The 144,179-nt window shown below is 41.2% G+C and overlaps 3 protein-coding genes and 3 pseudogenes across 13 annotated transcripts; 4 read left to right on the top strand and 2 right to left on the bottom strand.

Moving 5' to 3' along the window:
- Positions 1–7,931: 7,931 nt before the first annotated feature.
- LOC101615237 (zinc finger protein 160) lies at positions 7,932–27,717 on the top strand. 7 transcript variants are annotated; one of them, XM_045133504.1, is made up of 6 exons: positions 7,964–8,033; positions 10,901–11,079; positions 12,780–12,869; positions 20,311–20,437; positions 21,651–21,779; positions 25,333–27,717. In XM_045133504.1, the coding sequence occupies exons 2-6, from the start codon at positions 11,077–11,079 to the stop codon at positions 27,423–27,425; spliced, it is 2,442 nt and encodes an 813-aa protein (XP_044989439.1). In that variant the 5' UTR covers positions 7,964–8,033; positions 10,901–11,076; the 3' UTR covers positions 27,426–27,717. The 7 variants fall into 7 exon arrangements, with proteins under 7 accessions (XP_044989440.1, XP_044989439.1, XP_044989442.1 ...); XM_045133505.1 differs by lacking the exon at positions 10,901–11,079 and having other exon boundaries at positions 7,932–8,033; XM_045133503.1 differs by lacking the exons at positions 7,964–8,033; positions 10,901–11,079 and adding an exon at positions 8,267–8,733 and having other exon boundaries at positions 21,651–21,767.
- On the bottom strand, positions 12,051–12,677 carry LOC101616500 (small nuclear ribonucleoprotein G-like). The gene is made up of 2 exons (XM_045134158.1): positions 12,639–12,677; positions 12,051–12,282 (listed from the first exon to the last, which is right to left on the bottom strand). The coding sequence occupies exons 1-2, from the start codon at positions 12,675–12,677 to the stop codon at positions 12,070–12,072; spliced, it is 252 nt and encodes an 83-aa protein (XP_044990093.1). The 3' UTR covers positions 12,051–12,069.
- LOC123454691 lies at positions 17,479–18,271 on the bottom strand (annotated as a pseudogene).
- An 11,373-nt stretch (positions 27,718–39,090) lies between the features above and the next one.
- On the top strand, positions 39,091–66,409 carry LOC105944999 (annotated as a pseudogene).
- Positions 66,408–67,361, top strand: LOC101614947 (annotated as a pseudogene).
- Positions 67,362–78,678: 11,317 nt separating this feature from the next.
- Positions 78,679–136,184, top strand: LOC123454689 (zinc finger protein 383-like). Of its 5 annotated transcripts, none has more exons than XM_045133512.1 (9): positions 78,679–78,843; positions 80,732–80,920; positions 92,571–92,714; positions 97,870–97,999; positions 119,507–119,593; positions 121,141–121,236; positions 122,670–122,796; positions 123,270–123,365; positions 134,881–136,184. In XM_045133512.1, the coding sequence occupies exons 1-9, from the start codon at positions 78,776–78,778 to the stop codon at positions 136,059–136,061; spliced, it is 2,118 nt and encodes a 705-aa protein (XP_044989447.1). In that variant the 5' UTR covers positions 78,679–78,775; the 3' UTR covers positions 136,062–136,184. The 5 variants fall into 5 exon arrangements, with proteins under 5 accessions (XP_044989447.1, XP_044989445.1, XP_044989449.1 ...); XM_045133510.1 differs by having other exon boundaries at positions 134,782–136,184; XM_045133514.1 differs by lacking the exon at positions 80,732–80,920 and having other exon boundaries at positions 134,782–136,184.
- The last annotated feature ends 7,995 nt before the right edge of the window (positions 136,185–144,179 follow it).

Below are 144,179 nucleotides of genomic sequence, written 5' to 3'. Positions count from 1 at the left end.
AGAGCAGCTTTGGGAGGCAAGGGCTTATTTTGGCTTACAGACTTGAGGGGAAGCTCCATAATGGCAGGATGAAATGATGGCCTGAGCAGAGGCTGGAAATCACTTCCTGGCAAACATCAGGTGGACAACAGCAACAGGAGAGTGTGTCAAACACTGACAAGGGGAAGCTGGCTTATTATACCCATATGCCTGCCCCCAACAATACACTAGCACTCAGAACACACAAGTTTATGGGGGACACCTGAATCAAACTACCACATTCCACCCTTTGGCCCCCATAAACTGATAACCATCCATGATGTAAACTACAATGCACATTCAGTCCAACTTTAAAAGTCTCTGTAGTTTTTACCTATTCCGATGATGTTTACGCATCCCCAAAGTCCAAGGTCTTAACTGACAGACCCTTATTCTCATCACTGTGCCTGGTCTGGAAGTTCATCCCAGTGATATGAGGCTGCCTACTGCAGAATCAGTACTGAGGCATGGGAGTTGCTGAGCTGAATCCCACCATGAGGATTCTGGTCTTTTAGATTTTGTGTGCTGAAGAAATGGTGGTTGTGACAGAAAATGGCAGAGCCAGAGACATATCCTCCCCCAAAAAATAACTGACTGCTTGCTAACACAATGCATAAACCACAACCCCATGGGGGAATACCTGCAACCCCACTGAGGAGTGTCCCCAGTGGAATGGGGGCAGGTATGAGGGAAAAGAAGTTACCAACACATACAAAATATGTTATTAATAATAATAATAATAATAAACATAATAAGAAAGAAAATGGCAGAGTAGGGAAAGATAGCACTCTTCTATGACTACATAAATCTGAAGAAAATAAAGCATCTGATCTGGGACTACAAAAAATCTGTGCATAATAGTGCATGCCTTTAATACCAGCACTAAGGAGGCTGAAGTGGGAGGAGCACCATGACTTCAAGGCCACCCTGAGACTATATAATGAATTCCAGGTCAGTCTGGGCTAGTGCAAGACCCTACCTCAAAAAAAAACGTAAAAGAAAAGAAATAGAAAGTGAGGGCTGGAGAGATTGCTTAGTGGTTAAGGTGCTCGTGTACAAAGCCTAAGGACCCAGGTTCAATTCCCCAGCACCCACATAAGCCAGATGCACAAGGTGGTGCATGGATCTGGAGTTAGTTTGTAGTGGCCAGAGGCCCTGATGTGCTAATTCTATTTGCCTCTTTCTCTCTCACTCTCTCACATAAATGAATATTTTTTAAATAAAAAAAAGGAAAATGAGAGAATGCTACAATGAAAATTTTAAAACATTGAAGAAAACAATTGAAGGAGACACAAAATGAACAGATCTCTGATGCTGATGGACTAGAAATTTTATTTTTTTGTTTATTTTTATTTATTTATTTGAAAGTGACAGAGAAAGAGGCAAGGAGAGAGAGAATGGGTGTGCCAGGGCCTCTAGCCACTGCAAATGAATTCCAGATACGTGAGGTCCCTTGTGCATCTGGCTAACATGGGTCCTGGAGAATCGAGCCTTGAACTGGGGTCCTCGGGCTTCACAGGCAAGCACTTAACCACTAAACGATCTCTCCAGCCCCAAATTTAATAATGAAAACAGTTGCAAGTGTTCAGACCATGCCCAGCTGTGTACATGGATAATGGAGAATCAAACTGGAAGTCTTGAGCACCCTTAGGGTCTCATGCTTACACAGGAAGCACTCTTAGCCATTGACCCATTTCTTCAGCTCCTTCAGCCACCTGATTTCTGACAAAGATGTCACAAGCAAACATTAGAGAATAAGCAGCCTATTCAGCAAATGTTTCAGAAAAAAAATGAGATATGCATGTATGAATGAAACTAGATCCCTATCTCTTACATTGTACAAAAATCAATTCAAAAATGGGCTCAGGGTTGGGGAGATGACTCAGAGGTTAAGGTGTTTGCCTGTAAAGCCTAATGACCTCAGTTTAATTCCCCAGTAACCAAATAAAGCCCGATGTACAAAGTGGCTCATGCATCTGGAGTTTGTTTGCAGCATCTATAGGCCATAGCAAGCCCATTTTCTCTCTCTTTTCTCTATCACTCTCTACCTGCAAATAAATAAATAAATACATTTTTTTTCAATTTTTATTAACATCTTTCATGATTATAAAAATATCCCATGGTAGGCTGGAGAGATGCCTATGAAGCCCTAAGGACCCCAGTTCAAGGCACAATTCCCCAGGACCCACGTTAGCCAGATGCACAAGGGGGCACACACATCTGGAGGTCGTTTGCAGTGGCTGGAAGCCCTGGCACGCCCATCCTCTCTCTCTCTCTCCCTCTGCCTCTTTCTCTCTCTGTCTGTCACTCTCAAATAAAGAAAAAAAAATTTTTAAATCCCATGGTAATACCCTCCATCCCCCCACTTTCCCCTTTGAAATCCCATTCTCCATCATATCCCCTCACCATCTCAATCAGTCCCTCTTTTATTTTGATGTCATGATCTTTTCCTCCTCTTATGATGGTCTTGTGTAGGTAGTGCCAGGCACTGTGAGGTCATGGATATCCAGGACATTTTATGACTGGAGGGAGCATGTTGTAAGGAGTCCTACCTTTCCTTTGGCTCTTACATTCTTTCTACCACCTCTTCCGCATTAGACCATGAGCCTTGGGGGGTGTGATCAAGCTATTACTCAGTACTTCAGTCACTTCTTTCCAGCACCATGATACCTTCTGAGTCATCCAAAGGTCACTGCCATCTGAAAAGAGAAGATTCTCTACCAAACATTAGAGTAGCATTAATATAAGGGTATGAATATTAAGAGAAGTGCTTACTGGGCAGTTTGATAAGGATAGTATATACATTTATCCAGACATCAGCAGACGTTACTCCCCAAGGGATCATGAATACCCCTGTTTTAAGTTTTCAGTATCAGGGACTTATTCCCTCCCGTGGAGCAGGCCTCCAGTACAACTAGAGGGCAGTGGTTTTCCACCATGATAGACCTGCCACTATCGCACCCATTGGCTCATTTGGCCTGGCCGGCCAAATATAAGGCTTGCAGTGTCTACTGTTGAGTATCTTCACTGGTGATTTCTCTTTCTCCCATTGAACTGCATGTAGAATGGCTTCTTCCAGCTTTCTGTCAGCTGGTCTACATGGAGGAGGCTATCAGCTCAGTTCTAGCAGGATTTCTTAGTGGCTTTGCAGCCCAAGTATGTGCAGTCTTCAGCAACAGAGTCTTACCATCTATTCCTGGTGGGAAACAAAGGGCCTTGGCAATGGCCTGTAATGTTTTGGGGACATCGGGGACTGCCCTGGCCAACAAATCACTGGAAGGTATCCCATCCCTGGCACTGAAAATTTTCTAGCAACAATCTACAGCACCTGAGTGTTCCATTGTCCAAAACCATAGGATTCCATGTGATTTATTTATATCCTCTTAGATAATAAATATATTTTCTAAATGGACTAACTCACCAGGCATGGTGGCACATGCCTTTAATCCCAGTATTTGGGATTGTTAGACCCACAGGTTGGGATATTGTGCACAGAGACATTGCCTCTTCCCCATAACTGATGGCTACCTCCACAATCCATAACCCACAATCACCAATGAGGAGGGTCCCTTTGGAGGGGGGAGGACAGGGAGTACACTAATAATGGTACCAACATGGTTGTTTACACACTGAGTATGTGCATAACTAATAAGCAAATATATATATATAAATGGTAGAAGAACTCATTTCCACCTTGTCTGCTTCATTTCCTGTGTCTGTCTCACTCACTGTGCCCTGTCACCTGGAATCAAGGTTGCACCTGCCTCTGGGCCTTCATGCTTCTTAGTACAAAGTATTCTGATGTCACTTTCTCCATGGAGACCTGTGATGTGGTAACTACCCCTTCTGTGAACATTCCAGCTGCACTCCAAATTCTGGTCCATATTACCTGCTTTTTTTTCTGGTCTCTTCACTCCTGTCTAGATACAGAGGAGACAACAGAGCACCAGAGAGTAGAACCCAAAGGTGGGAGGTAGGCTGGGTTTTTTTCTGAATTGGATAGGAAAACATAAAACAAAATCAAATTTTCTCCTGCTACATTTTCAGTACAGCACAGAACATTTCTGGTAGGAGAGGTATATGTATATATTTTCTCACACACCAAGCAATTCTCCAATGGATACAAATTGAGTGTCTCATAACTTAGTGTAAATATGTACTTAGAGTTAAAATCAGATCCCACATGTATGAATTCAGTCCCACAAGACAATTCTGCAGGTTAGATGTGTCAACCAGAAACAGATTACTCCCAACTACCTGCTTAAAATGAAAGTTCTGGGGCTGGAGATATGGCTTAGTGGTTAAGTGCTTGCCTGTAAAACCTAAGGACCCTGGTTTGAGGCTTGGTTCCCCAGGACTCATGTAAGCCAGATGCACAAGGTGGCACATGCATCTAGAGTTTGTTTGCAGTAGTTGTGAAGGGTAAAGTGGGGGAGGGGAAACTGCAAATTGGTCGTATTCCTATCATAAGGTTTCCTTCTGTCTCCTCTCTCTTGACCCCATTCCTCTGAGGGCCCTCTTCAGTGGTGTATTAGTAATCACCATGGTGCTATGAATGTACAGGTTACTTCCTGTGGGGAGGACAATATGCTGCCTCACAGTACATCTTCCCACATGTGGCTCTTATATTCTTTCCATTCCCTCTTCTGCAATGTTCCCTGAGACTTGGAGGATACAACTAAGTCAATGTTAGTGTTGAGCTTTTAGCAGCTGTTTTGTTTTTTTTTTTCCTTTGATGAGTTTTTTGTGTCTCCTCAGTGTCTACTTCCATCTCACTGGAGAAAGTTCTCAGGCTAGCAGTGAGAGTGGCACCCGTTTAACCTACATTCTTCTATAATGCTTCTTGTCCCTGGCAGATGTGATAGAGATGACTTGTCTTTTTTTCTAGCCATTCTGATTGATGGGTCTCCCCAGTATTCACTGCCACCTATAAAAAGTGGGTTCTAGCCGGGTGTGGTGGCACATGCCTTTAATCCCAGTACCCAGGAGGCAGAGGTAGGAGGATTGCCGTGAGTTCAAGGCCACCCTGAGACTACATAGTGAATTCCAGATTAGCCTGGGCTAGACTGAGACCCTACCTCGAAAAACCAAAAAAAAAAAAAGCGGGTTCTACAACCAAGATTCAAAACAGCATTGCTCAAAAGAAATAAACATACACAATTGAAAGCTTTTTGCTGGGAATAATCTCTCCATTTACACAGAGTCCACTGCAACTTTCACTTTAAAGCACAAATATCGGGACTGGAGAGATGACTTAGCAGTTAAAGGCACTTGCTTGGAAAACCTGATGGGCTAGGTTTGATTCCCCAGTACCCATGTAATACCAGATGCACAAAGTGGCACATGTGTCTGGAGTTCCTTTGCACTGCCTATTCACTCTCTGACTCTGAAGTAAATATTTTTTTTTTAAGAAAACAGTAAATTTTGCCATCTTCTAAATACCTCACATTTCAACACTAGTTGAAATATTCCATGAGAATGAAGATGCAGGAATACTTCAAAAGTAAGTTTTAGTGTTTGAATGAGATGTTGATATTAAGATCTTATCAATATTACTGTTATTCTTTTTATTGTGTGGCCAAATACCTAACAAGCAGCAAAATAAAAGAGGAAGTTTTTACTTTGGCTTGCTCTGCAGTTTGGGGACAGTTCATCATGGCACGGAAGGCTTGGCTGCAGCCGCCTACCACACATGACCAGCAGCTGTACAAATATGAGGCTACGGGAAACATTTCATATTCGTGCCACAACATACTATAAAAATTACAGAAAAATGCTCCCTTCTGCATTTACATAGAAAAAGTCACATGAAATATTAGAGAACAATTGAAGTTGGTTTAACCAGTATAAGATGAACAAATGCAATTTTTACCAGGAATGCACACACATCTTTATTCTCCACATTCAGGAGGCTGAAGTAGCAGTACTACAGTGAGTTAGAGGTGAGCCTGGGGCTACATACTGAGTTCCAGCTCAGAGTGAGACCTGCTTTGAATAAACAAACAAAAACAAAAACAAAAATGTGAATGAGAGCTGGGCATGATGGCCCACTCTTAAATTTTTTTCTTGTTCATTTTTTATTTATTTGAGAATGACAGAGAGAGAGAAAGAGACAGAGAGAGAGAGGGAGAGAGAGAGAGATTGAGAACGGGCGCGCCAGGGCCTCCAGCCACTGCAAACGAACTCCAGACGCGTGCACCCCCTTGTGCATCTGGCTAACGTGGGTCCTGGGGAACCGAGCCTCGAACCGGGGTCCTTAGGCTTCACAGGCAAGCGCTTAACCGCTAAGCCATCTCTCCAGCCCAGATGGCCCACTCTTATTGGTTATTGTTGTTTCTTGGTTTGTCAAGGTACTCACTCTTAGACTAGCCTCAAACTCACAGGATCCTCCTACCTTGGCCTCCTGAATTCTGGGATTAAAGGCATTGGCCACCATACCCCAGCATGAGGACCAGGAGTTCAAGGCCAGCATCCACTACATACAGATTTGGCGCTAAGGTGGAAGACATGAGACTGTCTCAAAAAAAAAAAAAAAGATGAGTTAAACAAAAGCCTGTGAAATAAAAAAGAACAGAAGAATAAACATCTTATGCAATTAGATCCTGTCATAGCATTTCTATACCTGGGGGTCCTCACAGAGGGCCTTTAGATGGAGAGCCCTCACCCCTCGTATTAGCCCATAGAAAATTTAAATAATAGGGGTAAATTTGATTCACTATGATACACATCCACCATGTGAGTAGGCAGCAGATATCTCCCTGCTTGGTAAACTGAGGCCAGGAGAAAGGGTTTCTAAAAGTCATGGGTACACTATTAGGCGGGCAGGAGACTGGGGAAGGACCGAGGGGCCTCTACTCGGATTCTGAAGGCAACCTTGCGAACCTCTCTTCACCTGCCGGTACAGCCACATCCATGCACCTCTTACTAAGCCTTGTATGTGAAGGACACAGACAGACACCGACGGATCTCCCTTCCCAAGACTGCTCCGCTCCAACACCAGCCGATGCTGGGGGCGCCGCCCAGCGGTCATCCAAGGATCCGCCCCGCCCCGCCCCGCCCCGCCCAGGCCCGCCCCGCCCAGGCCCGCTCCGCCCCGCCCTTCCCCTCCCAGGCCCGTCCCCGCCCGCCCCGCCCCGCCCCACTCCACTCCGCTCTGCCCAGGCTCGCCCCGCCCCACTCCACTCCGCCCCGCCCAGGCCCGCCCCGCTCCGCTCTGCCCCGCCCAGGCCCGCCCCGCCCCGCCCCACTCCGCTCTGCCCCGCCCAGGCTCGCCCCGCCCTGCCCCGTCCAGGCTCGCCCCGCCCCACTCCACTCCGCCCCGCCCCGTCCAGGCTCGCCCCGCCCCACTCCACTCCGCCCCTCCCCGCCCAGGCTCGCCCCGCCCCTCCCCGCCCAGGCTCGCCCCGCCCCGCCCAGGCTCGCCCCGCCCCGCCCCGCCCAGGCTCGCCCCGCCCCGCCCAGGCTCTCCCCGCCCCTCCCCGCCCAGGCTCGCCCCGCCCCGCCCAGGCTCTCCCCGCCCCTCCCCGCCCAGGCTCGCCCCGCCCCTCCCCGCCCAGGCTCGCCCCGCCCCGCCCAGGCTCGCCCCGCCCCGCCCCGCCCAGGCTCGCCCCGCCCCGCCCCTCCCAGGCTCGCCCCGCCCCACTCCACTCCGCCCCGCCCCGCCCCGCCCAGGCTCGGGCCCCACTCCACTCCGCCCCTCCCCGCCCAGGCTCGCCCCGCCCCGCCCAGGCTCGCCCCGCCCCTCCCCGCCCAGGCTCGCCCCGCCCCTCCCCGCCCAGGCTCGCCCCGCCCCACTCCACTCCGCCCCTCCCCGCCCAGGCCCGCCCCGCCCCGCCCAGGCTCGCCCCGCCCCGCCCCGCCCAGGCCCGCCGGCCGACTCCAGAGCCCCGCCAGGCCCGCCCCCAGGTGCCGCCCCTCTCCCATCAAATCCCGGCTTCTGGGGCGTCCTCCTCGCTGCGTGCGCACTTTCCCACGGACCCGGAAGCGGTTCGCCGGGGAGGGTCACGGCACGGAGCGTGAGTTTCCCGGTGCAGAGTCAGTCCCGGCTCTCCCTTTCCCGCTCCGCCTCCCTCCAGGCCTCTCGTCCCGGGGCCACCTCCGCTCGAGTGAGCGCCAGGCTCGCGGGCCGCGCGGGCGCCTCCGAGACCGGATTTCCGCTCGGGAGAGGACCCCGGGCCCGGACCGCCGCCGCAGAGCGCATCGGCCCACATCGGGCCGTCCTCGGGCGCTGGCAGTCCGTGGGCAGCGCCTCTGGTCCCCAGCCCCCATGCACCCCACCTCGAGCTGGCCACCAGGGCCAGGCTTGTGACCCAGATGCGGCCTTGCCACTCTGTTCTTTCGCTGCCTTTTGTGGGTAGACGGGTGGGGTGGGGTTGTCAAGAGAAAGAAGAGGGAGACGGAGGAAATGGGAAACTGGAGGCAAGCCCTAGAAGTATGGCGAACTGGAAGATGAGTGAGAGGTTCTCAGGGTGCAAGCGGGAGTCAAGAAAGTCGGAGGTGGGGGCAATAGAGACTGTTAACACTCTCATCTCCAATGGGGGGAAAAGAGAAGTGTTTGCAGACTTGGCAGTCAGACCCAGGTGATGCCTGGACAAGAGAAGACACCGGGTGACAAGAGCAGAGCGGGAAGCACACCTTCCAGGACGCCTGGGAATGTGGGGTGCAGAAAGGACACGGGGGAGCGGAAGAAACAGGGAAGAGGCAGGGAGCTCCGATGTGAGTGGAGGGCATGCGTATTGATTTATAAGACGGGCAGGGAAGGGGAGCAACTACAGGTGAAGCACATTTCAAGAATGGAGAAAGGACAGGACAGGAGAACCAGTAGGAGGGAGAGGAAAGCAAGATGCATGCAGAAGCCCGGAGAAAAGCAAAGCTGGAGATAGGAGTTTACATAGAATGAATGCGGAGGAAGAGAGGGAAACAGTCGTAAAGAAAGGGAAGGGAAGCCTCAGGAGTCAGATAAGTGATGAGTTGATTGCTGACGTGTAATGAAGTTGTGGTATATTGATTTCTCCAGATAATTCAACAGACTTAAAATTTGCTTAAATTACACAAGTGAGGAAGATTGCAAAACTTCTCTACAATGCATGCACATTTTTAAAATCTTTTATTTTTATTAATTTACTTGAGAGAGAGGTAGATAGAGAATGGGTGTGCCAGGGCTTCCAGCCACTGCAAACAACTCCAGACACATGTGCCACCAAATGCATCTGACTGATGTGGGTACTGGAGAATTGAACCATTGCCCTTAGGCTTCACAAGCAAGCGCCTTAACCACTAAGCCATCCCTCCAGCCCTGGCATGTGCATTTTTAAATTAACTGATATTATGCTGGGCATGATGACAGAGCTGTAATTTCAGCATCTGGGAGGCTTAACCCTGTCACAATTAACAAAATAAATAAACTACTGGGGTTAGAGGATAGGAACTGCTTGTATTTCCTATTCATTGGAACATAGTAATGTGACTCATTCAGTTGGTCACTCCTGTCTGTTTTCCTGGAGTGTGATGTGGAGGAATGTTTACATTTTTAAAAAAATATTTTCATTTACTTGAGAGGGGAGAAAGCATGCTAGGGCCTCTTGCTCCTGTGTCACCATTGTGCCTTCTGGCTTTACATGGTTACTGACAAATAGAACCTGTGCCAAAAGACTTTGCAAGCAAGTTCATCTAACCTCTGAGCCACCTCTCCAGACCCATATTTAAATTATTTTTTAAATTTTTTTATTATTATTTATTTATTTGAGAGCGACAGACACAGAGAGAAAGACAGATAGAGGGAGAGAGAGAGAATGGGCGCGCCAGGGCTTCCAACCACTGCAAACGAACTCCAGACACGTGCGCCCCCTTGTGCATCTGGCTAACGTGGGACCTGGGGAACCGAGCCTCGAACCGGGGTCCTTAGGCTTCACAGGCAAGCGCTTAACCGCTAAGCCATCTCTCCAGCCCTTAAATTATTTTTGTTCTCATACTTAAACACCTAAATGTTTGGGGATTTTCCCTCAGCAAGCAATTCTCTGTCAGATACCATCTTAGTGTTCTGTAGTTTACTTCAGATCTGACAAGTCACTCATTACTTGGAGATAGAGTCATATGTTGGTGTGTGTGTGTGTGTGTGTGTGCGCGCGCGCGCGCGCGGTATGTTTGAGACAAGCTGTCATGTTACTCTCCAATTCATTGTGTGGCTGAGAAGGAACTTGAGCTCCTGAACCTATGTTCCACCTCCTGAGTGCTAGGATTACAGACATGCACCACTGTGCCCAAGTTGCTCTCTGTTTCTTTTTGCCACTTCAAAGGGAGAGCGGAGGCAGAGGTGGGAGGTTGGCTAGATTTGCCCCTGTGAGTGATGCTCAACCCTGGCTTCTCATTAGAATGTTGAGGCAGTCTACAAATAGATGTCCTAACCAGAGATGCCCCCTTACCAAGGAATTTCATTTATTTATGCTTTAAAATTAGCAAGGCATAGTGGGGCATATATGTAATCCCAGCATTTGGAAGGCTTTGGCAGGAAGACCACAAATTTGAAGCCTACATATCTCAGACAAAACATCAACAACTTAAAGTGATTCAGTACTATGCTCTTCATTTAGTCACCATGCTCTCTGCATTCCATGTCTGGGGATTCAGATCAATCAGCCAGTGAGCCGCGGCAGGGCAAGGCGTGGCTTGGTCTCTGGTCGTAACAGGAGCTCAGTGAATCCCATACACCCACTGCTGCCAAACATGTGTGCTCTTCACCTGAAGGGGAGCAAGTTTTTTGTAGTTTAAGGCAGTCTCATGAATGCGAATCCTTCATAAAGGGAACAAGTTTTGCAGAAAAGCATCACAGGAGTCTTGTTGGGTGTCCTGCAGGAGACTGAACCTATTACCTCTGCATCTTCAGGCACAGTGGCCAGGAGAGGCCCATCCTCCTCTCTGTATGCTGAGGTCCCTGCTATATATCTGGCTGAATTCAGCATAGAAAGTTGATGTGCTACGAGGCACAGTGCTGTACACCTTGAATCCCAGCACTGAGGAGAATGAAGCAGGAAGATTGGCAGTTCAAGCCCAGCCTTGGAAATGGTTTCGTTTGTTTGTTTGTTTTTATCCTGAACATTAAACAGTGTGCTTCTTTTATCTTACTTTTTTTTAAATTATTTATTTTTATTTATTTATTTGAGAGCAACAGACACAGAGAGAAAGAGGCAGAGAGAGAGAATGGGTGTGCCAGGGCCTCCAGCCACTGCAAAGGAACTCCAGATGCATGCGCCCCCTTGTGCATCTGGCTAACATGGGTCCTGGGAAATGGAGTCTCGAACTGAGGTCCTTAGGCTTCACAGGCAAGCGCTTAATCGCTAAGCCATCTCTCCAGCCCCTTTATCTTACTTTTAATTTTCTTTTTTTATATATATATATATTTTTTTTGAGGTAGGGTCTCACTCTAGCCCAGGCTGACCTGGAATTCACTATGTACTCTCAGGGTGGCCTGGAACTCATGGTAATCCTCTTACCTCTGCCTCCCTTGTGCTGGGATTCAAGGCATGCATCACCATGCCCATGCCTGGCTGTTTGGTTGTTTGTTTTTCGAGGTAGGGTCTCACTCTAGGCTGACCTGGAATTCACTATGGAGTCTCAGGGTGGCCTCAAACAGCGATCCTTCTACCTCTGCCTCCTGGGTGTTGGGATTAAAGGAGTGCACCACCACGCCTGATTCTTTTTTTTTTTTTTTTTTAATATTTATTTGAGAGAGACAGAGAAAGATGCAGATAGAGAGGGAGGGGGAATGGGCGTGCCAGGGCCTCTAGCCACTGCAAATGAACCTCAGACGCCTGCGCCCCCTTGTGCATCTGGCTAACATCGGTCCTGGGGAATGGGGCCTCAAACTGGGTCCTTAGGTTTCACAGGCAAGCGCTTAACTGCTAAGCCATCTCTCCAGCCCTTGTTTGCTTTTTTTTTTTTTTTTTTTTACATTTTATAAAAAGTTTAATATGAAAATGTACATGGCCTGATTTCACATCAATAGTAAAATAGGCCTCTTCAGAAGGGGACATGAATTCCTCTGAAAAGCCACTGTTAAATTCGTTCCAAAGCTTCCAACATGATAATGCCATTTCCTCGTATGACCACCATCCCAATATTATTTTGCTGCCCACTAGTTGCCATTTCCACACATTCATCAATCACAAGATTCATGAAGGGATCAAATCCCCGCAGTATTCCTTGGACATGTCTGCCACCATTTAATTTCAGTGACAACTTCTTGTCTATAAATTTCTTCTGCTCGGGCTGGAGAGATGGCTTAGCGGTTAAGTGCTTGCCTGTTAAGCCTAAGGACCCCGGTTCGAGGCTTGATTCCCCAGGACCCACGTTAGCCAGATGCACAGGGGGGCGCGCATGTGTCTGGAGCTCATATGCAGTAGCTGGAAGCCCTGACGCACCCATCCCCTCCCTTTCTCTCTCTCTCTCTCTCTCTCTCTCTCTCTCTCTCTCTCTCTCTCTGCCTCTTTCTCTCTGTTATTCTCAAATAAAAATTTTTTTAAAAAATTGCTTCAGCTCGGGAGGGTGGGCCTTGCTCATGGCAGCTCATCCGCCCCTGTTTGCTTTTTAAGACAAGGTCTTACTCAGGCTGGCCTGGAACTCACTGTGTTGCCCAAGGTGGCTTGTTTCCTGGGTACCACCATTCCCACCCTATTTTTTTTAATTATTTCACAAATTAAATGATTTAATTATGACATTTCCATACATGCATAAAATATGCTAAACAGCATACTTTTGGCATCTAGGACTCACTTATAAGCACTATGTTACCTGAAGCAGAAGCTGGAAGGAGGAGGAAGAGGAAAGGGAAGGAATCAGGAATGCCTCTTAACCAGGTGAGTGACACTCTACATTGGTTCTTTTCTTAAGTGCTAGGCATGGGAGCTGCTGGCCTCTCAGTGTAGGATCCTACCTGATATGTTGACTCCCACTCACCTGTGTCTTCTTCAGCCCCTCTCATCTCTCTGTGACCCAGTGATGTGGCGCTTGTGAGGTGGCTCTGTTTTGCATCGTCCTGAGAAAGGCTTTGCACCCAGACAAGGATTGGAGACAAGCTGTGGGGCATGGATATCCATGTTCTTGACCAGCATGAAGTGTATAGTTACTACATCTAAGTGCCCTGTCGGATCTCTGTAGACATAGATGAAAGAAGGTACACATAGATGTAGTCTGTCACTGTGCACAAAGACTGGATTATGGGGCACAAGAAACCCTTCAGTAGGGAATTAAACTATAGTTTTTCTGAGTCCAGAATCTCAATGACTGGAAGTGGAAAGAACAGTCAGACATACATATAAAGACTTCTGTATTCCATTATGAAGAAATAAGGTCTCTGTAGCCCAGGCTGGCCCCCTGAATGCTGTGGTTTCAGTGAGTGCCAGGCACTGTTATTGTCAATTAGAAAATAAAAATTGACTCGAATGTCTAACAATAGGGTGTGCCTTAAATCTGCCCTACGTGAGATTTGTTCTCTTTTTCTTTCCTTTTTTGTTTGTTTGTGTTTGTATTTTGTACTGATGGGGCTAGAACCCATTGAGGTACATGCCCAGCCATTATTGGAGGAGTTTGAGAACGATTGGTGGTAATCTTTCTTTAAATGCCAACATTTAAGGAATTATTGCAATGAAGGCACCTGTCTCTGGCCTTTAAAAAAAAGAACTTGATAACCTTCATACATATAGACAATATTCCATGATCATAATCCCCTCCTACCACCTTCCCTTTTACCCCTTCTCTACCCACATCCATGGAATGCCTTCTTTCTGACTAGTCTGTCTTGTTTTTTGTCCTGTTATGCCGGTCTTATGTAAGTAGCATCAGCCACTGTGAGGTCATGAACTCCATATCCACTTTGTGTCTAGAAGACAGCATTCATTGTAAGCAGTCCTCTTCTGCCTTTATCTTTTTAACATTCTTTCTGCCACTTCTTCCAAAATGCTGACGCCTTGCAGTTTGTGATGGAGATGTTTCAGTGCTGAACACTCCACTTTCACTTCTCAGCACTATGATGAGTTTTGACTCTCCCAGTGGTTACGGGGAGAGAATCTTCTCTATCCAAAAGTGAGAGTTGCATTAATATATAGGCACAATCATAAGTACTTAGAGGGCAGTTGGGTGAGAAAAATATACCCATTTAGCCAGACAACAGTTGGGCTTTTGTGTTCATGGTCTTTTTGTTTAGAGTGTTTTGATTGCTGTTTCATTGTCTTGTCATATTGTTTTGATCTATTCTTTTTTTACTTATTTTTATTGACAGCTACCAGAATTATAGACAATAAGCCATAATACTTCCCTCCCCCCATTTTCCCTTTGCAACTCCACTCTCCATCATATCTCCTCCCCTCTCATTCAGTCTCTTTTATTTTGATGTCATTATCTTTTCCTCCTGTTATGCTGGCCTTGTGTAGGTAGTGTCAGGCATTGTGAGATCATGGATATCCAAGCTATTTTGTGTGTGGAAGAGCACATTGTAAGGAGTCCCACCCTTCCATTGGCTCTTACATTCTTTCCCTTCCCGCCACCTCCTCTGCAATGGACCCTGAGCCTTGAAAGGTGTGACAGAGATATTTCAGTGCTGAGTCTCCTCTGTCACTTCTCCATACTGTGTTTGCCTTCTGAGTCATCCCAAGGTCACCACCATCTAAAAAGAGGAGCCTCTGTAACCAAAAGTGAGAGTAGCATTAATAAGTGGGTATGAACATTTAACAGAAGTTCTTACCGGGCAGTTTGTTGAGCATAGTATATACATTTAGCCAGACACCAGAAGACGCTACACCCCTAGGCCTCAGGACTGCCCCTGTTGTAGGTTTTCAGTATCAGGTATATATTCCCTTCCATGGAGTAGGCCTCCCATCAAATTAGAGGGCAGTTGGTTTCTTCCATAACAGACATGTGTTGTCTCATTTGGCCTAGTTGGCCAATTATAAGGTTTGCAGTGTCCACTGTTGAGTATCTTCACTGTGATTTTTCTCTCTCCCATTGATGAATGTTGATGGGCCCAATATTGTGCAAGTGAGATCATGAATGCAACCACCACTTTATGACTAAAAACAATCTTCCAAGCACACCCCCCTGTCCTTGGTTCTTACATTCTTTCTGCCTCCTCTTCCACAATGTTCCCTGAACGTTGGAGGGCATAGGAGAGATGTCTCATTGAGTTCCAATCACTCAACTGTCACTTTGGTGAGTTTTGAATCTTCTAGTACTCACCACCATCACCTAAAAGAAGTTTCTTTGACCTAAAATAAAAGCAGCACTAATCTATGGGCATAAACAAAAATTTAGAGGATAATTTGATAGGCATAACATGTTCATTTAGTCAGACAATATCAGTACCTTGTTGCCCAAGGTTTATGAGTTCTGCCATTCAGCCTTTGACTAAGACTTTGATACCAGGCATGAATTCCTTCCCATGGAGCAGGCTTCATATCCTGTCAGATAACAGTTGGTTATGCCTGTAAAAGACAGACTAAGTGTTGCACTTGTAGGCACATCTTGCCTGGCCGGCTTGCTGTGTAGCTCACCAGGTCCATTGCTGATTAAGCCTGTTGATGACTTTTCTCCACGAGCAGTGTACATAGCTCTTTCTAGCACCATGCTAGCACTGTGAGAGCTAGCCAGAAGGAAGGTGGCTTCCAGTTGGGTTCTAGCTTTATTTCTCAGTGTCCGATAGCTGGAGTATGTGGTGCTTCAGTAGGGTCTTACCCATCTATCTCTTGTGGGCAACTCACACTGGCAGTAGTCTGCATAAGGGGAGAAGCAGTCAGGCCTCTGATCAACATCTCACTGGGATGTTTCCCACCACTGATCTTGGAATTCTCAGCAGCCCGTGGCTTCTGGGAGCAGAATTATCCATCTTTGCAGGGTACTTCTACTCAAAGTCTCTTTAAAATCATATTTTTTTAAGTATGGAAAGGTGTCAAGCATTGTATTTTGCATTCAGCAAACAATTTTATCAAATATTCTTTAATTTCACAGACTACATTATGAAACAAGCACAACAGTTTTGCAGTACAGTTTCAAGATGTATACAAATTAGAATACAGAGTTTAACACTTGTGTAACTGACAGTTTGAACTTTAGATTTCCATGTAAAACTTACAATTTCATATATTAGCCAATCTGATAACTTTTTCATAATATGAAAAGGATGAGATGCAGATTTTCACTAAAAAAACTACATAAAATATTTAAAGTAATCATTAAAATTCAGCATTAGAATTTATAAAGATTAGCTATAAAAATATATTGGCAAGTCACTCTTCTTATAAAGGTACCATTCGCTACATTACAAAATAGTCTTAACATAAAACTCCCTCAACTAACTGCTCTATCTCAGAACCTAACAGCCCTTACGTGAAGTTGATTGTAAAATTCTCTTGGAAAGTTTTGGTATGCATTTTTAGAAGGTTTTATAAAAAATATTTTCAGAGCTCTTGTAAACACTTCATTCTATTAAAGCACAAAAGTAATGGGTATCCAACAGCATTTAGGATATAGAATCAAAAAACCAAATCAGAGCCGGGCGTGCTAGCGCACGCCTTTAGTCCCAGCACTCGGGAGGCAGAGGTAGGAGGATCGCCGTGAGTTCGAGGCCACCCTGAGACTCCATAGTGAATTCCAGGTCAGCCTGGGCTATAGTGAGACCTTACCTCGAAAAACCAAAAACCAAAAAAAAAAAAAAAAAAAAAAAACCAAATCAGTATATATTTGTAAAAATCACCTTTACCAGAGTAGGCAAAAAAAGAAAAAAAGAAAAAAAAAACTATTTCAAAGTATCAAACTTTAAAACAGTTCTTTTTCCATTTTTCTGATAAAGAAATAAATGCTACAAAATTATCCCATTTAATTCATGTACCTAGCAAGCCTTTTAGGAAAAGACATTAGAAACAGTTAGCCCATTCTTAAAAATCCTCTGCAGTTCAACAAACTTACTTTTAAAAACTCATGTAAAAAACTTCACAATATAACAGTTATACACAATCAGACCACATAATTTATATATTTAATAATGTATCAAGCTTTATTTTACATTTGTAATTTAGAATTTATTGGTAGAAATAAAATACACATACAACTGAAAAAGGCCAACCCCAAGAAACAGTAAGAAATGCGTACCTACAGGGTAAATTGATTTACAAATTCAATTACTAAATTTCACCTTATATGCCATTTTTGGACTGACGTAGAAAACTTGAACTGCTGAGGTTCACTTCCTGCTTCTTGAGGACGTTTCTTGTGTGCAAAGCCCCCAGTTGTGCCGGCAGCTTCTTAAGGCCATTTGCTACTTCATCCTGTGACCAGGTCTCGTGCATAGCCATTTATTTACCTTTGCATTGCAAAAGCCTAAATAAAAATTAACTTCACTTTTATAAAACTTCACTAAAAAGAAATCCATCTAATTTTTGGGCCAGTCCACAAAAATACTTTCTTTTTAAAAAAAAATCAAACACTTTTATGAGAATAAAGATCTTTCAAAGTTTTTGACTCTTCTATGAGAGTTTTATTTTGATTTTCCAGGACTGCAACTCAATTTTCTAGACATTTGACATACTCTGTCTTCTTTCTTCAACATTCTCAAGCAGCTTCTCTGTTTTTCATCAGTCTTATTTCGCTTTTCAATTGGGGGTCATCTGTCTTAGTTGCCTGAGAGTTAAGAGTGACAGGCGACGTCATCACCACAGCTTGTGGCAGCAAAGTGGCCGATGGTATGTCTGCACATCTCCTGATGCAGTTTGCACAACCATCTGGTTTCTGGGAACAAATATTTGCTGTCCATGAGAGGTCTGTGCATACTGGAGAATCATACCTTGCCGGGGATTGCCTGAATTTGTCATGGTTAAGGTCTGTAGTCCCTGTTCTCCCTCTGTGCCTGGACTGACCAGCAGCAAGGCTCCATTTGGGGCAATGGCAGTGTCCTGTCCGCTGCTGGTCTGATAGGTGGGAGTTGGAACAGACATGGAAGTAACAGCTGAAACTCCAGGATTTTCTCCATCTCCTTTTCTGCTTCGTGTTTCTTCAGAAGAGAGGTCTTTCAAATTTTTTCTGTAAGAAAGGCGCCCTGGTAGGATCCCGTGAGCTTTCTGCGAGGAGCCTATGCTGTCAGGTGAGTCCTGAGATTCTCACTTTCTGATAAAGATGAAACCTGTTGGGCCATATGAGAAATAGGAGCTCCCTGAACTGCCGAACCGGGCTGAGGTGCAGTCTTGGAAGTATCACTCTTGTGTGAATCTTCCATAATCAACTGTGGCCGTCACCCCGCTGCCCGGGGCGGACACGGTCCACTCCCCCACCTGGGTGGACCCGAATTCACTTCCCAGTCCCCCTCTCGCGGCGAGGGCTGCCCCTCTGTCTCCGGATCAGGCGGGTCGCGCAGGGCCACTGGAGAGCTAGCTGTCCCGGGCTGCGCTCCTCCGATCTACACCAGGCCGAGGCAAGGGAGGGGCACAAACTGAGTGCAAGCCTCTAAAATCATATTTTAAAATATGTAACAAAGAAGTAGATCCCTACATGTCTCATTCAGAATATCTTTAATTTTTTTTTAATTTTTATTTATTTGAGAGAGACAGACACAGAGAGAAAGACAGATAGAGGAAGAGAGAGAGAATGGGCGCGCCAGGGCTTCCAGCCTCTGCAAACGAACTCCAGACGCGTGCGCCCCCTTGTGCATCTGGCTAACGTGGGACCTGGGGAACCGAGCCTCGAACCTGGGTCCTTAGGCTTCACAGGCAAGCGCTTAACCGCTAAGCCATCTCTCCAGCCCTATCTTTAATTTTTTGATAACCACTCCTCCACCCACCTCTCCTGACCCTACTTAAGCCTTTCCATCCCCAATATTCTATCTGATGATTTCTTAAAGTATGTTCTAACATTTTATATATTTTATTTTATTATTCTGTTAAATTAATAGATAAACTATAAAATTTCCAGACATTTTGTTATGGTCTTACTAGTCAAATAAATTTACAAATTCTGCTTATTGCCTAATATCTAAATTTAAATTAATGACGCTAATTTTGAATGTGGGCACTATACAAACTAAAATTCTAAGTTTGTATTTTATATTTATGTTGTATAATTTTTTTTGAGAATAGGAGTGCTGAAGATTGACCTCGGGCCTCATGCATGCTAAACATGTACTATACCACTGAGCTACGTCGGCAGTCACCAGGTTGTTCCGTTGTTAATATACAATAATGTTTGCAAGCACAATGCAGTAAAATTTATACATTCGGGGCTGGAGAGATGGCTTAGCATTTAAACGCTTGCCTGTGAAGCCTAAGGACCCGGGTTCAAGTCTCCATTCCCCAGGACCCACGTTAGCCAGATGCACAAGGGGGCGCATGCGTCTGGTGTGCCCATTCTCTCTCTCTCTCTCTTTCTCTGTCACTCTCAAATAAATAAATAAAAATAATAAACAAAAAAAATTTTAAAATATATACATTTTGTTGTCCTAAACATTCTGAAGTACATATGAGGAAAACATGAGGATTGAAAATACCATTGGGAAATACATGTAATTGAAACAATTCTCATGTCAGATTAGTGTATACATGTGATGTGTGTCATGCATGCATGGATATGTAAGCAGATGGCCTTTTTAAAAAAATCATTTATATATTTACAAGCAGAGAGAAAGAAAGAAGAGAGACAGACAGAGAGAGAATGGGCACACCAGGGCCTCTAGCCACTGAAAATGAACTCCAGACACATGTGCCCCTTGTGCATCTGGCTTACATGAGTCCTTTGGCTTCACAGGAAATGCCTTAGCTGCTAAGCCATATCTCCAGCCCCGCAGGTAGCTTTTTAAAGTGAAAGATTTATACATTCTGAGTAGAAGCTAGAGAAGTGTGGTTTTAAATTTCTGCCAGTGAAATTTTTCTGTGGTTTTAGTTTGCATTGTCTTGTCATGTTGACACCATTGGCCGTCAGTGCTCACCTGAACCTTCAACCCTTGTTGCCTTACAGGAAGTTGAGGGGAGGCTGAAAGTTTCAGCCCTCTAATCCTGCCTTGGTCATTCTGGTGCCCAGGCCTCTTCCTGAAGCTGTCTGTTGGGCTTCCATCAACTTAGCAAACAAAACCATCCTTACCACTCTAGAATGGCTACATAGCTGCATGTTTGTAACTAAGCAAAACCCTAATATTTATTTCATATCACAACATGGATATAAATTGCTCACTTCAGTTGAATCTAATCCTTACATTTATCTCCTTTTCTCATCTTTTTGTAAGGAGCATATTTGTATGCATGGTTAAAGGTGTTTGTTTCTTTTTAGGGACAGTTGACATTCAGTGATGTAGCTGTAGAATTCTCCCAAGAGGAATGGGAATGCCTAGACCCTGCACAGAGGGCATTGCACAGAGATGTGATGCTGGAGAACTACAGCAACCTGGTCTCTGTGGGTGAGGAAGACTTCCTCTAGAAATGGGGATCTATTGTGTGTCTTTGTATTTTTCCTTCTGTGCTTCTGGTGAGCCACATTGTCTCCCTCTCATTCTTTACTGGACATGAAATCTAAGACATTTCCACATACTAGGCAAGCACTCTACCAGTGAGCTTGTCCCCAACCCTCAATGCAGACTTTGCTTTCTTCTTTTTGTTTTTTATTTATTTTTTATTTATTTGAAAGAGACATACAGAGAGAAAGAGGCAGAGAGAGAGAATGGGCATGCCAGGGCCTCCAGCCACTGCAAATGAACTCCAGACGCATGTGCCCCCTTGTGCATCTGGCTAACGTGGGTCCTTGGGAATTGAGCCTTGAACCAGGGTCCTTAGGCTTCACAGGCAAGCACTTAACCACTAAGCCATCTCTCCATCCCCTTCTTTTTGTTTTATGCCTGGAACTCACAATCTTTCTGCCTCAGGCTCCTAAGTGCTGGGACTACAGGCATGTACATTCACATCTCATTCATGACAGATTTCTGCTTGTTTGTTTGTTTGTTTGTGATAGAGTTTCACTGGTTGGCCTGAACTCACTTTGCAGCCCCATGCTAACTTCAGACTTAGGATAGTCTTTCTACCTCAGTCCCAGGTGCTGAGATTATAGGTGGGACCTACCACCTTAGACTTTTTAAAATGTCCAATTCCTTGTTTTCTTTCTCTAGTCTTTTGATTTAGTGGGTTTTTTCTTTCTTTTTTTTTGTGTGTGTGTATGTGTGTGTGTTAGTGGACATGTGTACGTGTGGAAGTCAGATGACAATTTTTGTGTTGCTCCTCAGGAGCACTGTCCACGTCTTCATGAGACAAGTCTTTCATTATCTTGGAGCTCATCAACTAGTCTAGACTGGCTGGCCAATGAGCTGCCAGGATCTTATGTCCATCTTTCTGGCACTGAGATAATAAGCATGTCTTACCATGCCTGGCTTCTTATGAGTTTTGGTGATTGAACTCATGCTTATAAACCATGCATTTTACTTACTGAACTATTGCTACAACCCTGACTGAAAAAGAACTAGGTGTCCACATATTAGCTTTCTGAAGGTGGCAATGAGTGATGAATTTGAAAAATTCTAGATTTTTTTTTAGACCTATATTTTTTTCCCAAGATCTATGTTTTTCTAGATCTATCTGCAGTGTCTTCTCCACATAAAAAATGCCTTTCTATTTTACAAACAGGAATCTCTCTTCCTAACCTGAATGCTATTGCCATGTTGAAACATATGAAAGAGCCCTGGACTGTGGAAAGTGAAGAGAAAGTAAAAAGAAACAAAAGTGAACAAGAAAGTGCTAAAGGTACGAGTGCAGATAACTCAGCCCAGGTGGGCAGAGTGGAAGCGGCACCTTTCTTTTTGGGAAACTCTACAAATGGAACGTTTTTGTGAATATACTATATGCTCTAAAAGGAAATTATGTTTATGTGTTCTTATGTATGTTTGTGAATATTTGGTATGTGTGCATGTAGAGTTCAGTAAGGAAAGTAGAGATCAGACAACAAACTCAGATATTATCATTAGGAATGTCATACATCTTTTTTTTATTTCTATTTATTTTGAGAGAGTCTCTCATTGGCCTAGGGCTCACCAATTAAGTTAGATTGGCTTGCCTTCAGGTTCCAGGGAATTTTCCTATCCCCAATCTCCCCAGTGTTGGGATTAAAAACTCATATCATCATGCCCAGTTTTTATTTTTCTTGAGTTCTGGGAATTGAATTCAGTCTTACATTACCAACTGAACGATCTTTTGAAGAGGTGAAATGTAATTAAAGCATTTAGGCAGTTAGGTATGCTACCATCAACACATTCTTGTGTGTCCACTAGAAGCCTCCCTAGGGCTAATTGAACAGAAGTCAGAATCATGCACTTAAGTCTCCAAAACGGGAAGCTAAATAAACAAACTTGTTTTCTTTAGACATACATTACTCAGCATCCTTTTGTATGTGTATGTGTGTGCTTTTTTTCTTCTTCTGGTGTTGGAGATTGAACCTTGGCCTGGCATGTGCCGGGTGAGTGCTCTAACCTGAGCTGCTTTTCAGCCTGTGTTTTTATTTTTTTAATCCTTTGTTATAGCAACAGAAAGCAGACAGTCTAGTATAGTTGCCAAGGACATATAACAAGGTAACACCCCCACAGTAAATGTTGCTTTTAAAACCTTGCTATCTATACACAAAAGAATGAAATGGAACTTTTATTATTTTTTTCTGATTTGTTTTTATTTCTTTATTAGAGACAGAGGGAGAGAGAAAGAGAGAGTGAGAACAGGTGTACCAGGGCCTCTAGCCACTGAAAATGAACTCCAGACCCATGTACCACCATGTGCATCTGGCTTACATGAGACCTGGAAAATCAAACCTGTGTCCTTAGGCTTTGCAGGCAAGTGTCTGAACCACTAAGCCATCTCTCTAGCCCCTATTCTTTTTTTTTTTTAAAGATTTATTATTTATTTATTAGAGAGAGAATGAGAATTGGTGTACCAGGGCCTCTAGCCACTGCAAATGAACTCCAGGCCCATGTACTACCATGTACATCTGGCTTATGTGGGACCTAGAGAATCAAACCTAGGTCCTTAAGTTTCACAGGCAAGTGTCTTAACCACTATGCCATCTCTCCAGCCCTGAGCTTTTATTCTTTTAAAACAAGTCAGCTCCACAGAAGCCAGGTGTGGCGGCCTGTCCCTTTGGTTGCAGCTACTTAGGAAGTTGAGAAGGAAAGATCACTTGATCCCATGAGTAAGAAGCCAGGTGTGGTGGCCTGTTTTTTCATCCCTGCTACTTAGGAAGTTGAAATAGTAACATCACTTGATTCCCATGAGCATTAGATCAGCCTACACAACATAGAAAAACCCTCCTTGAAAAGACATGGATTAGACCCTGTAAAAGTACTATGAAAAATACTTCCGACAGGGCACTAATATCCAAACTGTATAAGAATCAGACCCAATTTGGCATGAAAATAGCCTAATTGAAAATGGTAAAAATACCTTAATACCTTCCAACCCCAGTGCTAGGGTTCAAACCTATGGCCAGCAAAACAAGCACTACACCAATAGCTATGTCCTCAGCCCATTAGAGATAATGTGATGTTTTTTTTTTTCTTTTATTTATTAGGATTCCAGTCTTTCTATGTTGACCTGTATTCCTAAGCCTAATGAGTACCTAAGATTAGAGGTATCCTTAGCAAACATTTATTGTAAGAAAATATTGGAAAGTGCAACAGATACATTAGAAAATACTCAACATCTCTAACCATTATAGAAAGTAAATGTAAGCTCAAATGAAATACCACCTTCCACTAATCAGAACATTTATTGTGTAAAAGGTAAGTATTGACATGGATATGTGGAGGAAAAGGAACATTGTATAGTGTTCGTGAGAACGTAAATTTGGGGCTGGAGAGATGGCTTAGTGGTTTAGACACTTGCTTGTGAAGCCTAACAACACATGTAAGCCAGATGCATAAAGTGACGCATGAGCACAGGTTGTGCATGCGCACTAGATGCATAAAGTGACGCATGAGCACAGGTTGTGCATGCGCACTAGATGCATAAAGTGACGCATGAGCACAGGTTGTGCATGCGCACTAGATGGCTCATGCATCCCCCCCCTTCTCTCTCTGTCTCCTGTTCTGATAAATAAAAAAGAATGTAAATTATTATTCATTAATAGAAAAATATATATAGGCTCCTGAGAAAAACTATAATTACTGTATAATTTTAGAATCCAGCTTCCAGTTGTATATTCAGAAGATTTGGGATCATTATGTCTTTAGGTAGATATAGTCAAGTATTCATTGTAGCATTATTCTCATCATTCAAGTTATGTAATTAACCTATGTGTCCATTAACATGATTGGATTAAAACCAGGTGGTACATGTATTGGAATATTATTTGTCCTTCAAAAGTAGGAAATTCAAAAAAATGGTAGGAATTTCTGCAGGGCATGGTGGTACACACCTTTAATCCCTGCACTTGGGAGGCAAAGAGGTAGGAGGATCACCATGAGTTCAAGGCCCCCTGAGACTACCTTGAAAAAACAAACAAAAACCAAAGTTCTGTTTGCAACAATGTATATTGCCCTGGAGAACCTTTTCCTAGACAAAAAAGCCAGGCAGAGAAGTATATTTTACTTTGCTTAACACAATACTCTCTAGCTCTGTTTTCCTGTAAATGATAAAATTTCATTCTTTATGGATGAATAACATTCCATTGTGTGATTATCATATTTTCTTTATCCATTAATCTGTCAACACAAGCTAATTCCATTATTATTGACATAAAGCTTCACAGTTTTGTGTAGACTCTAAACAAACTAAACTACAAGCAGAGAACAGAATGATGGTCACCAGAGGTTCATAGATGGGGATAAATGAGTTATTTGTCAGTGAGTAAAAAATATTAATTGAAAAGTAGGAGCAACTGACAAGGTCATAGATTATTTGAAACTAGACTTTCTAACTAATTTCAATTACACATACCACCTTTTTTAAACAATACTATTTTATGTTATTAAAAATTGACTTTTATGGTCTGGAGAGATGGCTTAGTGGTTAAGGGCTTGCCTGTGAAGCCTAAGGACCCCGGTTCGAGGCTCATTTCCCCAGGTCCCACGTTAGCCAGATGCACAAGGGGGCGCACACGTCTGGAGTTCGTTTGCAGAGGCTGGAAGCCCTGGCGTGCCCATTCTCTCTCTCTCCCCCTATCTGTCTTTCTCCCTGTGTCTGTCACTCTCAAATAAATAAACAAATTTTTTAAAAATTGACTTTTATGGTGCTGAAGGTTCACCAGTCAACTCAGTATAAGTATTAGTTTTGTTAAGAAATTCTTCAATGTGTAATTAGAACCATGTTATTTTATATTTTATAGATATCTCCCCTGAACATACAATTAAAGAATTCTCACCAAAATGGGTCAGTGATACCAGAGAAATATCCAAAACAGTGATACTAGAAAGACATAAAAGTAATGGCATTAAAGAGTTTTGCTTCAGGAATGTCCAGAAAAATATACATGACTTTAAGTTTAAATTGAAAGCCAGCGCAGGAAATTACAAAGCGATGCTTGTGATTCATAAAGAACATCTAACTAGTAGAAGAAATCAAGGTAGTAGAAAGAGTACAGAAAACAAACTTATGAACAACTGGCTTGAATGTGTTGAGTCTCACCTACCTGAACTGCATATATGTCAGTCTGAAGGGAAAAGTGATAATGAAATTGAGAAGTCTATCAACAATAGCTCTACAATTTTACCATCTCAAAGAATTCCTTCTAGTGTCAAGACCCACATTTCTCATGAGTATAGGGATAACTTACACTCATTACTCCCACAAAGACAGAAGGGACACAGAGAAAAGCCTTATAAATGTAATGAGTGTGGCAAGGTCTTCAGTTATACCTCTTCACTTGCACATCATCGGCGAATTCATACTGGAGAGAAGCTTTACAAATGTATTGAATGTGGTAAGGCTTTTTTCAGACGTTCCTATCTTTTGGTACATGAAAGACATCACACTGGAGCAAAGCCTTACAAATGTAATGAGTGTGGCAAGGTCTTCACTCAAAATTCACACCTCACAAGTCATCGGAGAATTCATACTGGTGAGAAACCATATAAGTGTAATGAATGTGGCAAAGCATTTAGTGTTCGTTCAAACCTAACTAATCATCAGGTCATCCATACTGGAGAAAAGCCCTACAAGTGTAATGAGTGTGGCAAGTTCTTCAGTCAAACCTCAAGCCTTGCGATTCATCGTAGAACTCACACTGGAGAGAAACCTTACAGATGCAATGAGTGTGGAAAAGTCTTTAGTTCCCATTCAAACCTAAATACTCACCAGATAATCCATACTGGAGAAAAGCCCTACAGATGTTCAGATTGTGGCAAGGTCTTTACTCAGAATTCTCACCTTGCCAATCATTGGCGTATCCATACTGGAGAGAAGCCTTACAAGTGTAATGAATGTGGCAAAGCCTTCAGTGTGTACTCAAGCCTGACTACCCATCAGGCAATTCATACTGGAGAAAAACCTTACAAATGCAATGAGTGTGGCAAGGTCTTCGCTCAGAATTCACACCTTGCAAGTCATCAAGGGGTTCATACCGGGAAGAAACCCTACAAGTGTGAAGAATGTGGTAAAGTCTTCAGTCAGACTTCAAACCTTGCAAGACATTGGAGAGTTCATACTGGAGAGAAACCTTACAAGTGTGATCTGTGTGGCAAAGCCTTTAGTGTACGTTCAAGCCTCACTTCTCATCAAGTTACTCATACTGGAGAAAAACCTTATAAGTGCAATGAATGTGGCAAGGTCTTCAGTCAAACTTCAAGCCTTGCAATTCATCAGAGAATTCACACTGGAGAGAAACCTTATAGGTGCAACCACTGTGGAAAAGCCTTTAATTCACATTCAAACCTTAATACCCATCAGGTTATCCACACTGGACGAAAACCTTATAAATGCCAGGAATGTGGCAAGGTTTTCACTCAGAATTCACATCTTGCAAATCATCGAAGAACTCATACTGGAGAGAAACCTTACAAGTGTAATGAGTGTGGCAAAGCCTTCAGTGTGTACTCAAGCCTGACTACCCATCAGGCAATTCATACTGGAGAAAAACCTTACAAATGTGATGAGTGTGGCAAAGTCTTCACTCAAAATTCACACCTGGCAAGTCACCGGAGGACTCATACTGGAGAAAAACCTTACAAGTGTGATAAGTGTGGCAAAGCCTTTAGTGTGCGTTCCACCCTAACTACTCATCAGGCAGTCCATACTGGAGAAAAACCTTACAAGTGTGATAAGTGTGGCAAAGCCTTTAGTGTGCGTTCCAGCCTAACTACTCATCAGGCAATCCATACTGGAGAAAAACCTTACACTTGTAATGAGTGTGGCAAGGTCTTCAGTCGAAGTTCCAATCTTGCAAGTCATCAGAGAACTCATACTGGGCAGAAACATAAGTGAGTGTGGCAAGGTACTTAGGCACAGTGCACTCCTTGCATAGTATCCAAGAATTAGTTATTAAGAGCCTTTGTAAATGCAATAACTATAGGAATTCACCAAGAGTTCAACACCGCTGGTTGTAGTATTACACACAATCCAGCTGGGCCTACAAAGTGAAATCCAGACTTTAAAAAATAAAACAAAATAAGAGCTGGGTATGGTGGTGCACACCTTTTATCCCAGCACTCAGCAGGCAGAGGTAGGAGGATCTCCATGAGTTCAAGGCTACCCTGAGACTACAGAGTGAATTTCAGGTCAGCCTGAACTAGAGTGAGACCCTACCTCAAAAAAAAAAAAAAAAAAAAAAAAAAAACAGTGTCCTTACTACAGTGACATTCATAAATGTAAACCAGAGTCTTTATTCTAATGCTCAACTTGCTAAATGCCAAAACACACACTTTTAGATGTACAAGGTGGTGCGTGTATCTGGAGTTCATTTGTAGCAGCACGATGCCCATTCTCTCCCTCCCTCCCCCCCCTTCCTCTCTCAAATACATAAAATAAAAACAAAATACACATTTTTGATGAAACCATGTAAATGGAATGTACTTACTGAGACTGTCATCTGTCTATCATCTGGTAGATGAGACTTAGTCTTCATTATTAACCTTCATTGTCACAGTTTATGGAATAATTATTTTAGAGAATGAATGCCAGTCAAGTTAGAACCATGTATGTAAGTGTGAACATTGCAAGATTAAAAAATCTTGCAGGTTATAAATTATTCATTTTTGAAGGTATTTTTGAGAAAGCTACTTTGCTATTGGTGATTTTCAGTCTCAACATAGAAATCTGTTAATACATTATCTTCATTACATTTTTTTTTTCATTGTTTTCTCTGGGTGAAAGAGGATGAAAGGTCTCAACTCATTAGGTAAGAATCATTTCTTTCGGATTTCTAGGAAGAATTCTTCTACCCTTTAAAATTAGGTACTGCCTAAATTAGCATTTGGAAGGCAGAGGATCATAATGTAAAATCATCATGCTAATTGTGGATTGGGACCCTTCTAAGTTATGACAGTTTGTAGGACAGAAATGATGTACCAGCCTATTATGAGGTACATACTGCAAGTAAATGGAATGAGAGTAATAGGCTACTATGGGCTGCCTATTTGGCTTGAAAATTCAAATGAGAGTTGGGGAGATGGTTCAGTAATCAGAGGTACTTGTTTGCAGAGTCTGATAACCTGGATTCAGTCCTAACCACCTACAAAGCCAGACACACCAAAGTGGCACATTGAATCTGTAGTGACAAGAAATCCTGTTATGCCCAAACACATGCATGGAAATAGGTGCCACCTATATTGAATGAGAAGTTTTTACATAGCAAAGATTGGGGAATGGTCTTATTTTTAGAATTGAAGAAACATGGGAAATTTAAAAGACCTAGGATATGTTTTATGGGGTGTGTGGCTCAGTGGTAGATTGCTTGTCTAGCATATATGGAGTCCTAAGTTGACTACCCAGCAGGACCAAAAAGAGGAGAAACAAGCATCAGCATTTTCCTTAGGGCAATTATGTTTAACTGCTCATGTTAAACTTTGCTAGCCTCTGCTATACTGAAAGATGTATCATTGATGTTAAGGCTTCAATTCATAAAACTTTAGCTTTTTTGTTGCTACAAATGATTTATATTTTCTTCTGTGTATATAGTCATATTTCAGTACAATACTTTTTAACAGGCAATGCCAGTCAAATGTTAAACACAAGGTTGAGAGCTCTAGACTGAAATAAAATGCCATAGACTTATTAACCTATGATTGTGTTTTTCACTGGACTCAATTCTTCCCACACTCATAGGATACTTGTGTAGATTATAATGAAACCACACAGAAGTGCATTTTCAGAGCCAATTTCTTGTTGAGAAATAGGCATTATGTTATATTTCTATATGGCAGAGAGAGAATGGTTGCACCAGGGTCTTTTGCCAATGCAAACAAATTCTAGATGCATGCACCACTTTGTGCATCTGGCATTATGTGGCTACTAGGGAATTGAAACCAGGCCAACAGGCTTTTCAGGCAAGATCCTTTAACTACTGAGGAATCTCCCCATGGTATTGCCAAAATGAAGAATTCATTTGTTATATGTAGAACATTAAGCACTGCTTGAACCATAAAGAAAACTTAGGAAGTAATGTGAATAGAAAATGCAAGTATTAGCCGGACATGGTGGCATATGCCTTTAATCCCAGCACTTGGGAGGCAGAGGTAGGATTGCTGTGAGTTCAAGTCCACCCTGAAACTACATAGTGAATTCCAGGTCAGCCTGAGCTAGAGTAAAAACCTACCTCGAAAAATGAAAATAAAGAAAATGCAAGTATTTTTGAGGGGAGAATAGTAATCATTTGTCATCACAATAGTGAAACATCTCACTGCAGCACACCTTCACTCTGAATGTACATGTTGGTATCTGAAAAGACAGTGGCTTCTAGGCATTTAATAGTATCTACCACAGGAAATATAGATGAACTTTTGTGGATCTTCCTCTTTGCATTTCTATCTCATTTCCATGACCTCCAACAAAGTGTTTTATCCCACTCTCCTACAATTTTGTTTAACCTTTCTCTACAGAAGCTTTCAGCATGCCCTCTTGTATGTGTCTGTTACTTTCGTTGCTATGACAAAATGCCTTATCAGAAGGAGCTAAATAAAGGGTTTAGTTTCAGCTTTTAGTTTTGAGGAGAATTCTTACATTGATGGGGAAAGTGTGGCAGGAGCAGGGGTAGGGGTCATATTAGCAAAGAAGTAGAGTATGGCAAGCAGAGCTGGGCTCATGTCCCACCCTCAGTGACACACTTCCTCCAGCAAGGTTCCATATGGAAGTTTCACAAACCTCACAGCTACCAACCTTTGGTTACGCACTCAAACCTATGAGTCTATAAGAGGCATTGTACATTCAAACCATCACAACATGTATTTCTGTCTCCTTTACCTGCCTGTATTCCCTATTCCCCCTCCAGTTCTGATGCCCCAGATCACTCAAGTTTTCTCCCTGCTTTTCCTGTGTTCCTTGTCACTGCTACTTTTCCTACACATTTCTTTGTTTTCCATTGCTGAAGTGCTTCTTGCCTTTCCTATTTCTATCTCAGGTATAGTTTCTTCAACTTGTTCCCCTACATCTCTAGAGAAAGCTGAACTGATAGCACTGACCAAGTCTCTGATATTGGGAAAAGACAAGACAGTAAATGTCTACCCAGGCAGCCATTATGCCTTTGCCACGGCACATGTACATGGGGTCATCTACTTGGAGTGGGGCCTATTAACAGCAAAAGGTAAACACATTAAAAATAAAAAATGTAATTCTGGACTTATTGGCTGCCATTTGGGCACCTGCTAAAGTGGCTATAATCCTTTGGGTCATCAGAAAGGGGAGACCACAGAAGCAAGAGGGCACAGACTGGCAGACCTAGCAGCAGAGTGCTGCCTCTCATCATCGGCCAGATTGTCTGGTCACCCTCCTGGCATCTACTCTTCCTGAGTGACCAATGTACATGGAACAGGACCTACAGCTCACCTCTCATCTGATAAAGGAACAGACTCTCACAAGGATGGTACCAACTGGAGGATGGACAACTGTTGGCTGCCCCAAGCCCTAGGGCAGAGGCTGGCTAGCAACTACATGAACTAATAAGAAGAGTTTTTCTTCCCAGGAGTGGACTCAATCATCATGTACATCACTACCCGCTGTCAGGCCTGCCAACAGACAAATGCCTCCTCTGGTAAGGTACCACCCATGGGGGTAAGAGATCAGGGAACAAAGCCAGGTAGATATTGGGAAGTTGATTTCATAGAGGTAAAGCCAGATCAATGTGGATTTGTACTTCTTCAGCTGTCATAAATGCACTATGCTTACAATATATTCTTGATCCACTTACATTGTCATGGAAGGTCTTAGGAAGACAGGGAAGGGGCTGCATGTAGATATGGCATTGTCAGGCTCTTTCAGATGTCAAAAGACAAGTAAAGCCTTTTGTGTCAGGTCCTATGGCCTCATGCCTTCTGTGGTCTTTAAACTTATAGGGTGAATTTTTCCATTATTTTAAAGATGGTTGGCATTTTCTCATAGTATTGGTGATTACAGTGATGATGGTAGAGGCATGACTTTTGGGACAAGAAAGGATAATGACTCTCTTTGGGCCTAAAATGGGAAGTCAATTATCTAAGGAATACTAGAAGCACATGTGTTCAGCTTGGTGAGGTGAAAAGAAGGGTCCCTCACTATCTTACCTTCTAATGAGAATGTAGTGCAAGAGAAAGAACTGTACTAGCTCAGGCAGAATAATGTGCTATATTAGTGGTTCATTCTATCTCTGATATCTACACAAGAAGATGGCATAAGATCCCCTCTTAACACAGAGCCAAGATTTTTTCAGTTCATATGGTTGTCTGCTTGGTAAACCTCAGTGGCTGAGTATTTGCCTTGGGTTCAATAAGAAGCATGCTAAAACGGGGCTAGAGAGATGGCTTAGTGGTTAAGGAGCTTGCCTGCAAAGCCAAAGGATCCCAGTTCAATCCCCCAGGACCCACATAAGCCAGATGCACAAGGGGGTGCACACATCTGCAGTTTGCAATGGCTGGAGGACCTGGTGTGCCCATACTCTCTCTCTCCCTATTTCTGTATCTCTCTCTAAAATAAATAAATAAAAATAAAATATTTTTTTAAAGCATACTAAGACAAGAAAGTTAAGCTCATGTGGTTGAACAGTTATCACTGATCAGGAACCTGGTATAAAAAGCAAGGGAAGTCAGATGTCGTAGTGCATGCCTTTAATCCCAGCATTCAGGAGGCAGAGGTAGGAGGATCACCAAGACTACATAGTGAATTCCAGGTCAGCCTGGGATAGAGCAAGATTCTACCTCCAAAAAACAAAAAAAAAAGCAAGGGAATGAGCCCTGTTATTACACTATATACCAGCAAGAGTCACTCTGAAGCTCCCAAATTCTCTGTTCTCTTCAAATATCACTTAGGAAGTTTAGAGAAAATAGCTGAATATACTTGGGAATTAGGGATACAGGCCATCTCAGACTGCTTGGTATCAATAACCCAAATCACTCCAAGGCTTGTGAGTTGTCTCGACTTACAGGGTCATAGTGTTTTATGTTATGACCCCGTGCACTGAATGATGTTACCTGGAGAATATGGATTCCTTATCTCTTAACTCTGCCTCAGTGTAACATTCAGTCTTAAATCTCGCCTATTAAAATCTTCTCACCACACTTGGGTACAATTCTGAGTCCATCATTAATCTTGCACCCCACTCTAGCATCCTTTCCATCCTGTATTGGGTCCTTAGGAATGTAAGGTAGGCATGTCTCCTGGAAGCACAGTTTGGTTCACTGAATGGTGATGATTATGATTTTGGTTTTTCTAGGTAGGGTTTAACTCTAGCTAAGGCTGACCTTAGCTAGAGTAGCTACGTAGTCTCAGGGTGGCCTCAAACTCACAGTAATCCTCTTACCTCTACCTCCCAAATGCTGGGATTAAAGGCATGTGCCACTATGCCCAGCTCAGCTCTTCCTATCTTTTTACTTGTAGAGAGAGCAAGAGAGAGAGAAAATTGGCACGTCAGGGCCTCAGCCACTGCAATCAAACTCCAGACACTTGAGCTTGCCTCATCTTTGTGCACCTGGCTTATGTGGAATCTGGAGGGTCAAACATGGGTCCTTAGACTTTGCAAGCACCTTAACTGCTAAGCCATTTCTCTAGCCCTTATTCTTGCTGAATCAGCTGAAAATCTACTGGCTTCATTCTGTTTGACTGTTTAATCCCCAGATAGTATCACTGTCTTTGGAAGATTCTGGAACCTTTAGGAGGTGGAGACTTGCTTGGATAAAGTGGGTCCTTGGGGGTGGGGGTTGTTATCTTATAGTCCAACACAACCTTATGTTTTCTACTTCCTATGTTGTGATGTGATGTTGGCTTCCTGCTTCTGTCATGCCATCCCTGTCATGTTGAAACTTTCCTTCACAGCTACACACTATATTAAATCTTCTCCCTTCCATAAGCTGGTTCTGGTAGGGTATTTTGTCCCAGCAATGACAAAGTAACTAATACAGAAATGGATAAACAAGGAGATGGAGTCTTTGATGTAATTAATCTTACTATGTGGTTCCTAAGCTTTTAGAACTGGTTTGCAGGAGGAATGTGAAAAATTTTGGAACTTTTGAGTAAAAAAGCCTTACCACACTGTAAGGAAAGGTTAATGGGCCATTCTCATGGGAGTTTGGAAGAGCAGGAAGGCTGAGAGAATGTGTAGTCCTCATATTTTTCAAAGGGAGACAAACCCATGGGAGTGAGCTACAGGCAGTTCATATAATATTCTGGCAAAGAAACTAGGTACATTCTGTCAGTGTCCTGAGAAGTTAAATTAAACTGAATTTTTTTCTTTTAAAAAAATATTTATTTGGGCTGGAGAGATGGCTTAGCGGTTAAGTGCTTGCCTGTGAAGCCTAAGGACCCCGGTTCGAGGCTCAATTCCCCAGGACCCACATTAGCCAGATGCACAAGGAGGCGCATGCGTCTGGAGTTCCTTTGCAGTGGCTAGAAGCCCTGGCGTGCCCATTCTCTCTTTCTCTATCTGCCTCTTTCTCTCGCTGTAATGTCACCTTCAAATAAATAAATTTAAAAAAAAAATATTTATTTGCCAGCAGAGAGAGAAATAGAAGATAGACAGACAGAGAGATACTGGGCATTCCATGGCCTCCAGCCACTGCAAACAAACTCCAGGTACATGTGCCCCTTGTGCATCTGGCTTACGTGGGTCCTGGGGAATTGAACCTGGGTCTTTTGGCTTCACAGACAAATGCCTTAACTGCTAAGCCATTTCTCCAGCCCTAAATTGAATTTTAAAATTATGGGCTAATGTGTTTGATGGAAGAAATTTCGAGGCAGAATAGTGTTGAGCCTGTGGCATGGCATTTCTCAGCTACCCATATGTGGCTTATATGGAAGAAAACAAAATTCAAAGTACAAAGATGAAAAATTTTGACTTTGGAATAAGGAGAACTGTGATCAAGTTTAAAGTCCCTCCTAGAACTCAGAACCCTTTCCCGCTTTCTCTTTGTTCTGAGTCCTGCTAGCATCACGACTGGCATTAAATAAATACCATACCCCCAATAAAATATCTTCACATTACAGCCTATCTGTAATTGATAAGGAGATAAATGCTATTAAAGGGAAATATATTGCTGTGCATTGGCACAATAGGAAAGATGCCCTGTGTACAAGAACCAACACATTAATGCTGTAATATAATAAAAACACAAGTTCTTGTGAAGGAAAGCAATGCTTGATCCCAATCTGAAATCTGAAGTTGGCAACACTGCCCATGTGGTATTGCGGTAGAAGGCCTGAAAAAAATGTATGATGGAGAGGGTTATGCAATATTTTTACCATGGTTTAGTCACTGACATAAAGCAATGTATGACAGGATCAGAATACATTCAGTGAGATGTTGAGAGGCTACTACAAGCAACTGTGAATGTGATCCCTAAATTCGTATTTTATGAGTTCTATATACAGTAGCTATACTTGATTATAATTTAGGGAAGGAAATATTGAACATTAGCATGTATTGAATAACCAAAAAGTTCAAACTTCCAACAGTTATTCCTGATTTTATAGAGCCTTATTTATTTAGGTTTTTCAAGGTAGGGTCTCTCCTAGCCTAGGCTGACCTGGAATTCACTATGTAGTCTCAAGGTGGCCTTGAACTCACAGCAATTCTCCGACCTCTGCCTCCTAATTGCTGAGATTAAAGGTGTGTGTCACCACACCTGGTACGCCTTACTTTTTAAATTGAGAGGAGAAAGAAGTGTTCTCATTTAACTTCTGTATATGTATGAGTTTTTCCATGTGTATATTTGTGTGTGGGTGTTTATCATATGCAGGGAGGCAATCCTGGTGAAGATACTGAGCAAAAGCTAAAGAAAGGTCAGTACCAATCAATCAGCCAGGCAAGATGTGCCCATGGGTGCAATAGAAGCACATAAGTTATAGAGATAACCAATTGTTCTCTGATTGAATTTGAGGCCTGATCAGTGGAAAGAATTCATTGTTGGTACCAAAAACTAAGTGAAAGGCTATAGCTAGAAAAGATATAGGCCCTTAAGGGAACATACCACTATTCTTTGGCTAAATATGTTGAGCCCATCAAACTTCCTTCTGAATATGTATGTTTATGCCTATTCATTTATGATGTTGCCACTTTTTGTTAGAGATGCCTCAGTTTACAGATAGTAATGAATACTGCAGAGACACAAGACTCATCAATTTGATTAGCAGAGAAAACCTAGTGGTTAGCACTGGATGGGTCATCTCTATTACACCCCCCAGGGCTCAGAGAATCTTGCAGAGGAGCTGGGCGTGGTGGCACACACCTTTACTCCCAGCACTCAGGAGGCAGAGTTAGGAGGATCACCATGAGTTCAAGGCCACCCTGAGACTACATAGTTAATTCCAGGTCATCCTGGACAGAGTGAGACCCTACCTTGAAAAAAACAAAAAATAAAAATAAAAAAAAGAATAATGCAGAGGAAGTGGTGGGCAGAGTATTACTATTAGTATTGCTCTCATTGCTAGCCAAAAAAGCTTTTCTGTAGAGAAGGGTGTAGGCTCTGAGGAAACTGAAAATTCAGCACAGCTAAAAATAAAAGGATGTTATGAGCACAACACTAAATGAGACGTCTCTATCACACCATCCAAGGCTCAAGGAGTATTGTAGATGTCAGGGTAGAGAGACTATAAGAGCCATAGGAGGGGAAGGGGTACTTTGGGGGCACTGCCATGATGACATGAACTAACCAGTGCATTCATGACCTCACAGTGGTTGTCATCACTCCCATAAGACCTGCAAAATTCTGAGCCCATCAGCATTTTGGCATAGAAAATGGAGGAAGACAAAAAGAATGAGATATCAAAACAGAAGGACTACTTGGAAAAAGGAGTTTCCTCAGTGGAATAGGAGTTGGGTCAGGAGAACAAGAGGGCAATAGCAGCCAGGTGTGGTGGCACATGCCTTTAATCCCAGCACTCTGAGGCAAAGGTGGGAGAACTGCCATGAGTTTTAGGCTACCCTGAGACTACATAGTGAATTCCAGGTCATCCTGGGCTACAGCGAGACCCTACTCACGACTGTGCTCAGAAAAAAGGACCTAACATGACAGCCATGCCCTCCACTAACCCCAACACCCACATTCTTAGCATGATGGGGACCAGCAGTTTCAAGACTCCCCAGCCAGCCAACAGCTGGTCCCCCTCCCTAGTTGGGACCTTATAAGGAGGCATCTGCTCCCTCCCATCCTTGAAATACTTTCCTCAGCCTGCCCCTGGTTCCCAGCTAACACGTCAAATTCCCCCACCCTCACCTTTAAAAGTCCTCCATCTTAGGTCCCAGATGCAACTTCTTAGGCTTCACATCTTGGGACCAGTGAACCTCACTGAGAGTTGTGCCAATAAACCTGAACTAGCTTTACTGATTTGGTCTGATATGGCTCCTCACACTGGTCAAGCCTTTCACCTGCCTTGAAGAAAAAAATTTTTAAAAAGAAGAGGGTAATAGGGCTGGAGAGATGGCTTAGCGGTTAAGCACTTGCCTGTGAAGCCTAAGGACCCCGGTTCGAGGATCAACTCCCCAGGACCCACGTTAGCCAGATGTACAAGGGGGCGCACGCGTCTGGAGTTCGTTTGCAGTGGCTGGAGGCCCTGGCGTGCCCATTCTCTCTTTCTGCCTCTCTCACTCTCAAATAAATAAATAAATAAAAATGAACAAAAAAATTTTTTTAAAAAGAGGGTAATAGCACAAAAATACAATTTATATTATGTTCATGTATTAAATTCATAATCAAAATGGTTTTAAAAAGGTATCACTCATTATGAAAGATGAATATATCAAATCATCCAAATTTAGGAAGTTTGAAGGTTTTTCCCTTTTTGACCATGTTTCTTTGAACATTGCTGCCGACAAGGATGAATGTCAGTCTGGAAATATTGTACACTCTTAACACAGAGGAAAGAAGAGACACACAGGTCATGTGCACACACAGAAAAGGATCATTGAAAAAACCTTACCAATTATCCATTCTATGTTACTCTTTGCAATGAGGTAGATGCAATTTATATCTGGAAGAGAGGAGCAAGTAATATGAGTAGCTCAAGCCTTGTTCCATGCCACGCAGTGCTTGAGAGGCAAAGGTGTTGTGAAGCGAGATGCTGAGATGAAATGTGAATAATTCTTGCAGAAAACTTAGTTGTCTGCTGACCCATTGTACACATGGGACCTTCAAAGCCCCTTGAGTGTGCAGAAGTGGGAAGGACATCCACTTTCACTTCTTGTTCTGTGGTGCCACAAAATGATGACTCAATATAACTTTTTTTCTTACTGCATCTTTGGCCCAAAGTATAGGTACAAGGTGATTTTTGAATAGTTATTTTCCACATGCTCTCTCATTATTCCTTGCTTTAAGTCTAGTTAGATTAAAACTGATAAATAAAGCCGGGCGTGGTGGCACACACCTTTAATCCCAGCACTCTGGAGGCAGAGGTAAGAGAATTGCCTCGAGTTCAAGGCCACCCTGAGAATACAGAGTGAATTCCAGGTCAGCCTAGACTACAGTGAAACCCTACCTTGGGAAAAAAAAAAAAAACTGATAAATAAGGGCTGGAGAGATGGCTTAGCAAAAAAGGCACTTACTTGCCTGTGAAGCCTAAAACTCATGTTCGAATCTCCAGGTCCCACAAGACCAGGTGCAGTGCTGCAAGCGTGGAATGTCGCACATACACACAAGGGGGCACACATACAGTGACTGAAGGCCCTGGTGCACCCAGTTTCTCTAAAACCTAAAATAAAATAAGGGCTGGAGAGATGGCATTTGTCTGCAAAGCCAAAGGACCCAGGCGCAATTCCCCAGGACCCACATAAGCTAGATGCACAAGGGACACATGCGTATGGAGTTCATTTGCAGTGGCTGGAGGCCCTGGTGACCCCATTCTAGCTCTCTGCCTCTTTCTCTCTGTCGGTCTCAAACAAAACTAAAAAATAAAAATACTAAAGTAAATAAATAATGTTTTTTTTTAAAAAGAAAAAGTAAACAAAACCTGATAAACTAAGTTGACATTGAGCCAAGCAAGGCAGGCACCCAACCCAACCCAACTTCCGGCTGGAAGAACCCTGGCGCAAGACCCCACGCGGGCCGAGGCCGAATGGAGGCTTCTTCCTGTGGGCTCTTCCAGTTAGCAAAGCTGTGGAAACGCAACGCCCTGGTTGTATTCTCCACCTCACACGGACCCAGGGCGGAGATAGCCAGCGGCCATAGATGTCACTTCCACTGCACGCTTAATGTACACGCGCTCTGCGTTGCCCGGGGCCACGTAACCACGGTCCCCGCCGCGGGTCGCGTCATCATCCGGCGCCCTCCGCTCTCGCGTCATCATCCGGCGCCCACTGCTCTTGCGTCATCATCCGGCGCCCTCCGCTCGCGCGTCATCATCCGGCGCCCACCGCTCGCGCGTCATCGTCCTGCGTTCGAGGGAGTAGCTCCCCGGGGAAGACCCGCGGGGGTTCTGGCCCAGTCGAGGGAGCCGCGGTTCCTCGTGCTGCAGCTCGAGGCCGGCCCGGTCGGGGTGTACCGCAGGGTTCCCCCGGGGCCGGGCCTGCGAGCTGCTTCCGGCCTCACGGTCAGTTGGGAGGGGAGCTGGGCTCGGCGAGCGCGGGCCGGGGCGGAGCCGGGCACTCTCGCCACGCAGTCGGCTCGGAGCAGGACGCGTGTGAGAGAAGGATCCCCGAAGGGAGGCGGAAGGCCTGCTTCCCGGGTTGGTTTCCGGGCTGGTCGAGAAAAACAGGCGAAGCAACCCACTTTAAGCTCGTTCCCGGCCGTGAGGGCCTGAGTCGGGAGTGGAGCGGAAGCCCAGTGGCTTCCTCACTCCCTTCTACCCCGGAGATCTCGCACGCCCATCCTCTCCTGCCCTTCGTCTGACGGTGACCCAGGACCGTGCAGAGCCCCCACGCCTCTGCCGCCGGAATATTGTATCTGGGAGAGGGCCTGTTAGCTTGCACCCAAGAAGGGCCCCGGGTCTGGGCCGCCCCTACACTTGTGGACCGTTGCCAGAAAGAGAAGTAACTGCCTGCAAGAGTTTAGCTGAAGTGTGGGCCTTGGATGTATAGAGAGGATGCCTGCAAGGTGAAGCTGGGGTCACCATGGGAGCCCATTGAAGGAGAGACAGCGTAAGCCCCAAGTTTTAAATCACCATTTTAGAGAGAATTAGCTCAGATTTGTTGAAGATTCATACTTTTCTGATGTATGCCCTCCCTTTATTTTGAGGAATTTTCTCTACTCAAAAGTGAAAGTAGTAGGCCATTACAGGTTAATCACTAAAACATGTCCCCTGCCCCTTCGGATTATGGCTTCAGGTACTGCTAGTTCTTGGGACCTCGCACACTAAAAACAGAACTTCTCAAAGAAGCACTGAATGCACCAGGAAAGGCTCCAGGTGACGGTAACCACAGAGCATGGTGCTTAGAGCTATTGATTATGATTCCGGTGGGTGCAGTGGGATTGGAAGGTACGTCTGCAAAACTTAAGAGAAAGTGACTGACTACAGTCTCAAGCGGTAAACTGCTAAACCGCCAAGTTGATTCTCCTTGGTGGATTAGACAGGAATTACTTCCTGTGTCGCTTCATAGTTTTCTAATGGGTGCCTCAGAAGAGAAAACTTTGTGGGTTTGGACTTCATCCCACAAGGAAACTGGGAGAAGTGAGACCTGAAGGGTTTCCTTCATGATGAAGGTCCAGGGTGCCTTACCTGATGTGACACCTTTGTGTGTGGTGAGGAACTCTTTCCATTAACACATGGTATCTTGCAGTAGAGATTTTTCCTTAGAGAGATGCTAGGAGTGGGTTTTTTTGTTGTTGTTTGGTTGGTTTGGGGGTTTTTTGGTTTTTTTGTTTGTTTGTTTGTTTGTTTGTTTTTGGTTTATTTACCCCAAGGCAAGGTTTTTCCCTAACTCAGGCAGACCTGGAATTCACTATGTAGTTTCAGGGTATCTTCAAGCTCACGGTAATCCTCCCACTGCCTCCCAACGTGCTGGCATTAAAGGCGTGCACCTCCATGCCCAGCTGTTTGTTTTTTTGGTTTTTTTTTTTAATTATTTAGTTATAAGAGAGAGGAATGAATGACCACACAGGGCCTCTTCCCATTGCAAAAGAACTCTAGATGCATGCACTGCTTTGTGCATCTGGCTTTACATGGGTACTAGGGACTTGAACTCCATCTGGCAGGCTTTGCATGAAAGTGTTGCTAACTGCTGAGGCATCTCCCCACCTGGGGAGTGTGGTTATTAATAGCGAGTCAGGCTGAGGTGGCTGAGGATTTAAAGCAGGACAGCAAGTTAGCAGATTAGAAAAGACCCTGGAAGAAAGGCTGAGTTTGACTACCATGAAGTCATTTTTATAGAAAAATCTTCCAGAATGTCTTTAATAGTACAGAACAGGCTGGGACACTAGCTCAGCAGTAGAACACGTACTAAGCGTGAGAAAGCCCTACCCTGAAAAGTGACTGCAGTTTCTCTGCTGGAAAATAATGAATCGGCAGTATTTGTTGAGGAATGTTGTGATGTCTGATATTAGGCTCAGGAGTTCTGAAAAAATATAAACAGCAGTGTTCTAAATCCTTTATTAAAGCATTGGTACCTTCTTTACTTGTTCTCTTTAAATGATACAGATCATTTTATCATGTCTCTTGAGAGTGTGTCAGATGTCTTCAAAGTTCATAAATTCAGAGTTCTTTTTTAGATTATGGAAGCAACTCAGAGAACATGTTAGAGCCAGGAAAAAGCCAAGGCTGGCACATTTTTACATTAAGACAGTTTAGTTTGCTAGTTACCTTGCTTACCAGCATGAGTCCTAACTCTTGCATTCCCTGGCCACTCTATCCTACAAGATCACATAAGGGTATTTAAGGAACAGTCTGACCATATTGTGGAATTAAGAGGACAGGAGCACCTCGGGTTTTTATAGTCCAACTAGACAACATTTCCCCACACTCTGTAAGGTGCATGAGACATTTAGAGAGATTTGTTGCAGGTGCTAACAACCTGTGCAGACTGAATGGTGTAAGTTTCTATAAGTAAGCCTGTCTCTAAGGTTCAGTCTTACAACTTCCTTGAACTCTGACCCTTTCATAGACTGGTCATCATACTTAGGCACATTTCAATGCCCAGATTTTATGCATTGTTACTAGCATTCTCTGACCCTATCATGGAGTCTGGGAAGTGTGTGTTCTTATGAGTCAAAGTGAGTAAGAATGTCTTCCTGGTGTGTGTATGTTTCTTTACTGTATTCAGGAAAACATTCCTGTTGACACTGTAAGCTGAATAAATATAAGCGTCATGCATATGGATGGATATGTGTAAATGCTACACAGTAGGTAAACAAAAAATACATGAACTTAGGAAATTTTCCTCACTTATGTGTTGGAATCAGCCTGGTTATGGGAAGATGTGAGCATCATTGAGTCTGCATTGCAACAAAAATGAATGAGGAACTGTCTAGAATAGACTCCTGACATTTACTCAGGAGTTGTTATGGGATGTTGAGACACACACACAAAATAATAATAATAATAATCACAGACAGTTTGTAACAGCAAACTCACAGTGTGAACTTGGACTGGAGAAGAGCAATGCTGAAGGGGAGCTTATCTATTACAAAAATTGCATCTCTACTCTCAGGATTATAGGTAAAAAGTTCAAGTAGTAAGTAATCAAGGAACTTAAGCAAGCACATGATTTAGATATGACTGATGAGTCTAAAATATTCTGTTCCTCTCTAACAGTGAAGGACCAAGTCCAAATAAGGGAATTCCAAACAAGTCACAATTTTACATCAGCAAGATGCCATTCCTACCTTTGGTGACAGGAGGATATTGAGAGTGGAGTACTTAGAAGTTAGCAGCCAGAGTTGAGGTCGTGGAGGTGAGCATCTAAAAGGATATTGAGCCCTGCAGCAAACATACCTCATGATAGAGAGGCTGCCTGAGGCTGAATGTGAGACCAATATGCACCCTAGCCTCCACCCCACACACCAATATCAGGCAGTATTTTCTTGGGTTAGAACCTGCCTGTAGCCAACAGTCAGGGGAGCTGGGATAAAACAGATCCCAGATCAGTCCAGCAGAGATGGTCATGGATAAGCTGGGTCTGCAAAGCATAAGCAGACAGTGGACATAGTCAAGAAGCAAAAACTTATACAAACTGATCCAGCATCCATTGTGTGTCTGCCGTGGCCTTATTAGCTTCTAGTTGATTTGGAGTCCTTCCACCTATTCTGAGTGTTTGGAAAACTGATGCACCTTCATGCCTGTGTGTTGATAGCCCATTTTTTGCATACTTCTCAGTGTCAGCATGTAAATGTGTCATTCATGGGGAAGAGTATGCTTACTGTATTTCTTTAGCTATTTTTCCCCCATCCACTATGAGCTTGTAAGCACTAAATAAACAGATATTTAAGAGGGGCACACCTCCTGCTATATGGTCTACATTTTGTAACATTCCTGGATGTTGCCTTTGCATGATGAAGTTTGAGAAAAACTATTTCAGAACATTAATAACAGTTATTAAATTTTTTCAGCATAAAATCATATGGGTGATGGATCTGATAGTTACTTTGACTAACACAACTCATGTCATGTTCTACCTAATCCAGAATACAGAATTACTATTCAATACAATTGAGATATATTAGGAATTGTGTACATTTTCTCTTACCTGTAGTCTTTCTCCCTCACCCTCATCCATTTCATATCTACATCTTCCTCTTATCAGATTATAATGTAAAGTTTTAGATGTGTATTTTCTTATGCTGTTTGGAAAAAATCTCTCACCTCTACCAAATGTTTTTTTCCACATTCTGATTGAAAGAACATTGTAGTTCATAAAGAACCTAAATGACTAACGTGATCCTGCACAATATATTGAGAAGTGCTTTTGATTTGTTGTTTTCAAATTAACATACAAAATACTGGGTTTCCTTCTGACATTCTCATGCGTACTTTCTTGTTTATCCTCATCTTTTACTCCCATTCCCCACCCTCTCCCTTTAAAAAGAAAACAAAACTTGGAAGACATTTTTCTGATTGGTTTGCTTGCTTATTTGCAAGGAGAGAGAAATAGAAAATGGGCACACCAGGGCCTCTTGCAAACGAACTCCAGATGCATGCCACTTTGTGCATCTGGCTTTACATGGGTAATGGGGTATCAAACCCAGGCTGTTAGGTTGTGCAAGCAAGTGCATGTAGCTACTGAGCTCTCTAGCACCCTGCCCTCTTCCTACTGGTACCCAGCTTATCCCTGTTAACTTCCTTCCCATTTCATGTTACATGTGTTCTCTTGCCTTCTTTTTTCCTCTTTCCCCATTAAGGCTTTATTTTCCTCCTCCTCTTGTCCCTTTCTACTTTCATCTTCTACACCCCATCAAACACATATACCAGAACACAGATTCAGGTTGCCCTGAATCACATGGTAAGTGGTAGAAAACGTTGCATAAGCTTAGCCTGAGAGCAAAATAATATCCTAAATTAATGTATTGCTAGATATATTAGTAGGGATATCAGGTTATTAGAGTCATACTAAGTGAGGGAAATCTCTACTTTGGTTTCACACGCTTTCTGATGACATTATTATTGAGAACTGGTGGAAGCTACTACCTGCTAAGTTAACATTCCAAATGCTTTACCAGATAGCCAAAGTATATTAGGTCAGAAGCAGGAATTCACTATGTAGTCTCAAGGTGGCCTCAAACTCATGGTGATCCTCCTCTTTCTGCTTCCCAAGTGCCGGGATTAAAGGTGTGCACCACCGTGCCCAGCTTTACTCCACCAGTCTTAAGAATCTTCAACATGCATATGCTCTTTCAAAGAACTTCAGTTCACCATATTAAAGGTCTGAGTATACTTTGGGTACTTATAATGACCTCTGTTGCAGTCTGGTTCGCATTGCTGGTAGAATTCACCCAACCAAAAGCAGCTTCTGGGAAAAAGATTTATTTTGGCTTACAGGCTCGAGGGGAAGCTCCACGATGGCATGAGCAGAGGGTGGACATCACCTCCTGGCCAACAGAAGGTGGACCACAGCAACAGGAGGGTGTGCCAAACACTGACAAGGAGAAACTGGCTATAAAGCCCATAAGCCCACCCCCAACAATACAATCCTTCCAGGAGGCATTAATTCCCAAATATCCATCAGCTGGGAACCTAGCATTCAGAACACCTAAGTTTATGGGGGACACCTGAATCAAACCACCACATTCCACCCCTGGCCCCCATAAACTGATATCCATACATGATGTAAAATACAATGCATTCAGTCTGACTTTAAAAGTCCCCATAGTTTTTATCAATCCCAATGATGTTCAAACATCCCCATAGTCCAAGATCTTTTAACTGAGCCATAATACCAAAAACTAACCTCAAAAAACCCATAATGGCACAGAATAAATATTCACACTGCAAAAGATGGCATTGGGCATAGCAAAGAAACATTCAACCAATACAAGATTTAAAACAACCAGGGCAAACATCAAACTCTGTAGCTTCAAGTCCAGCAACTCAAACCAGTGACAAATCTTCAAGTCCGATAATTCTAACCAGCAACGAGTCTCTGGCATTCCAATTGCACCCCTCCAACTAGGCTACTCACAGTCCTGGGAAACTTCATCGGGCCAGCAGCTCCTTGGCAGCCATCTCATGGTCCCTGCATCTCCATTGGGTCTCCACTGCAAGCCACAGTTCATCCTCATGGCCCCATTGCCTCTAGTTATTCAGTGCCTGACAGTGGAGCTACCCAGGAGGTTAAAACAAGAGAATCTTAAATTCAGAGCAACCCTGTTCAACTCAGACCCTGTTTCAAAAAAGTGTATAGAGGGCTGTGAATATGGCTCAGTGGTGTGTGTGCAGAATTCCCAATTAAGGAGCTGGGAGTGTTGCTTAGTTGTATAGCAACTTAGAGTGCTTAAGAGTTCACAGTTAGGAACTCTCGCCATGCCTTAATGGTATATTGCCTACCTATAATTCCTCAGTGTGGGGCTGGCATGTGGCTTGGTGATAGTATGTGTGAGGCCCAAGCTCCAACCCATAGTGCTACAAACAAAAAAAGTGCATGCATCAGCTGGCCTTGTGCCTATTTTCTCATTGCACTTGAATGGTGAAGGCAGGCAGATTGGGAGTTCATGGCTAGCCTGAGCTACAGGATAAGTTCAAGGCTATTTTACACTTTAGAGACCTTGTTTCAATATAAGAAAACAAAACAAAAGGGAGGAGGAGGGAGTCTAGAACAAGATGAGTAGGGAGGGAGTGGGGATGAATAATAACAGAATTATGAAAATAGCATAATGAAGCCTATTTTATGCCAATTTACAAAAAGAATAAAAAATGCTCATAATGATTACCATGTCTCAGCATTCTTCCTCATCAAATTTCCATGTTTCCCATTGTGTTTGTGTCAGAAACAGATGAGCCCTCACTGAAACTCACATCACTAAATCCCACTCCTTCAGTGTGCACTGGTCACCATTTTATAGTAGGTTGCCTAGACAGTGCCTTTGTTTCTTCATCTGTTTGCTTTCCAAGTGGCTGTAGTTTCCATACATAGGGACACAATTTGGTATCCAAACAAGAACAGCTTTGACTACGGATGCATGGCATTTTTGCTGGCTGAATAGGTATTGTTATTGTATCTGAATCTATGGTATGGAGCTTAATGAATTTCTCAGTGGGGACAGCTGGAGTAGTAAACCTTTTTTTTCTTGGGCAAATAACACATTTACTCTGTTGTGGACTTCAAAGGCCATCCATTATTTCACTAATTAATTCAGTTGATGAATTCACTAGTGATGGGGTAATTGACTGCCAACCCAATGATATGCAGCTTGCTAAGAAAAATATCCCAGGTGACAATATAAGTGGCCCTATTTTACTTTATCATTTGCACTACTGGGAATTGAATCCAGGCCTTGAATACATCAGGCAGGAGAATCCAGAAGTTTATAACCATCAAGAGCTGGGGAGGTGGCTTTGTGTGTAAGAGTGCTTGCCTCAAGCATGAGGACCTGAGATGCCTGGGTTCAATTCCCCAGGATCCATGCAAGCAGCTGGGCACAGCCAGGCACAACTGTAACACCAATCTTGTGGAAAACAGACAGGAGATAAACAGAGCTCATATGAACTGCACTTCCACATTCCAAAAGAGACTCAGTCTCAAGGAAGTGCCCAAATGTGCTATAGTGGATGGACACCCAGTGTTCTCCAACTTCTGCATGGCTTTGAGTGTATTTGCAAATTCAGATGTATAAACCACACACACACACACTTCACATACAAATAAATAATAATAATCAGAGAACCAACTTGGCTTGGTCATTAGAAGCTGAGGAAAGAGGATAGCAAGATCAAGGAAGGCCTGCTTGGAGTTCATAGTGAGTTCAAGGCCAACATGAATGACTAAATGAGACTTTGTCGCAAAATTAAATAAATACGAGAAGTAAACCTTGCCTAACATGCACAATGCTCTAGGTTTGGTTCCCAGGGCTTGAAAAAACGCATTTCTTTTGTATGGTAGCTGTAAAAAAGGCATGGTGGCTCGTGCCTACTAGCCCAACACTGCAGAGGCTGAAGTAGGGTCCCCATGAGAACAAGGTCAGGCTGGGCTAGAGTGAGACCCTGCCACAAGAGGAAGAATTCTAACTATGGATAAAAGTATCAGTCAGGAAATATTTATATTAAACATTTATTTTGCCCTTAAGGAAAACAAGGGCTTACTGAGCAGAAGCAACCAACACCTAAGCTTCCAGAGGCTGAACTGCAGGAGGCCATGACTGCTCGCTGGGCCTGTGCACTTTCTTCCTGTGATGCATTCAAATTCCTGCTCTTCATGTGTAGTAGAGCTGCCTGATACCATGCTGGTTCCATCCTATCCTGCTTTTTTGTGCACTGGTCAGTTCCTTGGTACACATCCATTTAACATGTGAACAGTTCCCTTCAGACCAGTAAATGAATCTAGTTAACTACCCCAGCAGAAAAAGTTTTTCAATTTTCTTTGAAAATCTGCCTTGGTGGTCTCAGGAACACCGCTCCATACATTTCTGATGTTAAAATTCCCCACCCTGTGCCCTTGGGGAAGTATCCACGTGGAGGCCTGCCAAGCCAGACCTGTCTGTGTGGACTGGCATGCCTATAGTCTGCATTTCTTCAGACAGAGCCCAGTGTCCCATTTTCTTACATGAAACCTTCCACTCACCTCCCGTCTCTTCCCCCTGCCTTGCCTGTGCTCCACCCCCACCTCCACCAGGTGGCCACAGTGTGTTGATGGGTAAGTCTGTGGCCTGCAGGCCCACAAAATCAGTCCAGTCCAGACCCTGTCACAGCAAGATTGACCTCCAGAGCATCTAGTTCTGAAAAGAAAGGGTTCAACAAAACTTCATTGCAGGCCTGTGCACCCTCGAATCCCTCCTGTTTCATTGGTCAAACGGAGGGTCATGACACATTTACAGTGGTCAGGCAGAGGATCATGAACATGTTGAGGCTGTCCTTGTGCCTGTACAGGAGTGGGCAAGTTGTGTGGCTGGAAAGGGGGTTATGTTGACCATTAGCATAAAGCAGCCTATTTTCAACACTCAGGATTCCTTTCTCAAAACGGACTCTTGCCTGAGTAAGAAGCCTGGAAGAAGAGAGGAAGGACGTCAGAAATGCCCGTTTCCCAGGTAAAAGTCACATTCTTGATTCGGTGTGTCTATATTTCTTGAAATGCTGCTTTAAGAGACTTCCTCTGGCTCAGAAGTGTTCTGGTGACATATTTGCTTGCAGTTACCCATCCCTTCCCATTGGCTCTATCTTTTTCAGTAGACCCCGCCTCACAGTAATCCATATTATTTTGATTGAAAGAGTTCCATCCGAGGATCCTTTGTAGTAACATTTTATAGGCTTCTGTTTTGTCAGGAAGGCTGGGCAAACGGTAGTGTCATATGAATACAGTATGTTTCTAGCTCTAAAATATTAAACATTTGGAATAGAACAGAAAGTTTAGAAACGTTTATCAATGATGAAGCATGTTTTATTATATAAATTATCTGAACCTTAAAACCACATCACATCTGTACCTTGAAGATCTTTGTGTTTGTTCTAGGTCTCTTACTGATGAGGTGTTTTAGATAAAAGAGTTTTCTGTTGTTGTTTTTAAAAGTTGCCATATACTTTTTTTTTTATACTTTCTAATTTTGAAGGTTTTGTGACCCTTCATTTTATTCCATGATGTATTCAGAAAACTCAGTAGCATATAATATTGTCAGCCATATCATAAATTTGTATGTTTAGTACCTCCTTTTGACTCAGTTGTAATTCAAAGTAGAACTCAAGATATTTAAACTGAAAATATGTCCTAAATATTCCTATGATTCTAATTGAAAATAACAATTGGAAACCATTTCTAGAATGTTCTGTTCTGTTTTCTTACTGATTGAGCAAAGATTGTTACAGAGAAGTTTTATCTTTGTCAAGAGAAAGGCTAGAGCCATGAAAAACATTTTTATTTATGGTTAATTGTAAACAATGATGAAGGTTACTTTTATTTTTATGAAGGTTATTTTTATTTCAGGATCTGTTAACATTCAGGGATGTGGCCATCGACTTCTCCCAGAAGGAGTGGGAATGCCTGGAGCCTGCACAGAGGGCTTTGTACAGAGATGTGATGTTGGACAACTATAGCAACCTGGTCACTGTGGGTGAGGATATTTTTCAAGCACAACTGCTCATCCTCAGGGTTCCTTGATATGTATGCTCATTTTATGGGAATGATTTTTAGTTCCTATGTGAATTAAGAGAAATTCTAACAGTGTAGTATGATATTTCAGATTCTTACCTCTTTTTTTTTTCCTTGATTTTTTGAGGTAGGCTCTCAGTCTAACTCAGGCTGGCCTGGAATTTACTATGTAGGTTGGTCTCAAACTAATGGTGATCCTCCTAACTCTGCCTCCTGAGTGCTGGGATTAAAGGTGTTCACCAACATACCCAGCTGATTTTGTCTTTTATACTTTCTAATTTTGAAGGTTTTGTGACCCTTCATTTTATTCCATGATGTATTCAGAAAACTCAGTAGCATATAGTATTGTCACCCATATCATAAATTTGTATGTTTAGTACCTCCTTTTGACTCAGTTGTAATTCAAAGTAGAACTCAAGATATTTAAACTGAAAATATGTCCTAAATATTCCTATGATTCTAACTGAAAATAACAATTGGAAGCCATTTCTAGAATGTTCTGTTCTGTTTTCTTACTGATTGAGCAAAGACTATGTTGAAAATCTCACAAATTTCTTAAGAATCCCAGTAAGCTCATGTGCCTCCTTGTAATATGCAGGTATTATTGTGTCTAAACCAAACTTGATTACTTGTTTGGAGCAAAACAAAGAACCCTGGAGTGTGGAGAGAGATGAAACAGAATCCAAACAACCAGGTATGTTGGAGTTAATGAAGCAGGGCCTCAGGTGAGAGTTCAAGGTCAAGGAGGAAGCCCAGACTTGAAAATGGTTTTGCCACGTTCTTTTTCAATAAAACTCATTCTTTTTAATTTGGGTAAAGTAATATTCTCAAGACATATCCTATTGGAGATATTAGAGTACATTTTGGCTTCTTATATTTGAATTATTTCAGGTTTCACACCTTAACCACTAAGCCATCTCTCTACCCATCTTGTGTAAGCTTTATCTAAATGTTACATAAAAGCCAAAACAGGGGCTGGAGAGATGGCTTAGCGGTTAAGCGCTTGCCTGTGAAGCCTAAGGACCCCGGTTCGAGGCTCAGTTCCCCAGGTCCCACGTTAGCCAGATGCACAAGGGGGCGCACGCGTCTGGAGTTCGTTTGCAGAGGCTGGAAGCCCTGGTGCGCCCATTCTCTCTCTCTCCCTCTATCTGTCTTTCTCTCTGTGTCTGTCACTCTCAAATAAATAAATTAATTAAAAAAAAAAAAAAGCCAAAACAGATTTTTGAAACAATTCTATTTCACCTTTTATATAATTATGATTGACAATATTCCTCAAAATACCACTAAACAATGCATATTAGATTAACTACTACAGATATCTCTTTCAGGTTAAAAAGCATTACTTCTCTAGCTGCTTTCTTCACTTTCTAAACAAATTTATCAAGGTTTGTATTTTTTCCACATAAATAAAAAGATTTATAAAACCAAACTATTTGATTTATCAATGATTAGTTTCTGCTTTATTTATATAGATAGATATATGTAATCAAATAATTTTAGTCAGAGTTTTATTTGGTAAATCTGTCTTAATTTGATATCACAAGAAGTCCTATTGCTTAAATTATCTCTCAGCACATGTTGTCTCCTGCCCCATAGTATCTTCTGGGCTCTACTATTCCTAAAATTCAAAAACTGAGATAATTTATCTCTGTTTACAGTTCTCCTTGAATAACTAATTTGTTAATCTACAGAAGAATACATATAACCAAAAATGTTATAAAATGGAGATGTAGAAGTTAATTTTGCTTTAGTTGCCTCAAAAAAAAAATTTCTGGGTGTTTATTAAATCTTTATCAAATGGATTAAATTTGTTGGTAAAATGCTGTTTCCAGGTTACTAATATGTTTTGCCTGTATTTACAACCATTAGATATTTAAAGGCAAGATATACGTTTTTTTCTGTCATAGATTTGGCTTAAAATGTCACTAGGCAACTTAAGATAGATCTTAGGCAAAATGACATTAAACTTTTATACTGTCATTCACTAGATATGTTTTTCTAAAAATAAAAGGTGACCAGATGCCTTGTATCCACACTTTTCTTCAATACTAGTGCAAATGTCCTAATTGGTGTGAAATAACCATAGTTAGAAGCCAAAGCCAATGAAGACATAGAGCTAAAGGACAGCCAATATTTTCTGTCCCTGTCCCCAGGTCAGGCCTGCCCCAGGAGACAATGGGATACTTGTAAGTTGCCCTGTAGCTTCAGTAAGTCACCATCTTAAAATCAGTGATGCCATGGAGACCTAGAGTTTGGGCTTTACCCAACATATAGTGTACAAGAGGAAGGTTAAATCAGAGGGAAAGATCCTCAGTGTTTCCAAGGAAAGCCACATGGTCAGCAAGATCCTCACTCATCCCAGAAAATTATTTAATAATCATGTTTGTGCTAGAGTGGATGTATGTGCCCCAATGGACTCAGGTGTTTTATTAAAGCTTGTAACTTGGACATCCAGTGTCTGGCTGGAAAAGGTATCACTATGGGTAGACCCTGGGGCCCATCCCTAAGGTATGTTTGAGGGCGGTTCTAAATTCCAACTTCAAGGTATGCAGAGAGGTTTTGAACTCAGTTGGGCTTGCTAGTGGTGCTGGCTGTTTGATGGTGTCACTCTGCTTGGATTTGTGCATGGGAGCCAGCTTCTTCCACCATTTGATGGAACTTCCCCCAGATCTGTAAGCTGAAAATAAACCCTTGCTCCTCCAAACTGTGCCTAATTTGGATGTTCATCCCAGCAACTTGGAGATGTGTACAACAATATTCTTCTGTTACCTCACATTCAAAGCAAGAGGGCACACATGTGTGTGTGTGTGTGTGTGTATTTTTAATATATTCATTTATTTGAGAGAGACAAAGAGGCAGACAGAGGGAATGGGCACACCAGGGCATCCAGCCACTGCAAATGAACTCCAGACACACGCACCCCCTTGTGTATCTGGCTAACGTGGGTCCTGGAGAGTCGAGCCTATATCCTTTGGTGTTGAAGGCAAATGCCTTAATAGCTAAGCCATCTCTCTAGCCCCCTTCTATATATATTTAAAAGTAACCAGTAAATCTCATCCTAACTTGTTGCCTAATTTAGAATACCAGGCATATAAGCAATCCCAACCCAATCACCAAGTACCAACCTCCGGCCCCCTCCAAGTCCAGGAGCTTACCTCTTTGTTTGTTCCTAAAATAAATCTGCTTAACTTTCACTTCTGCCATGTCTGCACAACACAATGAAGTCAAGAGCCAGTGTCTTAGGAAGTATTGCATCTCTCAAAACTTATAACAATGCTGTGCTGGGTTCCACAACATGCTTATGGTCATCCTGTGTCTCTTTCCAAGCAATGACAAAGGAGGTAGCTTTCTATGTTGATGTTCCCAGTAAACCACAGTTTCCTTAGTACCTCACTATATTAGTCAGAGTTCTCTAGAGGAACAGAACTGATAGAATTAAAAAGAGAAATCAAGATGGGTATGGTGGTGCACTCCTTTAATCCCAGCACTCAGGAGGCAGAGGTAGGAGGATCACTGTGAGTTTGAGGCCAGCCTGAAACTACAGGGTTGAGTTCCAGATAAGCCTGGGCTAGAGTGAGACCTTATGTTGAAACCCACTCACTAAAAAGTGTGAGGAGGGGCTGGAGAGATGGCTTAGAGGTTAAAGGCATTTGCCTGGAAAGTCAAAGAATCCCAGTTTGAATCTCCAGGACCTACACGTAAGCAAGATGCACAAGGGGGCTCATGTGTCTGGAGTTTGTTTGCAGTGGCTGGAGGCCCTGGTGCACCCCACCCTTCTCTCTTGCTCTCAAATAAATAAATAAAATATTTTTGAAAACTTTAAAAGTAGGGCTGGAGAGATGGCTTAGCGGTTAAGCGCTTGCCTGTGAAGCCTAAGGACCCCAGTTCGAGGCTCGGTTCCCCAGGTCCCACATTAGCCAGATGCACAAGGGGGCGCACGCGTCTGGAGTTCGTTTGCAGTGGTTGGAAGCCCTGGTGCGCCCATTCTCTCTCTCTCCCTCTATCTGTCTTTCTCCCTGTGTCTGTTGCTCTCAAATAAATAAATAAAAAATGAACAAAAAAATATTTAAAAAAAAAAAACTTTAAAAGTAAAGCGGGAGGACATTTTTTGGATTAGCTTACAACTGCAGTATGTTCCAGGTCAGCCTGGACTGGAGTAAGATCCTACCTCCAGTCTCCTCCCAAAGGGGAGGGGATTTATTAGATTAGTTTGCATCTGTCCAACAATAGCAGTCTGCAAACTTGAGAGTCAAGAAACCTGGGAGCTACTCTGGCCACATGGTTGGATAACTCAGCAGTCCCAATCTGGTACTGAAGACCTAGAGGATTCCTGGAAAGCTGCAGGTCTTCAGTCCAAGTTGGAAGGCTGAGGAAACTTGTTTCCAATGCCTATGAACGATAGCCAAACAGGATAGATGAACATACAAATTAAGGCACTTGCCAGCAAATAGCACAGACAGGAGGAAGGGAGCTCTTTCCTCTCAGAGTTTCCTTACATGATGCCCTCTACCAGCAGGATTTCCCACTCTGCGGGAAGGGCTCACTTTGCAAGGACAGTCAATCCTTTGAAGCAAACTCAGAGACTCACCCCAGAGGAATGTCTGTAGATTCCTAATGAGATCAAGTTGGCAATAGAATTTAACAATCACACTCATCAAATCAATTCAGCCCCTACTATTCTCCCTACCCCCTCTGTGTATACTTAAGTAGGCTTTTTTTTTTTTTTTTTTGACAATCTATAACCTGGATATTTTTCAGGCTCTAACAGATGGCACCATTACTATTGGGACAAATGTTTGCTGTGTGATAATGTAACAAATTGTACTATCTAATTTTATGAGGATATTATTGGTTTTGTGGTACTCTGTTTAGCTACAAATTCATAACTCTTTCAGAGTTTGTACAAAATCAATGTGGTAAATATATTTTTCAAGTATATTTATTTTATTTATCTTTAGTTTTCTGGATGTTACCATGCTAATATAGTGCTATGATTTTCACATAAATAAAAGTTTTCACCTGAGTCCCTGAAGTAGGATAATTGTCTTCATTTTTTTTTCAGATTTGTCTTCACATTACTACCAACAACTTTTTGCATGGGAGAATGCTCAACTACTCTTCCAGAAAATGATGTCAGGTATATATAAAAACAGTGGCTTTGGAAAATTGTGCTTAAGGAAAGGTAGGGAATACAGGGTAAGTGTGAAGGTCATAAATGGAAAGATACACTTATCCCATATGCCACAACTTTACATGACATTCCTGCTAACACTGAAAAAGTGTAAGGTTCAGGAGTGACCAAGACCACGGAGACCACTCTGAGGCAAAGGTGGAAGCTTTTATTTAGGGAAGATACGAGCTGCCAGGACTAACTCTCAAGAGCAGAGCAGTCAACTTGGGATTACCATTAGTGGGCTATATAGAGCTCTTCAGTTGTGGAAGGTGAGGAAGGGGGAAGTAAAAACAAGGTTTCTTTAGGGGAAATCAAAGATAGCCAGGGTGTGGCACCAGAACAAGGTAACCTGAGAGATAAGATAAGGGGACAGGAAACCTAGACCTGGGGCATTGGTAGGCAAGGAAGGGATGATGGCTGGTGGTTCCTGGAATGCGGATGACCTCACTTCCTTATGCCTCTGTTGCCCTGCTGCTGTCCTCGGTTAATCCATTTTGTCCTAACCTAACAAAAAGAACTTTTAATGTCTGCCCAAAATATTTATGTTGTGTCAGCTTATGTTCAAGATTGTGTTTTGGTTTTTTTGTTTGTTTGTTTTGTTTTTGTTTTTTTGTAATGCAGTGTCCCTATCAAGCTTTCAAACAAGGCTTTATTGCTACAAGAACTTTGAAAATTCTGAATAATGATATATACCCCTTAATACTATACATATTTGAAATATTTTGCATATAGAGTTAGAGAGAACTATCCATCATTTCTTTAGAAAGGAGATTTACAAGTAAAGAAAGATGCTTTAAACGTAATCAGTCTGAGAGATCCTTTGCCAAATCTTTATTATTGCTCTGTTAATAATTAGTTCCAGCTTCTGCCAGGTTATATAAATTAGATAACTATGAAAACTGATTACAAATTCTTTTTTTTTTTTTTTTCTGGCTTTTCAGGGTAGGGCCTCAGGGTAGCCTTGAGCTCATGGTGATCCTCCTACCTCTGCCTCCTAAGTGCTGGGATTAAAGGTGTGTCACTATGCCCGGCTTGTTTATAAATTCTTTTAAGTTAAGGGTATCAGCATGTGAGTGTGAAAATTCCTACATATGTAATGAAAGTAAAATGGCTAGCACTGAGATACCCTTTTAAATAACTTTCTAGATTCTCATCATGGAGATGCATCATATCAAGAAAATATGTTTCTCAATGTAATCAATTGTAGATGTAACCCTGTTAATCATCACAGAGTTCATTCTCCAGAAGACAACTGCAAATGTGGTAAAAGTACAAAAGTTTTGGATCAGTGTCCAAAGCTTAATGTCCATCAATACATTGGTATTCAGGAGAAGCCTTATGAAAGCAATGAACACAGCAAACTGTTTAACAGTTCCACACAAGGTAGTCAGTGTAAGAGAAATAGTACCACAGAAAACTCCAACAAAAACAGATATGGTCAATATGGGAATGCCCCAATGGATTCATCAAACCTAAACAGATACAATAAAATGCACACTGGAGAAGAACCTAGCAGAGGTAGAGACTGTGAGAGATCTTTCAGTGTGTGCCCCAGCCTTAGTCAAAATCAGACAACCCTCACTGGGAAGAAACAACACAGATACAAAGATTGTAATGAATATTTTGCATCTTCTTCAAAACTTGTTTCTCACCAAAAAATCCATAATGGAGAAAACCCAGACAAATGTAAGAAATGCATAAGATGTTTTGAGACTTGCCAACACCTCACTAGACTTCAGATATTTCATACTGAAGAGAAACCCTACAAATGTAAGGAATGTGGTCGGTCCTTTAAGTGGTTGTCATACCTTGAAAACCATCACAGTATTCATACTGGAGAGAAATCTTTCAAATGTAAGGACTGTGACAAATCCTTTATCAAGTGCTCACACCTTAGAAGCCATCAAAATATCCACACTGGAGAGAAACCTTTCAAATGTAAGGAATGTGACAAATCTTTTACCCAGTGCTCAAATCTTCGAAGACACCAGAAAATCCATACTGGAGAGAAACCTTTCAAATGTAAGGAATGTGACAAATCCTTTACACAGTACTCAAATCTTAGAGCTCATCATAAAATTCATACTGGAGAGAAGCCTTTCAAATGTAAGGAATGTGACAAGTCATTTAACCATTGCTCAAATCTTAGAACACATCAAAAAATTCATACTGGAGAAAAACCCTACAAATGTAATGAATGTGCTAAGTCGTTTTACAGGTTTTCAGACCTTGAAAATCATTACAGAATTCATACTGGTGAGAAACCTTTCAAATGTCAGGGATGTGACAAATCCTTTACCCAGTACTCATATCTTAGAATTCATCAGAAAATTCATACTGGAGAGAAACCTTTCAAATGTAAGGAATGTGACAAATCCTTTACCCAGTGCTCAACTCTTAGAGCTCATCAGATAATTCATACTGGAGAAAAGCCTTTCAAATGTAAGGAATGTGACAAATCCTTTACCCAGTGCTCAACTCTTAGAAGACATCAGGTAATTCACACTTGAGAGAAAGCCTGCACATGGAGAGTAACCATTAAATGTTAGGAATGTGACAGATCTTTTACCCTGTGCTCATGTATCAAAATGCATCTCAAAATTCATACTGAACAGAACCTGAAAACTGTAAAGAATATGGAAAATCATTTACCCAGTTCTCAAATTTTAGAACCCATCAGGAAATTCATACCAAAGGCAAATCCAGCAAAATGATTTAATAAAAACTTATAGTCACTCTCTGTATGCTGCAGAAAAACGTTTCAAAATTCAAGAATGTGACAAATCCTTGTATAGGGATATACAGGAAACTGTAAACAGCTTTAACATCTACAGAGAACGTAGGAAAATATCTCCCTGTTTGCAAAAAAAAAAAAGGTGGGCCAGCATTTAATCAATTTTAAATCTAAATAGTAACAGAAAATTTGTACTAGAATGGAGCTACATAGCAACCATTTCAGACATTATACTATGGTATAGCATCAAAAAACAAAATCAATGCTGATTATATTTTATTTTAATGGGGTAGGATATTACTATGCCGGCATTTATTATTTGGAAGCATTTTGAATTACTAATATTTGAAGTTTAAGAGAAGATCATGTTTGTGTGGTGGAGTGACAAGGATGATCCGCTAATCCCAGTAGTAATGGTTCTCTATTGCTTTTAATCTTCATTTTGACCGAATCACATATACTGTATCTTGAAATGGTTTATAAATGCTGCATATATTTATTTTATTTTCATAAATAAAACTGATATATTTTATATTTTAATATGGAACATCAATGAAATGTGGTTTGTTGTTGTCAAGTTTGAACATTAAACTGTCCCATGTGTTGGTACGGGGACCGTTGGTCCTGGAGCATGGTGAATGCTGGGTAGACTCAAGATAGCTGGAGCTAGAGGCAGCCTGATGTGTTTCCCATGTGGTGCCCCTGGGCCAAAGGGTGGCGAGAAGTTGGTATATACAGTTCCTGCCTGACCGGGGACAGAGAGCAGTAGCCCAGAGGCTAGGTCTCCTATTCATAGGATGGAGCAAATGGTTGCGTGGACATGGGGCACCTGTTACCAGATATGACATGGACACAGAACTTCCTGATGCCAGAACATGGTGACAAGTTGGTAGGTGCAAGGTTTTCTTTACCCAGGGTTAGAAAAGCAATGGTGCAGGGAAAGAGCCTTCTAGTCATGGGATGTGATGGATGGTGATTCTACACAGGCCTCCTTTATCAGAGGCACATGGAGAGGGGCACAGGTGCAGGACCTGCTGTCCCTGGAGCATGAAGAACAGTCGCACAAGCACAGGGCTTCCTAGACATAGTACAGGGTATGGTGGTGCAGGGGCATGGCCTTATTACCCAGCACTCAGGGAGAGAGAGCACAGTCACACCAGTGCTGAACCCAGAGTGCAGCAAACAATGGGCGGGTACAAGGTGTTCTTTACTCGGGACTCAGCAAGTGGTGGTGCAGGCACAGAGCTTCCACATCATGGGACATGGTGATGGTGGCATAGCCCTATAATGTCATTTATAGGATCACTGCACCATCTGACCTCTCCACAGACTACTGATAAAAGAGGTGCTGTCAACATGCCTCTTATTCACTGTGCTCCATGACTCGGAGGCCGTATCCATGCCACCTATAGCTGCACCCTGTGTCCAGCAGGCCAGTTGCCTGTACCACCTCTTGCTGCACCCTGGGTAAAGGAGATCCTTAGCCTACCCACAGTTCATTGAAATTCATGTTCTTTTTGACCTTTCTTCAGTGATACTTCCTAGGCCCTGGAGGGGACGATGTATATGCCCCATCTAGAGCCAGCCACTCACTCGTCACTTATTTGCAGCATGTATCCATCTATGATTCCCTGCATTAGACACCTCCACTGCTACCCCCCCTCCAGACCAAAAATTTAAAAAAAGCTTTTCTAATTTGGGCTAAGAACAGAACAGATCTGTGTGTTTAAAGATAAATATTTGGGCTGGAGAATTGGCTTAGTGGATAAAGCACTTGCCTGCAAAGCCAAAGGACCCAGGTTCAATTTTCCAGGACCCATGTAAGCCAGATGCACAAGGTGGCACATGCATCTGGAGTTTGTTTGCAGTGGTTAGATGCTGATTGATAGATAGATAGATAGATAGATAGATAGATAGATAGATAGATAGATAGATAGATAGATAACTGATATTGAACTCTTGGCCAACAACACAGTAACTCATTTCTGAAGGAAGGTTATCTAACACAAGTGTTTCCTCCATAAATAAAACCATACCTTTGTCAAACTTACCAGCAGCAGACTGCACCTTGGTGCTGTACTGGGAAGTCATTGTAAACAGTGAAGCTCCCAGAAAAGACACAAATGGAAAAACCAACAGCAAAAAAGATGCTTATTTACCACAAGTTCTGAGAGAAAAAAGGCAGAACCTTGGCTTGCTTGCCCTTAGTGGGAATGAGCACACTGGTGACATAAGGTCTGGCAGTTGTGCATATCTGTGAGTAGCTGGGAAGATTCTGTGATATCCATTCTGATATGTTGGCACATTACCGAAACAAGAAACCCAGAGTAATGAAGATTAGCTATAATTGTGCTATGTAAAGAGATTTAGGGCAATAAGAGACAAAAGACAATGACATCCTGTGAGATTACAATGGAGCTGAACTATCCTACTGCCTAGTGATATTTCAGCTGTCCTTAAACATAGCACAGCATGCTACTTCTGGTTTTGAGGTAATGCTGGTGTATTATGAAAGTATTACATACACAATTCTGTACAGTGCATAATAGTTGGTAATAATAAAATATTCTCACTGGCTTAGATTTTTACTGCCCTATACATTATTATCATCATTTTAGGATGCACTCCTACTTAATACAGATGAATGCAACTGTAAACAGCATCATAGGTTATAGCAGCAGCTTCATAAAACTCATGCTTTTTACATCGGATGATCACAACATTTTTTTGTACTTTATCTAATCTCACTATTTGGTTCATCATGGCCCAAGGAATAATAATCTATTATGTGCATATACAGATAAGTACTTCATATATATTATAGAAACACACACATACCATGGGTCAAAGTGTGTGGTAGATAATATCACGATCTGTGTAACTGTTGTTTGTGTAATGACAAAACAATGTAATACCACATTTCTAAGAACCAACCCTCATAATTGATATATAACTGTAAGTATACTTGTTTAATAGTCTACGTCCTTTCTGAATCTGCCTTCAGAGGGCAAACGCTCTGCTTTATAGCTTTATTTCTTTTCAGCACCATGCTGGTTCAGGGCAGTTGCACAATAAATATCTGTTGAAAGTGTCAATAGAGGTCAGGTAGAATGATAAATATATTTGCTATTGTGTGGTGAAAAATACAAAGATGAATTAATTTTGAAACCCAGCCACTTATATAAGATAACAGTGCACACGTACACATATTTTCATGCCAACAGGTGTAATGGTTTCAGTGACATCTAGACATTTAGAATTGTAGCTGAAGATCAAGGAATACTAAATGAATAAGCTGATTCTAGAAGCAAGTAGAAAAATGAGCAAAGGAGAGAATTTCTTCTGGAGAGGATCAAGCATAATCAAAAGATGTGAAGCCAGAGCCGGGCGTGGTGGCACACACCTTTAATCCTAGCACTTGGGAGGCAGAGGTAGGAGGATCGCCGAGAGTTCGAGGCCACCCTGAGACTACATAGTTAATTCCAGGTCAGCCTGTACCAGAGTGAGACCTTACCTCGAAAACCAAAAAAAAAAAAAGATGTGAAGCCAGGCATGATGGCACACACGCCTTTAATCTCAGGCTGAGGTAGTAAGATTATTGTGAGTTCAAGGCCAGCCTGGGGCTGGCTACAGGGTGAGTTCAAGCTCAGTCTGGAATAGAATAAGACTCTAGCATGAAAAATCAAAAGGGAAGAAAGAGACAAACTTGCACCCCTGCACTTTGTACTTTGGTTTGACTTGTGTCTGAGAACATGGATGGCCAGATGTTTTATTTCTCATTTGAATCTTTCTTTGTTCTCTTTTCAAATTCATCTCCAGCCTTTTTTTTTTTTTCTTTCTCTCTCTCTCTCTCTTTTTTTTTTTTGTCGAAGTAGGGTCTCACTCTAGCCCAAGCTAGACCTGGAATTCACTATGTAGTCTCAGGCTAAGTTTGAACTCATGTCAATCCTCCTACCTCTGCCTCTTGAGTGCTGGGATTAAAGGCATGTGCTACCACTCCAGACCAGTTAAAGAATTATAAATATTAAGATGCCTACCATGAAGTAAAGAGTACTTGAAGAGCTGGGCATGGTGGTGCACACCTTTAATCCCAGCACTCAAGAGGCAGAGGTAGGAGAATTGCTGTGAGTTCAAGGCCAGTCTGAGACTAAATAATGAATTCCAGGTCAGCCTGGATTACAGCAAGACCCTATCTGGGAAAACAAAAATACAAAATTCTTAATTTGATACATAGCTGAAACCCAAGGACTCCTTAGTGAACAGTTCTCCTCTTCCTCTTCATTTTAAAGTATTATTTCATTGTTTACATAAGTTTTTGTTCTGTTTCTTTTAAAATATATTTTTTAAATTTTTTATTTATTTATTTGAGAGCGACAGACACAGAGAGAAAGACAGATAGAGAGAGAATGGGTGTGCCAGGGCTTCCAGCCTCTGCAAACGAACTCCAGACGCGTGCACCCCCTTGTGCATCTGGCTAACGTGGGACCTGGGGAACCGAGCCTCGAACCAGGGTCCTTAGGCTTCACAGGCAAGCGCTTAACCGCTAAGCCATCTCTCCAGCCCTTTAAAATATTTTTTAATTTTTATTTATTTATTTGACAGAGAGAATGGGTGCACCAGGGCCTCCAGCCACTGAAGACAAACTCCAGACACATGCACTCCCTTGTGCATCTGGCTTACATGGGTCCTGGAGAATCAAACTGGAATCCTTTGGCTTTGCAGGCAAATGCCTTAACTGCTAAGCCATTTCTTCAGCCCCGGCTCTTACATTCTTTCCACTACCTCTTCTGCTATACTCCCTGAGCTATTGGAGGGTATGATAGAAATGTCTCATTTAGTGCTAAACCCTCAATTATCTCTTGTCTGCACTTTGATGAGCTTTGAGTCTCTCCTGCACTTGTTGCCATCAGAAAAGAGGAATTTTTAACTAAAAGTGAGAGTAACACTAATATACAGGTATAAACATAAGTATTTAGAGGGTAATTTGGTGGGCATAATTCATTCATAGCCAAACAACAGTAGTAGCTTCCTCTCTAGAGCTTATGACCTTCCATAAACTTTTTAACAGGTTTTCAATATCAGGCATGAATTCCTTACTGTGGAGTGGGCCTCAGTTCCAATCTGAGGTGGCTAGTTACCCCTATAACAGTCATGCCACTAATGTACTATTGGGCATAACTGGCCAGTTGTATAGCACCACATTATTCACTCAGGGTATTTCTGCCCAAACTTCTCTCTAACATATATTTTCCAATAGTTAACAAAGAAGTATATTTTCTTACGGTTTATTCATACCTGCTTTTTTGTTGTTTTTCTTTATTTTTTTGGTTTTGTTTTTTTTGAGGTAGAGTCTCACTGTAGCCCAGCTGACCTGGAATTAACTATGTAGTCTCAGGGTGGCCTTGAATTCACACAATCCTCCTACCTCTGCCTCCTGAGTGCTGGGATTAAAGACATACGCCACCATGCCCAGCTCTGTTTTGTTTTCTTTTGTTTTTCTAGGTAGGGTCTTGCTCTAGCCTAGGCTGACCTGAAATTCACTATGTAGTCTCAGTGTGGTCTCAACTGACAGCAATCCTCCTATTTCTGCTTCCTGAGTGCTGAGATTAAAGGTATGTGCCACCACATTGGCTCTAACTTCTTTAGTTTTGATTAACTACTCTCCACCACCCACTCCTCTCCTCCACTCCCCTTCTCTGAACCTACTTATGCAATTTCTGTTTCTTGTTAAAAGATAAATGTGACCACCAACTGTCAAGTGTGGAATCATCTGATGGCTCCTCTTCCTAATGTCTCAAAGATGCAAATCTAAGTGGTGGGTCAGCAAACTTTCTGTGCTTTAGTTTAAATGCACAGTGAACAAGGCAATGAGTAGCAATAATAATAAATAATAATAACAGCAACTTAGTTCAGTGGAACATGTAGGTTCACAAGCAAGGAATGAACACAGTGCATAATTACAGAGTAAACATAGAGTAGACTTATGATAGATGTATTACACCAGGATTCCTGAAAACAATAAGCTCTCTGAAATGAGTGAAAGTCATTATGGCCCATATTATTTCTTGGATAAAGTAAATATGTCTGTTGTTATCTTTGTTATCTTTGCATTGCTAGGAGAAAGCATCAAACCAAAAGCACCTGATGGGAGTAAAGGTTTTATTTTGGTTTACAGTCTTGGGTAGAAGTTGCATGATGACAGGGGAAAGCATGGCATGAACAGAGGCTGTACATCACCTCTGCCACTGCAGGGGGAAAACAGCAGCAAGAAAGTGAACCACACTCTGGCAATGGGGAGCTGCCTATAACACTTCAAAGCCCACCCACAACAGCACACCTCCTCCAACAGCCTCGACCTCTCAAATTGCTATCTACAGCCTACCACATTGGTTCTTTCTGGCTCATGGCATGATGCATGATGTCACCAAAAATACACATGAAAGGATATTAGGAATGGGATACATAGATGGCATGGATGACAGAGTTATTGTCTCCCTCTTGAGACTGAAGAGGCCACAGTTACTGCAATGAATGGTACAAATGAAGGCATATTTTAGGCATTTAATCCATCTAAATTAAGTATATAGATAACTTTCAAGATTCTGCCTGGGCCAGGGTGAAAGAGACAGGTGCTGGGGATAATCAACAACTACCAAAGCAGAGATCCAGAGGCTCCTAAGAGCTCATCACTAAAGTAGACTTAAAACTCACCAACCATGGCTCAGGGAATTTTGCATAAGAGGGAATGGAAAGATTGTAGGAGCCACAGGTTGAGACATCATGCCCAGAGGTGTGGCCTCCCCCCAATAACTGCTGCTCCCACAATGCATAACCAGCAACCCCATGGGGAATACCTGCAACTCCACTGAGGAGGGCCTCCAGCAGATGGAGGCAGGGCCAAGGGAAAGTTTCATTACCAACACATGATGTACCCATACCCAAGTATGAACATAGTAGGAAAAAAAAAAAAAGGATTCTGCCTGGACCTAAAACTCCCTCATGGAGCTCACCTGTAATGAGTTACTTTGTTTGCCTAAGGATGTGATCCCCAGGAAGACAGGCAGAGGGATAGATGGGAATGCTGAATAACACAGAAGGTGCCATACATACTGGCATCAGATGTTGACGTTCCATTACAAAATTAAGATTAATACTTTGTGTAAAATAGTTCCTGACAGCTTAATAAAGATATGAGAATTTCAACAACCAGACACACCTGACTTTCCCAAATATTAGATATGAAACATAGAGTAATAACCTACCATGCATAATAATTGATTTTCTGTCTAAAAAAAGGATAAAAAGAGATACTAATATATAGAAATAATTTAATAAAATGATATGTGTAAGATTGTCTCACATGTTAGATTGTTTTCAGGTACTTTATTTACTACTTGCCTTATTTTCAAGAACTCTAGGCCAGGAGGAGTTAGTGTAGACAAAGTCTTTGTCATTTTGGAACACTATCACAAGTTAATATATTCTGGTGACATGGCTCTTGAGGCTGGGATTCACATATCAGGGTGTCAGCAGGATCGTCTGAGGGTGGGTCATTTTCCAGGTTGTAAACCACCAGCTTCTCATTGTGTTCTCTCATAGCAAAAGTACAAGAGAGCTCCTTGCTGTCTTATAAGATCATTAATACCCTTCACAAGAGCTCTAACCTCATGACCTAAATAGTCCCCAAAGTCCCTTTCTTCATATTGGAGGTTAGATCCAATATCTTTAGGAGACAAAAGGCATTCATTTCATAGCAATTAGTGAATAAAATTGACACAACCCCTTTCCTAACAGAAGTAAGAATTTACAAGGGGGAGACAATGTCAATCAGATTTTTTTTTCGTTTTTGAGGTCTCACTCTAGCTCAGGCTGACCTGGAATTCACTCTGTAGTCTCAGGGTGTCCTCGAACTCATGGCAGTCCTCCTATCTCTGCCTCCCGAGTGCTGGGATTAAAGGCGTGCACCACCACACCTGGCTATCAATCAGATTTTTTTCTGCTAGACTCTTAAAAGTGCTATGAATGATGAATATGAGGAAAGATAGGTTGTCATTTGCTTGAGACAGAGTCCTGTTCTGTACCAAAGGCCAGACTTGAACTTGTGATCCTTACGCGTCAGCCTCTTGGGTACTCAGCTCATAGGACTATGTCACCTGACTCAGTTGAAATCATAGACTTTTTGTTTCTTGATGATTTGGTTAAACTTTAAGGGAAAGAGAATAGCATCAGTAGGGGCTTCCCTGAAGGAAAGGCTTGGTCTCATAACTCAAAGAGCTAACAGACATTTCCTCAGTAGATGGGTATTTTTTAAGAGGGTCTTCTATAGCCTAAAGGCCCAAATTTGATGAACTTAGAGATTTTTATTAAACTGAAACAACTCTATAGGTCCTGAAGAAGACAGCATGAATCAAAACATGTGTTTCCATACTGTTAAGATTTATATGCTTTGAAGCTGGAGAGATTGGTCAGGGGTTAAGGTGCTTGCACATAAAGCCTGGTGACCCAAGTTTGATTCCTCAGTACCCATGTAAAGCCAGATCTACAAAGTGGTAGATGTATCTAGAGTTTATTTGCAGTGGCTAGAGACCCTGGTACCCCCATTAATTCTCCCTCTCTCTCCTCCCCCCTCTCTCTCTCCAAATCAATAAATATTTTTAAAATATTAGATTGCCATGAGTTCGAGGCCACCCTGATACTCCATAGTGAATTCCAGGTCAGCCTGGGCTAGAGTGAGACCCTACCTCAAAAAAAAAAAAAAAAAAAAAAAGAAATTAGCCAGGCATGGTGGCGCACACCTTTAATCCCAGCACTTGGGAGGCAGAGGTAGGAGGATCACCGTGAGTTCGAGGCCATACATAGTGAATTCCAGGTCAGCCTGGGCTAGAGTGAGACCCTACCTCAAAAAAACCAAAAAAAAAAAAAAGAAAAGAAAAGAAAGAAAGAAAGAAATTAGAAAGGTATCAAGTAACAACTTAATGCTTCACCTTAAAGCCTTGGAAAAAGAAGAACAAGGTAAACCAAAAATCAGGAAATGGGATGCCCAGGACGAGTGCACAGTGGCCGGTGCCAAGGAGAAACTGCAGCTGTGGCTGCCGCCCAGACAAAACCCCCCATCAAGAAGCGGCTGCAGCAGGGACTGGGCCACCATTGCCGGAGGCCCTGGATGCAAAGTTCAGTTCTCACAAAATTATAAAAGTGGGAAAACTCAAGACAAAGAAATCGAACAAGACTAGTGAGTTCATTGATATGGCAAATTGGCCAACACCAAGTGAATTAGTGAACACTGGATCTCAGAATGTCCTCCTCCAAGGAAATAAAAAACACAAATTAGAAAAGGAAAAGAAGAGAAAGTTGAAAAGAGAAGCAACAGTGAGATCAAAGAAAACTGAGAAGCAAAATTAGATGGTCTTGCTGAAAATGTCAGTGAGGATGAGGCTCATTCAAGTAACCAGCGAAGAAGAGCTAATAAGTACAAGTGGGTACAACTGCACTTAGATGATGTGAGACCAGATATTCAGGAAATACCTGGATCCAGGAATAGTAGATATCAACCTGAAGCAAGTAAAGCAACACAAAATAGGAAAAATGACATGAGGTGGAAGAAGAGATAAAGAAAAGAAAGATGATAAAGATGAAGTGTGCAATGTGAAGCTTGAGGGTGGCAATACCTGAGGTTCCACTAAGGGTGGAGGAAGAGGCAGAGGAAATCCTCAGCTGAACTTTGATTATTCATATGGCTATTGAGAACATGGTGAAAGAACTATCAGCCATTTCCAACAGAACTCAACACCAGCATGATGTATCACTACAATGATGTATCCTGTAGAAGAAGCTTTGCTGAAAGAGTCCATTATGCATCAAATGGAGTATGATTTCAGTATAGAAAATTTGGAACGGGAATTTTTTCTTCAGAGAAAGATGGATGTACAAGGTTTCTTGCCTATTTCTCTGATTGTTGGTTTTCACCATGTTCAGGCTGTTACCACAAACCTTAATCTAATTATAGAAGCACTGAAGGATAGCACAGAAGTAGAGATTGTGGATGAGAAAATGAGAAAAATGGCCAATACCTACTCCTCCTCATGGAATGTGCCACAAACAGATTTCTCTCAGCTGATTGATTGTCCAGAGTTCATACCAGGCCAAGCCTTTGGCTCACATGCAATCAGGGTGATGATCTACTGATGCTCTTGGATGTCATTTGATTGGACTATGAAGTGGAATAGGTGACTCACTGAAAATCCATTGTGCATATGGGCTCAAACTATGCTGCAGACGTGGATCCACCACAGTGTTGTCTCTGCAAGAATGTCTTCTCCCCACCCAGAAGGGTGGGCCAGCACCACCGTGGAGAGAACCACGTTGACAATCACAGTGTGAGAGAGCACAGGACTTCTGTGATTGTAGGAACCGCCCCTTTTGTGTTATTAGCGGAAGCTATGTGAGCTAGTTTCACTCATGGTGAAAAAATTAATTATCATTGTGGAAATACTGCAAGATTCTATTGCTTCTTGGCATATGTGCATGTGCCCAGATCAATAAAGTAGAAAGGGGAGAAAAAAAACATCTCCCAATTAAAAAAGGCCAGGCTCAGATGGATTCAGTGGTGAATTTTACCAGACCTTCATGGAAGAGCTAAAACCAATCCTTCTTAAACAATTCCATAAAATAGAAAAAGAAGGAATCCTACCAAAATCCTTCTATGTAGCCAGCATCACCCTGATACAAAAACCAGGCAAAGATAGAACAAAAAAAGAAAATTACAGACCAATCTCCCTCATAAACATACATGCAAAATTTCTCAACAAAATATTGGCAAATAGAATACAAGAATATATCAGAAGGATCATTCATCCTCACCAAGTAGGCTTTATCCCAGAGATGCAGGGATGGTTCAACATACACAAATTGATAAATGTAATACAGTATATAAATGGACTGAAGGACAGATATCACATGATCATCTCATTAGATGCAGGAAAGCATTTAACAAAATCCAACATCCCTTCATGATAAAAGTCCTCCAGAGAATGGGAATAGAAGGAACATATCTCAACATAATAAAGGCTATGTATGACAAGCCTAAAGCCAACATAATACTGAATGGAGAAAAACTTGAAGCTTTTTCACTAAAATCGGGAAGAAGACAAGAGTGTCCGTTGTCCCAACCTTTTTTTTTAAATCTTTTCTGTGTTTGTTTTATTTTTTTAATTTTTATTAGCATTTTCCATGATTGTAAAAAAAAATCCCATGGTAATTCCCTCCCTCCCCACCCCCCACACTTTCCCCTTTGAAATTCCATTCTCCATCATACTACCTCCCCATCACAATCATTGTACTTACATATATACAATATCAACCTATTAAGTACCCTCCTCCCTTCCTTTCTCTTCCCTTTATGTCTCCTTTTTAACTTACTGGCCTCTGCTACTAAGTATTTTCATTCTCATGCAGAAGCCCAATCATCTGTAGCTAGTATCCACATATGAGAGAGAACATGTGGTGCTTGGCTTTCTGGGCCTGGGTTACCTCACTTAGTATAATCCTTTCCAGGTCCATCATTTTTCTGCAAATTTCATAACTTCATTTTTCTTTACCGCTGAGTAGAACTCCATTGTATAAATGTGCCACATCTTCATTATCCACTCATCAGTTGAGGGACATCTAGGCTGGTTCCATTTCCCAGATATTATAAATTGAGCAGCAATAAACATGGTTGAGCATGTATTTCTAAGGAAATGAGATGAGTCCTTTGGATATATGCCTAGGAGTGCTATAGCTGGGTCATATGGTAGATCAATCTTTAGCTGTTTTAGGAACCTCCACACTGATTTCCACAAAGGCTGGATCAGATTGCATTCCCACCAGCAGTGTAGAAAGGTTCCTCTTTTTCCACATCCCCACCAACATTTATGATCATTTGTTTTCATGATGGTGGCCAATCTGACAGGAGTGAGATGGTATCTCAATGTAGTTTTAATCTGCATTTCCCTGATGCCTAGTGACGTGGAACATGTTTTTAGATGCTTATATGCCATTTGTATTTCTTCCTTTGAGAATGCTCTATTTAGCTCCATAGCCCATTTTTGATTGGCTTGTTTGATTCCTTATTATTTAACTTTTTGAGTTCTTTGTATATCCTAGATATTAATCCTCTATCAGATATATATCTGGCGAAGATTTTTTCCCATTCTGTAGGTTGCCTCTTTGCTTTTTTCACTGTGTCCTTTGTAGAGCAAAACCTTTGTAATTTCATGAGGTCCCAATGATTAATCTGTGGTTTTATTGCCTGAGCAATTGGGGTTGTATTCAGAAAGTCTTTGCCAAGACCAACATGGTTTTTTTTGGTTTTTTGAGGTAGGGTCTCACAGTAGTCCAGGCTGGCCAGGAATTCACTCTGTCATCTCCGGGTGGCCTTGAACTCACAGCGATCCTCCTACCTCTGCCTCCCAAGTGCTGGGATTAAATGTGTGTGCCACCATGCCCAGCTCCACTGTCCCAACTTTTATTTAATATAGTACTGGAAGTCTTAACCATAGCAATAAGGCAAGAGACACACATAAAAGGGCTACAAATTGAAAAGGAAGAGATAAAGTTATCATTATTCACAGATAACATGATTCTATATGTAAAGGACCCTAAATACTCTACTAGCAAACTGTTAGAGCTAATACACACCTATGTCCGTGTAGCAGGATACAAAATAAACACACAGAAATCAGTAGCCCTCCCATATACTAACAACAAATACACAGAGGATGAAATCAGAGAATCACTCCTATTCACAATTGCATCAAAAAAATAAAGTACCTTGGAATAAACCTAACCAAGGAAGTAAAGGATCACTACAATGAAACTTTAAAACACTCAAGACAGAAATTGCAGATGACACTAGGAAATTGAAAGACATCCATTGTTCTTGGATTGGAAGAATCAATATTGTGAAAATGGCAATCTTACTGAAAACAATCTACACATTTAATGCAACCCCCATTAAAATTCCAATTACATTCTTCACAGAAATAGAGAAAAAAACAATCCAAAACTTCATTTGGAAGTACTAAAAAGCCTCGAATAGCTAAAACAATTTTGACCAACAAAAATGAGGCTGGTGGTATCATCATACCTGATTTTAACCTATACTACAGAGCCATAGTAACAAAATAGCATGGTACTGGCACAAAAACAGACATGTAGATCAGTGGAACAGAAAAGAGGACCCAGATGTAAGTTCAGGTAGCTACAGTCACCTGATCTTCGACAAAAATACTCATTGGAGAAAAGACAGCCTCTTCAGCAAATGGTGCTGGGAAAACTGGATATGTATCCGTAGTAGAAGGATGAAAATAGATCCTACCCTCTCTCCATGCACGAGAATTGAGTCCAAATGGATCAAAGAACTTAATATCAGACCTAAAACTCTGAAACTGATACAGGAAAAATAGGAACAAAAATTAGCCTTAGTTACTCCCAACAAAAGCATTTCCAAATGTGTTATAGGTATTGATAAAGAATATCCCCAAAATTGGGCTGGAGAGATGGCTTAGTGGTTAAGCACTTACCTGTGAAGCCTAAGGACCCCAGTTTGAGGCTCGATTCCTCAGGACCCACGTTAGCCAGATGCACAAGGGGGCGCAAGCATCTGCAGTTTGTTTGCAGTGGCTGGAGGCCCTGGCGCACCCATTCTCCCTCTCTCTCTCTCTCTCTCTCTTTCTCTCTCTCTCTCTCTCTCTATCTGCCTCTTTCTCTCTCTGTCTGTTGCTCTCAAATAAATAAATAAAAATAAAAACAAAAAAATTAAAACAAAGAATATCCCCAAAATGGTTACCATGTTTTGCCTTGTATTCTTAAAAATGTATGAAGTTAATTAATAGGAGCTGCCTTAAATAAATATATAAAATCTGAAGGTATATATACTGGTTTTATAAAGCAAGTCTGGTTATCAGGTAGAGATATTTTGATAATCTAAATACTAAGGAAGTCTTTTTCTCTACAAATTTCCATTAATAAGTTGGTTAACTCTTTGAAGCCAGTCTACTTGCTGCTTTGCCAGTAGGTAATAAGATTAATCAATTTGGTATAGTTTTTCTTTATAGCCTATAAGCAAGATGGTTAATTGTGGGTTGAAATGAATGATTAAAGGAACTTGGAAGGTATATTTCAATGTTGGACATACAATTCTTATTAAAAATGCTTTTTGAGTGGAACTTAGATCAGAATGTTAAAGTATGTGGATAAAGATGTGTGTATGTAGAAAAAATATCAGAGATCTAAAAAGACCATATTTTGCCTAAAATTAATTTCCTTTTAGAAGGAACAGAAAGCTAATTCTCAGGCTAAAATATTTTGGGATAGTTTGTTTAAGCCTTATCAAATTTACATCATAGGTAAAACATAAAATTGTTTTATGTTAATAGAAATTTCTATGGCACATAAAATCAGTGGCTATCAAGATTAAGCTAAAATCATTGGTTGTCAAATGGTGTTTTTTTCTTTCAAAACAGGTTTGTTGATGGTTGTATTAGAGTTTAGCTAGGTATTTTGGCTCAAAAGGGGCCAGATTCTGCTTTATTGTATATAAAGTAACTGTTTCATTTTTTGCATCTTAAGTCCAGTGCTTATAACAAAATTAACTCTTAAGACATATTCCCTACTTTAGGGTACAGCCTCATGCTCAAACAATGGTCCTCATCTGAGAAAAAATATTTCAAGCCCTGCTTCTGATTCCAATTTTGTCTGGGTTAACTGAAGTAATCAAAGATGTTTGGAAACACAGTTCCTAAGACTTTATACTGTCTTGTACTTTTATGACAATTTCTAGGTTAAATTAATTGGTACTGTTTTCAAGACTGGTAACTGGTTCTGCCTGCATTTATAACTGTTAGATATTTAAAGTGTAAGATTTGCCTACTTCCTATGCCTCAGATATGACTTATTTTGCCACAGTACAACAAAATTTTAAAAGGTTAGACAAAGTGATTAAATTTTTTTTTGTTTTTATTTATTTGAAAGTGACAGAGAGAGAAAGAGGCAGAGAGAGAGAGAGAGAGAGAGAGAGAGAGAGAGAGAGAGAGAGAGAGAGAGAAAGAGAGAGAGAGAGAGGGAGAAAGAATGGGCACACCAGGGCCTCCAGCCACTACAAACAAACCCCAGGTGTGTGTGCCCTCTTATGCATCTAGCTAATGTGGGTCCTGGAGAATCAAGCCTCGAATAGAGGTCTTTAGGCTTCACAGGCAAGTGCTTAACTGCTAAGCCATCTCTCAGCCCAACAAAATGATTTTAAGATACTCTTGTGCCATTCTTTAAATCTATTTCAGTAATCAAATGTACTGTATATGTACATACATCCAGGCTGGTGTAACTTGCTTTCTAAGTGTGTTAATCACCTATGTAGAAGCCAAAGCCAATTGGAATCATTGGAGCAAAAAGGGCCAATATTTGGCCTCCAGTGGCCAGGTTATGAGGCCACTGGAGATTATGGGGCACTTCTACACTGGCTCCCTGGTAAGTCACCTGTCTTCCTGAGCAGGGAGGATACAGAGACCCAAACAAAATTGGTGTACAGTCTGAAACAGGAATGTCACATTTGAGGAGCAATCAGTTCTTCTGACTTCCCAAAGAAGATAAAACTACTTGGCCAGCACAGCCCTGACTCATCCTAACAGACAGAAAATACAAGTAAGCTACAGGGCTACACCTGGGTCCCTAAAGACTCTTTAGAGAGTAATTAGTGACCTCCAAAGTTAATCCTTAATTAAACTTTGGCTATCTGCATGGTCTTAAACACTCAGAGATAAATGTATAGCCAAAGATTAAAAATACCTTAACTAGAAACAGGTGTGGTAGCACACGCCTTTAATCCCAACACTTGAGAGGCAGAGGTAGGAGGATCACAGTGAGTTTGAGGCCACCCTGAGACTACAGAGTGAATTCCAGGCCAGCCTGAGCTACAGTGAGACCCTACCTCGGGAAAAAAAACAAACAAACAAAAAAAACCAAAAAACCTTAACTATATGAATGGCCTATTAAGTAATACAACAAGAGCTTTCCAAGAAGGGAAACAAACAAGACCTTAAGACACCTTTTCCCCATAGTTTTAATTCTATAATAAAGAAAAATAACTATAAATGTCAAAAGGGTATTTTCAAATCTAAAAATATATAAGTAAGTTCTGAGACCAAAAATATATATATTTGTACAGTCTTTAGTAGCACCCAGTGACTCTATTATCGAAGTTAAATGTTGTATATATGTTTCTGATAACTTTACTAACATCTCTCATCTGTTTTACAAGCCACATAGAAAAAGATTCAGGCCATGTCGAATACTGTGCCAATTGATAAACAGTTCTGGAAGAAAATCTCAGAATACTCATGCTCAGATGGTCCTGAGACAATCCAAGTCTGTTTACCTGGGTTCCCTCAACCACAAGAAGAACCAGTTTGCTGTGTGCTCACTTTTCATTAACTCCTTACTTTTTTTTTTTTTTTTTCTTTTTGGTTTTTTGAGGTAGGGTTTCATTCTAGTCCAGACTGACCTGGAATTCACTATGTAGTCTCAGGGTGGCCTTGACCTCATGGTGATCCCCTACCTCTGCCTCCCAAGTGCTGGGATTAAAGGTGTGCACCACCACACTGGGTCTTACTTTTACTCTTTCTCCCTAATGTTCTTTTCCAAGACTATCTTTCTGCACTCCAGGATCCATTAGAACAGTTTCCCTCTCTGGAAGAGACTCTCTAACTGCCACAACTTCATATCCCAGTCAGCAGTAAAGAGTAAACAATCCTACGTCTTCATCCTTTGTCCCCTAACAGCAGTTAGAGTGTCTTCTCATGAAAGGGAGAAATAAAGGGGGTAGAGTTAGGGTAACTGGACTCCTGAAGGTAAAAAGGACAGAAAAGTTTTTCTTATCTCTTGACCAGTTCAAAGAACTGTTTTTTCATGTGTATGCCACAAATCTGGCTCTGCAAAGGACAGGCCACCTGCTCTTTGTTGCCAGTCAAGATATGTCTCTCTGCCTATCCAGATATAAGCTGACCAGAGCTGAATATCTGCTCAATATTTCCATAAACAGGGCCAGTTGTGTCAAGACACCCACTCTCCTTTGGTGCAAAAAGAGTAACCACCCCATACATAAATATTTCCTTTCCCACCTTTTGTTCCCCAGTCTTGATTGTTTCACAGGTAGTATCTCTACAAAAATAAAGGGGAGCCTACAAACTCCACCTGTGCCAACAGAGAGAGATTTTCATCCCTATGCTAGTGGGCCTCGGTGTGATGCTGTCTCTAGGTGCCTCTGGTGACCAACAGCCTGGAATCTCTCCAGAGACACTTGAGCTCTCTTGTGGGTGTGGTACTTCAAAACTGTTTGGCCTTAGACCTCATTACTGCTGAACATGGGGGGATATATATGATCTTGAGACAAGAATGTTTTTTTTGTTAGTGAATCAAATGTTGTTAAACAAAATGTTAAAACTAGCCGGGCGTGGTGGCGCATGCCTTTAATCCCAGCACTCTGGAGGCAGAGATAGGAGGATTGCTGTGAGTTTGAGGCCACCCTGAGGCTCCATAGTGAATTCCAGGTCAGCCTGGGCTAGAGTGAGACCCTACCTCGAAAAACCAAAAAGAAAAAAATGTTAAAACTCAAACAAGGAGCTGCTTGACTGCTACAAGCCTGAGGACCCCACCACCTGGTTCTCTAAACCTTTAGTTACTTGGCTTCTCCCACTCCAATGGCTTTGAGAGTAAAGGAAACAAAATAAAAGAGGATTAGACTTACTTTTTATAAAACAAGGAGGCCTATGTATGGCTTTAGATAAAATAATAATTTGTTTCAGTCTATATTTAGCTGGTCTCCATGACAAACTTCCTTTATATATTGCTGGTCCCTAGACCTTACCATAGGAACCTGCATTATTAATAGTTTTAGTAAATATATAAAAAATAGAATTAGTTCTGCTAATCTTATGGTATTATGGACACAATCCGCCCCCCTATCTCAAAATGAACAAACCCTAGATGTTATCTCTCATGAGTCAAAGATTTAACTCAGTGCCATGTCAGAGGGGGAAATGTAAAGGGAGCAAAATGTTATATTTCTCTACATTTACTTATATCTAGCCTCGAAAAATATACAAGTCTGGAGGCTCTGCTAATGGCAGGTAAACGCGAGACTCTGTTGGAACAAATAGCTTTTCCTGAGGCCTGCATTGTAGGGCAAACTCCTTAAGATAAGCGGGACTCCTGGTCACAGGCCTACTTCACACCCCCCAGGTGGCGATTCCTATAACTGACCTATAGATCTGTTTACAAGTTCCTTTTTTATTACTCTAGTCTCAGGGTGGCCTTGAACTCATGGCAATCCTCCTACCTCTGCCTCCTGAGTGCTGGGATTAAAGGCGTGCACCACCACACTCAGCTTCCTTTTCTTTCTTTGTTACCCAATAAAACTTTGCCTCACATTCCATGAATCGGTGGTCTTACTTGTGCGACATCAGACCCCATAACAGTTTCCATGTTCTGTCTCTGTCTGCCTCTACTTTCTCTGGGATACATGCAAGTCTGTCCCACCCTACCCCCAGCCTGACTGGGTGAGGGGGGTTGGAGGGGAGCAGAATACTGTTGGCCTGAGTAATTTTCTGCTTTCCTTTGCTTCATACTTTGGGGTGACTTCTCACCTTAATTACATATATGGTTTTCCTCTAACCTCTGAATCTACCACAAATATATTTCCTTTTAACTCTAGATCTATCGTGTGGTTGATTTTTCTAAATTCTGGGCCTGCTACCTGTGTAATTTCTCTGAACTCCAGGGTAGCCGTTGGTGTACCTGTCTTTAGTATTCCCGTCTCATCTGATCTTCTTGGTCTCTGCTTTGATATTTTCTCTCTGCTATTCTTCCTTAAGCCACCACCATTTGTCCCCTTAGCTCCCTTCCATGGGGACGTTTCGGGCCATTGCTGGTGTCTCTTCTAAACCTCCCTACATGAACATCCACTTTCTATCTTCTGCCTGTTTGTGGCTGTACCCCTCCCATTTTTTCTTAGAGGAATCTCATGCATTTAACACATGAGCACAAATTTCTTACTTTCGACGTGCTTATGACTCTGTTCTAGCCTTCTTCTAATTTCCCGTCAATCTCCCCCTCCACAATTTGTGATTTCTCCCTAAATAAAAGGACAGGACCTGAAATTGGAGTTCATAACTTTGTAGGACTCCACCTGAACCACTTAATCATGCATCAATAATAATTAATGCACAAAAGCACTGGACATTTTTGTCAAAATACTGGTGACACCAAAAGCAAAAGCCAGGACTGGAGAGATGACTTAGCAGTTAAGATCTTTCCCTACAAAGCCAAAGGACCCAGGTTCAAATCTCCAGGACCCACATAAGTCAGGAGCACCAGGGTATGTATGCACCTGGAGTTTGTTTGCAGTGGCTGGAGGCCCTTGCTCACCCATTCTCTCTCCCCCTCTTTCTCTGTCAAATAAATAAATAAAAATATTTTTTTTTAAAGCAAAAGCAAGATTTCTTTCTGCTTTATCTTGCCCTTTCCCTGGTATTTATAGGAGAAGGAGGCTGTTAGCTTGAAACAGCCAAGTAATGATCAAATATCCTATTTTTCAAATTGTCACTGGATTTTTGCACTTGGCAAGATTCTAAAGTTTGGATCTCTTCTCCATTTGGTCTGCAACCATTGAAAGCTGTCACATTTTATTATTGTTGTTGTTATTATTATTATTACTGATTTTTTCTGATTTTCTAAGCAGGGACTCACTCTGTAGTTCCATGCTGATCTTGAATTTGCAGCAATCCTTCCACCTCAGCCTCCCTAGTGCTGAGATTAAAGAACTGGGCTACTATGCCCAGCTTCTGTCACATAGTTTTTGCTTGTCATTTCATTGGTTTCCCCCCAGCCCCCCGGGTATATTCTTGCTGTACTTGAGGCTGACCTGGAATTCACTACCTAGTTTCAGAATGTTTATTTTTTACCTACTGATGGAATGCAAATGATTACAAACTCAGTAGCAGAGGCCAGTAAGCTAGAAAAGAGATATAAAGAGAAGAGAAAGGAAGAGGTGGTGGGGATATTTAATGGGATGGTATTGTATATATGTAAGTAGAAAAATAGATTAATGGGAGTGAAATGGCCAAAGTGAGGTCAGGGGAAGAGATTGAGTAAAGGAAGGGTGGAGGGAGGGCTAATCAAAATCTAAGAGGATATAAATAAATAATGAATCATATGGAAACCTACTTTTTTGGACAATGGAGCTACAGGAGCTGTAGATTGTTGCTAGAAAAATTTTCAGTGCCAGGGATGGGATAAATTCCAGTGAGTTGTTGACCAGGGAGGTCCCTGATGCCCCCAAAACGTAATAGGCCATTGCCGAGGCCCTTGGTTTCCCACCAGGAATAAATGGTAGAACCCTATTGCTGCAGACTCCACATACTTGGGCTGCAAGGCCACTGAGAAATCCTGCTGGAACTGAGCTGATAACCTCCTCCATGTAGACCAGCTGACAGAAAGCTGGAAGAAGCCATTCTGCATGCAGTTCAATGGGAGAGAGAGAAATCACCAGTGAAGATACTCAACAGTGGATGCTACAAGTCTTAAATTTTGCCAGCCAGGCCAAATAAGCCAACTGGTGCAATAGTGGCACATCTGTCATGGTGGAAACCAACTGCGCTCTAATTGGACTAGAGGCCTGCTCCATGGGAGGGAATACATCCCTGATACTGAAAACTTAAAACAGGGGTAGTCATGAGCCCTAGGGGTGTAATGTGTGCTGCTGTCTGGATAAATGTATATACTACGTTTATCCAACTGCCCAGTAAGCACTTCTCTTAATGTTCATACCCATATATTAATGCTACTCATACTTTTGGCAGAGAATATTCTCTTTTCAGATGGCAGTGACCTTGGGATTACTCAGAAGGCATCATGATGCTCAGTACTGCAATATCTCTATCACTCCTTCCAAGGCTCAGGGTCTATTTCAGAAGAGGTGGCATAAAGAATGTAAGAGCCAAAGGAAGGGTAGGACTCCTTACAATGTGCTCCCCCCAGGACACAAAATGGCCTGGATATCCATGACCTTACAGTGCCTGACACTACCTACACAACACCATCATAATAGGAAGTAAAAGATCATGACATCAAAATAAAAGAGACTGAGATGGGGAGAATGGAGTTTCAAAGGGGAAAGTGGGGGGAGGGAGGGTGTTACCATGGGACTTTTTTATGTAATCATGGAAGTTGTTAAGAAAAATTTTTTAACTAAAAGAAATTATATATATATATATAAAAAATTGGACACAGGAAGACTGGAATGTAACCAGATAGATTGTATTTCCGGGCTCCTTTACCCTTAAACAAGATGGTGGGCGCAGTTGGCACATGCGCACCAGCGACTTACTGGCGGCCTGCTCCGCGCGTTTGGCTGTGCTCCCCACAGGAATCCGTAGTTTGCAAGCGGCGGCGGCGGCGGCGGAACCGGAAGCGGCTGCATTTTGGAGCTCACCCCGTTGGTTCCGGGCGCCTCTCTTGTTGTAGCCTGTGCAGATGGGTTTGTGGGTTTTGTGCTGGGGGAGCGGGCCATGGGGGAAGCGGAGCAGATTCACTACGTCTGCAGCTGTGACCTGGACGTCAACGTGCAGCTGAAGATGTAAGAGGAGCCGGGCACCGGGCGGGGTGGCGGGGCGGCGGGCCGTGACCGCAGAGCAGACGCACGGCCAGCGGGCGGCCCGGCGCTTCCTCCTGAGGAGTCGCTGCGGTCTCCTTGTTCACTCTGAATTTGGCATCCTCGTTTATAAAGTGAAAATGTGGTAAAAAAAAAAAATTGAGAAAGCGAATATACATTCCTGGAATGGTTTCTGTTGTAATCTTGATGATCTAGAAATACTTCTTCCTTCTTAGTAGTGCCTTGGCATCTCTTATGATTTGTATTCTAGTTTTCAATTTTAGGAAATAGTTAAATAGTATATGTGTGTTATATAATATGAAAAACAATCACAAAAATAATATCCAGGTGAAAGTAAGGTTTCCTTCCTTTAAGCTGTGACTCAGTCATATGTGTGTATGTATGAGTGTGTGTGTGGACATATATATGTATGTTTGTATGTTTATGATTATGCTTATGTTATTGGGGGTGGGGAGACAGTATATGGGCACACCAGAGCCTCCTGCCACTGCAAACGAACTCCAGGCACCTGTACCACTTTGTGCATTTGGCTTTACATAGGTCTTGGGGAATCAAACTCAACCCATCAGGCTTTGTAACCCAAGACTGTATTACATATCTTGCTTTACATATCTAGGGCTTTTTGACTACTACATTAAAGAATGGGTGAATAAGTAGTTATTGTGAAATGAATAACATGAAACTGGACTGGAAAGTGTGACTTTCAGAAAGTAGATCAAGTGTATGACCATACCACCCTTAACTCACCTTATCTCATCTGATCTCAGAAGCTAAGCAGGGTTGGGCCTGTTTAGTACTTGGATGGGGAAAAGTAGATCAGAGTGAGTGGCAGGATTTAAAATTAAGAAGTCCAAAGAAGTGAAATATGTTGCTAACAGAGAAAGAATAATCTTAGAAATGTTAGGATTTTAAGAGGACTTTTTGTATAAGAGTGACTTTTATGTGTAGGAAAATGTTCTTTAGACAGTATACGGTTACTTTGACAGACATAAAGATTTCTTAGTGGTTTTTTTTTTAACTTTTTATTTATTATTGACAACTTCCATATTTATAGACAGTAAACCATGAGAATTTCCCTTGACCTTCCACTTCACAGCTCCACTCTCCATCATATGCCCTCCTTCTCTTAATCAGTCTCTTCTTTTAATGTCATCATCTTTTACTCCCATTATACTGGTCATATGTAGGTAGTGCCAGGCACTGCAAGGTCATGGATATCCAGGTCATTTTGTGTTTGGAAGAGCACATTTTTAAGGAGTCCTATCCTTCCTTTGGCTCTTAACATTCTTCCTGCCACCTCCTCCACAATGGTCCCTGAGCCTTGGAAGGTGTGATAGAGATGTTCCAGTGCTGAACACTCCTCTGTCACTTGTCACCACTATGGTGCCATTTGAGTCACCCCAGAAGTCACAGCCATCTGAAAAGAAAGCTTCTCTAAACAAAAGTGAAATTAGCGTTAATTTATAGGTATGAACATTAAGAGAAGTGCTTACCTGGCAGTCTGGTGAGCATAATAGATGCATCTAGCCAGACACCAGCTGGGATTATACCCTAGGTCTCATGACTTCTCCGGTCATAGGTTTTTCAGTATTAGGCATGTATTTCCTCCCATGGATTGGGCTTCCAGTCCAATTAGAGAGTGGTTGTTTTCTCCCATAACAGACATGCTACTATTGCACACATTGGCTCATTTGGCCTGGGTGGCCCAACTTAAGGTTTGCAGTGTTGACTGTTGTTTATCTCCACTGATGACTTCTCTGTCTCCCATAGAGGTGCATGTCTTAGTGTTTTTAAAATTCGTGTATATATGTTTTAAAACTGTGTGTCTATAGCATTGTTCCTTGTGTTTCAGAGGAAGTTTGAAAGGGAAGAGAGAACAGAAGAGCTACAAAGCTGTCATAGAAGACCCAGTGCTGAAGTTTTCAGGGTTGGTCCAAGAGACATGCTCCGACCTCTATGTTACATGTCAGGTTTTTGCAGAAGGGAACCCTCTGGCGTTGCCAGTGAGAACATCCTACAAGGCCTTTAGTACCAGGTGGAAGTAAGTACATTCCAGACTGTGCTTCAATGCTTTTATTGATGGTGCAGGTAGGGGCAGTGTGGTAGGGATTACAGAAGAGTTCCTTCTTCGTAGACCTGTGGGCATGGATTTGATAGCTCAGAGAAGGGTCATATTTCAACCTGTTACTCCTGTGCCTTACTCAACTACTGTCCACTTTACTCTTTGAGACAGGGTCTATGACCAAACTTAGAACTCACTGATTTGGCTAGACTAGCTAGCTAGTGAGACTCAAGGTTTCCCTATCTCACCTTTCCAGCACTGGCATTTCAGGTATGCAATACAGTAGGTGGCATTTCACATGGTGGCTTGGGATCTGAACTCAGGTTCCCATGATTGATGCCAAGCACTTGACCACCTGAGCCATCTTCCCAGCCCCCGAGTTCTCTAGTTTTCCACCAGTCTATAGAGTTAATAATCTGAGATATCAAACCCTTTGTCAAAACTTTATAACTAAGTAGATCTATTGTAATATCATCAGTGTGATTTCTAGTGTCTGCTATTTTCCAAATGAAACTTTACCTTTAGGTGATGGTGTGTTTGTGGATTTGTATGTGTATTCGATCATTGCTAGGATATGGAGTAATACATGAACTTGTGGTTTTCCAAAGCAGTGTTTTGGACTCTTAATTGAGCCCCTTGGCAGACTTTATGGCAGCACTTCTCATCTTCAGTGACTTTTGTTTTTGTCTTTTGAATATTTGTTAAAAGAGGGAGATAGAGAGCCTATGATATACTAGGGTTTTTTGCTACTGCAAATGGACTCCACACATGTGTACCATTTGTGCAACTGGCTTTCCATGTGTACTACAGGATCAAACCCAGGCTATCAGGCTTTGTAAGAAAGTACCATTAACCACTGAGCCACCTGTCCAGCTATTGATGACTTTTTGTTTGTTTTTTAATTTTTTTTATTGACACTTTCCATGATTGTAAACAATATCCCATGGTAATTCCTTCCCTTCCTCCCCATAGAAACTCCACTCTCTATCATATCCTCTGCCCCTCTCAGTCAGACTCTCTCCTATTTTGATATCATGTTCTTTTCCTCCTGTTATGATGGTCTTGTGTAGGTAGTGTCAGGCACTGTGAGGTCATGGATATCCAGGCCATTTTGTGTCTGGAGGAGCATGGTATAAGGAGTCCTACCTTTCCTTTGGCTCTTACATTCTTCCTGCCACCTCTTTCACAATGGACCCTGAGCCTTAGAAGGTGTAATAGACATATTTCAATGTTGAGCACTCCTCTGTCACTTCTTCTCAATGCTATGGTGCCTTCTGAGTCATCCCAAGGTCACTGCCATCTGAAAAGAGAAGGTTCTCTAACCAAAAGTGTGAGTAGCACTAATATATGGTTATGAACAATAAGAGAAGTGCTTACTGGGCAGTTTGGTAAGCATCGTATATACATTTATCCAGACAGCAGCAGACGTTACACCCCTAGGGCTCATGACTACCACTATTGTAAGTTCTCAGTATTAGTTCCCTCCCATGGAGCGGACCTCCAGTCAAATTAGAGGGTGGTTTGTCTCCCCCAAAACAGAGGGACCACTATTGCACCTGTTAGCTCATTTGGCCTGGCTGGCCAAACATAAGGCTTGCAGTGTCCACTGTTGATTAACTTCACTGGTGACATCTCTCTCCCACTGAACTGCATGCAGAATGGCTTTTTCCAGCTTTCAGTCAGCTGGTCCTCATGGAGTTGGTTTTCAGCTCAGCTCCAGCAGGATTTGTCAGTGACCTTGCAGCCCAAGTATGTGGAGTCTTCAATAATAGGATCTTACCATCTATTACTGATAGGAAACCAAGGGCCTCAGCAATGTCCTGTAATGTTTTGGGGGCATCAGGGCCCTCAGTGGCCAACAACTCACTGGAAGGTATCCCATCCCTGGCACTGAAAATTTTCTACTAACAATCTATGGCTCCTTTGTGTTCCATTTTCCAAAAAAGCAGCTTTCCATATGATTTATTTATATCCTCTTAGATTTTGATTAGCCCTCCCTCCACCTTTCCTTTACTCAATCTCTTCCCCTGACCTCACTTAGGCCTTTTCACCCCCCATTAATGTGTTCTTCTACTTACAAATATACAATACCATCCAATTAAGTCCCCACCTCCCTCCCTTTCTATTCCCTTTATAGCTCCTTTATAGTTTACTGGCCTCTGCTACTGACTTTTATTCCTACTCACACAAAAGTCCAATCTTTTTATCTGAGATCCACATATGAGAGAGAAAATGTGACGTTTAACTTTCTGAGCCTGAATCACCTCACTTAATATAATCCTTTCCAGATGTAACCATTTTCCTGCAAATTTCATAACTTCCTTTTTCTTTACTGTTGAGTGGAATTCAATTATGTAAATGGGCCACATCTTCATTATTTACTTATCAGTTGAGGGACATCTAGGCTTGTTCCATTTCCTAGCTATTGTGAATACAGCGGCAATAAACATGGTTGAGCAAGTACCTCTAAGGTAGTGAGATTAATCCTTATGATATATGCCTAGGAGTGGTATATGTGGGTCATATGGTAGATCTGTTTTTAGCTGTCCCAGGAACCTGCACACTGATTTCCACAATGGGTAGACTAGATTGCATTCCCACCAGCAGTGTAGAATGGTTCCTCTTTTTCTGCATTCACACCAGTATTTAGGGTAATTTGTTTTCATGATGGTAGTCAGTCTGACAGTAGTGAGATGGAACCTCAACATAGTTTTATTCTGCATTTCCCTGATGACTAGGGATGTAGAACTTTTTTAGATTATATGCCATCTGTATTTCTTCTTTTGAGAACTATTTAGTTCCATAGCCCATTTTTTGATTGGGTTGTTTGATTTCTTATTATTTAATTTTTTGAGTTTTTTGTATATCCTAGATATTAAACCTCTATCAGATGTATAGCTGGCAACAATTTTCTTCCATTCTGTAGGTTGTCTCTTTGCTCTATTCATAGTGTCCTTTGCCATAAAAAGTTTCTAATTTCATGAGGTCCCAGTGGTTAATCTGTGGTTTTATTTCCTGAGCAACTAGGTTATGTTCAGAAAGTCTTTGCCAAGACCAATATGTTGAAGGGTTTCCCTACTTTTTCCTCTAGCAATTTAAGAGTTTCAGGTCTGATAATAAGCTCTTTGATCCATTTGGGCTTAATTCTTGTGCATGGAGAGAGATAAGGGTCTATTTTCCTCCTTCTATAGATACATATCCAGTTTTCCCAGCACCATTTGCTGAAGAGGCTATCTTTTCTCCAATGAGTATTTTTGTCAAATATCAGATAGCTGTAGCTACCCAGACTTACATCTGGGTCCTCTATTCTGTTCCATTGTTCTACATATCTTTTTTGTGGCAGTATCATGCTGTTTTTGTCACTATGGGTCTGTACTATAGGTTAAAATCAGGTATGGTGGTACTATCAGCCTTATTTTTGTTGCTCAAAATTTTTTTTATATATTTTCAGTTTTTTGCGCTTCCAAATGAATTTTTGTATTGTTTTTTTCTATTTCTGTGAAGAATGCAATAGGAATTCTGATGGGAATTGCATTAAATGCATAGATTATTTTCTGTAAGATTGCCATTTTCACAATATTGATTCTTCTGATCCAAGAAGGGATGTCTTTCCATTTCCTAGTGTCTTCTGTAATTCCTCACTTGACTGCTTTAAAGTTTTCATTTTACAGATCCTTCACTTCCTTGGTTAGGTTTATTCCACGGTGTGAATGGGAATGATTCTCTGATTTTATCCTCTGTGTGTTTGTTGTTAGCATATATGGAGGCTACTGATTTCTGTGTGTTTATTTTGTATCCTGCTACATGGCTATAGGTGTTTATCAGCTCTAACAGTTTGCTGGTAGAGTCTTTAGGGTCCTTTATGCATAGAATCATGTGCCACATTATAGCACAGAATGAGAAATAAGCAACTTGAATGTCTGGTGTACTCACTGGCCACACTCCACTCAGTCAAATACTACACATTGTTAATTGGATCCATCTGTCATCTGTCTGTCATCTATCTACTGGTTTTTTGAGGTAGAGTTTCACTGTAGCTCAGGTTGACCTGGAATTCACTATGTATTTTCAGGATGGCCTCAAAATCAGGGTGATTCTTCTACCTCTGTTTCTCAAGTGCTGGGATTAAAGGTGTGTGACACCATGCCTGGCCTTGGAGTTATATATTTGAAGTACAAGTTACATACTTTAATATACAGTTGATGGAATCCTTCAATACCCCTCATTCATGCTGGGGCCAAACTAGGAGTGCAATTTTAACATGCTGCAAGGTAAACAGGCAGAAGCAACAAGCAATAAAACCGAGAAAAGGGCCAGGGTCCAAATGTCTGCATGAAAATCCATATTTAGCCAGGCATGGTAGCATACGCCTTTAAACCCCTCACTTCGAAGGCAGATGTAGGAGGATTGCCATGGGTTTGAGGCCACCTTGAGACTACATAGTTAATTCCAAGTCAATCTGGGCTAGAGTGAGACTCTACCTTTAAAGAAATTTTTAAAAATTAAAAATAAAATCCATATTTAAATAAAATCTGTCATGAGTCTTTGTCTACCAAATGATATGAATCTGAGGTGTGCAACCCATGCAGGCCCTGCTGTAGCTGATGTGATGAAAGTAGGTTGTAACTGTACTAACCATGTATAGTGAAAGACACTATTATCCATGAGGATAGCTAGTGTTTGTGGTGCCATTGCATCAGGTTTCAGGGAACTGCAGGTACTCTCATTTATTTACTTTATAGTGAGTTGTTGGGTTTTGTTTTGTTTTGTTTTTGTTTGTTTTTGTTTTTGTTTTTCATAGTAGGGTTTCACTCTAGCTCAGGCTGACCTGGAATTCACTATGTAGTCTTAGAGTGGCCTTGAACTCACGGCAGTCCTCTTACTTCTGCCTCTTGAGTGCTGGGATTAAAGGCATGCGCCACCACGCCCGGCTATTGTAAATTTTTTTGACAACTTCTATACTCACAGACAATAAACTATGATATTTCCCACACCTACCCCATTTTCCGCTTCACAACATATTCTCCATCATATTCCCTGCCTCTCTCCATTTGTCTCTCTTTTATTTTGGTGTCATCTTTTTTTTTTTTTTTTTCACCTATTATAAGAGTCTTGTGAAGGTATTGCTAGGCCCTGTGAGGTCATGGATATTGAGGCCAATTTCTGACTGGGCAGTTACATTCATTGTATGGAGGGGTGCCCTTCCTTTGGCTCTAACATTCTTTCCTACACCTCTTCCACAATGGACCCTGAGCCTTGGAGGTTGTGATAGAGATGTTTCAGTACTAAGCACATTTCCATCACTTATCAGCACTATGTTGCCTTTTGGGTCATCCCAGTCTTCACTGCCATCTGAAAAGAGAAGCTTCTCTAACCAAAGTGAGAGTAGCATTAATATATGAATATGAGTATTAAGTGTAGTATTTCAGGGCAGTTTGGTGAGAATAATATATGCATTTAGCCAGACAAGATAAGGCTTCATACCCCTAAGGCACATGACCTCCCCTGCCGTAGGCTTTTGATTAGGTTTTCAGTACCAGGCATGCATTCCCTCCCATATGCCAGGCCTCCAGCCCAATTAGAGAGCAATTGGTTTCTCCCAGAGCAGACATGCCACTATTGCACTCGTTTGGTCATTTGGCCTGTCTGGCCAATCTTGTGGCTTACAGTTTCACTGTTTTCACTGCTAATGACTTCTCTCTTCCACAGGGCTACAGACAGTGCAGCTTTTCCCAGCTTATAGTTGGCTGGTCTACAGGAGGTTTTCAGCTCAGCACCAGCTTGATTGCTAAGTGATTTTGCTGTCTATGCATATGAAGTCTTCAGCAATAGGGTCTTACCATCTGTTACTTGTGGGAAACCAAGGGCCTTGTCAAAAGCCAGTAATGTTTTGGAGGTAGCAGGGACCTCCCTAGTCAATTACTCGTGGGTAGGTAACCTGTCCCTGGCCCTGAAAATTTTCTAGTAGCAGTCTACTGCTTATGGATGTGCTGTTATTCATAGAATTAGGCTTTCAGGTGTCTTATTCAAAATATCTTGAATTTTCTTTGTTTCTTTTTGGTTTTTCAAGGTAGGGTCTCACCCTAGCCCAGGCTGACCTGGAATTCACTATGGAGTCTTAGGGTGGCCTTGAACTCACGACAATCCTCCTACCTCTGTCTCCCAAGTGCTGGGATTAAAGGCATGCACCACCACACCCGGCTCAAAATATCTTGAATTTTAAATACCCTCCCCCACCCTTCTCTTACTCAATCTCTTCCCCTGGCTTCAAATAGGTCATTCCATTCCACATAATATGTTTATCTACTTACATATATGTAATACCATCCCATAAAGTCCTTCCTTCTCCTCCTTCCCTGGATTACTTAGGTTAGTATAATCCTTTCAAGATCCATCCATATCACAGAAAATTTCATACTATATACACAGCCAGACAGCAGCGGATGTTACACCACTAGGACTCATGACTACCCCTGTTGTAGGTTTTCAGTTTCAGGGATGTATTCCCTCCCATGGAGCGGGCCTCCAGTCCAGTTGGAGGGCAGTTGGTTTCCACCATGACAGACATGCCACTATTGCACCCATTGGCTTATTTGGCAGTGTCCACTGTTAAGTATCTTCACTGGTGATATCTCTCTCTCCCATAGAACTGCATACAGCATATCTTCTTCCAGCTTTCTGTCAGCTGGTCTACATGGAGGAGGTTATCAGCTCAGTTCCAGCCAGATTTCTCACTGGCCTTGCAGCCCAAGTGTGTGGAGTCTTCAATAATAGAGTCTTACCATGTATTCCTGGTGGGAAACCAAGGGCCTTGATAATGGCTTATAATGTTTGGGGCATCAGTGACCTCTCTGGCCAACAACTCACTGGAAGGTATCCCATCCCTGGCACTGAAATTTTTCTAGTAACAATCTATGGCTCCTGTGCATTCCAAAAAAGTAGGTTTCCATATGACTTATTTATATATAGCTCTTAGATTTTGATTAGCCCTTTCTCCTCCTTTCCTTACTTTTATGGACCTCCTAATTTCATTAAATTGGTTTCCTGTGTCTTCTTTGATTCCTTTGATTTCTTCTTTGATTCCTTTGATTTCCTCTTTATTTTCTTTTTTTAAAATTTTTTAATTTTTATTTCTTTATTTGACAGCAACAGAGAGAGGAAGAGGCAGATAGAGAGAGAGAGAATGGGCATGCCAGGCATCCAGCCTCTGCAAACAAACCCCAGACACATGCGACCCTTTGTGCATCTGGCTAACGTGGGTCCTAGAGAATTGAGCCTCGAACTGGGGTCCTTAGGCTTCGCAGGCAATCGCTTAACCGCTCGGCCATCTCTCCAGCCCTCCTCTTTAATTTCTTTGGACATATTTATAATCATTCTTTTGAAATCTTTCTTAGGCATTTCCTGTAAATCAGTCTCTCTGGAGGTCATTTCTGATGCATTAATACTTTTTGGTGGACTTATAGTCTTGATCTTTTGTGTTTCTTGTTATTATATACATATTTTTGTATCCTGGATTAATTTAATGCTTGGATTTTCATATTATCTGCAGTATTATTAGATTGATCAATCAATCTGATGTTATATATCTTCAGGGTAGGAGCTGAAGGTGCTAGGTGTTCTTAAGATTCTCAGAGTATCTACAGAAGTGACCCTGGGTGTTGGTTTTGCCTGCTATGAGAATATTCAAGTAGGGTGAGTGGAATAAAATACAGGCAGATTCTAAATTTACCTAAAAAATACACACTTTCAATGAAAAACAGCACATAGTATTTATGCAAGAGTAGGTATTGTGACCAGCAGGTCCTCTAACAAAGTTACTGTCCCTTAGAGTGTGTGTTGCCCCACACCCTTAATCCTGTCAACAAGGAGGTTAAGATTTCTGGTCTGTTGAGGGTTCCAAGTCAGTTTGTGACCAAGTGAGACCCTTCCCTAATGAAGAGGAAACAAAGCGGCTATAAATCAAGAAGCAACAGATAACATGCCCAAAATATAGCTTATTTAAGAATGGCAAATCCGACCATCCATCAGATTTAGCATATGATTTATCCTGATATGGAAGATGCAATTAGCACTTCTGGTTCAGACCTATATTCCAGGCTTATTTGGTGGGTACTGTCCTGGTGTAATACGTTACCTTTAGGGATGATTTTGATCTCAGATATGCTGTGCTCCTGCTTGGGTCCCTCTTTGGTGCACTGTGGGTTCAAGTAGGCTGGCTGGGTCGTTGGATCACTGCTGTGGTGGCCGGTGTTGTGAGCTCCCTTTCCCTAGTCTCTGGTGCTTGCTGGTGCTTGCACTGGCCCAGGGGAGACTATGGATGGTGACTCTAGTTCTCCCGCTGGTCATGTGATCCTCTATCTCATGATCTACTCCTCCATTGTTTGTGTGGTCCTCCCTTCACTTTTCTTGAGTTTGCGAAGAGCTCTGGTGTGAGTGGAAAATCCCTTCACCTGGCTTTTCCTGAAGCTCAAGTGGAGCATTGCAGCTGTGGCCCTGTGGACCTGGCGCCACTGCTGCTGGAGTTGCTTCTGCCGGCCTGTGTGGGCTCTGGATGCTCTGTATCTCTCCTACTTCTCTGCTGCTGTTGGAAATTTCAATTTTTTTCTTTTTTTTTTTTTTTTTTTGGCTTTTTCTCCCCTAGGCTGCTTTGGCCTGGCTCCTACGCCACCATCTTAACTGGAAGCTCTACTTTCTCTTATCCTTCAGATTTTCTAACTTTGCAAGAAGGCTGATGGAGTTGAAAAGTCTGTTGCTTGGTGTCTGCTGCTGGTGCTGCTTGGTGCACCTCTTAGACTGCGCTGGCCAGTTGAGTGGATCTCGGGCCCTGATCTCCTCGATGTGGCTCTGGCCATTTTCTTTGTGGTAGATCTTGTTCTCTCCTGTTTCTGTGCTGTGTCTAAGAATAACTTATTACTCCTTCACTTTTCACAAGAAGAGTGTATTTTGCTGGGGTTTTGCTTAAATCCCTCACTAGGCAGGTTTTGCGTGGCTCCTATGCCTCCATCTTACCTGGAAGTCTCATGCAGAATCTTGGCATGTGAAGCCATAAGGAGTTACTCTGAGTTACAGAGGTCTTGGCCCAGGGATTGAGTTGGATGATCGGTCACTTGGGTCACAGGTATTGTCTCCCAAAACCTAAAGGACAGAAAGTGAAATGAGAAACTTTGCACTTTAATTTGGATATCGTCACTGACTTATTTTTTGGCTTTATTTCATGGTAGTGAACCTCCTGGTTTTGTTCCATGACAAAAGATGACCCTGCTTAGCAGTTTCTTTCCTGCCTACTCAGCCATGCTGGTAGTTACCAAGTACATTGACTTGCTCAAACATATCTGTAGAGACAATGTCTTTCTTAAGGTGCATTTTATTTCTTAAGGACTTTGTAAAAGAAAAAGGAAAAAATAATGTTTGGCTTGTCCTCAAAATTGGTGTCCATTTCCAATTTTCCTGGAGTTTCTTAAATTTACATGGTACCTGCAAATTATTATTTTTAAAATATTTTATTTATTGATTGATTTATTTAATAGGGTGGGTAGGGAGAGAAAAAAAAGGCAGATAGGAAGAGAATTGGTGTACTAGGTCCTCCAGCCACTGCAGATGAACTCTAGAGGCATGTGCCACTGTGTACATCTGGCTTACATGGGTAATGGGCAACTGAACCTTGGTCCTTAGGCTCTGAAGGCAAGGCCTTACATGCTATGCCATCTCTTCAGCCCTACAAATTACTTCTTGCATAAGTTTTTGAAAATTCTGTTCAGTTTCTTAGTGATACTCATGTATTTGATTTAGACTGAAATGAGCCCCTTTGGGAATACTTTTGAACAAATAGAAATGGAATTCTATGTCTTCTGGCCACTAGTTCGCATATGATTTATATGATACTCTTTGGGGGTTTTAAAGGCCATCTACTGCTTAAAAGAATGGATTTTTAAAAAATTATTTATTTATTTATTTGAGAGCAACAGACACAGAGAGAAAGACAGAGGGAGAGAGAATGGGCGCGCCAGGGCTTCCAGTCTCTGCATACGAACTCCAGATGCGTGCGCCCCCTTGTGCATCTGGCTAACATGGGACCTAGGGAACCGAGCCTCGAACCGGGATCCTTAGGCTTCACAGGCAAGCGCTTAACCACTAAGCCATCTCTCCAGCCCAAAAGAATGGATATTATGAGGTAAATCCATTTTCAATGAAGAACAATATTGAGAGAGATGACTGCCGAATAAAAACCTATTATCATTGTTTGAGGATCAACCAGTCATCAATGAGTTAATCTAAACAGACATTGGAGGCATTCATATTAATGAAATAATGAGGTGTTAAAGAATCTTCTCATGTGACAGGTTTTTGCAAATTGATAAATTATGTTTTGTGAAGGTGGCTTATGAAGGTCATAGATGGTTTGCTTTGATTTTGTAAGGTTTGCTTGCTTTTTGATAGGAATGCATTAGTATGATATAACTGGTTATGATTATAAGAGCTGATTATTTTCATAATGTCACATTGTGTCCTGGGGAATAAAGGAGACGACAGAGGGCTGGGGAGATGGCTCAGTGGTTCAAGGTATCTATATAACACCAGATGCACAATGTGCCCCGTGCATCTGGAGTTCATTTGTAGTGATGAAAGTCCCTGGCACACCCATACACATACACTCTTTATCTTTGCTCGCAAATAAATCAGTAAATATTAAAAAAGAAAATGACCCTGGCTAAAAAGTTTTAACATATTGAACTGTATTCCCAGATTTATCTATTATTTATCTTTTTGCCACTCTTTCCTTGTGTCTTAATGGGAATGTCAGTTCTTTTCTTTCTTTTGTTCTTTCTGTTTTACCCCCCTCCTTCCCTCTCTCCCCCCTTCTTTCTTTTTTAAATAATATTTTATTTATTTGAAAGACAAATACAGGGCCTGTAGCCACTGCAAATATCTCCAGACACCTGTGCCATCTTGTGCTTCTGTCTTACTTGCATACTGGGGAATCAAACCTGGGTCCTAAGGCTTTGCAGGCAAGTGCCTTAACCACTAAGCCATCTCTCAGCCTGTGTTTCATGATTTTAAAGGATTTTATTTGTTTGTTTGTTTGTTTTTGGTTTTTCGAGGTAGGGTCTCACTCTGGTCCAGGCTAACCTGGAATTAACTCTGTCATCTCAGGGTGGCCTTGAACTCAAGGCAATCCTCCTACCTCTGCCTCCCGAGTGTTGGGATTAAAGGCGTGCGCCGCCACACCCGGCTTGTTTTTTGTTTTTTGAGGTAGGGTCTCACTCTGGCCCAGACTGGCCTAGAATTCACTATGTAGTGTCAGGCTGGCCTTGAACTCACAGTCACAGCAATCCCCCTTATCTCTGCCTCCCAAGTGTTGGGTCTAAAGGCATGTACCAACATGCCTGGCCCAATTTTAAAGCACTTTTTTTTCAGGACCAAGTCAGGGGTATCTACTATCACCAAATTTTAAAGAATTTTAAAGTGTTTTTTTTTTTCAGAGCAACAAAAGTTCATGCCTTCTGTATGTTTGAATTAACATTCTACATTATTTTTTAGAGTATTAACCTTATCTTTGGGAAGCCTTTCTTTGTAGATTTGGCTGAGAAAAAAAGATGTGTATGTGTTAATCTTGGCTTTATTTCCATAGCTGGAATGAATGGCTGGAACTACCTGTGAAATACCCTGATCTGCCCAGGAATGCCCAAGTGGCCCTGACTATATGGCGTGTATGTGGACCAGAAAGATCAGTGCCGGTGGGAGGGACAACTGTCTCCCTGTTTGGAAGATACGGGTAAGTGCCTCTTCTACTCTGGGGTGCTGTTACTTTGTGGCTCTTTGCTTTCTTGGAGAGCTTTGATAGTGCTTGTTTGCTTCTCCCAGGAAATCTGGGGTGATGCATAATATTTAGTCATTTTTGTGATGAGACAGACTTCTTGCAGGAGATGGAGCTGAGTTGGTTAAGGAACCCAGTTAATATTTTCCCACTGTTAGTGCCTGTTGATGTAATCTCTGTTAGAAAACGGAAGTCACAGAACTGGAACCTTGCTCTGGGAGGGGTCGGGAGAGTTTGTCTTGTAGAATCATTGATTTGTTGTAGCTTTCCTACTTTGGCATAATGATGGCACAAGGGACAAAAGCCTGCTTGAAAAGCATTACTTTGCTAATGGTAGTGATGATAATAAATGAGATACTTATTGAAAAGTTTATAAATAATGTATGTTTATGGTTATAATAAATCCATAGTCTCAAAGGGTATTGTCTCATTTTCTGTTTCTGTACAGAGGGATGCATTTATTTAGAGAATTGGTCTATTCTTTTAACACTTACAGTTTGGAATTTTTCTCTAAATAGCTAGGTTCTCCTTCAGGAACCAGTATACTTGGTAACACTGACAAACTCTCCGGTTGCAGGTCATGTAGAATGAATTGGCATCTCACTAAGCCTGCAAAGGTGTTGATTTTTTGTTTGTTTGTTCATAAGCTTTGTCATAAACTTTTGGACTGAAATATTTTGACTTTTTCTTCCCAGTGTTCACAAAGTACCTGTGTGGTCAGTAAGAACCCCTTCAGTCAGTCAGGCCCGAGGTCACTTCAAACACTACAGTAGCCATCATTGGTAGCTTCAAGTTTCATTGTGATTCTACCTGCCTGGCTGATAACAGTTGTCTTAATTTTTGCCCATTTTAAAGTTGAAAAATGTTAATTTTCACATCACAAAATATAGATGAGAACTTCTGTATTTTAATATATTTTGATTTGTTTCTTGTCTGTATTGCTGTTGTTCGTCTTTGTGATGTCTTTTGCCCATTTTTTTTTTTCATGGCAAATTTTATTTCATGATATTTAAAGTTCTAAAATAAAACATTTGTCTTTTGCCCATTTTTGTAGCCAAGCACCTTAGTCTCTGAATCATCTCTCCAGCCCCATCCTTTGCCCATTTTTTTTTTCCCAAGGTAGGGTTTTGCGTTAGTCCAGGCTGACCTGGATTTCACTATGTAGTCTCAAGATGGCCTTGAATGCAAGGCAATCCTCCTACCTCTGCCTCCCAAGTGCTGGGATTAAAGGTGTTTGCCACCACGCCTGGCACCTTTGCCCATTTTATAGGCAACTTCCTTAATCACTGAGTCAATTCCCTGACCCGTCCTTTGCCCATTTTTGTAGAGATAAAAGTCACATACATAAAAGGCATCATTTTTTTTCCCCAAGTAGGGTCCCGCTTTAGCCCAGGCTGACCTGTAAATCACTAGGTAGTCTCAGGCTGGACTTGAACTCACAGCAATCCTCCTACCTCAGCCTCCCAAGTACTGAGCTTGAAGGCACGCCCACCATACCTGACAAAATCTCCCCCCCCTCACTTTTTTTTTAATTTTTTTGTTTTGTTTTGTTTTGTTTTTGCTTTTCTTGAGGTAGGGTCTCACTCTAGTCCAGGCTGACCTGGAATTCACTATGGAGTCTCAGGGTGGTCGCGAACTCACAGCGATCCTCCTACATCTGCCTCCCAAGTGCTCGTATTAAAGGCATGCACCACCACACCCTGCTGAAATCTTCTTTTTAAAACTGTTATTTTCTTATTGATGTTAAGGAACCTTTATACATTAGAACTATTCATCCATGTATTAATTGCAAACAGTGATTTCTCTTTTGTTTGCTCTTTAATTTGCAGTGCTTTCACTTACTTGATTGCTATTTATGGATATTAAAGTATTATACCAAATTTATCACATTTTCACATATGAATTTAATGTTTCATCAAGTCATTATTTAAGCTTTTTAAAGAAGACTGCCTTTTATGCTTTCATTCCTTTTTATTTACACCTGTAATTGATCTGAAATTACTTTTCTGAAAGGATGTGATGCTTTGAGAGTCAGCTTTAACAAAGCACAAAACTAACTATGCATGAGTTTTGTGTTTGTCCCAACACTACTCCTAACATAAGCCATCTTCTCCAGCTGTTTTACATTCTTTTTTTGCTTTCTTCTTAATTCTTCATGTGATGAGTCTAATGGAGACAACACAGTGTGTAGTACAGAGGTTAGCAAGGCAGGTCATAAAATAGATTACCCGGCTGCAAATGCTATCTTCCCTTTAATAACCAGCATGCTTGGGCAAGTCACTGAATACCGTTCTTCCTCCATCTCTTCATAAGTAAAAGGAAATGTATATTCATAGTTTATGATGGTTATCTTAGTGCATTTAGCTAGTATAACAAGTACTATATTTAAATACTTAATGTCATATAAATTTGGCAAATCTTACAGTGAGCTCCGTAATGACTAATCATCTTTATTTTTGAGTGATGTCAGTGCTGAAGGATAATCCTTGAAGCATTCAGTATTGTAGGAGTGTAGTATTGATTATCTGTGACTGTAGGAGTATAATTGATAATCTGTGAAGGAGTATAGTATTGGTGATGTGTGGAGGATTATAGATTTGGTGATCTGTGACTGCCAGCTCTTTCTCCTTCCTATCAGCTATTCATGTCTCTGGGTCAGTGTGCGCTTTGTAGAGAAGTAAAATTTTTAATTGAAAGGTGAGTCTGTTACAAAGCTAATTATATAGTGTCCTCATCTTCCATGGCTAGCCTGAGATATTGCTAAGTAGTTTGGGAGTGGGTTGATCATTAGTTTGAATTAGCAAAGGCCCACACCACACCTGCAGCTTACAGGAGATCTGGCGGGTGTTTTCCAAATGTGAGTTCTGACGTCAAAGCAGGGTGTGGTAGTTTGATTCAGGAGTCCCCCATAAATTTAGATGTTCTGAATGCTAGGTTCCCAGCTGATGGAGATTGAGAATTACGCCTTCTGGAGGCAGTGTACTGTTGGTTTTAGTCTTATGGGTGTTATAGCCAGTTGCCCCATGCCAGTGTTTTGGCACATTCTCCTGTTGGTATTATCCACCTTATGGGGGCCAAGGGGTAATGTCCACCCTCCCCCTGCTCATGCCATCGTTTTTCCCTGCCATCGTGGAGCTTCCCTTTGAGCCTGTAAGCCAAAATAAATCCTTTTTTCCCACAAGCTGCTCTTGGTCAGGTGATTCTACCAACAATGCAATCCAGACTGCAACACAGTGGCTGGAGAGACATGGCCCCTCGCAGCAGGAGTGGTGGAGCCCTGCTGGCTGGAGTCATAGCAGTGGCTGGAACCTGGTCAAGCTAAGGAAGATGCCTGCCATGCTCTTCCTTCCATCCTGACTGTCTTCACTTCCCAGGTGGCCTTTTGGCTCTGTGCATCTGTGTAACTCTCAGCAAATTTCCATTAGTGTCCAAAGAAATCACTGCTCACCCGATCATTGGAGTCACTTGACGTCTCCCCTGCTCGCCACATGCCCTGTCCTTCCATCTCTCCTCTAGGTCTGTTCTGAGACCTCCAGACCGTTTATTTAGCACACTGACTCTGAGCCAAGTGTGCTTTGTTTGATTTAGTGAAATTTAGCCAAAAGATTGTCTGAGGGGAAGGGCAGTGGAGAGAAGGAAGGGGCATTTCCTGCTGCCTTGATGGGTAGGTGGGCTGTGGAGAGAAGGAAGGGGCGCCCCTTGCTGTTTGGAAGTCCATATTAGGGCATTTATCTATCTAAAGTACTGTCTTTACCTCCCTGCCCAGCTCCTTGTTCATTCCTCAGAAGTCACCGTGTGAGCAAGGTGGGCCTGGAACCTGTGCTCCTGCCTCTGTGCTCTGCTTCATGATGTGTCTGAATCAAATTAATTTATAAAAGCTAACTATGCATGCTTTTATAATATAACTTTAAAGAATCTTCAACCTCATATTGAGAATTTTGATTCTTTGCAACCTACCAGTTCCTTCGGGTGTGGCCACTAAGATGCACTTTTGCAAGTAAAATTACTAGAATTTCCTGTGTAGTAGTTTTTCATTAGAATGCTGTAATGGTTCAAAATCTTAAGTAAGTCTTATACAATAAAAGAACCAGGATACCCAAAATGTATCTCGTTAAAAATATTAAATATGAAATTGTAGGAAATCCGTAATAAGACTCCCTCTGTCTCTGTCTTGCACACACCACGAGGGTTTTTTTGCTCTGTTGTGGAGAGCAGCATATTCTTTTGACCTTGGAGTAGCCCATGTTGGTTGGAAGGCCTTCCTCAGACCCCGCTGCAGAAAGCGCATCCTGATGAAGACTTCCTCCATTGAAAACGAGCTCTGAAGCTTGTCATGGACATAACTAGAGTGTGTTGTTGTCTGGGAATATGAGCTTGGGCTGCCCTCACTAGGTCCTGAGTGTCCAGTCTATTGTGGAATGCATGTGGCGTGTGGGCAGCAGGCTGGACGTGCCTGTTTTTCTTGGTGAGCTTTTGAAAGAAATGTGACAGTCGGAGGCCATGGACCCTTTCACCTGAAAGCAGAAGATGCAAGGCTAAGTCCTGACCGTGCTGAATTTCTGATTGCGAGATACAGAATTGTTTATAGATGAACCCATTGAAGTATTTCTGTTTAGAACATCCCTATAGTAGAAAACAAGACAGGAGAAAAGCCACCTATACAGTGAAGAGGATCCTAGTACCTGTTAACTAGTCAAGTGCTATTCTAGGTGCTTTAAGCTTGTAGTGATTCATTTCCTTAACGCTGTGAGGTTCAGGGATTGTTTGCTAGTCCCATTTCATTCATGAGAAAACGAAGGTCCTTGGGAGGGTTACGTTCATCCTCCAAGGCCACCCCAGTGCTGGGTGGCTCAGCTGGGACCCATCCTCAGGCTGACTTGTCATGCAGAGCATGTGTGTAACTTCTCAGTCACTGTGAATGTGACATTACTGTGCTGTGTAGAAATTTGCTTTATCATTAGTAAGATGTGCACTGAGGTGGTAAAGGTGGGCGTTGTAGTACGGACCCCTTTCTCCTTGGACTTTGCCTGAGGATTTCTGAAATAGTTCTTTGCTTTTAGGAAGATTTATAGACATCAGTTTCCCTCTACCCTGACACATTTTTCCCCCATAGAGTGTTTCGCCAAGGAATGCATGACTTGACAGTCTGGCCGAACGTGGAGGCAGATGGGGCTGAGCCCACGAGAACTCCTGGCCGGACAAGCAGTACTCTCTCGGAAGACCAGATGAGCCGCCTTCCCGAGGTAAACAAGATGGGAGACAAGTCACCTCTGGGTCATGTCATATGTATCCTGTCATGTTAAACTATTTTTTATTTTTATTTATTTATTTATTTATTTATTTATTTATTTGACAGAGAGAGAGAAGAGAGGGAGAGTATGCACTAGGGCCTCTAGCCACTGCAAACAAATTCCAGACGCGTGTGCCCCTTGTGCATCAGGCTAACGTGGATCCTGGGGAATCGAACCTGGGTCCCTTGGCTTTGCAAGCAAACAACTGCTAAGCCATCCCTCCAGCCCTATCCTGTCATGTTAAATTCATGTGTTTAGTAACAGTTTTAAACTGTAACTCACATACCATCACCTTCACTCTGGAGGGGTGTATAGTCACACACTTGCACCATCAACAGGGTGTCATTTTAGAACATCTTCATTGCCCTGAAAAGAAACACATGTTCAGTAGTTACTTGTACCCCTTCCTCCTTGCAGTTCCTGACACCTCTAGTCCACTGTTAGACTTATTCGTATTTTCTGCATACATGAAATCATGCTTTAATATAGTCTTGTGTTGATAATTGTCTCAGATTTGGAAAGGTAGCTCTCTTCTGCATTCAGGTGACCACCTGTTTTTCCTAGTGACATAACCTTGCCAGTAAAGTGTTAACATGCTACAGGTGCTTATGTTTTGGGGAAAAGATTCACTGTGGAATTAACTACTGTAAAGTGCTCTCATCCTCCTTTGGTAACCAGATGGAGTTTTCTTTCCACAGTGTTTCTTTTTTTTTTTTTTGCTGTGTGGAAATGATATGAAACATTTATTTGATATAGTAGACAATGACAGAGCTAAGTAATCCACTCCACTAATGAAGTTTTTCACTGAAAAAATGCAACCACTAAGCTCTATTCAGTGGCTAAATCGTAATCTGTGACTTTCATGATCCTTGACTAGTTAACAGACATTGTGTTGGAATCAGCTGTTTATAGCCTGTGTGTCACTGAACATTGCAGACGATTGAGCCTTAATTGCTAGAGAAAGGTAGAGTGTACTGAAGAAGTAGAGGTCTTATGCTGTCCTTGAGGGCTGGGTCACATACGATCCATACGATGGATGGCATTCTCAGTGCAAGAAGAAATGGGCAGTCAGGAAGTACAGTGCTGTCTAGTTTAACACTTTGTCCACTCTTCCTCTGTTGTCTCAAATTGTTTGTCCTTCTTTCATATATTTCTAATGTTTATTCCTAATCATTGTTTTGACAGAAATTTCAAAAGTAGGTTTGTTAACCATGTCATTGGAATTGGCTTGAATTGCACTTCTGGTTTTTGATGTAGTATGTTTACATGCTTCTTACCTTTCTCTTTCAAATTTTGTAGTAGATTAAAAAGATGTGCCTTCATAATAACCAACATGACTTATGGTTGAAACAGTAACCCCTTAAACCCCTAAGACATGGGGGGGCTCCAGATTATTCTTCCTGTCCTCAGCTCCCACCAGCCCCTCGGGAAACGAGGGCCACACACCAGCGAGCTGAGTCTGGTGCAGGGAAAGAGTCTCATTGTTCTTGTTCATTGTCTCTGATTGTCATCAGTAGTCTAGCGTTTAGCAGCCAGGGTCCCATCTTTTTATTAAGTCTTTACATTTCTGTGGATCTTTAAACTGAGAAGAAAAATTGAGAGAATAAGCATCCTTTGGTGTTTATGCTGTGACAGTAGCAGAGCCATTTCCATGTTCTTTTCCCACTGATAGGATCACACTTTTGAGAGTGGAGTGGTGGCATCAGAACTTGGCATGTCCCGAGAGTCTGCATCAGTGTTCCCCACAGTTAAACAGAAGCTGTCAAGACCAGTGATTAAGGAGAAAAATGGGTCCTATTTGCAGCTTGTGAAGGAACTTTTTACCCTTAGGAAAAACCTTTTTATTTCTTGGGACTTTAGGCCAAAATATTCCTTTTTTTCCAATATAGCAGCTGGTCTTTTTGGCATTTTAGAACTTGCCATATCCTTTTTTTTTTTTTTTTTTTTGGCACACGCCTTTTTTTTTTTTTTAAATTATTTATTTGTTTATTTGAGAGCGACAGACACAGAGAGAAAGACAGAGAGAGGGAGAGAGAGAGAATGGGCACGCCAGGGCTTTCAGCCTCTGCAAACGAACTCCATATGCGTGTGCCCCCTTGTGCATCTGGCTAATGTGGGACCTGGGGAACCGAGCCTCGAACCGGGGTCCTTAGGCTTCATAGGCAAGCGCTTAACCGCTAAGCCATCTCTCCAGCCCGCCATATCCTTTTTGCTACTGAGGGAAAATGTATTTTTATTTTATTTTATTTCCTTTTTTGTTATTGACAACTTACATAATTATAGACAATAAACCATGATAATATCCTTCCCCCCCAAAAAATATTTTTTTTTATTTTTAAATTTTTATTAACATTGTCCATGATTATAAAAAAAAATATCCCATGGTAATTTCCTCCCTCCCCCCTGACACTTTCCCCTTTGAAATTCCATTGTATTTTTTAAAATGACATCTTATGTTGGACGAATTTGGAAGGTTGGGCACTTGGAAGCATTTGCAGTGGAAATAGCACCACACAAGGATGTGGAGTTTTAACTACCCTGCCACCTCAGGAAAAATAATTCATAAATTTACAGAACCCTAAGTGTAGAGTGGATAATTTCCAAGATCAGTCCTAGTCTATGAGTCCAAAGGTACTCACATAGCAAGTGCTAGAGTTATTTATCCGCTTAGATTTTTCAGGTGCACCTTACATAGAGTAAAGCTGTAGCTTATCCACCTGTGGCTGTGAATGTGGTATTTGTGCCTTTCCTTTTCTTGTGTAGTGTGTGAGCCTTGAGTACAGGGTGTAGCTGTGCACAGGCTCCTTTCTTGGGATGTGTGCTGCATCTTTACCATTTCAGAGATGCCTCAGAGAAAGAGTCCCAGAGCATGGCCTAATTGCTTTTCATACAATGGAATGCGCTTGGATACTTGCTAAAATCTTTAAAATATATATTTTTTACTTTTATTTATTTGACAGAGAAAAAGGGAGGGAGAGAGAGAATTGGTGCACCAGGGCCTCCAGCCACTGCAAACAAACTCCAGATGCATGCGCTCCCTTGTGCATCTTGCTAATGTGGGTCCTGGGGAATCGAACCTGGGTCCTTTGGCTTTGCAGGCAAATGCCTTAACCGCTAATCCATCCCTCCAGCCCTTTTGCTATAATCTTAGTCTGCTAATTTATCACTCAGGGTATACTGTGATACTTATGTTCTTAACTTAAAACTTACATATTCTTTCTCTCTTCTGGGGATTGGGGTTTGAAGTAGGCTTTCACTCTAGCCCATGCTGTCTTGGAACTCACTCTATCCCCTAGTGGTTTCAAACTCATGGTAATCCTCCTACCTTTGCCTCCCAAGTGCTGGGATTAAAGATGCGCCACCACACCTGGCTGCATTTCTGGTGTCAAAGAACAGTGGGAATAAATACTGCTTCATTGAGTATTTTAGAGTGCCCAAACAAGCATGTTGCTCTAATTCAAGCATGATATCTGTTCTGTAACTAGATTTTGATGTTTCCTGATAGTATAATTCCCAGAGAGTCTTGGCCTGAGTAAAGTTTGATTCCAGATGCCTATCCATATCCATGTATAAGAGTGCTTTTTGAGCAAATTTTGGTCAAACAGTAATGCTATGTGCCTTAGATGGTGCTTTCATTTGACCCAGTTCAAAGATCCACAGAAAACACGTGACACTGAGCAGTCAGTTCAATAATTGTCCTTCATTTCCTTGGTCAGGTTCATTGAATCAGGCAGGTCTCCAATCTCAGTTTTCACTGTGGAATAAAATCTCTTCAATATTCTCGTCTTTCTAAATGCTAGCCCTTACAGGGTTTCTTAGTAGACTTACCTACATTTGGTTATGGTGTAGCAGATAGGTTTGTACATGTGAAGCAAGTGTTCTGCCCCCAAGTTACATGCTTAGTCCCTTAGATAGCTATAACTTTTGAAAAACCTTCTTTAACATTAAAAAAAATTTTTTTGTTTATTTATTTGAGAGTGACAGAGAGGAAGGAGGCAGAAAGAGAGAGAGGAAGAGAGAGAATGGGCACGCCAGGGCTTCCAGCCACTGCAAACAAACTCCAGATGCGTGCACCCCCTTGTGCATCTGGTTAACATGGGTCCTGGGGAATCGAGCCTTGAACTGGGTCCTTAGGCTTCACAGGCAAGCGCTTAACCGCTAACCCATTCTTTAACATTTTTTTTTTTTTTACCATTAATAAACACATTGTTGCAGTCAAATTCCCATTGCTGGCAGAAAATATCCTAAGATCAGCTTGTGGAAGGGTTTGTTTTTGCTTACAGATTTGAGAGGAAGCTCCATGATGGCAGAGAAAAACGATGGCATGGGCAGAGGGTGGACAACAGCAGCAGGAGAGTGTGCCAAACACTGGCAAGGGGAAGCTGGCTATAACAGCCATAATCCCTCCCCAACAATACACTGCCTCCAGGAGATTGCAGTTTACAAATTGGCCCTAGCTGGGAACCTAGCATTCAGAACACATAAGTTTATGAGGGACACCTGAATCAAACCACTACAAACATTGTATAGGGATGAAGTACTGTTAAGGCACAAAGGAGACTATGGAGACCTTCTACCCCCCATGTACTACTCAGGGATAACTTGACATTAATATTTTAGCTTCCATGCTTTCAGTCAGTGTAGAAATATATGTGCATGAATATGTGCACATTTATTTTTAAATTGGGCCCACTGTGTGTGTGTGTGTGTGTGTGTGTGTGTGAGTGAGTGTGAGAGAGAGAGAGAGAGAGAGAGAGAATTCTTAAGTCTTAGTTATGCTCAAGGGTTGTTCCCCATTTTGTGTCTGGAGGAGCACGTTGCAATGGCCCAGATATCTATGACCTCACAGTGCCTGACACTACATACACAAGATCATCATAATAGAAGGAAAAGATGATGAAATCAAAATAAAAGACTGATTGAGAGGAGGAGGAGATATAATGGAGAGCGAAGTTTCAAAGGGGAAAGTAGGGGGGGAATTACCATGGGATATTGTTTACAATCATGGAAGTTGTTAATTATATATAAAAAAGAGTTGTTCCCCATTTTAAGATGCTTCTGCAACAGCTAATACACATCTGGACTTTCCATACTGTGAACGTGGGGTCTCCAGGAGTCTTCTGTGGAGGCAGATCCACTTGTGTGTAGTTCTGTGCTGTGAGCAGTCAGCCCATCATCTACTCCACATTTTCCACTGCTCTGAAATGAATTGTTTTGCTCAATGAGTTATATGTATGTGGGTACTTGAAACAGATCAAATTTGGGAAGCACCCTTGAATTTATTTCTACTTTTGTATTTTTTCACATGTATAGTGTGTGTGCATATGATGTGTATATATGTTCGTATTTGTGTGGGCACATGTGTCTGTGTGCATGTGTGGAGGTCAGTGGTTGACTTTAAGTGTCTGTCTTCCTTTGTCATGCTCCACCTTTCTTTGAGACAGAGTCTGTTACTGAAATTGGGGCTCACTAACACAACTGGACTTAGCTGTCTCCCCCTCACCAGCAGTGAGATTACAGATATGTATCATCACCACATGTGGCACTTATGTGGAGCAACAGACAGAGAAAGAGGCAGGTAGAGAGAGACAGGGAGCAAGAATGGGTGCGCCAGGGCCTGCAGCCACTGCATATGAACTCCCGATGCGTGCGTCCCCTTGTGCATCTGGCTAACGTGGGTCCTGGGAAATCGAGCCTCGAACCGGGGTCCTTAGGCTTCACAGGCAAGCGCTTAACCGCTAAGCCATCTCTCCAGCACAAACTAATGCCTTTTTATAACACCTTGGAATTTTGATAGTATGTCTGCTTTTTTATAATATTTAATTTATTTATTTGAGAGAGATAGAATGGATATGCCAGGGTGTCTAACCACTGCAAACGAATTCCACATGCATGTGCCACCTTGTGCATCTTGCTTATGTGGGTCATGGGGAATCAAACCTGGGTCTTTGGCTTTGCAGGCAAGCACCTTAACTCCTAAGCCATCTCTCCAGCCCCTATTATTGATATTATCTGATGAACACATGTTGGTTGATTGATGTTTATTCTAAGAATGAATTGGGTATATGAATAGAACAGTAGTGGCTATCATTTATTTCTCTCCTGTCTGTTTTAGAATCTGTCCCTGCCCTCCTGTTCCCTTCCATCTCCCCCCCCCCCACCCCGCCCAAAACACACACTCAAATTCTTGGGTAGATTTGAAACACACAAGCATTGTTTTTCAGTCCTTCTCACCCGTGTCTCAAGTAAAGACCCAAGTCATGAAGAACCTCGAGAAAGCTCACTGCCAGCAGTACCTATGTCAGTGTAGATTTTCTCTGTCTCTAGTGTGATGAACTTTGGTTATATAGTTAGTGGTGAAGGCACTTCCTCTTCTCTGATCCCTAGGTGGGTCAGGTCTTGTGTTGTTCCGGCAAACAGGCTGGGGACTTTTCATCTTGCTTGAAGATTCTTTATCCGTAAGTCTCTGCCTCAGGGTTACCTGTCTCAGACCTCAAGGTCCTGCATGGATACTTCAGTATTTCCTATCTGACACCTGGAGTCCCGCCCCACCCTCACATTGATAACTCAGTGTTACCTGTCTGAGACCTCAAGGTCCTGCATGGATACTTCAGTATTTCCTATCTGACACCTGGAGTCCCGCCCCACCCTCACATTGATAACTCAGTGTTACCTGTCTCAGACCTCAAGGTCCTGCATGGATACTTCAGTATTTCCTATCTGACACCTGGAGTCCCGCCCCACCCTCACATTGATAACTCAGTGTTACCTGTCTCAGACCTCAAGGTGCCGCCACACACTGATACTTCAGTAACACTGCTCTGATTTATACTTCAATCTTTCTCACCTTCCTTCTCTGTGAAAGTAAAGACCTTTATTAGAATCCTTCTTCTCTGTTTTCTTTTATTCTTCTCCCTTTCTCCTCTTTCTCTCTGGAGTCTTGGTAGTTTTGAGCATCAAAGCCCTGGTTCCAGTAGGTACAGTTCTGGGCCACCTGTTCCCTACATGCCAGTTAAAGAGAAGTATATGAGGGACGGAGAGAGGAGTTGTATTCAGTGTGGCCACATTGAAGAGGAACTGATAGAGGAGTTAAGTGACCCCAGGGCCATCTTCAGGTACTGACATGGGAAACAGAGAGGAAATGTATTCATTGTGTCTGTTTGGGCAGAGGAACAGATGCAGGGCTTAATGACCCAAAGGCCATTGTGGTGGTTTGATTCAGGTGTCCCCCATAAACTTAGGTGTTCTGAATGCTAGACTCCCAGCTGATAGAGATTTGGGAATTAACACCTCTAGGAGGCAGTGTGTTATTGAGGGTGAGCTTATGGGTGTTACAGCCGGTCCCCCGTGCTAGTGTTTAGCACACTCTCCTGTTACTATTGTCCACTTTATGTTGGCCAGTGGGTGATGTCCACCATTTTTCCTGCCATCATGGAGCTTCCCCTTGAGTCTGTAAGCCAAAATAAATCCTTTTATCCCAAAAGCTGCTCTTAGTCAGGTGATTTCTACCAGCAGTGCGAACCTGACTGCAACAGCCATGCTCAAGGTCCTGAGATTGAAGTTTCAGAAGAGAACAGAAAGTGTGTCTAACTAATCAGTCTTGGTTGAAGTGGGGTCATGCCCATGATTGTCCCGTCGTCTAGGACTGGTGCACCCACAAGGTGGGCTCCTGCATTGCAAATCTGCTAGTCACTGGGGATCACACTGTCCTGCACTGGTAAGAAGTCTCATCTTGGTGGTCTGTCCCATTAGGCTTTGATCTTCCTGGAATGCAGGCAGCCCCAGAGGAAAGTTAAGGACAGTGCTTTATCTTGGTGCCTTCTGCCAGATGACAGACATGAAATGAAGGCAGAGATGACAGACTTTCACTTTGCTTTTAAGTACCTTGTGCGTCCTAGTGGGAAGTTTGTGGTGGGAGATTAGCAGGGTAGTCAAAAAACTAACCCCTTAGCCCAGAGTAGAAAGACGTTTATTTAATACAGTGAAAGAGCAGCGCGCAAGGCAGTCACAGAACTGTCCTGTGGGGATGGCTGCCGGAAGTTCCGCTGGAGAGGAGGCCTTCCGCCAGGACAAGCCACAGCGAGGGCTTCCTGTGGTGAGGTTCTCTTCTTGCAAATGGAGATCACTCTGTAGTATCACTTTATAATTTTCCTCGATAGCGCCGCCAGTTTGCCTTTGGACTTAACGGACACACAAACTCTACAGCAGCTTGCACTGGGGAACTGTTCCTTGTCTGGTCTCTTACTGATGGCCTTCCGTAGACTCGGTGCTTTGTAGCCACAGCAGCTATGAGTACCTGTTTCCATGTCATGCTGTACACCGGTCTGAAACGCAGTGATCCTCCTGCCTCAGCCTCCCGAGGGCTGGGACTGCAGGGCCGAGTCACCACGCCCAGCAGAAACAGATGTGTTCATCTCCCAGGAGGACCTGATGGAACTGCAGGAGCCATGAGGTCTCGTGTGCTTGTGCAGAGTGCGTGGAGACACCAGCGAAAATGGGTCCAGGTCAGGAGTCAGGTTCTTCTTCACCTTCCTTGGACTGTCAACTTTTCTCCACTTCTAAGTAGTAAAAGGTCCTAGGCAGAATTCCGCCATATACAAATATTTATTTTCCATTCTATTCTCGCCTGTCCACATATTTCCTGCTTTTCCACTAGCACTCAGCTCCATTGAATGCCTAGCCTCAGTCGAAGGCACTTACACTCAAGGGCAGTTAAAACTCAATAGCAGTGACTAAACTGAGAAGGGGTGGTCATGGAAGTCCATCTGTTGGCAACAGCTACTATGTGGCCAAACCTTTCTCTGCTACTTTTAGGCCAGATATAGTGTGGTAAGCTGACCCAGTTTCAGCCCTGGCCTTGATATTCACCAACTGGTCTGAGCCATTTTCCTTGAGCATATATTTCTGTCTTCCACTGCATCTGGTAGTACATGATTGGAGCTCCTAGATATTTCCTGGGCTGTTCACTATTTCATTCTTGGGGATTCTTCAGTTTAAGTATTATTTATTTATTTGTGAGAGGAGAGGCAGAGAGAGAATGGGCATGCCAGGGCCTCCAGGCACTGCAGATGAACTCCAGATACATGTGCCACCTTACTTGGATACTAAGGAATCAAACCTGCCTGGGTCCATAGGCTTCACAGATAACTGCCTTAACCACTAAGCCATCTCTCCAGCCCTGGTTCTTCTATTTCAATAGCTTTTACAACCTCTTCCTATTTAATTCTTGGAGAAGTCAGGCTCAATAATCACTCCATTATTCTGTGACAAGGGTATCCCTTCCCAACTCTATATGACTTCTCATGAATTCTTTAGAAACTTGTGTTCCTGACAAAGAGAGAATGGCACTTTTGCTGATTTCTTCATCTGTCTTCTTCCTGAAATGGGTACCTTAGCAAGGATTATTTCTTCACAAGCAATTTGATACAGATTGTATAGCTCTTACCCTTCTGGTTTATTTATTTTTTTTTTTGTTTATTTTATTTATTTGAGAGTGACAGACAGAGAGAAAGAGGCAGATAGAGAGAGAGAGAATAGGCGCACCAGGGCCTCCAGCCCTGAAAATGAACTCCAGACACGTACGCCCCCTTGTGCATCTGGCTCACGTGGGTCCTGGGGAGTCGAGCCTCAAACTGGGGTCCCTCCCTAGGCTTCACAGGCAAGCGCTTAACCGCTAAGCCATGTCTCCAGCCCGTACCCTGCTATTGAACAGAATGTAGGTGCTCTTTTTGCAAAGGGGTAGGTCACCAGCATTTCTGGCCCAAAATGAAATAGAAATTTTTTTTTTAATTTTTATTAACATTTTCCATGATTATAAAATATATCCCATGGTAATTCCCTCCCTCCCCACCCCCACACTTTCCCATTTGAAATTCCATTCTCCATCATATTACCTCCCCATTACAATCATTGTAATTACATATATACAATATCAACCTATTAAGTATCCTCCTCCCTTCCTTTCTCCACCCTTTATGTCTCCTTTTCAACTTCCTGGCCTCTGCTACTAAGTATTTTCATTCTCACGCAGAAGCCCAGTCATCTGTAGCTAGGATCCACATATGAGAGAGAACATGTGGCGCTTGGCTTTCTGGGCCTGGGTTACCTCACTTAGTATAATCCTTTCCAGGTCCATCCATTTTTCTGCAAATTTCATAACTTCATTTTTCTTTACCGCTGAGTAGAACTCCATTGTATAAATGTGCCACATCTTCATTATCCACTCATCTGTTGAGGGACATCTAGGCTGGTTCCATTTCCCAGCTATTATAAATTGAGCAGCAATAAACATGGTTGAACATGTACTTCTAAGGAAATGAGATGAGTCCTTTGGATATATGCCTAGGAGTGCTATAGCTGGGTCATATGGTAGATCAATCTCTAGCTGTTTTAGGAACCTCCACACTGTTTTCCACAATGGCTGGACCAGATTGCATTCCCACCAGCAGTGCAGAAGGGTTCCTTTTTTTCCACATCCCCGCCAACATTTATGATCATTTGTTTTCATGATGGTGGCCAATCTGACAGGAGTGAGATGGAATCTCAATGTAGTTTTAATCTGCATTTCCCTGATGACTAGTGACGTAGAACATTTTTTTAGATGCTTATATGCCATTCTTATTTCTTCCTTTGAGAACTCTCTATTTAGCTCCATAGCCCATTTTTTTGATTGGCTTGTTTGATTCCTTATTATTTAACTTTTTGAGTTCTTTGTATATCCTAGATATTAATCCTCTATCAGATATATAGCTGGCGAAGATTTTTTCCCATTCTGTAGGTTGCCTCTTTGCTTTTTTCACTGTGTCCTTTGCGGTGCAAAATCTTTGTAATTTCATTAGGTCCCAGTGGTTAATCTGTGGTTTTATTGCCTGAGCAATTGGGGTTGTATTCAGAAAGTCTTTGCCAAGACCAATATGTTGAAGGGTTTCCCCTACTTTTTCCTCTAGCAGTTTCAAAGTTTCCTGTCTGATGTTAAGGTCTTTAATCCATTTGGACTTAATTCTTGTGCATGGCGAGAGAGAAGAATCTATTTTCATCCTTCTGCAGATATATATCCAGTTTTCAAAACACCATTTGCTGAAGAGGCTGTCTCTTCTCCAATGAGTATTTTTGGCATTTTTATCGAATATCAGGTGGCTATAGCTACTTGGGCTTACATCTGGGTCCTCTATTCTGTTCCACTGATCTACATGTCTGTTTTTGTGCCAGTACCATGCTGTTTTTGTTACTATGGCTCTGTAGTATAGGTTAAAATCAGGTATGGTGATACCACCAGCCTCTTTTTTGTTGCTCAGTATTATTTTAGATATTCGAGGTTTTTTGTGATTCCAAATGAATTTTTGGATTGTTTTTTCTATTTCCATGAAGAAAGCCTTTGGAATTTTGATAGGGATTGCATTAAATGTGTAGATTGCTTTAGGTAAGATTGCCATTTTCACGATATTGATTCTTCCAATCCAGGAACAAGGGATGTTTCTCCACTTTCTAGTGTCTTCTGCAATTTCTCGCTTGAGTATTTTAAAGTTCTCATTGTATAGATTCTTTACTTCCTTGGTTAGGTTTATTCCAAGGTATTTTATTTTTTTTGATGCAATTGTGAATGGGAGCGATTCTCTGATTTCATCCTCTGTGTGTTTGTTGTTAGCATATATAAAGGCTACTGATTTCTGTGTATTTATTTTGTATCCTGCTACATTGCTGTATGTTTTGATCAGCTCTAACAGCTTGCTAGTAGAGTCTTTAGGGTCCTTTATGTATAGAATCATGTCATCTGCAAATAATGATAACTTGATTTCTTCCTTTCCAATTTGTACCCCTTTTATGTGTGTCTCTTGCCTTATTGCTATGGCTAAGACTTCCAAAAGTATATTAAATAGAAGTGGGGACAGTGGACACCCTTGTCTTGTTCCTGATTTTAGTGGAAAAGCTTCCAGTTTTTCCCCATTTAGTAATATGTTGGCTGTAGGCTTGTCATAAATAGCCTTTATTATATTGAGATATGTTCCTTCTATTCCCAGTCTCTGTAGGACTTTTATCATGAAGGGATGTTGGATTTTGTCAAATGCTTTCTCTGCATCTAATGAGATGATCATGTGATTTTTGTCCTTCAACCCGTTTATGTAATGTATTACATTTATAGATTTGCGTATGTTGAACCATCCCTGCATCTCTGGGATAAAGCCTACTTGGTCAGGGTGAATGATCTTTTTGATATACTCTTGTATTCTGTTTGCCAATATTTTGTTGAGAATTTTTGCATCTACGTTCATGAGGGAGATTGGTCTGTAATTTTCTTTTTTTGTTCTATCTTTGCCTGGTTTTGGTATCAGGGTGATGCTGGCCTCATAGAAGGAGTTTGGTAGAATTCCTTCTTTTTCTATTTCCTGGAAAAGCTTAAGAAGCAATGGTGTTAGCTCTTCCTTAAAAGTCTGGTAAAATTCAGCAGTGAATCCATCCGGGCCTGGGCTTTTTTTAGTTGGGAGATTATTGATAACTGTTCGGATCTCCATGTTTGTTATAGGTCTATTTAAGTGATTAATCTCATTTTGATTTAATTTAGGTAGGTCATATAGATCAAGGAAATCATCCATTTCTTTCAGATTTTCATACTTTGTGGAGTATATGCTTTTATAGTATGTCCCTATGATTTTTTGAATTTCTCTGGAATCTGTTGTGATGTTACCTTGTTCATCTCTGATTTTATTAATTTGTGTCTCTTCTCTCTTTCTTTTGGTCAGATTTGCTAAGGGTTTATCAATCTTGTTTATCCTTTCAAAGAACCAACTCTTTGTTTCATTAATTCTTTGGATTGTTCTTTTTGTTTCTATTTCATTAATTTCTGCCCTAATCTTTATTATTTCTTCCCGTCTACTACTTTTTGGTTTGCCTTGTTCTTCTTTTTCCAAGGCTTTAAGTGAAGCATTAGGTCGTTTACTTGTGACCTTTCTAATTTTTTAATATAGGCACTTAAGGCTATAAATTTACCTCTTAGAACTGCCTTCATTGTGTCCCAGAGATTTTGGTATGTTGTGTTCTCATTATCATTTGACTCTATAAATTTTTTGATTTCCTTTTTGATTTCTTCATTGACCCACTCATCATTTAGTAGTGTATTGTTTAGTTTCCATGATTTTGTGTATGCTCTATAGCCTTTCTTGCTACTGATTTGTAGTTTAATTCCATTGTGGTCTGATAGAATGCAAGGAATTATTTCAATTTTCCTGAATTTGTTAAGATTTGCTTTGTGTCCTAATATATGGTCTATTTTAGAGAATGTTCCATGTGCTGCTGAAAAGAATGTATATTCTGCAGCCTTTGGATGAAATGTCCTGTAGATATCTGTTAGGTCCATTCCTTCTATGACCTCATTTAGTCCAGATGCCTCTCTGTTTATTCTTTCCCTGGATGACCTGTCAATTGATGAGAGTGGGGTGTTAAAGTCACCCACCACCACTGTGTTTGGTGTTATCTGTGACCTTAGTTCTAATAGTGTTTGTTTGACAAATTTGGGAGCCCCCATGTTAGGTGCATATATGTTTAGGATTGTAATGTCCTCCTGTTGGAGTGTGCCCTTAATCAGTATAAAGTGACCTTCCTTATCTTTCTTGACTAACCTCGGACTAAAGTCTAACCTGTCTGATATTAGGATAGCAACCCCTGCTTGTTTTCTAGGCCCATTTGCTTGAAACACCGTCTTCCAACCTTTCACCCTAAGATAATGTCTATCCTTTGTAGAAAGGTGAGTTTCTTGGAGACAACAAATTGTAGGATCCTGCTTTTTAACCCAGTCTGCAAATCTATGTCTTTTCGTTGGGGCATTGAGACCGTTATTATTAAGAGATATTATTGAAAGGTGTGTATTTATGTTTGCCGTGTGTGTGTGTGTGTGTGTGTGTGTGTGTGTGTGTGTGTTTCTGGTTCTACCTGTGCTCTCTTCTTTTAACTGGTATTTGAGTATAGCTTGTTTTTTCTAGGTTCCTTATATGTGTGCTTTTCCTTTTCTTCAGCATGGAGGATTCTATCAAGTATTTTCTGTAAAGCTGGTTTTGTCTTCAAATACTCCTTTAACCTGCTTTTGTAATGGAATGTCTTTATTTCTCCATCTATTTGAATGGATAACTTTGCAGGATAAAGTAACCTTGGTTGACAGTTGTTATCTTTCAGAACTTGGAATATATCACTCCAAGCCCTTCTGGCTTTAAAAGTTTGTGTTGAATAATCTGCTGTAATCCTGATGGGCTTGCTTTTGTAGGTAACTTGATTTTTCTCTCTAACTGCTTTCAATATTTTTTCTTTGGTGTGTGTGTTTGGAAGTTTGATTATAATATGGCGAGGAGAGGTTCTTTCTGGGTTTTGTCTGGCTGGGGTTCTAAAGGCTTCCTGTATCTGTATTGGCACCTCTTTCCCAATTTGGGGGAAATTTTCCTCTATGATTTTGTTGAAGATGCCTACTATGCCTCTGGAGTGGAGTTCTTCTCCTTCTACTATGCCCTGAATTCTTATATTGGATCTTTTCATAGTGTCCCGAATATCTTGAAATTCCCACTCATACTTTTCTATAAGTTTGTCTTTCTCTTTGTTGGACTGCATTAGGTCTGCCACCTGGTCTTCTAGCTTAGATATTCTGTCCTCTCCCTCATCCATCCTACTGGTGAGATTTTCTACAGAGTTTTTTATTTCATTATCTGTGTTCTTCATTGCTAGTAATTCTGACTGGTTTTTCTTTATTATTTCTATTTCCCTATTTATGTCTTGTATTGCCTTCTTTATTTCATGAAATTGGTGTCCTGCCTCTTCTTTGATTCCTTTGATTTCTTCTTTGATTTCCTCTTTGATTTCTTCTTGGATTGTTTTCATGTGTTCTTTGACCTCTTTGAACATATTTATAATTATTCTTTTGAACTCTTTCTCAGGCATTTCCTCTAACTCTTTCTCACTGGAGGACATTTCTGATGCATTAATACTTTTAGGTGGATTTATATCGTCTTGCTTTTTAGTGTTTCTTGTGTTATAATGTATATATTTTTGCATCTTGGATTAAGTTAATGCTTGGATTTTCTAGCTAGCTGTGTATTCTTAGCTGTATCAATTGATTTGATGTAATATATTTTCAGGGTAGGACCTTAAGGTGTTAGGTGTGGCTCTTAAGACTCTCAGAGTATCTACAAAGATGTTCTTAGGGGTTGAGTTTCCCTGCTATAGGAATATTCAAGCAGGCTGAGTGGAATAAAATACAGGTAGATTCTAAAATTTAAGTAAACACTGTACACATTCAATCAAAAACAGCCCCGAGTATGTATGCAAGAGTAGTTATTATAACGAGCAGATCGTCTATCAACAAAGAGGTTTAGATTTCTGGTCTGTTGAGGGATCCAAGTCAGCTTGTGACCAAGTGAGACCCTTCCCTGGTGCAATCCCAGTTACCTTGGGTGATTTTGGTCTCAGTCAAGTTGCTGCCTGGGTCGTCGGGCTGCTGTTCTGATTTCTGGAGCTGGGCACTTGCTTTTCCTACGGGGCAAACTGAGCCGCTGCTGCTGCCTCTGCTGCTGCTGTAGCTGCCACTGCTGGAGCCACCACTGCTGCTGAAGCTGCTGCTGCTGTGTCCACTGCCGCTGCTCCCCCTGATGCTGCTGCTGCCGAGTCTGCCGCTGCTGCCACTCCTGGGTCTGCTGCTGCTGGGGCCGCTGTTACCGGTGCTGAAGCCGCTGATGTTGCTGCCAAACACTGCTCCTGTTTGGGTCCCGTTGTCAGCCCAAGTTGGCGTGGCCGGGTCCCGGGCCGCTGCTCTGTTCGCTGGAGCTGGGTTCAGGCGGTGGGGGAGGGGAGGGAGCCGCGGCTGCTCTGGTTCTCTCGCTGTTCCAAGCGTTCTTCTACCTCGCGGTCTGCTCCTCTATTGCTCGCTGCCGCTCTCCCCTCACGTTTCCCGAGTTGCGGAGAGCGCGGTGTGAGGGGAAAATCCCGCACCTGGCTTTTCCTGCGGCTCGAGCTGAGTCTGGCGGCTTTCTGCTGCGGTTGGCCGAGCAGCCAGAGCCGCTTTTCCCGCCTTTGCAGGCTCTGGATGCTCTATAACTCTTCTACTTCTCCGCTGCCGCTTCAATGTCCTATACACCTCACTTTTTAGTAAAAGTGTGTATTTTGCTGAGTTTTTTTCGTCTTTTTCCTCCCTAGGCTGCTTTGGCGTGGTACCTACGCCGCCATCTTAACCGGAAGTCCCCCTGAAATAGAAATTTTATCCCAGTGATAGAAAATAATAATCCGTGTTTTAAACTCTTACTTGTGTTTTAAGAAGTTGTTGTGGTCCTCAGTATCTGTAAAACCTAGAATTGGGGATTCCTAGAATGTGTCTAGGACTAGTGATGGCCACCCTCATCTGACTATATTGTTACCAGCACCACTGGGAGATGAACTAGCATAGGCTGTGGTCTCTGAGTAACTGCTCCCAGTGTGCATGCTTCATAGTCATAACTTTAATACATGCAACTGTCAATAAAATTTTCAATCCATTATTAACAATAGCCCCTCAGTCAAGTCAGTATATTTGAAGATTTGGTAGAATTTTCATGATGTATGAGTGATAGTTAATTTAGAAGAAGACAGCGACTGATGGGTTAGCATTCCCCATCGCTTATTCTAGACATTCCCAGTGCATTGCTTCGTCACATAAATCATCAGTTGTGCTATGCTAGCTCACCTCTTCACCTCTCTCTCTCTCTTTGAGCTAATGAGTGAGAGAGAGAGAGACAGACAGACAGAAAGAGAGAAAGTTGATGTGTCATGGTCTCAGACACTGAACTCCAGACATTTGTGCCACCTAGTGGGCATGTGCTTGCTACACCTTTGAGTGTCTGGCTTACGTCGTATCTGGAGAGTCGAACATGGGTCCTTAGGCTTCTCAGCCAAGCACTTTAACCATTAAGCCATCTCTCCGGCCCTTTGTATGTCTCTTTAGACTCGTCTCTTCTCCATTGTGTCTACTGCAACCCTCGGACATGAGGCTTATTTGTACTGAGACACAGTGCTTCAGATTTTGTACTGTGTATGTCCAGGTAATTCACCATGGCAGCTCTGTTTTGGAACCATTGGAGAATGTTGATCTGTTCTGTGATGCCCTGAGACCAAGACAATCCATGCAAAAGTGAGTGGCCTCACCATTTGGGGCTCCCATTAGGTCCATCATTCCCCATCATCGTGTTTCACCCTCAGTGAAGCTCACTGCACCCTCTTGAGGGGATTCTAAGAGACCACAATAGCGTCTACTTGGCTTCTCCAGAAATTGTGGGAAATAATAAAGTGAATACTGTGTAAACCACTGCTCTTGTAATGCTTGATAAGAAGCTAGTAGGAAAGTAGAGTAATAGGAGACGTCTTCAGAGCTAATTGAACATTAAGTTCTGCAGAAATTCTATGTTATTGAAGCTGAGAAATATCTAGAACTTCTGCTCTTAACTTTAAGATGTGATATAGGAAGTGAATTTATTAGCAGCTATCATAGCACAAGTGGTACTTATGATTTTGCAGGCATCAAATTCAGCATTATCTTTTCCTCTGGAGGCATAGAGACTCTTGTGTCTTTGACTGTAGCATTTCAGAGTGTGTGTTCCTTCATGTTGTGAACAGATCCTACTGCTGATGGACCCCTACTTTCTGTTGTCTGACTTCTCTGTGCCTGCAGTAATATTGTGAAGACCTAAATGTCTGTAGCATATTTACATCTGCCTTCCATGGCGGCTTTTCTGGTCTTAGTACTGCCATGCTGAGTGCAGCTTTCATAACAAGGGTCCCCTCTGGTACTCAGATCAGAGAAGGCCAGGCCCATTTGGGAACTACCATGTATTATCAACAAAGTTCTGGCACCAGTGCATGTGGCTCCAGAACATTTATGATTTCTCTGCATAACTTGGTAAAGGAGAAAAAAGAAGCTCATTGCATTCTTCCACCTGAACATCATTGACATTGCCCGTTCTCTCTTCCTAGTGAATTAGTGAGGGGTCAGCTATCAATCAGAACCAGTGTTCAGTAGCTAACAAATTATTGGAGCTAAAATCCCGTAGTAACAGTGCGGTAGTAGAGTGTAGATGGGGAAGACGGGTAGAGGCCCTGGCTGCAGAATGATAGTGAGCATGTAGCTGATGTCTCAGCTCTGCCCCTTCAGAATGGTGCTTGGCAGGTATCTGAAAACTGGAGGCAGAATCATCCACTTAGTGTAGTTGTTAAACATGTCAACAACTTGCCATGTGAATGTTACTTTTTTCTTCATTTATGTAGCTTATAAGTTCCTTGTTCTTGCTTGCTACTGTTAATTTATTCATTGAAACAAAAAAAAATGTAATATGACCTTTTATATTTTCTTTTGTCTTAAAACCTGTTTGGAGCATGTGCCAAAGGGTGTAATTGACTCTATTAATGCCACCTGTCATGGTTTAGATCTGTAGTCTCATTAGAATTTGGGAGTACAAATAGATATGATTTTTATTGGCATGGGTTAAAAAGTGATGGATTGAAAGTAGTTTTTAGCACTGTGGTAAGTTCCCTTCGTCCACTGGTTGCGCTGTAGCTGGTCCATGTTGCCCAGTCCTTTGGTGGTATCTTTGTGGGGATTCCTTGGTCTCTTTCATGTTTCTGACATATTTGTCTGATGTTTATCAGAGCCAGCAAAATCCCTAGCCCATGCTTTACATGGGTGCTTATGCCAGCATTTACCATTTTCCTTTTAACTAGTTTGTTAAGTTAGTGTGCAATGTGTTGGGTTTCATCATGGCATTTCCACACATAGAGTCACATTTGTTCTTATTGTCGCCTTCAGTCTACTCCCCAGCGTCCACTCACTGGTCCTCTCCTCTCTCCAAGCCATTTCCCCTTCTGTTTTCATGTTATATTCTATTACCCTCTCTCCCCACTTCCTGGAAGATCTCTTTCTACCTTCTCATAGTCCGTTTAGCTCCCTTTCTTTTTTGTTTGTGGTAGGGTCTCATTCTAGCCCAGGCTAACCTGGAATTGACTATATAGTTGCAGGCTATCCTTGGACTCATGACAATCATCCTACCTCTGTCTTCTGAATACTCAAATTAAAAGTTGTACACCATCATACCAGGCCTCATACCCCTTTCCATGTTCTTTATGCACACATATGCATGTAAATCTGTCTGTGAGAGAAAACAAGCAGTATTTGTTCTTCTGAATCTGCCTTATTTCACCTTATTTCTCCATCTAGTTCCATCTATTTTCCAGCAAGTGTTGTGATTTCTTTTATTATTAAGAAATGTTCTGGCCGGGCGTGGTGGCGCACGCCTTTAATCCCAGCACTCGGGAGGCAGAGGTAGGAGGATCGCCGAGAGTTCGAGGCCACCCTGAGACTACATAGTGAATTCCAGGTCAGCCTGAGCCAGAGTGAGACCCTAACTTGAAAAACCAAAAAAAAAAAAGAAATGTTCTGGCCGGGCGTAGTCATACATGCCTTTAATCCCAGCACTTGGGAGGCAGAGGTAAGAGGATCTCTGTGAGTTCAAGGCCACCCTGAGACTACAGAGTGAATTCCAGGTCAGCCTGAGCCAGAGTGAGACCCTAACTTGAAAAACCAAAAAAAAAAAAGAAATGTTCTGGCCGGGCGTAGTCATACATGCCTTTAATCCCAGCACTTGGGAGGCAGAGGTAAGAGGATCTCTGTGAGTTCAAGGCCACCCTGAGACTACAGAGTGAATTCCAGGTCAGCCTGGGCTAGAGTGAGACCCTACCTCGAAAAAAACCAAAAAAATAGAAATGTTCTGTTGTGTATAAATGATCACATTTTACTTATCTATGCACCCTTTGATTGTCATCTAAGCTGTTGTGTGTTGGAAATGGTCATTGATACTGTAAACACAAGGGGCCATTACTAAGATTTCTGTGCCTATTTTCATTTAAATTTAGAGGTTATGTCAAAGGCTGAAGAGATGGCTTAGCAGTTAAGGCACTTGCCTGCAAAGTCTAAGGACTAATGTTTGACCCAGATCCCATGAAAGCCAGACATACAGTGCCACAAGCGTGCACAAGGGGGCGCATGCATGTGGAGTTCAGTTGTAGTGGCTGGAGGTCCTAGTACACCAGTTCTCTCTCTCTCTCTCTCTCTATCTCTCAATCACCTACTCCCTCGCTCTCGCTTTAAAACTAAGTGGCAGTCTGTTGGGCTTGCCTCATAAAACAAGTCACATCAGGTCAGATGTTGATATCTGTCATTTGGAAGAATGCTCATTTTTTTTTTAGTATTTGTAAAAAAGACCCTCAGAACTTTTGTATAAGTTCACTGTTTGCATTTTGAATTACTGTGATATTCTTAGTTGTAATGTCAATGAAGTCAATAAAGTCACTGAAGATGAAGAAAAGTGATGATGAGGATTTTTGGTTCTGAGAGAGGTTTCGACATGGACAGTGATGCAGAGACTCTATAAAAGGCTTTGCTGGCTAGCTTTACTTAGTGCTGTGAATTTGTTTAGAAAGGAGGAGTTTTGATATGTAAAGAAAGCTGGTGTTTAAAATACATTTTCAAAGGCAAAAGCTAGTTCTATTTTGAGGACTTTAAAGGTTATCTTGAATTTTTAAAGGTTATCTTGAATTTTTTTGGATGTCAAACACCAGCATGTGTAATCATGTGATCAGTACCTCTAAATGGCACATCTGAAAATTGAAGTCTTCTATCATAATTTCCTAAAAATTAAAAACATGCATGAATATGCATGTACTTAAATTTTAAAGTATCAATTTATAGATCACCCGACCCTCCGCCAGCATTTCTGTCTGTGGCTGTCCTTTTACATAGTTTTTGTTAGAGCAATAGTGGTTTATTTCCCCTGACAGGGTCTGTTCTTGTTATAATTCCATTTATAATAGTCAGAATGTAAGAGCTATAGAACATGGTGCTATATTTAGGAAAGACTTTTTGGTACTCTAGCATATTAATTATGCAAGACTGTGGGCCAGTTCTTTAAAAGAATTTTAAAAATGTTTTTTCTTTAAAAGAAAGAAAGTAGAAGGTTGCCCAATCCTTGTTTCTTATCCTGACAGTTGCATGTGGTTAGAGTTCAGTGGGAATAGTTCACATGTGGAATTGTTACTGCAGGTTCAGAAGCCCTTATCTTAAATCATAAGACCGGAATGAAGTTAATTAAGTGAAATATTTTTCAGCTTTTGGAATATTTATATATCCATACTGAGATATCTTGGGAATGAGGCCCCAAGTATCAGTAAAATTTTTTCATATACAGTATATTATCTTCAGGTAATTTTATTTCATGTGCCTGTGTGTTACTGTGACCAGTTTAGTGACCGTGGGGATTTTTCACTTGTGGTGTAAAAGATTAGAATTTGGATTTCAAAGAAGGAACCTAGCACGTGCTCCTCTTCCTCCTCTGTCAGAGCTGTTCTTAGCATGTTCCACACTTCCTCTCTGTCAGAGCCGTGCTGATCCCCTGTTGTGCTTTCCCACAGCTCACCAAGACTCCTTGGCAAGGATATATGGTGCAAGTAGACTGGCTAGATAAGCTGACATTTCAAGAGAGAGAAATGATCAGTGAGGTGAGTTGCATAGTTTTTATTTCAGACTGTCTTCTACACATTGGTGCCATAGGAACTGTTTGTTGTCAGCTTGGTGACAGATACAGCATCATTGAGCTTCCTCTACGCCTGTGAGTTCTGTGTCAGTAGGACATATGTCATATTGGCTTCCTCTGTATTAATATCATAATGAGCCGTACAGACTCCGCTGCATACTACAACTGTGAAGACCTCACTTGTGAAGGCTTGATGCTCACATGTGTGTTCTCACTTGTGGTGGCCCATGTTCAAGTTGCCATCATCAGCCCAGTGTTCCGGCTAGCAGTCCTCTGCTTTATCTATGTCATAGAGGAAGCTGTGCGCTTGAGAAAGTTGAAGATACATAAGCAATTGGTTTTTCTCTTGACCTTGTGTATTGGGCCAGAAGGGTTATATTTTATGTTTTTGCTTTAAAATACTAGGTGTTTGGCCTAATCCTCTGTGTGTAGAGAACTAGATTAGGAGAGAGGAGTGTCAGTGGCCACCTGTTGATGACCACAGTACTGTTCACATAACCTCATTGTACCACTGCCGAGTTCTGAGCAGGGGGCCAGACTGAGGGAGAAAGAGAAATAATAGAAACTCCATGTACAGTACTTACTTTCAGGGAGCTGCTGTGCTTGTTTGAAAGTTAATCTGCATAACATTTATACTGAGTGTGAAACTGGGCTTCCTTTCTGAAATGATTCAAACATTCTCAGTATAGGCTGTCAGGAGTTACCTTTCCCAATTTTTATACTATTATATTCCAGAAGAGTTTAACATTTTGTCTCCTCCTCTTCCAGGTCAGTGCATCTGGGTGTAGAAAATGTAGTTTAGCCTTGCTTTCCCCTTTTCAACAGATAAGAAATGATGACTATTCTCACAATAGGCTAAGCTATAAAGCTGAAGCATGTTTGGAACATTCTTGGATCTATGTGGTTTTGTGTATTGGGTCTAAAGCCATGGTTTATTCATGGGTTTTAGACCGGTCATTGCTGAGGTATTTGTTTTACACATTTATAAAAGGCATCCACCTATTTTCTGTTTATGTAGGGAATCAGCAACTGTTCTCCAATATATGTAAGGCATGGATCAAAATTTACAAATCAAGTGTTGAGAACATTTATAAATTATGAAAATTTTCTAAATTATACTTGTTAAGCTTCTTGTCTTTAGTTCCACATATTTTACAAAAAAAAAAAATGCATGCAGGAGAGATGGTTTAGTAGTTAAGGCCCTTGCCAGTGAAACCTAAGGACCAGTGTTCAGCTTTAGAACCCATGTAAGCCAGACACACAAAGATGAGGGGAGCAAGGTTGCATATGTCTACTAGGTGGCGCAAGATTCTGGAGTTCAAGTGTAGTGGCTGAGGCCCTTGTGTGCAATTCTCTGTCTTGTCTTCCTCTCTCCTTTTCTTGCTAAAAAAAAGTTTTTAAGTTTTTTCATACACTTACATTATAGTTGTAGTTTAAGTTTTTGTTGATTGATACCTGTGTTCCTCATTAAGAAATATATTGAAAATAGTCATTTTCTTGTAATTTCTTTAGAGCGGAAAACGAAGTTCTAATTGCATGTACTTGACGATTGAGTTTCGCTGTATCAAGTGTGATGACAAAGAATACAGTATTGTTTACTATGGAAAGGTGCGTTCCTTGCAACTACTTATAATTTCTGAGGTTGAGGGGAGGAGTGTCAAGGTGAAAAAGGAATTCTTTGGCTGGAGAGAGGGTTCAGTGATTGAAAAGGAATTCTTCAAAAAATAAAAATTAAAATAAAATAAAAATAGGAATTCTTGCTGCTTGGGAATCACTGCTGCTCTTGCAAGACATACAGACAGCTGTCTCCAGCTGCCTTTGAACACATGCACAAAGTCACACACTGCATGGTGTTCAGGTGGCAGTTCTAGGTACAAAATTCAGTGAATGTGCAAGTGATTACATACTTCTTGGGTAATGATTTTGCAGATTGGTAGGTGAGATACTAGAATAATAGCATTATATAAATGGATATATATATATGTATATGTATATACATATATATATATATATATACACACACACACACACATATACATACACACACATACATACATACACACACACACACATATTGGTTTTTCAAAGTAGGGTCATACTCTAGCCCAGGCTGACCTGGAATTCACTATGTAGTCTCAGGCTGGCCTTGAACTCACAGTTATCCTCCTACCTCTGCCTCAGAGTGCTGGGATTCAAGGTGTGTGCTGCCACGCCCAGCAGAAATCAGTTTTTTAGTGACAACCTGTTTTAAACTCAGTGTTTGTTATTTTAATATGTATAAAGCCTGTTGGAATCATATGTGGCCCTATAAATATACTAATATAATGTTGTTAAAAATTAACATTTCATCTTCCCACTCATCTAATTTCCTGTGGTCTCATTACAGGAATAAAGTCATTCCATTTAGTGAAAGTATCTGCATGGTGTCTGCGGAGCAATATGTCTAGCTGTAGGTGCATACATTTGTGGAATATTATTCCACACTTACTTTTCTACTCTCTGAGGAATCCAGCTCTCACTAACACTCACTAACATTGTCTCACATGGTCTGTTCTCTTAGGAACTGCCTTTGCTGCTGTTGGGGAGGGGGGATCTATCACTTTGAATTCAAACATGAGTCATTTTATTCTGGTTCTCCCTCTTTGGTATTCACGACTAGCATTTTTGCCCAGGGCCTTGACATTGCTAGAGTGCTTGTTAGATATTTGTCAGTATTTCTCTACTACAGGCTTGATTGAGAATTTATATTCAGTAAGATCCACTGTTAGGGATATAAACATTAAAATTAAGAAAGTACGCATTTTACTCAACCTAAAATTCCCACCTGGGAAATATACTCATTATTTCTGTGTGGAATAAATATGGCATTCCAAAAGAGTATTTCTTTGCTGAGATAATAATTTTATATTTATTATTCTACAAAAGCATGGTATTTAGACTTGATTGTGGAGACATCTGAAAATTTGCCAATGTTTTCCATTTTCCCTTGGTCAAGTATTCAGTACCAGGACAAATGATCAGATTATTACTGTTTATTTTAGGAGCCATTGTCATTCAGAGATGTGGCCGTATACTTCTCCCAGGAGGAGTGGGAATGCCTGGACCCTGCTCAGAGGGCCTTGTACTGGGACGTGATGTTGGAGAACTACAGCAGCCTGGTTTCTGTGGGTGAGGATATATTTCCGGCAGAACTCCCAGCACATCCTTAGGGTTCCCTGACAAACTGCTTTGTAGGCAGGTTAGGAGTCTTTGATTGAAGTTTATATCATACATGAATAAAGGGAGATTGTTCAGTATCATAGGTTATTTTTATGCTGTTTTATATTTTCACATTTTGAAACAATTATGACTATTCATTTTGGACCCACAATACATTAAAAAACTCAGTAGTCTATAATATTGTCACCTACATCAAAGAGTTTCATTTCTATTCTTGCCTTTTTATGGTCATAACTCAAAGCAGAACTCAAGAGAAAACTCAGAATGCTTCCTAAATAGTCTTGAGGGTAGGAAGTAACAAGTGATAACTCATTTAAACAATACTCTTACATTCTTTCTAGCTATGCAGCAAAGTCAATGTTAGAAATTCCAGTATTTCAAAAGAATCCCAGAACGGTTATTTGCATCTTTCTAATGTACAGGTATGATTGTGGGTAAACCAGACCTGGTCACCTGTCTAGAGTATAATAAAGATCTGGGGAATGTGGAGAGAGAAGAGACAGAAGCCAAACAGCCAGGTATGTTGAAGTAAATGACCCAGGGCCCAGGTAAGGGCCCAAGGTCAATGAGGAATCTATGCTTGAAAATAGATTTTTAAGTTCTGTTTCAACAGAAATTATTCTTTAAAAATGTTATTTATTTGTTTATTTGCAAGGAGAGAGAGAGAGAGGAGATAGACAGAGATGGATGTCCCAGGGCCTCTAGCCACTGCAAATGAACTCCAGATATATACACCCCCTTGTGCATCTGTCTTGCATGAGTACTGGGGAATTGAACCTGGGTCCTTTGGCTTAACTGCTAAGCCATCTCTCTAGCCCCCAGAAATTATTCTTGAACCTTTAGTTTAAAATAATATCTTTGGGGTACATTGAAAGGCAACTTGTTTCGAAAAATAAATAAATAAATAAATAAATAAAATAATATCTCTGGGGCTGGAGAGATGGTTTAGCAGTTAAGCACTTGCCTGTGTAGCCTAAGGACCCTGGTTTGAGGTTAGATTCCCCAGGTCCCATGTAAGCCAGATGTACAAGGTGGCACATGCATCTGGAGTTGGTTTACAGTGGCTGGAGGAGGCCCTGGCTTGCTCATTCTCTCTCCATCTATCTGCCTCTTTCTCTGTCACTCTCAAATAAATAAAAATAAACGAAAACATAAAAGTGTGTAAAATAATATCTTTGGGCTGGAGAGGTGACTGAGCAGTTAAGACAGGTGCTTGCAAAGCCTAAAAACCTGGGTTCAATACACTAGTACCCATATCATATAAAGCCAGATGCACAAAGTGGCACATATGTCTGGAGTTTGTTTGCCATGGCAAGAAGCCCTGGCATGCCCATTCTCTGACGTTCTATCTGTCTGTTTCTCTCTGCTTATAAATTAGTTTTTTAAAAAACCATTAAAACAATAGCCTTGGGACTGGAGGGATTGCTTAGTGATGAAGGCGTTTGCCTGCAAAGCCAAAGGACCCAGGTTCAATTCCTCAGGACCCACATTAGCCATATACACCAGGGGGGGGGGCGCATGTGTCTGGAATTTGTTTGCAGTGGCTGGAGGCCCTGGCATGTCCATTCTCTCTCTCTCTCTCTCCCTCTCTCTCTCCTCCTCCCCCTTTCTCTGTTAAATGAATAAAAATAAAATATTTTTAAAAAACAATAGCCTTAAAATATATCCTATAGTTGATATTGGAAGCCTTTGTGGTGTGCTACACATGAATAATCTTTAAATTTATACTAATCTATTGTATAACACTACTTGATAATGTGTCACTATTACCTTATCTGATATAATATTTCATATTGAATCTTTATAATATATATTTTATATTTATAATAAATTTTAGAGAATGAAATACTTGAGGTTGTATTAGATTGAGAGTTACCCTGTGTTTCTGGGGTGATGATCTGTATTTCTGTTAAGGATCATTGTTTTCTCCTACTATTCTTGTGCTTTCTTGTGTTTGAATATTCTAATATCCTTATTTATCACTGAAAGTTGAATATTGAAATCTTTTAATGAAACTATTTCCTTCCTTCAATCCTGTCAATCCATTTTCCTGCAGATTTCATAACTTCATTTTACCTTACCACTGAGTAGAACTTGTTGTGTAAATGTGCCACATCTTCATTATCCACTCATCAGTTGAGAAATATCTTGGCTGTTTCCATTTCTTAGCTATTGTGAGTAGAATGGCAATAAACACGGTTGAGCAAATATCTCTAAGTTAGTGAGATGAGTCCTTACAATATATGCCTAGGAGTGATATAGCTGGGTCATATGTTAAATCTATTATTTGCTATCTCAGGAACCTCCATATTGATTTCCACAATGGCCAGATTACATTCCCGCCAATAGTGTAGAAGGGTTCCTCTGTTTCCACATCCTCGCCAACATTTATGGTCATTTGTTTTCCTGATGGTAGCCAATCTGACAGGAGTGAAATAGAATCTCAACATAGTTTTAATCTGCATTTTCCTGATGGCTAGGGATGTAGAACATTTTCTTAGATGTTTATATACCTTCTGTATTTCTTCTTTTGAGAACTTTCTATGTAGTTCCATAGCCTGTTATTTAATTGGGTTGTTTGATTTCCTATTATTTAGTTTTTTGAGTTCTTTGTATATTTTGGATATTGATCCTGTCAGATGTATAGCTGGCAAAGATTTTCTCTCATTCTGCAGGTTGCCTCTTTGCTCTATTCAGTGTCTTTTGCTGTACAAAAGCTTTATAATTTCATGAGGTCCCAGAGGTTGATCCATTGTTTTATTTCCTAAGCAGTTGGGGTTATATTCAGAAAGTCTTTGCCAAGACCAATATGTTGAAGGGTTTACCCTACTTTTTTCCCTAGCAGTTTCACGTTTCAGGTCTGATATTAAGGTCTTTAATCCATTTGGATTTAATTCTTGTTCATGGAGAGAGAGAAGGATCTATTTTCATCCTTCTACGGATACATATCCAGTTTTCCCAGCACCATTTGTTGAAGAGGCTGTCTTTTCTCCAATGAGTATTTTTGGCATGTTAATCAAATATCAGGTGGCTGTAGCTATCCAGACTTACATCTGGGTCCCCTATTCTGTTCCATTTCTCTACATGTCTGCTTTGGTGCCAGTACCATGCTGTTTATTTTACTATGGCTCTGTAGTATAGCTTAAAATCAGGTATGGTGATACACCAATCTTATTTTTGTTGCTCAAAATTGTTTTATATATTCAAGGGTTTTTGTGCTTCCAAATGAATTTTTGGGTATTTTTTTTTTCTATTTCCATGAAGAATGCCATTGGAATTTTGATAGGGATTGCATTAAATGTGTAGATTGCTTTTCATAAGTTTGCTGTTTTCAATACTGACTTTTCCAGTCCAAGATCATGATCTGTCTTCCCATTTCCCAATATCTTCTGTAATTTCTGTCTTGAGTGTTTTAAAATTTTTATCGTAGAGATCCTTCACTTCCATGGTTAGGTTTATTCCAAGGTACTTTATTTACTTATTTTTTTTTGATGCAGTAGTGAATGGAAGTGATTTTCAGACTTCATCATCTTTGTGTTTGTTGTTAGCATATAGCAAGGCTACTCATTTCGGTGTGTGTATATTGTATCCTGCTACATGGCCGTAAGTATTTATCAGCTCTCTCAATTTGCTGGTAGTCTTTGGGTCCTTTATGTATAGAATCATGTAATCTGTAAATAATGATAACTTGATCTCTTCCTTTCTAATTTATATCCCTTTTATGTGTGTCTTTTGCCTTATTACTATGGCTAAGTCTTCCAGTACTTTGTTAAATAAAAGTGGAGACAGTGGACACCCTTTTCTTGTTTCTGATTTTGGCAGAAAAGCTTCAGGTTTTTCTTCATTTAGTATTGTTGGCTGTAGATTTGTCATAAATAGCCTTATTGAGCCCGGCATGGTGGCACATGCCTTTCATTCCAGCATTTGGAAGGGAGAGGTAGGTGGATCACCATGAGTTTGAGGCCACCCTGAGACTTACATAGTGAATTCCATGTCAGCATTAGTTAGAGTGAAACCCTACCACAAGAAACCAAAAAATAAATAGATAAATTGTTGGGAGCCATTGTGTTTGCATTGACTCTGAGGTATGTTTGCATTAGGCTTGAAGGATTGAGTTGTGTGGCAATTTGCTTTTCTGGCATTATGAATTGTGACGTTATTGCTTAGAATGAACTCTTGACTGCTCTAGGTACATATGAGGAAGAAGTTACTTGCAGGATAAGACTTGTCTGTCTCATTATCTTTATTTAATCTTCTGTACCGAGAAGAGGCCAGTGTATCACTGCTGCCTCCTGAGAAGTGGTCAGGCATATGATTGTAAAGGAGGAGGAAGTTGTTCCAAAGGAAACGTGTGTAAAGGGCACTGGAAATTTATGTAATTGATTGACACTTGAGTGTGTATAAAAGTAAGCATGGAAAATAAATTGAGGCTTCTGTCCTAAGCTGGAGTCCTTCCTTACATCTTTGTCTCTTTTTTCTCTTTAATCCTCACTCCTCAACAGGTTCTGTTCAACTTTGCTGGAAGGCTGTGGCAATAAATAGCCTTTATTATGCTGAGATATGTTTCTTCTATTGCCAGTCTCTGTAAGACTTTTATCATGAAGGAGTGTTGGATTTTGTCAAATGATTTTTCTGCGTCTAATGAGATGATGATGTGATTTTTGTCCTTCAGTCCATTTATATAATGTATTATTGATTTGCATATATTGAATCATCCCTGCATCTCTGGGACAAAGCCTACTTGGGGTAAATGATCTTTCTGATATGTTCTTTTTTTTCCTTTTATTTTTTTTATTAACAACTTCCATGATTATAAAAAATACCCCATGGAAATACCCTCCTCCCCCCCACTTACCCTTTGAAATTCCACTCCCCATCATACCCCCTCCCCATCTCAATCACTCTCTTTTACTTTTGATGTCATGATCTTTTCCTCCTCTTATGATGGTCTTATGCAGGTAGTGTCAGGCATTGTGAGGCCATGGATATCCAGGTCATTTTGTGTCTGGAGGGAGCATGTTCTGATATGTTCTTAATTCTGTTTGCTAATAGTTTTGTTTGTTTGTTTGTTTTTCGAGGTAGGATTCCATTCCAGCCCAGGCTGACCTGGAATTAACTCCATATTCTCAGGGTGGCTCCAAACTCATGGAATCTTCCTACTTTTGCTTCCTGACTGCTGCTGGGATTAAAGGCATGCACCACCATGCCTGGCTTATTTGCTAATATTTTATTGATAATTTTTGTTCTGATCTGTAATTTTCTTTTATGGTTCTGTCTTTGTGTAGTTTTGGTATCAGGGTGATGCTGGCTTGGAGTTTGGTAGGATTCCTTCCTTTTCTGTTTTATGGAAAAGTTTGATTAGCATTGGTGTTAGTTCTTCCATGAAGGTCTGGTAAAGTTCACCAGTAAATCCATGTGGGCCTGGACATTTTTTAATTTTTTACTTTTTTTTTTAATAACTGCTTGTATCTCCATACTTGTTGTAAGTCTGTATAAGTGTTTAATCTCACCTTGATTTACTTTTGGTAGGTCATATACATCAAGAAAATCATCCATTTCTTTCAGATTTTCAAACGTAGTAGAGTGTATGTTGTTATACTATCACTGTGCTTTTTTGAATTTCTCGGGTATCTGTTGTGATGATGTTCTTTTCATCTCTAATTTTATTAATTTATGTCTCTTTTTGTTCTAAGAACCAACTCTTATTTGTTGTTGATGTTTGTTTCTATTTAATTAATTTCTACCCTACTCTTTATTATTTCTTCCCATGTACAATTTTTGGTTTGCCTTATTCTTCTTTTCTAACATCCTTAACATGAAACATTAAGTTGTTTACTAGCAACCTTTCGAGGTAGGGTCTCACTCTAGCCCAGGCTGACCTGGAATTCACTATGTAGTCTCAGGGTGGCTTCAAAATCATAACAATCCTTCTACCTTTGCTTCCCGAGTGCCGGGATTAAAGGTGTGTGCCACCACGACCAGCTCTAATTTCTTTTTTTTTTTAATATTATTTATTTATTTATTTATTTATTTGAGAGACACAGTCAGACAGAGGGGGAGAGAAGGAGAAAGAGAGAGAGAATGGGTGTGCCAGGACATCCAGCCACTGCAAACGAACTTCAGACACATGTGCCATCTTGTGCATTTGGCTTACGTGGGTACTGGGGAATGGAACCTAGGTCCTTTGGCTTTGCAGGCAAGTGCCTTAACCACTAAGCCATCTCTCCAGCCCCTCTAATTTCTTAATATAGCTACTTAAAGCTATGAATTTCCCTCTTAGTACTGCCTTCATTGTGTCCCAAATGTTTTAGTATGTTTTCTCATTATCATTGATTCTGTGAATTTTTAATTTCCTTCTTGATTTCTTCATTGACCCATTCATCACTTAGTAGTATGTATGCTCTATAGGTTTTCTTGCTATTGATTTGTAGTTTGATCCCGTTGTGATCAGATACAGTGCAAGAAATTATTTCAGTTTACCTGTATTTGTTAAGATCCACTTTGTGTCCTGATGTATGGCCTATTTTAGAGAATGTTCCATGTGCTGCTGAAAAGAATGTGTATTCTGTAGCATTTGGATGAAATGTCCTGTATATATCTGTTAGGTCCCTTTGTTCTATGACCTCATTTACTCCAAATGCATCTCTGTTTATTTTTCTTCCAGGATAACCTGACAGTTAATGAGAGTGGGGTGTTGAAGTCACCCACTACAACCACATTTGGTGTTATCTGTGACCTTAGTTCTAATAGTGTTTGTTTGATGAAATTGGGAGCCCCCATGTTAGGTGTATATATGTTTAAGATTGTAATGTCCTCCTGTTGGATTGTTCTTTTAATCAATATAAAGTGACCTTCCTTATCTTTCCTAACTAATGTTGGTCTGAAGTCTACCCTGTAAGGTATTAGGATAGTGAACCCTGCATGTTTTCTAGGCCCATTTGTTTGAAACATACTCACTTTTTAGTAGAAGTGTGTGTTTTGCTGTTTTTTGTTTTGTTTGTTTTGCATTTTCTCCTTTTGGCTACTCTGGCATGGTTTCTACACTGCCATCTTAACCTGTCTGGTTTTTGTTGTTGTTGTTTTATATTTTTTTCAAAGATCACATGGCTAACAGCTGCCTCTATATACATCTCATTCCATTGGTTCGTTTAGTCAATCTACATGTCTGTTTTGGGCCACTGCTGTGCTATTTTTGTTACTATAATTCTATAATATATTTACAAAGCATTTGGTAATGCCATGAGGCCACTGAAATGCTCTTCTTTTCAATGAATATGTCTCCAAATTGGTGTGTTTTTTTTAGCTTCTTCTATTAATGAATGAATGTTTATGTGCCCAATATTGTGTAGATATTGGGCAAGTGATGATACTCAGTTTTAGGTCACCAGTACATTAGCTCCCACATTTCCAGAAGACAGCATTCTAAAGCTTTTCCCTCCCCATCTTCTGGCCCCTAGATTATATCTGTCCATTTATTTGAAGTATTAGCTCAGCTTTGAAAGTTGTAATACAGCATTCTAACTTAGGGTTTAGTTCTCAACTCTGATTTAATGTTAAATACTTATTTTCTGCACTTTGATGACCTCTGTGTCTCCATAGTAGGTATCGACATCTGAAAAAAAATGGGTTTGAACAAAGGCAAGAACAGCACTACTGTTTAAGCACAACATGATAAATTAGTGGGCAACTTGGTGGGTATGACATCCCCATTTGTCCAAAGAAGTAACAGTCACCGCAGCCCCAGGCCATGACACTCTTAGCCTCAGTCTTTAGACTAGATTTCAGTACCAGACCTGAGTTCCTTCCAGTGGACCTCAGATCCAATCAGACAGCTCTTTGTTAACCCCATAATAGCCATGCTACCACCAATGGGCTCTTATTGCCTACAGAATTAGTTGTATAGCTTTCAGTATATTAGGCTGGTTAAGCCCTTTCGTGGCTTGACATTTTTTTATTCCTTCATCAGTTTTAACAGACAGTTTTACTGCTTATAACAATTTTGTTTTTATACACATACACACACACACACACACACACACACACACACACACATACATTAAATTTGGGGTTATATGTTATTCAGTATGATTCTGGCCTAGTGTTTGGGAATTTTAAGTCAGGTATTATTATGATTTTCCTGACTTTGTAACATTTTTTTCTTATTAGAATTTTTTGTTGTTGTTTTTCAAGGTAAGGTTTTGCTCTAGCTCAGGCTTACCTGAAATTCACTATGTAGTCTCTTGAACTCACTGCAATCCTTCTACCTCTGCCTTCTGAGTGCTGGGAGTAAAGGCATGAACACCATACCCAGCAAGAATTTTTTTTTAAGCATCTTGACTACAATATGGTACGGTGATATTATCATACTTATTTGGTGTTCTGTATTCCAATTTTCATTAGCTGTTCATTTCTTTCTCTAGTTTTAGAGTGTGTTTTTATTTTTCAAGGTAGGTTTCACTCTCGTCCAGGCTAGCCTATAGTTCACTATGTAGTCTCAGAGTGGCCTCGAACTCATGGTGATCCTCCTACTTCTGCCTCCCAAGTGGGAATAAAGGCATGCACCACCACGCCCAGCTTAGACTATGTTTTGATATAATGCAATTGATAAATTTTCTTTAATTCTTATCTCAGTTCCTCCTTTAACATGAATTTTTAGGTTTGGTCTTTTAAAAGTATCTCAGGAGTCTTAAGTACTTTAGTCATATTGCTTATTGCATCTGCATTAAAGTGTTTCTCTTCACATTATTCTTCCATAAGTGATTAATTTCCTTCATCACTTTTCTTTTAGATGATGTTTTCTACCATATTGCCATGTATTCTTACATCCCTTGTGACTTACCATTGGCTGTATTCTCCATTTTAGTAACTTTCCTATCTAGAACCTGAATGGTTCAGGGTCCTGAAATCTTGTTTGTTTGTTTGTATGTCAAGTTTCTCATCTTTGGTTTCCAATATTGAAGAAAGGTGAACCTGTGGATATGTAGATTATTGTTTCATGTTTTTTTTTTTGATAGTTCACATTTTGCTGAAGAATTTCTTATCCTGTTGTTATTTTACCTTTTCTGTTTTTTTTTTCTTTTATTAGTTTGCCTACTTAATTTACCTAAGTTTGTCTACTTCGTTGCCTTCTCTTGGAATTATGTCTCCTGCTCTTTAAGACTTGTTGACTTCAGTAACATGTTTAATGAATTTACTGCAGTCCTGATGTAGACTTCTCTTGGGTCACTGATAAAGTCCAGAGATAGTAGCATCTGCTTCAGGGTTTCACAATACAGTTTACAGTTTTCAGTGGAGTAATTAGCCCTATCAATATTAAACTATTTTGGGTTGTTGTTGTTTTTCAAGGTAGAGTTTGTTCTATCTCAGGCTGACCTGAAATTCTTATGCAATCCTAGGCTAGCCTTCAACTCACAACAGTCCTCCTTCTGCCTTCCAAGTGCTAGGATTAAAGGCATGCAGCACCTCACCTGGCAATATTAAACTATTGAAATGTAAAAGAATGGAAAAGTGTGGTGAATGTAATAATTAAGAATGAGAACTGAAGTGTATGTGGCCAGGTGTTTTCTAATTTATGATCTTTAGTAAGCATGTGACTACATGTAGCCCATAATTGCTAAGAATGTAGCCCAAAACTGCATCATAGACTTAAGACATTATGATTATTATTGCAAGTTTGGATATGTCAAGGCCAGTCTTTTGGGTTTGCCTGAAAGAAAAATTAATTGCATAGTTCTCAAAAGTGAACTTTGTATATGACCAAGTCACTATACCATGTTAAAAAAATACCTCACACTTGGGCTGGAGAGATGGCTTAGCAGTTGAGTCACTTGCCTGCAAAGCCAAAGGGCCCAGGTTCAGTTCCCTAGTACCCATGTAAACCAGATACACAAAGGTGGTGATGAGTCTGGAGTTTATTTGCAGTGGCTAGAATCCCTGATATATCCATTGTCTCCCTTCCTTTCTCTCTCTCCCTCTTCCTCTCTGATTCCATAGCAGGGGCATCCTCATTAGCAAGTTACAACCTTTCCTCTAATCCTTTTGTTGTTGTTGATGGTGTTGTTTTGAGGTAGGGTCTCTCTGTCCTGGAATTTACTATGTTGTCTCAGGGTGGCCTTATATTTGTCGTGATCCTCCTTCCTGTGCCTTCTGAGTGCTGCAGTTAAAGGTAGTCTTTCCACACCCAGGACTTTTTGTGTCTAGGATTATGAAGGCATATGGAAGGCGTGACCAACTGAATAACATTGTGTGCAGTCAAGACACTGTGCTTTGTTCCCCAGTGCACCTCTGGTTATCCCGCATACCTTTCTGTACAGTGACATAGGGTAACATTTTCTGTTGAATATCATGTCTAAGGCTCTGCTTCCTGAGCCATACCTCAGTGATAAACTCTATCACCTAAGCTTCTCCAAGACACTCTGTGTCTTCAGGACTTGTTGCCAGTTTGCACCTTGGACTTTGTAGTTCAGGCTGTCCTAGATGTTACCATTGTTGTTTAGAGGAAGAACATTTACTGTGGGATTATGTAACAAATTGTCTTATTTTATGATATTATTGGCATTGTGATATTTTGTCATAATTCTAGAGTTCATTTAAATCATTATAGTCCGGAAATTATTCCTGGGTATTTGGATTTTGGGTTTTTTTGTTTTGTTTTTTGAGGTATGGTCTTGCCTTACTTCATGCTGACCTGGAATGCAGTATGTAATGTCAGGTTGGCTCCATATTCAGAGCAATCTTGACCTCCTACGTACTGTGATTAAAGCCATTCACCACCACACCTGGCTGTGTATCTGTTTTATATAGCTATAGCAATCATAAGTTCTTTCTCTTACCATCATGCTAATATCTTCATGCTGATATGTTTTCATATTATAAATAAAAGGTCTTGCCAGGCGTGGTGGCGCATGCCTTTAATCCCAGCACTCGGGAGGCAGAGGTAGGAGGATTGCTGTGAGTTCGAGACCACCCTGAGACTCCATAGTGAATTCCAAGTCAGCCTGGGCTAGAGTGAGACCCTACCTCGAAAAACCAAAATAAATAAATAAATGAAAGGTCTTCACATTCATCCATGCAGTAAGATAATATAATTGTTAAGTTATTTTCCTTTGTTTGTGTTTGGCAAATGCATTATCACATTATTACCAACAACTATTTTTATGGTAGCATAGACAAACATCCTTACCAAAAAAAAAAATAACACAAGGTATACATAGAATCTGTAATGTTAGGAATGCACACGTAAGAAAAATAGGGAATATAGGTAATTTATGATGGGCACAAGAACTTAAGGATAAAATTATCCCATGTATAACACACCCATGACATTTCTACCCAAAGGACCAAGAACTTCCAGAATGTCTGGAAAATATTTTCTGTTTCCCAGTTAATTTAGAGGAATCTGATACTTCTGTGGAGAAATACTCTGTCAAGTTTGGGGGAAAAAAGGCTTTCCTAATACAAGAATTTTGAATACAGTGAATATACTTCACCATTGGTAGTTTTAAATTTTTATTATTTTATTGATTTGAGAGACAGAGGATGCAGAGAAAGGGAGAAGGAGTGAGAGAATGGGTGCACCAGGGCCTCTAGCCACAGCAAATGAACTCCAAATACAGGCACCATCTTGTGCATATGGCATACATGGGTAGTAGGGAATTGAACCTGTGTCCTTAGGCTTCACAGGAAAGCACCATAACTACTAAGTCATCTCTCCAGCCCCAAGTTAACTACTCTTCACCAGTTTCTATAGAAAGTAGAGGTCATTTGCCCAGTGTTCATTATTGCTCCATCAACTTAAATTTATATGTTGTGCCAGTCATGGAATCATATAAATATGATGACCCATTTATAAATGTCTGTGTTAACAATATAAGAAGTTGAATGTTTTGGAAAATTAAAAGTCTGACACTAATATCTCTCTCTTTAATTTCTCAGATACTTGTATTGGAAAAGAAACATATCTAGACCATAAGTTTCTGAATGAGATACATTATGGATCAAAACCTATTAATCATCTGCAAATTAATTTTACAGAGAAAAGTTCTTGTGCAAAAGACTTGGGTCACTGTTCAGAGCTTACTGTCCAAGAGCATATCAATATTCAAGAGAAACCTTATGAAGATAAAGATTGTGAGAAATCTTTAAATGTACATTTCAGCTTGAATCAAAACCACAGACCTTTCACAGGGAAGAAACAACTCAGAGGTAAAGACTGTAATGAATATTTTGCTTACTCTCCAAATATCCTTTTGCACCAAACAATCACCAGGGATGAGAAGCCAAAAAAAAGCAAGAAGTGCAGAACCTATTTAAATACTTGCTCAGATTTCACTGGACAATTGAGAACCCAGAATGAAGAAAAACTCTACAAATGCACAAAATGTGGTAGGTCCTTTAAGACGTCTTCATGCCTTAATAACCATTACAGAATCCATGCTGGAGAGAAACCTTTCAAATGTAGGGAATGTAACAAATTCTTTACCTGGTTCTCAAGTCTAATGAGACATCAGAGAATTCATACTGGAGAGAAACCTTTCAAATGCAAGGACTGTGACAAATCTTTTAATCTGTTCTCAAACCTTAGAACACATCAAAGAATTCATACTGGAGAGAAACCTTTCAAATGCAAGGAATGTGACAAATCCTTTACCCAGTTTTCTCATCTAATCACACATCAGAACATTCATACTGGAGAGAAGCCTTTTCAATGCCAGCAATGTGAAAAGTCCTTTACGCAAGTCTCACATCTTAGAACACACCAGAAAATTCATACTGGAGAAAAACCTTTCAAGTGTAAGGACTGTGGCAAATCCTTTACTTTGTTATCAAATCTTAGAACACATGGGAGAATTCATACTGGTGAGAAACCCTACAGATGTAAAGAATGTGGAAAATCCTTTTCTCATTGTTCATACCTTAGAATACATGAGAGAACACATACTGGAGAGAAACCTTTCAAATGTAAGGAATGTGAAAAATCCTTCTACCAGTTGTCACATCTTAGATCCCATCAGAAAACTCATACTGGAGAGAAAGCTTTCAAATGCAAGGAATGTGATAAGTTATTTACCCATTATTCATCATTGAGAAGACATCACATAATTCACACTGAAGAGAAACCCTACAGCTGTAAAGCATGTGGTAAATCCTTTAACAGGTTGTCAAATCTTCATACCCATCAGAAAATCCATACTGAAGAGAAATCAACACAGTAAATTCTCTCTGAATTAAGACTGCATACAGCTATTTTAAAAATCAGGAATATGGGGGTTGAAGAGATGGTGTAGTAGTTAAGGCACTTGCCTGCAAAGACTAAGGACCCAGGTTCAATTGCTCAGAAACACATAAGCCAGATGCACAAGGTGGCGCATGTGTCTGGAGTTCATTTGCACTGTCTGGAGCCCCTGGCATGTCCTTTCTGTCTCTCTCTCTAAAATAAATAAATCTTTAAAAAAAAATCATGAATGTGAAAAATCTTTAAGTAGATATGTCACATGTTAGTTTGAAAGAATATGTAGGAAAAAAATTGCTGTGTATGCCAAAAAGGTGGGTAAGCATTTAATCAACTTCAATTCTAACAAACAATAAGAAATTCATACCAAGCCGGGCGTGGTGGCGCACGCCTTTAATCCCAGCACTTGGGAGGCAGAGGTAGGAGGATCGCTGTGAGTTCAATGTCACCCTGAGACTACATAGTGAATTCCAGGTCAGCCTGGGCTAGAGTGAGACCCTACCTCAAAAAACACCAAAAAAAAAAAAAAAAAAAAAGAAATTCATACCAGAGTGAAGTGAGATAATAGCCATTGTAGATATTTTGCAAAGCCAGACTATTATAAACAACAAAATCAAAACTGGTATTTTAATTATTTGTATGTTATTGAACATAATATCACTATTAAGGTAGACATAATAATTTCTCTAGAAACATTTTAAACATTATCACCATTGTAGGTTTTTAAAGACAAATGGTACAAAATATATTTGAGAGAAACAATCTTTTCAGTGCTGTTAATTTGCATTAACTTAGTCAAGCACACTGGTTTTATTTTGTTTGTTTGTTTTGGTTTTTCGAGGTAGGGTCTCTCTCTTGTCCAGGCTGTCCTGGAATTAACTCTGTAGTCTCAGGGTTGCCTTGAACTCACAGTGATCCTCCTACCTCTGCCTCCCAAGTGCTGGGATTAAATGCGTGCACCACCACACCCGGCAAGCATACTGTATCTTAAAATGATTTTAACTGTGTATATTTTGATTTCATTTCAGCCAATAAATGTTACATAATTTATATGTTCTTCTAGAACGTCCATGAAATATATTATCTTGCACCAACTTTAAATGTTATACTTTTCCTATGTATTTAAGCATAGAGAGACAAGGTTAATGTCATATAATCAGACAACACCAGGCAATATTAACATACATTAAAGTCATCTTCATGTTACTTGGGCAAATATCCAACTATACACAGATTGCTGAAGGAAAGGATTCTATTTCAGGCTTACACAGTCCAGGGGTACACCATTTATGGCTATCATTCATAAATACAAGCAGAGAGAAGCAAGTGCAGCAAGCAGTTGCCAATACCAACAAGGCACAACCACCAGAGCGCAAACTGTTCTGAACACACACAGTAGAGCTGGACTCAAAATCCACCCAAAGATCACCTTAGGGCTGAGCGCCAGAATCTGCTCCCAGTGACACAGCCTTCTAGGGGCTGTTTGCTTGGGTACTGTTGATGCCAGATTTTGAGGTTCAGAGGAGAAATCATGAATTATGACATTTAGGGTAAATTGGTTTCTATTTAAAGGCTTTGGCACTTATCCATGCATGTAGAAGACAGGAGCTAGAAGCCCATGATAAACAGGTTGGAGTAAACATTCACAAACTCACATGGGGGCAAAATATAAAAGCATCAGCCCTGTACCTCCAAATAGGAGAAAGTTAAAGATTATGTGGGGAATGGATTCAGAGCACCACAGCACATAACAAGACATACCAATGTTGGGCAGGAGGGATGGCTTAGTGGTGTAGGCGCTTGCCTGTTAAGCCAAAGGACCCAGGTTGAATTCCCTAGGACCCACGTAAGCCAGATGCACAAGGAGGCACATGCTTCTGGGGTTGGATTGCAGTGGTTGGAGGCCCTGGCACACACATTCTCCCTCTTTCTCTGTCAAATAAAAATATTTTTTAAAGAATGATACAGATGTTGGAAAATGAGTAATATAAAAAGACAGGGGAGCTATTATATATGCAGTAGACTTGATTCAGAGTAAAATGTAAAAAACGTATCTGGAAACAAGTGTGTGTCAAATGGTGGAACTGAACAGGGATCACCCAGGCAGGCTGAGAAAGGAAGGACAGACCCTTATTCAGTGTTTAGATGGAAACAGCAGGGGTCATTCAGGTGGAAAAAAGAGAAGAGAATCTCTTCCCTTTCAAATCAAAGCCCAAAGAGGATTAAGAAGTAATGAAGAACACATATATCAAAGATGAATCATACATGTAGTCAAAGTGAAAAGCCACCCCTCACAGAGAGACAAAAGAACTCCAGCAGGCAAATATCCTAAGGAGGCTGACAGGCGAGATCTCCTTTTGTGTCTTCAGACTCAGGTATATAAGGGGAAGACCTGGTTTGTTCATGGATTCAGGGACTGACTGAAACACTAGTCCACCTGGGAAGTGGAGGTGCTAGATTGGGATACTCTACAGCCATGTGGATGAATCTGGACCAGGTTCTGAATTCCAATTCTGCCAAGGCAGGTTAGGATCTGTTTCTAACTAAAGCATATTTTAAAAAACAGTGTTTTTCTCATCTCCTTTACTGTTTTATTAAACTTTCCATTGTGTGGAAAATAATTCTAAAATGAAGTAAAGTTAAGAAACATTTATTTTGTTCCAGACAGTCCATGATCCTTCAAGACCATTGATCTGGACTTGTAGTGAGACAAATATAACTGTATGGGAAGCACAGGATAGAGTAGACTATTGTAACAGACAGGCTAAAGATGAAAGGGAGAGAAAATGGGAAAAGGGAGAGAAAAAAAAAACTGCAGAATAAATTCCTAATTCCAAAATTCATGATTTAGAAAGAAATTCACCTGAAAAATAAGAGAACTTTTTTTTCTTTTTTTTTTTTTTTGGTTTTTCGAGGTAGGGTCTCACTCTGGCTCAGGCTGACCTGAAACTTTTTTTCTATATTGTGTATCATATTCTCTCACAAGTTCAGTATTTCTAGCTACAGTTTTAGCTAAGTGGTATCACACTTGCTCAGAAACTAGAAAGCCCAGGTTTTGATTCCAAGCATGGCCAACAATATACCAAGGTCTCAAAACCACCTTATAGAAAACATGTGTTATTGCATATTGTGCATGTGATAACTAGTACATTACTTGCATTGCAACAGTTGTAAGTCTTGCATGGTCAACTCAGATTTTTTTTTGTTTAACATTTTTAATTTTTTATTTCTTTATTGATAACTTCCATAATTATAGACAACAACTCATGGTAATTCCCTGCCTCCCCCACCCCCTGCCCACTCTACCCTTTGCAACTCCATTCTCCATCATACATACATGTAGACAGACACCAGCAGACATTACACCTCTAGAGCTCATGACTACTGCTGTTGTAGGTTTTCAGTATCAGGGATGTATTCCCTCCCATGGAGCAGGTCTCCAGTCCAACTAGAGGGCAGATGATTTTCACGACAGCAGATGCGCCACTATTGCACCCATTGGCTCATGTGGCCTGGCTGGCCAAGTAGAAGGCTTGCAGTTTCCACTGTTGAGGATCTTCACTGGTGATTTCTCTCTCCCATTGAGCTGCATGCAGCATGGCTTTTTCCAGCTTTCAGCTGGTCTACATGGAAGAGGTTTTCAGCTCAGCTCCAGCAGGATTTCTCAGTTACCTGGCAGCCCAAGTATGTGGAGTCTTCAGCAATACAGTCTTACCATCTATTCCTGGCAGAAAACCAAGGGCCTCAGCAATGGCCTGTAATGTTTTGGGGACATCAGGGACCTCCCTGACCAACAACTCATTGGAAGGTATTCTATCCCTGGCACTGAAAATTTTCTGGTAATAATCTATGGCTCCTGAATGCTCCATTGTCCAAAAGAGTAGGTTTCATTTGACTTATTTGTATCTTCCTATATCTTCATTAGCCCTCCCTCCACCTTTCCTTTACTCAATCTCTCCCTCTAGCCTCACTTAGGCATTTTAGCCTCCATTAATCTGTTCTTCCACTTACATATATACAATACCATCCTATTAAGTCCTCCTCCTCCCGCCCAAAATCTCCTTTCTATCTTACCGGCCTCTGGTACTGACTTTTCCTGCTACTCACATAGACGTCCAATCATTTGTAGCTAGGATCCACCTATGAGAGAGAACATGTGATGTTTGGCTTTCTGGACCTGGGTTACCTCATTATGTATAATACTTTCCACATCCATCCATTTTCCTGGAAATTTCATAACTTCATTTTCTTTACTGCTGAGTAGAACTCCATTGTGTAAATGTGCCACATCTTCATTATCTACTCATCAGCTGAGGGACATCTAGGTTGGTTCCATTTCCTAGCTATTGTGAACAGAGCAGCAATAAACATGGTTGAGCAAATAAGGTAGTGAGAAGAGTCCATAGGACTCATAGGATATGTCTAGGAGTGGTATAGCTGAGTCATAATGGTAAATCTATTTTTAGCTGTCTCAGAACCCTCCAATTGATTTCCACAGTGACTGGACCAGATTGCATTCACACCAACAGTATAGAAGGGTTCATTTTCCACATCCTCACCAGCATTTATGGTCATTTGTTTTCATGATGGTAGCCAATAAGACAGGAGTGAGATGGAATCTAGATGTAGTTTTAACATTTATTTCCCTGATGACTAGGGATGTAGAACATTTTTTAGATGTTTATATGCCATCTGTATTTCTTCTTTTGAGAACTCTATTTAGTTCCATAGCCAATCTTTTAAAATTTTTTTGGGTTCATTTACTTTTTATTTTTGGTTCATTTTTATTTATTTATTTGAGAGCAACAGACAGAGAAAGAGGCAGAGAGAGAGAGAGAGAATGGGTGCGCCATGGCCTCCAGCCACTGCAAATGAACTCCAGATGTGTGCGACCCTTGTGCATCTGGCTAACATGGGTCTTGGGGAATCAAGCCTCGAACCGGGGTCCTTTGGCTTCACAGGCAAGCGCTTAACTGCTAAGCCATCTCTCCAGCCCATAGCCAATCTTTTAATTGGGTTGTTTGATTTCTTATTACTCAATTTTTTGAGTTTTGCTCTATTCTGTTCCATTGATCTATATGTCTTTTTTTTGTGCCAGTACCATGCTGTTTTTGTTATTATGGCTCTGTAATGTAGGTTAAAATCAGGTATGGTGATACCTCCAGTCTTATTTTTATTGCTCAAAATTGTTTTAGGTGTTTGAGGTTTTTTTGTACTTCCAAATTAATTTTTGGAATATTTTCTATTTCTATGAAGTATGCCATTGGAATTTTGATGGGGATTGCATTAAATGTGTACATTGCTTTCAGTAAGATTGTCATTTTCACAATACTGATTCTTCTGATCCAAGAACAAAAGATGTCTTTCCATTTCTTAGGGTCTTCTGCAATTTCTGTCTTGAGTGTTTGAAAGTTTTCATTGTAGAGATCCTTCACTTCCTTGGTAAGGTTTATTCCAAGGCACTTTATTTTTTGATGCAATTGTGAATGGGAGTGATTCTCTCTGTGTTTGTTGTTAGCATATAGGAAGGCTACTGCTTTCTGTGTGTTTATTTTGTATCCTGCTACATGGCTATAGGTTTTTATCATCTCTAACAGTGTTTTGGTAGAATCTTTAGGGTCCTTTATGTACAGAATTGTGTCATCTGCAAATAATAACTTGATCTCTTCTTGTCCAATTTGTATCCCTTTTATGTGTCTCTTGCCTTATTGCTATAGCTAAGACTTCCAATACTATATTAAATAAAAGTGGGTACAGTGGACGCCCTTGTCTTGTTCCTGATGTTAGTGGAAAAACTTCAAGTTTCTCTCCATTTAGTAATAGTTGGCTCTTGGCTTGTCATAAATAGACTTTATATGTTGAGATGTTACTTCTATTCCCAGTTGCTGTACGACTTTTATCATAAAGGGATGTTAGATTTTGTTGAATGCTTTTTCTGCATCTAATGAGATGATCGTATGATTTTTTTGTCCTTCAGTCCATTTATATAATATATTATATTCATAGATTTGCATATGTTGAATCATCCCTGCATCTTGGGATAAAACCTACTTGGTCAGTGTGAATGATCTTTCTGATATATTGTTGTACTCTCTTTGGCAATATTTTGCTGAGAATTTTTGAATCTATCTTCATGAGGGAGACTGGTCTGTAATTTTCTTTTTTTGTTCTATCTTTGCCTGATTTTGGTATCAGGGTGATGTTGGCTTCATAGAAGTACTTTGGTAGGATTACTTCCTTTTCTATTTATGGAAAAGTTTAAGAAGCATTGGTGTTAGTTCTTCCATGAAGGGTCTGGTAAAATTTACCAGTGAATCCATCTGGACCTGGACTTTTGTTAGTTGGGAGATTTTTCATAAATGCTTAGATCCCCAAACTTGTTATAGGTCTATTTAAGTGGTTAATCTCATCTTTATTTAATTTAGGAAGGTCATATAAATCAAGGAAATCATCAATTTTTTCAGATTTTCAAACTTAGTGGAGTATATGTTCTTAATATAAGTACCTGTGATATTTTTGAATTTCTCTTGTATCTGTTGGGATGGTGTCTTTTTTATCTCTAATTTTATTAATTTGTGTCTTTCCTCTCTTTCTTTTGGTCAGATTTGCTAATGGTTTATCAATTCTGTTTATCCTTTGAAAGAAAGAGCCAACCCTTTGTTTCATTGATCCTTTTTTTTTTTTTTTTTAAGTTTCTGTTTCATTAATTTCTGCCCTGGTTTATTATTTCTTCCTGTCTACTGATTTTTGGTTTGCCTTATTCTTCTTTTTCCAAGGCTTTAAGGTGATACATTAAGTTGTTTACTTGTGACCTAATTTCTTAATGTAGGCACTTAAAGCTATAAATTCTGTCTTAGGACTGCCCTCATTGTGTTCCAAAGGTTTTGGTATGTTAGGTTCTCATTATCATTTGACTGTGTGAATTTTTTGATTTCCTTCTTCATTGACCCATTCCTCATTTGGTAGTGTATTGCTTAGTTTCCCTGATTTTGTGTATGCTCTATAGCTTTTCTTTCTATTAATTTGTGGTTTGATCCCATTGTGATCAGATAAGAGTGCAAGGAATTATTTCAATTTTCCTGTATTTGTTAAGATTTGCTTTGTGTCCTAATATATGATCTGTTTTAGAGAATGTTCCATGTGTTACCAAAAAGAATGTGTATTCTGTGGCATTTGGATGAAATGTCCTGTATATCTGTTAGGTCCATTTGCTCCATAACCTTATTTAATCCAGATGCATCTCTGTTTATTTTTTGTAATGTCTTGCTGTTAGAGTGACTGTTATTATCATTCCTATCTAATGTTGGCCTGAACTCTACTTTGTCAGATATTAGGATAGTGACCCCTGCTTGTTTTCCAGGCCCATTTGCTTGAAACACCGTTTTACCCCAAGATACTGTCCATCCTTCATAGAAAAGTGAGTTTCTTGGAGGCAACAAATTGAAGGATCCTGATCTTTAACCCTGTCTGCAAACCTATGTCTTTTGGTTTGGGAATTGAGGCTGTTGATACTAACTATTATTATTGAAAGGTGTGTATTTATTTTTTTACCATTTTTCATTTTTTGTAGATCTCATTTTATCTTTGCTCTTTTGTATTAACTGGTTTGTGTGTAATACAGGTTGTCCCCCCCCCCCCAGGTTCCTTATATGTGTGCTTTATTTTCTCTTCAGCATGGTGGATCTTGTCAAGTATTTTCTGTAGAGCTGGTTTTGTCTTCAAATATTCCTTTACCCTGCTTTTGTTGTGGAATGTCCTTATTTCTCCGTCTGTTTGAATGGATAGCTTTGCAGGATGAAGCAACCTTGGTTGACACTTATCTTTCAGAACTTGGAATACATCATCTCAAGCCCTTATGGCTTTTAAAGTTTGTGTTGAGTTATCTGCTGTGATCCTGATGGGCTGGCTTTTGTATGTGACTTGATTTTTCTCTAGCTGCTTTCAATATATTTTCTTTGGTTTGTATTTTTGGTAGTTTAATTATAATATGGCAAGAAGTTCTTTCCAGGTTTTGTCTGCTTGGTGTTCTAAAGGCTTCCTGTATTTGCATTGGCATCTCCTTCCCAGTTTGGGGGAAGTTTTCTTCTGTGATTTTGTTTAA

Source organism: Jaculus jaculus, chromosome 14 (genome assembly GCF_020740685.1).
Source record: "Jaculus jaculus isolate mJacJac1 chromosome 14, mJacJac1.mat.Y.cur, whole genome shotgun sequence".
In the NCBI taxonomy this organism is placed as follows: domain Eukaryota; kingdom Metazoa; phylum Chordata; class Mammalia; order Rodentia; family Dipodidae; genus Jaculus; species Jaculus jaculus.
This window is presented reverse-complemented; position numbering and strand designations above follow the sequence as displayed.

What these genes read in the sequence shown, in the direction of transcription:
- LOC101615237 (XM_045133502.1), top strand. Translation starts at nt 8,671, where the DNA reads ATGTGGGGTGCAGAAAGGACACGGGGGAGCGGAAGAAACAGGGAAGAG. An exon ending in AAGAGGCAGGGAGCTCCGAT is followed by an intron (nt 8,734 to 12,779) that starts GTGAGTGGAGGG and finishes TTTGGCATCTAG; the next exon opens with GACTCACTTATAAGCACTAT. An exon ending in TGCTAAAGGTACGAGTGCAG is followed by an intron (nt 21,780 to 25,332) that starts ATAACTCAGCCC and finishes TATATTTTATAG; the next exon opens with ATATCTCCCCTGAACATACA.
- LOC101616500 (XM_045134158.1), bottom strand. Translation starts at nt 12,677, where the DNA reads ATGGTGGTACCCAGGAAACAAGCCACCTTGGGCAACACA. An exon ending in AAGCCACCTTGGGCAACACA is followed by an intron (nt 12,283 to 12,638) that starts GTGAGTTCCAGG and finishes CCATCTCTCCAG; the next exon opens with CCCGAGCAGAAGAAATTTAT.
- LOC123454689 (XM_045133510.1), top strand. Translation starts at nt 78,776, where the DNA reads ATGGGGGAAGCGGAGCAGATTCACTACGTCTGCAGCTGTGACCTGGAC. An exon ending in AGAGAGAAATGATCAGTGAG is followed by an intron (nt 119,594 to 121,140) that starts GTGAGTTGCATA and finishes TAATTTCTTTAG; the next exon opens with AGCGGAAAACGAAGTTCTAA. An exon ending in CAGCAGCCTGGTTTCTGTGG is followed by an intron (nt 122,797 to 123,269) that starts GTGAGGATATAT and finishes TCTAATGTACAG; the next exon opens with GTATGATTGTGGGTAAACCA.